A 126,982-nucleotide genomic window follows, 5' to 3' on the forward strand; every position below is an offset into this window, starting at 1 on the left:
AACATACCTATCTTGGATATCTGTGTCAGCCCCTCTATGCAACAGAGTGAAGGCCACAAGCCAAGTGGGTTTGTCCATTATATTAGAATGCTCCACCAATAAGGTGCTCAGGCAAGCAAGTAAGATTTTTTTGGTTATTTACCCCTGTAACAGCTTTCCCTGTCTAGAGGTTTCATTCTGCAATGTTTGCAAAAGCTCACCATCTTTTAAGTAAACTTCAGTAACTGAGGTAGTCATCCTCCTTTATATAATTATACAAACATTAGCCCCATGCCAGTTTGGGGTTGTTTCGGAGGCAAGGCAAAGACATGTCTCTCCCCACAACTCAACTTCTCAACTAGCTCTCCACCAATGACTAAATAATCCCTCACTAACTAGGGAAAGGGCACATCTATTTTCCTACTACTACTACTAATGGTGCAGCAGGGAAATGACTAGCAAGCCAGAGGTTGCCTTTCAAATCCCCGCTGATATGCTTCCCAGACTACGGGAAACACCTATATTGGGCAGCAGTAATATAGGAAGATGCTGAAAGGCATCATCTCATACTGCACGGGAGGAGGCAATGGTAAACCTCTCCTGTACTCTCCTGTACCAGGGTTCTGTGGTCACCAGGAGTCAACACTGACAAGATGGCATACTTTACCTTTACTGTGGAAATCGTGGTGAGCATGACTTGAATCTCTAGGCAGACCAAACAAGCAAACCTAATAAGAGGCACTTAATTCCACTGTGGCCTACTGCCCATAGTTTTGATCTGACTAGCCTGCTGGAAAATGTGAATCTCTTCCTTTAACCAGTTAATAAAGCAGAACAATGCCATGTCTTTTTGGATCACTTTCACATTTAGTATTTTCTTCACCGATTCCAAGAACAGGCCTTGCTGTCTCAAAAAGGGTATCTTGAACAATGGCTTCTCATCAAAAAATCATACAAAATTATCGAGTTCCAGCACCATTTCCATCCCCCCTTCCCCCGAATAGCAAACTATAGACTGAGAAAACAGGTAGCAAGAAATACGTCGTTTGGCTTGTGAAGCCAACTGGACAGGGCTGCACAACATTGGCCCTCCTGCAGATGCTGGACTATAACTCCCATCATCCCTGACTATTGGTCACTGCGGTTGGAATTGATGGGAATTGTAGTAGTGCATCCTGCAGTAGGAGACTGCCCCCAAGCATTGTGCCTATCTGACTTTAGCCCCACAACTTATATGAGGTGTTTTCAGTGAGATCCACTGTGCCAGATGCGCACAAGTCAGAAAGGAAAAAATCTTAATATAACTAGAAGCAGTATAAAGAACATGGGAAGAAATGAGAGGAACTACAGTGGAAAGGAGAACAAGTTTGTGGAGAAGGCTCACTTGAGAAGGACCCTTCTGCTACTGTTCTAATGGCAAAGAAGAGAACCAAGTGGGAAGGGATCCTCCACTTTCCCAGCCTTGGGATGTATGCAGACAGCACTGGTCAAGGGGAGGGGCTGGAGTGCCATCTCTGTCGAAGCACTGGAAGACTCCAGTGCTCTTGTCTGGATATGTGCAGTCACATATATGCACTTCACAGAAACCACAGCCAAGAGTTCCAGGGTGTTTCGTCATTCTTTACTACCACTAATTAGATGATGTGTGTTTTCCAGGGAATTCTCTACGTTACGCTCCTCTGCATTCTAGAGCAGCAATGCTGCTTGTTACCAAAAGGCTCTCATTACTAAAGTCCTTTTGCCTCTCAGTTCACTTCAGCCTCCTAAAGCATGCAAATAAAACTGAAATGGAACCGAGTCAAAGGATTTTTTTAAAAATAGGCTGCAAGGTAAATCGATTATATAAACCAGGGTTTCTTAACCTTGGGCTTCCAGATGTTGTTGGACTACAACTCCCAGAATCCCTAGTCACAAATGCCATGTCTGGGGATTCTGGGAGTTGTAGTCCAACAACAACTGGGGGCCCAAGGTTAAGAATCCCTGATATAAACAAATCACTCAAGTGGCTCCACCCCCTCTCTACACATGGCATCAGGCATTACATCTGTTTATTTTTTACAAGACCCACCAACAAAGAGACAAACAGATACATTTGTCTTGCTAACAATTTTCATTTGTTCCCCTCTCAATTTGAGTGAGCTAATGTTAAAAAGGGTACTTAAACATACTTATTACTGTGCTGGCAACAGAAGACAAGAAAAATTAGGAGGACCATGAAAAGATTGTTTTTAATTCCATGAAAATATTCTCAAGAGAACCACTATTTTTAACAAAGCATTTAAACATTTAAAAATCAACACGTGCACAAAAGATTAAAAATTACTGGAAAGTTGTAAGACTCAGACAAATTCATCATGTTCAAAATTTCAGAATAATGAGATTAGCTAGCTGTGCAAGTACAAAGATTTTTTTCCCTCCCCTTATGTTTAATAACCCTCATAAGGTTGCATTATATACCACAGAAAAAGATTATTCTCCTGAGGAATCAAATCCTGGTCCTAGAAAAACAGTAGCATGAAACAACTGTTAGTCCTTTAAGAAGAAGTCTTACAAGAAGCAGCCCAAGAGGTTGTTAGGCAAAATCCACAGGGCTATTGGCCAAATACCAAAAGGAATGTGGAGAACATTTTCTCATTCTATTTATCTTCAAAATAAAAGAGCCACTAGACTGTATTAAAAAAACCAAAAACAAAACCTATACCATGTAGTTTTGTCAGTTCTGCGTAAGGTCACATTATATAAATAACCCTGTTTACGATATCCAAAAATCTAGTCTTTAGTGTTTAACTGCCCCCAATGTAAATACACTATGTCATCTGTGTAATAGTGGCACACTTAATAATAAAAGGAAGAAAACTTCCACACAATAATCACACAGATTTAGTTTTACTAATAACACTGAAGAAGTCCTAAAGGAATCCAGCACTGCTGTGTCCAAATATTGCTTCAACCCCACCCCCCACCCCAAATAGAAAAGCAAAATGTTTGTACTCTTACCTCAAACAGTAAAAAGCTGGTTTTATGATGCTTTAACTGGTTTCTCCCTCCCTCCTACTTCCCACATTCTAAGATTACCCTATTCAGCTAGATGTAAGATTATTTCATTAACAGAATTCACAAATGGCAGACAAAACAACATGAGCAATATGGGGTGCTGCAGACAACTATATTTACATGTGTAAACATTTCCAAATCTCAAATGTTTACAAGTAAAAGTGCACATAGATCATTACAAAGTTATCACTCCAATTTTCAACTGGTCCTTACAATGAAGCATCACTTCGAAACAGACGAGCACTTCAGTTAATAAGAAACTGGAGTCTTCCCCTTCCCCAACCCCAAAAATAAGAGAGACAATCAAGGAGAGAGGGAAAAAAGGCTCCATAAAAATCCTATTAAAAACATTCCCTCGATGAAAAATAAAACCCATAACATGTATTTTGTTGACAATGCATAATGTTGACAATGCACCATGTTCTGGCAGAGCTGGAGAACCCCTCTGCCATGGCTACCTCAGCAGCTGCAGTACTGTAGAAAGAGTCAGGAGGGTCAGGCAGAACTGAGACCCAAAGCCCTTTGTGGGCTACTGAAGTGGTCGTGTTGGCAATCAACCGATTTAGGCACTCGAGAGCGTTTAAGGCAGCATCTGAATGGCAAGCACTGGACTTCTGAAAAACAGTCGTTTGTCTTGCTGTGGATAATCTGTGCTGTTATCCTAGGTTTTCAGTGCTCATGAGGAGTTATTGAGGTGCTGAAGCCGGGCTCAGTTGCCTAGCACTGAGATGTGTTTCTTTTCCCAAATCAAAATGAATGTTAAGTTCTCTTCAGTTATAATGCCAAAGAACTGGAATGCAAGGATGATCATGATGGAGGGGGAAAAAAAGTTATAGCAGCATAAAAGGGTACTAACTGGAATAAAAACTTTAGTGCTGGAGATAAACATAAAGTGGTTTTTTGCTACAAATGCAGAAAAGAGGAGGAAGAGCTATGGAAATACAGAACATTAGGCAGGCAGGCCTGACACATACCTAGACATGCAGGAGAAGGTTAGGGCGAGCATGGAGGTGGCACAGGCAGAGACTGGTCAATGACATGGCTTTGACTCAAGGCCAGTTAAAAATGGGCATGAAAATGAGGCACCTGAAACAGCCAATGCACAATGCAACTGGTGAACAGCAAATGGGATTGTTCAGAACGGAGGACCACAAAAAGGATGCATTTGCAGATTGGATGCTTTGATTCTGCTGGAATGGAGCTGGAGTTTGCCACAGAAATTTTGAATGTATGTAGAAATGCGAACATTGTTAGTGAGAAACGTATGCCTGCATGCCTTCATGCAACTGGCTTTCCCCATGTCCTGCTGGGCCTAATACCCTCCCCCCAAAAGCAGCTGCATGTAACCTCCTTCAACATCTCGCCCATTTTCTCTGAAACCCGCTTCAGGAACCTGCAGTCCAAGAGGAAAAAAGAGAAGAAGAGAATTACCAGAGGCCTTTGCAAAGCGAGAAGTGTGCTCACTTAAAGAAAAATTATGCATCTGAAAAGGTTAGAGGATAATCCTCTCCAATGCATACATGTTGGCACAGAGCTTTTTCAAGTTCTTTGTATTGTACTTCCTAGAAAGCAGTTCATCCAGGAGCAAACTAGTGCAACTTAGCTTCCACTCCTCCCTCCCCCTTAAGCAAAAACCTACAGATTCTAGAAAAGGTAACAGCATTTAGACAAGCTGAGTTATATAACACATCAGACTAATACCCTGATCCATGGGGGCTTCAATGTACAGATAAAGATTTTTGCAACAGTTTGCCTATTCATTTTAACAAAGGGAACGACTCTGTATGCACACAAATCTGCTTCCTATATCAGAAATGAATGGGGTGGTCCATAGATATAGGAGTGTATGCAAACATTTTTTTAAACTAAGGGTGTAACATTAGCTCCACTTCAGAAAGAGACATCTTCCAAAATCAATTTTTCATGAGCATTTGTGGAAGGTGGACTCATCAGTTAAGTTTTAACAACAAAACAACCTTGACAAAACTTCCAAGTAGAAAACAACACAGGAGCCTGGTTCAGATGTTATAGGAAACCATGGTTTACTGTGACAGGAACACTTCATGGTGAGTCTCAGGCTCACGAGCTCTATCCTCCTCCTTTATGCATGAGGGAAAGAAGATTAAAGTTTCTATTTGCAATTTACCAGTTTCCTGTTGCCTCAAAATATGGAGAAATGGTTTGTACAAACCACAGTTCCTTGTATTCTGATGCAGCCGAAAATTGTGGTTTGTTACAAACCACAAATGGAAAATTTCAAACTTTCTTCCTTTGGACACAAAGGATAAGGGGAGAGGGAGCATGTGAGTTCAAGGCTTACCATAGCATATTTTCATCACAACAAACTGTGGTGTGCTAGAAGATTTGAAGCAGGCCAGAAACATACAAGGTCTCCAAGAAGCAGAAAGAAAGCAGAAGCAGTGAATCACCAGGCTGAATCCCCTTACAACCTGCTGTGTGCTTTCCTGAACACTTTCTACATTTCTTATTTTTTGTGAAGAGGAAAATGCAGACCTGATTCCCAAAATAAAAGACACACACAAAATATTTACAGAACAAGGCTATTTGCAAACATTGGTTGAAATCTTCCAAGGCTCTTTACGTGCAGGCAATTGCTTGCTCTCTTCCAGCAGAAAAATCTTTTTTGAATTGCAGCTTGGTTGTGCTAGACTGCAAGTTGCTTAACACACACACACACACACACACACACACACACACACACACACACACACGATAGCAAAACAAGGTGTAGGAGGGCGAGATAGAGGCTTCCATTCAGAAAACAAAGGAAAAAGCAGATGTGCTTTCCCACTTCTCTGTAACAGGCTCATTTTCAGTTCATTTCAGTTGCTAGTTGGAATAGATTTCTGGTTTGGGGGAGATGAAACAATACACTCTAAAAAACAATCAGCTGATCCTCTTAAAATATCTTCAAGCAAATAGAAACCTTACAAAAATTGAAAAATTAAGTAAACAAATAAAATAGGATGACCTGACCATTGATTGCAAGGGAATGCTTAAAGGCCCTCAAGCAGATTAAGGCAGAAAAATCAGACAGACATGGCACTGGCCAAAGCTAGCGAATAAACCAATTGAAACAAGGATGTTTTTCCAGATTTCGTAATGATGTCTCAACTTGAGCTCACATGGTGAACAATAAAATTAATAAGGATTCATTAAACACTCTAGCACTTTCCATCCAACTGTGCGCTTCAATATTCATTAAGCAAAGTTCACTGATACGTTGATGGACTGGAGGTTAGATATAGGTTACTGCACCTTTACTGTTTTTCTCTAGAGTCACATCTATGTAGGAAGTTGGCACATATCCTTCTTCTCCATTCTGCCTCCGAGCTCTTGTCCATCCATCCCCTTTATCTTCCTCTATAACGTACAGAACCTCCCCTTCTTTCATTGCCAGGGTACCTTCATTGTGACCTAGGAAAAATTAGGGACACAAAACATATTTTTGCAGCTCTGACAGGATTTAAATAAAATAATAAATTGAAGACAAGCTCTCTCTCTCTCAGCACATTTTCCATTCACAGGAGGAAACATCAAATCTGTGTGGTGAAACATATGTTCCCAACGTAAGCCAGAGAAGAAATCTGGTCCCTTGTTGTAAAGCTGAATGCGTGCCAATGGCTGTTTTTCTAATCTAACATATTTGTTTTGTTACAACGCAGAAGTATTATGCTGCCATTAAACAAAAATGATTTATGGCATGATTTCCCAGAACTTAAACCAGCTGCTAGAATAGTTTATCTGCAGGCAATTATTTGTAGGTAAGGAAAAGAAGTTGTCAGAGATACAGAGCAGCATCCGGATGAAGTCAGTGAAGGCTAAGACCCACTGAAATTAATGGGACCAGTCAGCAAGCACTAACTTTTCTTAAGGGCTCACAAAGCACATAGCATTCCACAGGTGTTTTGCGCACCGTGGGTGCTGCTGTGTCTTCCAAATGTGCACTGTGTAACCGTGCACTTGTGCAAATGCTAAGATCATGTGAGGGAGCCGCATGATCATATGGCCACTGGAAATAATGGCTGCGTGGCCACACAACTCTCGCACGCAATTTCAGTGTTTGCGCTGCCTACAGAAGACTGTTCATCAGTAGGTGAGCCACTGATTTCAATGGTGCTTAGACTTGATTAACTGGTCTGGATGCTGCCCACAGAGATCGGCTTAAAAAACAACAACCCAACTGTAAATTACACTCACCATCAAATGGATAGATAGCTTTGCAATGTCCTATAGCTGGCAGGGGATCATCATCTTCAAATTCGTCGTCAAATTCATGATGGCCATGCTGCTGTGGCGGGCTTCGGACTTCTTGGTTGGCATCATCTGTGTAGCTCCCCTCAGGGCTGCGAAGCAAAAGTTAAGACATGGGACAGTTGTACTGCTTAAAGCATGGATTTCTCAAGGATTTGTTTTTAAACCCTCAAACACTTGCAGACATCATTTCAGATCATATTTCTTTCCGAAGCTAACCTGACAAAATATATAAAGTTTAATTCTGTAACTGATGAATACAGCCATAGAAGAAACCCTTATACAGGCACAAGATAGACAGGCTTGTCCCTGGAGGCAGGAAGAATGGTCCTAGCCATCTGGCTAGCACATCAGAAGATGACCAGAGCCTTAAGCTGCTCTTTCACATGACTGGAACAGGACTGTGCTGTCATCGTCTCCTCCACTGCCCTGTACACGATACCTATGAGTGGCATAGAGTGGAAAAAAAGATGGCATGAATGCCACTTAAAATTCTTTAAGTGAGAAGAATCATAGTCCCCAAAGACTGTCTAGACAAAAGGGACGTTATCTATTTATCATATTTTTATACCGTAGCCTGATAGGTACATCTATAGGCAGTGTTCAAGGCTATTTCCAACTGTTACCTATATAAAGTACAGATCGCATGTGTGGGTTTTTTTAATTTTCAGTACAACACTCTAAAAGAAGCATTTGATCCCTGGGTCTTTGGCTGGACTCACACAAGTTCCTGCCCTGCCCCATCTCTATCAACCACAATCTAATGGTGAAGGATCAGTATCTCTGTTCATCCTACCTCTCCCCACCTCAAAGGAATGGGGTGAGATCTTGTTCTCTCTGGTTAGAACAAGATCTCACCCCATTCCTTTGAGGTGCGGGCTGCTGAGACTAGGGATGTAGACTACAGAGGTGGTGGATAGAGCCTTTGCACCACATTTGGTTCTTGGACAGTAGTCACCACTGGTTAGGTAACTAACATTTCTTCATCCTCAGAATGCCTCTAAGCATTAAGAAAATGTACTTTTGTTTATCAAGATACGTGATAAGGAAAGCCGTATAAATGTAACCTCAAACAGTTTACATTATACATAAAACGAATCAACAGAAAAATGCAATGCTATAATTAAAACCATGCCCACCTAAAATATAGCGCTCCTAATACAGGGGGCTATCAAAAATGCTTTTTCTGAAAGGAAAAACAGTATTTACAAGTCTTCTAGACATTTAATGGGCACTCCCTTTTTTCCTTGAGCACAAAATTCCCACAAAAACGGGGGCCATAACAGAGAAGGTCCTCTGCTAGCTTTTGGAAGATATTTCTGTGGGGCGGAGGGATTTGGTGCAAAAGGCCTCCCTCCCTCCAAGTCTTAATGTGGGTGAGCACTCTTGCCCATCTGCAATACCACATGCTGCTTTTAGCTCGAGCAGCCTAAGATACTGTATCTACCATGTAATGAAAATACTTCAACTACAGTTGCCAGAACATTGTGATGTAGACATAAAGCTATGGGACTCAAATGAAACAGGGTTCCTAGAGGTTGCGGTGGGCAGGGAAGACAAACTTTGTAAACTTTGTGTGCACTCAATTCCAGATAGACCCAGAGGCAGCTGGGTTTAGAAACCCACAAACACACACAGCAAAAGTTTGAAATAGTGACCTCTCTCTTCCTTGGGTTACAAGATGGTTGATGTCGCTGCTGTGTCTTCGGTCTCCTCTTGCTGCTACTTTACCTTCAACTTCAGAGAGCCAGGCCTGGAGAGAGGGGGGCGGCAGGAGGGGGGACGGAGAGAAGAGATCACCCAACACCAATGATCACCACACATATTCAGTCCAAACTAAATACTGAATTTCCATGTCACTACGCAGCCACAGTAATTCTTAGCTACTAAACCCCCAATATGTTCAAAATAAAAGAAATATACATCTGAACTGTTCTTGAAACTGAGTTCTCTTCTAAATTATTGTTGCTAGCTTCACATTCACTGCAAGTCCCATGTGCCACGGCTTCAAATTCCTTTAACCTACCTAACTGTTCTGGAAGTCCCTCCATTTGAAGCGATTCCTATAAGCGCACAATTTTCTCAAATCTAGTCATACTACCATAGCTAATGGAGAAAACTGAATCCACCAACACATTTTCTAGCAAACAGTCACTTCACTCTCTGCTCTGCAGAGAACAGCCAAACATGCCCTATTTCAATGAAGAATCTTGTAGGCAAAGCTGTCCATGAGATTTCCATGGACGACTCCTCTCTCAAACCAGATTCAATCATTAGACCTAGCTGACTGAAACATGGAGGTAGTTGCAACAAAGCTTTCCCCATATCCATACGAATACCCCTTTGGGGTTCAGGATGCTCTCTGGTCTAGGGATTGCTGAAACCTTGAACTAGCCCTCTTTTGGAACACCACCCAGGGAAATGGGTTAATAAATGTTAACCTCATTCTTGTGAATTTCCATCCGGAGACGGTCCATGTTGTTCATTGTTTCAGCCAGTTTTGGCTGAAGGCTGCTTGGATCACCCATTTGTGGATTTTTCTCATACACATCTTTCATTTTGATGAGTGCATCTCTATAGGAGAAATACATACAGAATTATTACAAACAAGAATTAGAAAATAATTGCTGCAAGGAAAAGGAAAAGCAATGAACCTCAGCCTCCTGTCTTGTACTGTTCTGGGAGGAAACTGTGTTGCACAAACACAGGAGATAACTAAAAAGAGGCACACATTTTTAGGAGACAGATGAAAGCACACATTTAAGACAAACTAGCTTTTGATGCAGAGGTTTCTTAAATAAGGGATGCTCAGAAAGAGACAGAAAAGAGGTTAAGGACAAGCGGCAAATACAACAAAAAATTACTTTTGATCTGTCTCTTTTTGTAGTTCTCTGTTGAGTTCATCAATCCGCTGCTGCAACTTCTTCCGCCTTTGTTCTGGGGGCAGATGGCTGAAATCTTCTTGTGCAGGACCCTGAAACAAAATGAAATGCCACCCTTATACATTAGGAAATGCAGCTCTCCCTTACTTAGTTGCACTGGCAGCTCACACATAACCAACAGCCATTGTTCAGTGAGTGAAGAAGCAGAATGGAACTTTTGCATAACAGTGCTGCAAATCATGGCTCCAAAAAAGGCACATCTCAGACTGAATGTGTGGCCTAACACTAGTTATTCAATCTTTGCTCAAGTTGAGGGTTTTACTAGGTTACAGTTAATACGCAGTTTCGTGTATTACATGATCTTGAAGGACAGCAATTTGCTTAGGAGAAAATTAGATTTGGAAGAAAACAAATTATATATCGGAGATCTAGAATAAACACAATATGGCATTATTCAGCAGTATAATATAGTTCAGCAAACAAAACTACAAGCCATTTAAAAAGAAACCCTAAAATGAAAGGATAGTTGGCTTACTTGCTTGAAAAGCCTCGAGACATTATGGTGGACAACCAGTTTAATATGAACTAAGCACATGATCTAGTTATGGAATAAGCAGATATAAGTTTAGTGTGAGTTCTAGAAGAGTAGCCATGCTTGCCTGCTACAGCAAACAAAGCTTCTTCTGATACTGTAGGCTCTTGTCCACAAAGGTTTATGCCACAACAAATACATTCGTCTTTAAAGGTGCCACAAGATTCTATCATTTTGGGCTTCTTTGACAGACACATGGTATGAACACTGTAAGATTTAACAGCGCATGATTTTAATTGCTGTAAGGCATCAAGTCGGTACAGTGATAAGTTCCATTTATCCTAGCGTGGTTACGACAACTTACCAAGCATGCATACGAGTTGTTCAGAAGAGGTGATCAAGGTTGGAATGCACAACGAGAATGCAAAGCAGCCATTCGGAAACGGTGACCACCAAAGGGTCACAACAGAATGCAGTGGGCTACTCTGCTTGCATCAGAAAGTGCTCAGAACAAGGCAGCACAAGGGGTGCTTTTGCATTCCACAATGGAGGGGGAAAGAGGAGTGCAATTTCTAGAGGAAGGTAGGACAGTCCCAAAGACAGGCAGAATTGCACTGGCAAATTCCAATAAGAAACTCTGAAACCAAGGGAAAAGTTGAAGGTTTTGAAGAGAAGATACACAAGGCTGAAAACAGTCCACAATATATTAAATGTTGCCATAATATTCTTATTATGGTACTGGCAACGGGGGGTGGGGATTAATAGGCTTCAGTTAGAGAACAGGAAGTTTAAGCAAGATCTGATTAAAAAGATCCTAATGCATCTCTGACTCGTCCAATGAGTGCAGGGATTCTTGTCTTAAGACAAGATATTTGACTAAATGGTCGAGGGGTAACCTTCAAATTCTAACAATTCTGCAAGTTCTTTGGGGAAGAAATCATTCCTGGATGTGTCTTGGGTTCCCTAAACCTTTGGGTGCAGCATGCATCCAAAAGGCATTAGACTGGCCCACGACATAATGCTGACTCCCTGCAGGGAGCAAGTTGGAAAGTAGCCTGAGAAATGTTTGCTCTCTTCTCCCAGCCCCTCCCTGGAGCAAGATACTTCTTCCCTTTAATTGTGGTTCAGTCACACATCAACACCAACATTAAAGGTTCAGAAACCTTTTACCTAGACTTTGAACCACCAGCTTAAATGTGTTTTGGATCTTGCAGTATTTATTTGAATCAATTTCTTCCCCACCTCTCCAAAAATGAGGAAGCTTACAAGAACACCACAATACACACAACTAGAACAGCACTAGCACAAGCAGGCTTATACAGGAGCTGATTATCTTTTCTCAAGCCATATATGGCCTTATAGGTTTAAGACCAGCACCTTCAACTGTGCTTGGAAAAAGTGAAGTTGTTTTAACACTAGTGAGGTTCAACTCATATAACCTATACTAGTCAACAGCCTAACTGCTACATTTTGAACCATTTAAACTATCAAAAATAAAATTTAGGGGCACATGCACAACAATCATCAAGCCTGGATGTTACTAGGGCATATATAACCATGACCAGGCTGCCTCTGTCCAGAAATGGTCATAGTTGGTGCACAGCATAAGTGCTTCAGCCATCCATGCAAGGTAGGCCTCTAAAGCACGGGGCAGATCAAAGAGCCCTGGTCCTTAAAGGCCAAAGCAGTCCCATCCTGAAGAGGTTGTATCCCACCTACCAACAGAAGCTCCACCCCAGCTAGATTAAACAGCAGTTAGTATCTTTGCTGACAAACTATTCAGCCGTGAATGAGGAGGAGGGCAATTTGCTCCAGAGAAGGGCTATGAAGATTAAGCAGGCATTCCAAAGGTTAGCTCCTGATAAGCTAGCTGCACACAGTGGGAGCCAACATTATGTCTGCACCAGGCCATTAGTTCATTTAATAAATTCACATTTTGTGAAATTGTGGTTTACCTAATTCTCTCATTTGTCAATGAAATTAAATGGGCAGACCTGGTGAGAAACAATAATGACCATAAAGCACTTTACAAAATAGAAGCAGAAGCACACGTTACAATTCCGTTTACTTCCCCCTTGCATATAACTCGCATCTCCTTAACAAGCCTCCAGAGACCCACTTATTAGGGCAACAGCCCGTGCTCAGCATGAGAACCCTCCCCGCACCCTTCAATTCTTGAACATGAGAGGAGCTGTGGAGGTGGTGGAGTATTCGTCCAGAGACAGGAAATTTACACCACTCACCAGAATCTCTTTGTTTCTTCCAACTGGAAGGCTAAACAGGTACGGCTAAATTAAACCAAAATAGGTTACATAATTTCTTCTTTAAAGTTAGGATGTAGTACATGGCGTTATTTAAAATTTACACCGTCTGTGGTTCAAGAAGATCCCTTTGTCTTAAGGGATGACAGGCAATGTATCTGGTCGAAGTCTTTAGTATGTGCATGCAGAACATTCTGTCAAAGAAAGAGCTATAAGACTATCCCAAAATGTTTTGAAAGTCATCCAAGTAGGATCTATATGCTACCCTCAAGATAATTCATTCTGGCATGTTGTCACAGGACACACCAAAAGAACCATGAAGTATGCATGAAGCCAATGGGTCAGGAGTCACCAGTTCTTGTGTGAGTTGCTTCGATACCATGTAAAAACGATGGTGCATACTCATGGGAAATGGGACTATCCAAATTCTTTTGGCTTACCCGCACTGAACTGGCCAGAGACCAATGTACTTGGACTAATCATGTATGTCTGAAGGATAAATGTTTAGATACTACAATTTACTTTACCTATGCAAACACATCCTAATATTGCTTTCAATGAAGTCAATACAAGCAGCTTCTATTACATTCAACACTGGTTGGTTGTGGACCATAATTAGCAAGTTCTGAGCAATAAACAAGCTGTTACAAAGACTAACATATCCACCTACTTGAGCACATGTGATTAACAATTTAATAAGTTAACTAAAGCACCAACCAATAATTACAAGCAAAAAACAGGATTTTAGAAGGCTGTGTGTGTTTAAGGTTTGCCATCTGCTTAGAGAAGCTGCTTCAAAGGACTGTAAAACAATAAAGCCTATTAAGTTAATCTTTTTCCAAATCTCAAGCTCATTTCCTTTTCACATCAGCAATGATGCGGTAAGTACTCCTTAAAAATATAGATTGTTCAGTGTGTTGAACTAGGAGGTTCCTATATAAATAATGCTTTTTAAGTGAAAAACTATGCAGTTTTCTTGTATATTGATTAAAACTGCTGAGGCATAAGAGATACAGTTTCTGTCATCCAAGAAATAACAGAAAGAACTGCTAAAAAGAAAGAACTGCTTTCTCATACTTTATTCAATACTTACTCTTAAATGCAATTCTTTATCTAGTCTAAAGGTACAAGGAAGTATACTTCAAATCCACACCTATTTTTCTTTATCCTCAGTCACCTCAAGCAACTGTAAAGGTAAAGTGTGTTGTCGAGTCAGTGTCGACTCCTGGCGACCACAGAGCCCTGTGGTTTTTCTTTGGTAGAATACAGGAGGGGTTTACCATGGCCATCTCCCGCGCTGTATGAGATGATGCCTTTCAGCATCTTCCTATATTGCTGCTGCCTGATATGGGTATTTCCCATAGTCTGAGAAACATACCTGTGGGGATTCGAACCGGCAACCTCTGGCTTACTAGTCAAGTCATTTCCTACTGCGCCATTAGATGGTGCAGCTAATTGTAGAAACATTACTAACTGACAGACTAAAATGTGGCTGAAAGCTACATAGCATTATGATGGCTGGATGATACCCATTTTTAGAGAAACCAAGAAAGCCTTAATACATCGTGACACTTGTCAATATTTCACTTTAATTACCACATGTTGAGGTCAGATCACCTTGATTCTGTTTTCCATCTGTTTAAAACATGTTTTAAGATCAAATCCTATTTATTGTAACCAGCAAGTGATGTAAACAGAAAAGTGACTCAGATTTTACTAACAGACTGGAAGTTTGAAACTACCTTTTTGACCAAGCTTCAAACACAGAATATTCATTTGTTATGACTATTCCATATAATCAACCTACCTTGCTTGTAGGAGAGAACATTAAGAAAAATCCTTCCCAATCCAGCACTTTGCCATATTTTTTTTCTAATCAGATGTTAATAAAAGTTGTGATGTGATATTCTAAACCAGCAAGCCTTTTATTACTAGTATCAAAGACTATAGACATCTTTTCTAAAGTACAAGTTTCTAGATGCTAAGATAGTTCTCACTTGCCCATCCTTCAATAGCTGAGACAGTTCTAGGAGTGCACAGAAGAAATGCCTCTATGGAGCTGGCTCGTGCACTATGTGTATAAACTGGAGCTCAAATATAACTCTGGATCGGAGGGTCTTGTCCTTCTGTCTTTCATTGTATAGGGTCAGCATAGGAAAACATCTCCATCTATAGGTTGAGCTACTTTATCAACGAGAGATCTCCATTAAGTACTGTGTGCCAAATCAGAAGTTTCTTTTGTTCACACCAAGCACAAATGATAATGAGACAGACTGACAAAGTGACCGGAAACATATTTTAACAATTGACTCAATGCAACTATGTGATGGATACGACTTCAATAAAATACAGCAGATCAGCACACAGGCCTTACCGTCTTCCCCGACCACTGACCAGTTCAGTTGAAAACAGAAAGAAACAGGAAATTATTTGCATGCTACCAACCATTACTTAGGAAGATTTTTAAATATAAATATATCTACTCTTTTTACAGGCTAATCCTATGCATGTTTACTTGAAAATAAGTCCCACTGAGTTCAGTGGGGCTTACTCCTAAGTAAGTGTACATAGTACTACAACCTTAATACTTTATAAGGTTCTGAACACTTTAACTATCAGCTAAAATACTGCAGAATGCACAGCTTTGGCATGTACTGATTCAGATAAAGGGGAACTGGTTCAAGCCAAAGGACAGAGGCCTGCAAAATGCAAAGTTTAATCTTGCTATTTAAAGGTATAAAAGCTTAAATACACTTATTTCTACATAGAAAACAAAGCGCACAGGAACACTACACAAAGCAGCAGGATTTGATGATGGCAATGGTCTGGTCTACTACAAACAGTCTCTAAGCAAGCTCTCATTTACCTAAGCCCAGAAAGCAAAATGGGAAAACTTGCACAAAACCCAGACAGGGCTGGCTCCAGGGGTTGGCCAGGGCAGACATCGGTCATGGCTATCAAACAGCCCAAATGGAGGGTGCTGAGAGAAGGCAGCAGGGGTAGGAGGCGTCCATGCTACCACTGCCCTTTCTTCCCTCTCACTGGTCAATGCACTACCTTCCAGGGACCCAGAGGTGGGTCCAGCAGGAAGTTACAGGGGGTGCCACAGGGACAATAATTTCATTTAAAAGATTTTTCATATATAAAAGTATATGAATATTTTTTTCATAAAAAGAATGTGGGGGGGGGAAGGAGGATCTTATTTATTTTGAAACAGAAAAAGTGTAAAAGAATAATCACAATGATTTTAAATTCAAATCCCTCTTGTGCTTGATAAACAACCCTTTATAGCAGGCCTGATCAACTTAGGCCCCCCCAGCTGTTTTTGGGACTACAGCTGCCATAATCTATAGCTACAGTGGCCAATAGCCAGGGATTATGGGAATTGTAGGCCAACATCTGCAGGAGGGCCAAAGTTGAGCAGGCCTGCTTTATAGTGTCCAAAGCACTTCATATACAATATTTTAGTAATCCATACAACAAATCTGTATGGTAGGTCAGAATTAAAATCCCCATAGCAGGACTGAAATTGAGAGAGAGCAGTTACCTAAGGTCTCCCAGTGAGCACATGGCAAATGCAATATCCGATTTAGAGCTAACACTCTTAACCACAATTTATGTTTGGAGAGGTTTCCTCCTCTCCACTGAGAGAGAACAAAGACAAACAAGCCACTGAGGCTAGATAAGCTACTGTGGGATCATCTCTACCAAGAACAGGACATGATCACACATTCACACGACTTTATGCAACACAGTACCTCATCCTCATCACTTTATGGGGTTCACCTCAGGACATGAAGATGGTCACGAGCTTAGGTGGCTTTTAAACAGCGATAAGATAAATTCATGGAGAGTATCAGGCCTATCAATGGCTATTAGCCATGATGACTAAATGGAACAGAGGCAAGCATTAAGGGACAGCAGTTATCTTTGTGCCCTGCTACAGGTTTCCCAGAAGCATTTCACTAGCCAGGTTTACACAGCAAAAAGGGGGTGGGGGGATGGTTCCCACACCAAAAAGGACCCACAGTCTAAAATCAGAGTCAAGGCAGCCACCAGCAATAGCTGTGGGAGGGATGCTATACTGGGATGAAAAGGGACAGTTCTAGTTTTTTTGTTTTTTGGGTTTTTTTTAAGAACAGTTTTTGCTCTGCTAAGAACTACTCTGCCTACTTTCCTTTTACCATAATCTTAATTGATAATTACCATCCTCACAAGTTAGCCCACTTCAGCCTTAAACGTTCACATATCTGCCATCTTGAATTGGGGTGGACGACATCACAAACGATGCTGTTGAACTGTCCCTATGTGTCACTCACTACAGCTATTCGAAATCTGTTCAAATTGGTTAGACTGTCCACAAATCAGCCCACTTGTGCCTCAAAGGTTCACGTGTCCGCCATCTTGAATCGTGGTGGATGACATCATTACAAACTATGCTGTTGAAGTGTCCCTACAGCTGTACCCAATTTGGGTTCATACAGTCCAGGCACTGCAAAGTTGAAAGGGTGTGTGTGTATAAACACACACACACACACTCACTATGCCAGGTGATCTCATAAGCTTAAGCAAGAATCTACAACAGACTAGGGGGAAAGGCTTTTTTTTAGTGAGGAAAGGTCAGCGATTCTAATCCAATGAGTTAAGACTAGTGAAACCTCCCCCGCTGCAACACATTGTTCCAAACACAGAGTAAGAAAATGTGAAAAGGAAAAGGAAAGATTGTGCTGTCGAGTCAGTGTCGACTCCTGGCGACCACAGAGCCATGTGGTTTTCTTGGAATGGTTTACCATTGCCTTTCTCCAGCACAGTATGAGATGATGCCTTTGTCACTGAAGTGAGCATCCGCCTCCAACACCGTCCTATATCGCTGCTGTCCGATATAGGTGACTACAAATATATATTTACTAGGCACAGTCTGGGAAGCACACCAGCGAGGATTCAAACCAGCAGCCTCTTACTCCCTTGGCAAGCTGCTTCCCCGCTGTGCCACCGCAGCTGATGAGAAGCGGGATCTAAAATTCAGTTTTCCTAGTCCTGGAGAATTTCTGGAAATATTGAGGAATTCTGTTTTGTACTTTCTTCACTGCTTCTTGTATTTTACACACACACACACACACACACACACACACACACACACACACACCCAACACTAGGCTGATGAACCAATACAAAATCTTTAGAACTGGGATTCTAGAACACAAAAGAACATTTGCAAGAAGTTACTCTCTATCCTAACACTAATCCCTGAAAGTATGTCCGTATCAAAATTGGTTTGCCATGTGGCCATGGATTCAGGAGGGTTTGTGGATCACTACATGAGCACACAAGGCTTTTAGCAGCAGGTTGTTGTGTGGTATAGGGGACTGGTAGCAGAGCTCCAAATTGTCACCAGCTGAATTTACATTTCCACAGCTTGTGCTGGATTCCACAGAATGTGTTCAGACATTTTGCCCAGCAGTAAGCTCTTCTGTGGGATAGAGTCCTGGAGAAGCACAAGCCTTTGCCTGATTTCTATAGCCTTCCTTAACATCAAAAAGCGGGTAGAAAGATGCTGGAAATCATGCACACATCTATATGGACACACAACCCACTTGGACGCCATTCACATAGTAAGCTCATGTATGACTTTCTAAGCTTCACCCACACCCAGGAACTTGCCACCAGGATCAATATTTGAACCAGCCCTCAGAGTATTTTTGTCTCACTGTCATATGAAACAATCATTAAAAACTCCTTAAAAGTAAATGTTTGGACTTTTTTAAAAAAAAAAGTAGTAAGCATGCAACAAAAATATCTGTTCATCTGTCTGGCTTGCTATGTTATGCTGCCATTTGAGTTCTGCCAAATCATATCAGCTAGATTTTTTCCCTTTGCTCCTTTCCATTAATTAAAAACAAAACAAAAACAGAACAGGCAGCTATATTTATTATCGCTACATATATTTCTCCTGGGTGTGCCAGGGAAAATGCATCCAGGCAGCCCAGCTGATTGGCTGAGCTGCGGAGGCGCCTGATTGGCTGGCACACCCAGAAGGAGGAGAATTGGCCGGCTCCGAGCCAGGGCCGCTGGCGGGCCCGGCTTGGCGACAAGTGGTGGCTGTGGGCCCGGCCTGGCCGCAGTGAAGCGATGGCGGGCCCAGCCAAGGCAGTGAGGCAGCCGGCCGGCCAGCCCTGATACCGGGGCAGAAGGTGGGGGTGGGGGGAGAGGTGGCTGGCCTGCGGCCGGCCACAAGGACTGGCAAGCAGTGGCAGCGGGCACAGCAGGCCACGGAGGCAGCACTTGGTGTGGCGGGCCCGCCAGCGGGACAGGCCACTGAGGCGGCTCTTGGCCAGGCGGCGCTGGGACCAGCCGCCGAGGCCAGGAGGAGCCCATGGGAGACTGGGGTGGGAGGGAACCGGGTGGCAGGGCTTTCCTGTTTGCCAGATGGGAGGAGGAGCGGCGGCAGCCCAGTAAGTAGAACTTTTAAAAATGCAGGGGGAGTGGGGCAGGGGGGAGGGCGAGGGAGTGGGGCGGGGGGGAGGGCAAGAGGGAGTGGGGCGGGGGGAGGGCAAGAGGGAGTGGGGCAGGGGGAGGGCAAGGGGCAGGGGGGAGGGAGGGCAAGAGGGAGTGGGGCAGGGGGAGGTCAAGGGGCAGGGGGAAGGGGGAGGGCAAGAGGAAGTGGGGCAGGGGGCAGGGGGAGGGCAAGAGGGAGTGGGGCAGGGGGAGGGGGAGGGCAAGAGGGAGTGGGGCAGGGGGAAGGGGAGGGCAAGAGGGAGTGGGGCAGGGGAGAGGAGCAGGGAGGGCATGAGAGACTGGGGCAGAAGGGTGAGAGGGAGGGGAGGGTGAGAGAGGGCAAGAGAGAGTGGGGCAGGAGGGAGGGCAAGAGAGGCAAGAGTGTGGGGCAGAAGGGAGCGAGGGAGAGTGGGGCAGGAGGGAGAAGGGAACAGCCAGCCTCAAAGAGCACACAGATGCTCTGTGCAGGTTGGCTAGTTACATATGGATGGGTGATGTCAAAGTCAATTTAAATGCTATTAATACTAGAAAGTTCCGGGTTCTGATTATTTGCCCCAGGGAAAACGATACAGGAATGTTAATAGTACATTAAAAAGGTGAAAGAGCTGAAATATTGTACATACAGGAGAACTTCGTTATTTGCGATTACATGTATCCATGAGGTGTCTCATTGACACCCTTTTTAAGTATACATGGATACGAAGGGGTTAAACCCCATGTATCCGCAGTTCCTAGAGGATTGGAAATGACCGGGGAGGTCACTTCCCGCCACCATTTTGTTTCACAGAGCCCAGGAGGAGGCAGAAGGATTCATTTTGTGGCTCAATTTTTTTTAAATGGACTTTCCCCTGCGATATTTCATGGTTTTGGGGGGGCGGGGTGGCATTCTGCTCTTTGGATGGCATTCCTGGGCACACTGGGAGTGAGTTTCACTAGACACATACCACAATGAGTTTCGTGTCATTTGGAGGCTGTTTTGCCACTTAAAAAAAATTTTTCCCCTCCACCCTAGAACCTACCCCCCCTTTCCCCACAGCTCTAATGCCTCATTACTGGCGGCAGTAGGCAAGGAACCCCCATAAGTAACAAGGTTCTCCTGTATATGGTGTGATCCAAACCAAAGGGGGGTGAGCTCCAATAGGCAAGGCTCACCTCTTTTCTTCCACAGCAAGGATTCCATGTTGTACCCACCGAGCATTCCCCAGGTCACAGAAGTGGAGGTCTGGCATACATGGCGCTCCATGTGTGCCAAAGAGCCATCAGATCCGGGCAACAGTCTACTGATCCATGGTCTATTTATTTATTTTATCATACTTATATACAGAGGCGTAACTATAGGGGGGGCAGGGGGGGCATGTGCCCCGGGCGCCATCTTTTCTGGTCACGTGGGGGGTGCCGCCATGACCAAATTTTTTAAAAAAAATTTTTGTTAATACAAATGTTTCCTGCTCAGTGCAGCAGCGCTGCAGCAGTCAAGGGAGTGCATCGGTGCCCCCTTCCCCACGAGCGGTCCCTTCCGCGCCGCCTGCGCCCCCCCCCCATTGCTTTGCTGGCACCTGGCGGCCAGTCAGTGGCCTGGCTTGGCGGCAGCGGCGGGCGCTTGTGAGGAAAAACCTAAGTATAATGTAGTATGTTGGGGGGGCAGTGGGGCGCGGTGGGGGGGCGCCATTTCAGTGCTTGCCCCGGGCGCCGTTTTCCCTAGTTACGCCTCTGCTTATATACCACCTGATGTTTATATACGTGTGTGTGTGTGAGAGAGAGAGAGAGAGAGAGAGAGAGAGACTCTTTTTCAAATGTGAACACAATCCAAGTTATAACAATTAAAACACTTTCACAGAATTTTAAAATCAGTTTTCATTAAAAGCCTGAAAAAATGAGTTTTTAAAAGGGTCTTTTAAAAAGCAATCAGATGGAGAAGCTCTTATTTTGACAGTGAGTGCATTCCAAAGCCTTGGGGCAGCCACAGAGAAGTTGCCACAAGACGAGCAGGCAGCAACCATAACCGGACCTCCCCAGATGATCTTAATAGTACCTTAATGATACAGGTAATCGTATATTTTGACCAGCACTAATAGTATGTTGGTATGTAAATGCTACTGAGCACATTTGAGAGGTACGTATCAAACTATAGAACTGGAAATTTGGCATGACAGTGACTAAAATAGTAATTGTCTCCTGTATGACTGGCTTTTCATTAGCATTCGCCAAAATCCCGAACAGTAGATTCTGTGAAAGGAAATATTGAGAGACTTTGCCAATAATGCCCATGTGCCACACAGATGCCTCTCGGGACGGAAATTGCTTTTAAAAATAAATAAAAGCAGGGCTGCTTCTTTCAGGGGTTACAAGATGACAGAATAATGTTGCAGCAGGAGAACTCTGAAAACAATGTCATAAAATCCATGGATCCTATGTCTCCACAGTGATAAAATACATCTCATTTCAATCTCATTTCTACTTTTTTATAGCTATGCTAAGAAAACTTGCTTCTAACAAGGAAGTATTGACTAAATTCTCCACAACATAATCAGCAAAACCAATATTTTGGAGAAAGGAGAAACAAGTGTGACTTGTATATTTGCAGTCAGCCCCCAACCATCATGCAAGAACTAATTAGTGCACTAACGGTAACAAAGAACTGCCGATTACTAAGCAAGAGAAGAGGCTCCTCTCAAAGTCCTGGACATTCATTAGCCCAGGGCCAGGTACATCTCTGTGGCTATGGATTTGTCATGGGAGCACAGCATTTAATGTTAATGCAGAATCCGGTAATTTACAGTCCTCACAAATGTGAAGGAAATGTTAGAAACACCTTCATTACCCTCAGCTTCCTCCATTTCTTCCTTAACAAAAATAAGTGCTCTCAGCAAAGCTATCTTTTCCTTTACCACAAAAACCAAGTTATTTGAAAACCTGAACCATGCAAGCAGAATGAGGTATGCAAATTTAAGTAAATAAAGTCAATGAGATTTAATCCCAGGAAGCCTAATGCTGCAGGTAAATATCTTTTGGAAACCAGAACAAGAGTTATGGCTAGGGGCCTGGCAAGGTTGGAGTGGGGCCTAACCCCAAGATAGAAAAATTAAAGGAAATGTAAAGCAAAGAGAAATCTAATGCAATCTGCAACAATGAGAAACTTTCTAATCATTAACTGGTATTGCTGATATCTTTGGACTCTGATCACTTTTCTTTTGATCAACAAAGCCCAGTAATGGCTGGTATATAGCATTAGACTGCACTCAGTTTTGTGCCGTGTGTGCGCGCATATGAACGTGCACAAATTTATTCAAACCCCTGATTTATCAGCAAATCAGCACTTTAATCTCACAAATATGAAAAAATGTATTTCACAGACCTAAGGGGGTAATGCTAGCTCATTTACTACAGACTTAATGAATGTTGCTAGGCAATCACTCAATCCCTAGAACAAATTCCATTTGCAGAATATGCCAATATAAATTAGTAAGCACACTTTCCTGATATATCTAAGAAAGTGGCATTTAGTAGTAATCTATTATTGATGAAATGCAGCTTAGCATCAAAACTCCAGGAAACAAAAATAAATTAACCATTATAGTCAAAGTACATTAAAACAAAATAATGTGTCAGATATCTGTAAATACTGCATACTGAATCAGTTAGCTAGAGAGACAAGCAAGGTTGGGGTTTTTTCCTGTTTCCAAGAAATTTTCTTTTTAATATAGGTCACTGCAATCTTTAATCTGCAAGACTCACAGAACCTGGCTCAAACAAGTCAAATTAATAATCTGGGCCTGAAAAACACACTCCATTCAAAATACAAGCTTTCTGAGAATGGGGCAGTTGTGGTGCATATATATAATCTGTTAGCAGGAAGAGAGTTGAACCTGAAGAGCCACCAGAGGGCAGTTATGAGGAGGTCAACACACTGAAAAGAAAATAACCCTATGGTTTTGGCTTGTGCCTGAACTCTACTTCACACCATACAAAAAGTAACAAATACTAGTTTCAGAAAGAGACAAGCATTTCATACATATGAATGTCAGAGCAAATGTCTCTTTCACTGGGTACATGCATTGGGAAGTCCAGAGCGAAACATTTGATTCACACATTAAAAGAGTCAATGCAGTGGAGTGGTTAGGAGTTTTGGATTTAAGACTAGGATGACCTGGATTCAAATTTCTGCTCAGCCTCAAAGCTTACGGGGTAAATCACTGGGCCAGACACTATCTTTTAAACCTAGCCTATGCCATGGGGGAAGGGGACAGACCTACCAACCACATATGCCACCCTGAGCTTCCTGAAGGGTGGGATTAAAGTGTAAGCAAACAAAATGCTGCCTTTCCCACAACACTTTAATATTCATACCAGGAAAATGTGTAGGTGTTTTTAAAGAATCAGCAAAACAAGGTACTTATCAATCTGTTCTTTCCAGTAACATTCCCTCCCCTCTATATTTCCCCTTGCACAAAATGAAGCATACCCATGGCTGTGAATCAGAAAGTTATGAAAACATGCACCCAGCACCTTCTTCCCTCTTTATAGCTCTGTCTTTGCAGAGCCAGCTATTCTGAATGGTAAGCACACCTGTTAAGCTGAAGGCAACTATGACACAGCAGACAACTAAGCACACTGGCCTCTGATCAGATCCCTGACAGCAGAGAGCCGTATAATGAGGGTGGAGAGGATTTTAAAAGCCACGCCACAAGCACACTGTTCATAGCGCTATCATGCACCTCCAACCCATTATAAAACTTACCCCTCTTTTGAGACTTCTGAAAGAAGGAATTCTGGGCTTCCCTGTTTTTATTTCACTCATGCAATAATGCACTTGTTCAATGCAGAATATGGGATACTGGGAACCATTAGAAGTACTGGAGGTGTATAAACTAGTAGGGGTAAGGGGTGGGGACTGTGGCTAATACAGAAATAAAGAAAGGAACAGATAAGGCAAACATTCAAAATGATCTGAACATTCTGTCTTTACCTTTCAACACAGAAACAGATCATAACACATCATATATTTCACCATCATAATGACTTCAGAACACAGATTAGTAAGAATTTAAGAAAGAGAAGGAGAATCTTTGTTACAGTGTTACATTGTTTGAAAGTCTGTGGACTTTATTCTAAACACCAACCTTCCTTCTGGCGATATACCTAAAATACTTGGCTGAACTATGACAGGCACAGAAAGGAATATAACAAACTTTTGTATTTTACATATCTGCAATCTACAAAATTGTTTCCAAAACAAAAAAACACACCACCCCCAAAATGAAATTTATACTGTCTGCTTTAATGTTAGAGATCCGTCTATTCTCAGAAATCATGTTCATGTTATTTAATTCAGTACTTTATAATATTGTGTTAGTTCAATTTCTGCTTGTATTTTATATGAAAAACCATAGTGCTACTTTCTTTCAGCTTGCCGAAGAACTGAAAAAATGACATTCATAAAGTCATCAGAAAAATACCATGGAGCTGGAGAAGGAAGATTACTTTGTTCCACTATCTAACCCATTAAGGTGTTCTGCACAAATGTAAACACATATTCTATTGAACAATACATGTCTTAAAAAGAAAAATATTACTTGTGTGCTTTGCTAGGCTGTAAAATAAAAACTTTTGAAAAGGAAAGATAAACCTAGCTTTCACATCACTATTATTTCAAATGTCCAAAGAAATTTAACATTTGCTTCCCTTTAAGCCTCCAGCTCTCTTTGTAATCTTCAGATCGATAACCTACAGAAAACGTTTCAGGCAACATTTGCAGTTTCCAAAGTTATACATTACAGACCGGGAGCTGCACGAATGCAAACCAAACTCCACCCACACACAGAAGGCCTGAATGAGCCACAGCCACGACAATGTGATGAATCCGTAATATTGAAAGAGTACCATCAACAACCCTCCAATGCTACATTAATTTGACCTCCTTCCAATGCCAGCACCAGGAGCCAAAGCCCCAGCAAATTACGCACACCTGGGTATCAGGATACTGCATGGCCCAACAGAGGCTGCAACTGGTCAGAGCAATTGCAGCATTTCTCAGTCAGGCCTGTACTTGGATATAGGAGGAACATATTCCCATAGACTCAACACTGCTGGCCAGTTATTGCTGGGATTATGTCAACAAGCTGCAGCAGCCTTGGAAGCTGTGTGGTATTTTGGCTTCCAGTTATGCTTGGTGTTTTCGGCTAGGCTACCATTTGTCGATGAGTAGGGGTCATGGCAGCACAGTGGCACTATAGATTGTACCCAAAATCTCCTTCCAAATGGACAGTTTGTCAAGTGCAACTCATGTATAAGTGAGCCCTTTAGAAACTGTATAACAGCGTTTGGCTCTCCAGATGCTGCTGAATGACAACGCCCATCATCCCCAGATGTAATCAATTGTGGCTGGGGCTGATGGGAGTTGTAGTTCAGGAACATCTGGAGAGCTGCATGTTGCCTGCCCCTGCTGTATAGGATCCAAACAACATTGATATGCCTCATTGAAAGGACCACATCAGATCCTTTAAAAATTACTAATCTCGAGTGTGTTTTCATGTGAAAAAAATGTGTGTGTTTTACCTTTGGTTTCTTTCCAAAAAGCCACAGTTTGCCCTTAGCCTTGCCCACAGTGGTTTTTGCATCAATTTTCATCCCTTCTTGCTTTGGTGTACTGATTGTTCCATCAGAAACAGTCCTGTAAATATGCTGACTGTAATCTTCAAACGGAAAGTCCCCAGGAGGTTCAAAACCAGACTTGAAGGAGTCTATTACTGTTTGAGAGTCCTTGATGGGAGAGACAGAAGATTTATAAAATGATTACACATAAAGCTAATGGTTTCATTGAAGCGATATTTAACATTACCGCAAATGTAACTTGAATGGCTTAAGAAAAACCTCCAGAAATTACTGTTCCTCCAGGTAGAATTAACTTTGTTGACAGAAACATTTTTCAGGGCATTTTGTTTTTTATGACCATTTAGACTGGTTTTAGACATGATAATGTTGCAGAAACTGCAAGTGCCCTGAGCTTCCTGCTCCTCCACATCCAGACAGTTTTGCACATGCCCCAGGCACTGGAAATGCACAAATTCTATTTCTGAGAAAATGGTCAGCAAGCATTAGGCAACTGCACTTTCTGTTCCTTCCACAATAAAAACACCTTAAGGTAGCCCTAGTTTATGTAGAAGCTGAAGCAAAAGGAATCAGAGATTTTAAGGTGTCCAAGCCTAGCTGATAGCTTAACAGTCCCATGGCCTCTGTTTCTATTCAACTCAAGCCTACCCTACTGAAAAGAAACCCTGGTAGATCAGCACTCAACACAGATATGTAAGGATATGCAAATTCAAAATCTACTTTATATGGCAGGAGGCTATCATATTGTAAACATATATGTTGTGGTGCTCATACTGTAACCAACCCTATATACACCACGGAAAAAAGACAAACACCACAAAAATGACAGTATTGGAAGAAATAGAGTGGTTGAGAACTATTAAGAAATTTAAGGTAGCCCCAAGGGACAACACAAAATCCTGAAGAAAGTTTGACTGATGTTTAAGAACAAAGGCTGAGATTCTGACTAACAAAGTGTGTGCAGTTCAAGCAGCTCTGGGGATGTAGTGAGAGCCCCTGTGCTGCCCCCATGGTGTTCTGAATCCCAATCGCAACTGCAAAAGAGAGCAAATATCTCCTTCATGCTCTGGAAGCACTCTACAGCTGCAGAAACACAACCCTGTCTTAAGGGACAAGCTTCCTCTATTATAAGCACAAGGAAGTGATTGTGTCAACCATGTCAAGTTGTGGAATATCCTTAGGAAAATGGGCGTCCCAGAACACCTCATTGTTCTCATGAGAAATCTATACACAGGACAGGAAGCCACAGTCCAGACAGAACATTTAGAGCCGACCTGGTTTGTATTACGGAGACCTGGTTGGGGGAGGCCAGTGGCCCGGTTTGGTTCCAGCTTCTCCCTCTAGGATACTCTGTTGAGGAGCGGGTGAGGGACTGTGGGCGGGGAGGTGGAGTGGCTGTGGTCTATAAGAACAACATATCCCTTACCAGGATCCCTGTTGAGGTGCTGAACCATATCAAATGTGTGTACCTAAGTTTGGGGACAAGGGATAGATTGGGACTTCTTTTGGTGTACCGATAGCCCTGCTGCTCAACAGAGTACCTAACTGAGCTGACAGACTTGGTCTCAGGCTTGGTGTTTGAGTCCCCAGGCTGGGGGACTTCAATGTAAAGCACATAGTAGAACAGGCCCTCCTGGGAGAGAACCAGCATGGCTTCTGCAAAGGTAAATCTTGCCTCACAAATGTTTTGGAGTTCTTTGAGAGTGTCAACAAGTGTGCAGATCAAGGTGATCCAGTTGACATAGTATACCTGGACTTCCAAAAAATTTTCAACAAAGTCCCTCATCAAAGACTCCTGAGGAAACTTAGCAGCCATGGGATAAGGGGACAAGTACCTGTGTGGATTACTAACTGGTTGAAAAACAGGAAACAGAGGGTAGGTATAAATGGAGAGTTTTCACAATGGAGGGAAGTAAGAAGTGGGGTCCCCCAGGGATCTGTACTGGAACAGTGCTTTTTAATTTATTCATAAATGATCTAGAAGTAGGGGTAAGCAGCGAGGTGGCCAAATTTGCAGATGATACCAAACTCATCTGAAAACCCAGAACAAATTGTGAGGAGCTCCAAAAGGATGTCTCCAAACTGGGTGAATGGGAGACAAAGTGGCAAATGTGGTTCAATGCTGGCAAGTGTAAAGTGAAGCACATTGGGACAAAGAACCCCAATGCCAAGTATACGCTGATGGGATCTGAGCTGTCAGTGAATGACCAGGAGAGGGATCTTGGGGTCGTGGTGGACAGTTCACTGAAAGTGTCAACTCAATGTGCAGCAGCTGTGAAAAAGGCCAGTTCCATGCTAGGGATCATTAGGAAGGGGATTGCAAATAAAACTGCTAATATTATAATGCCCTTATACAAAACTACAGTGCATCCACACCTTGAATACTGTGTCCAATTCTGGTCACCACATCTAAAAAAGGACATTGTAGAACTGGAAAAGGTGTAGAAGAGGGCAACCAAGATGATCAGGGGCTTAGAACACCTTTCTTATGAGGCAAGGCTACAACACATGGGGCTACTTAGTTTAGAAAAAAGACGACTGCGGGGAGACATGATCGAGGTCTATAAAATCATGCATGGTGTGGAGAAAGTGGATAGAGAGAAATTCTTCGCCCTCTCCCATAACACTAGAACCAGGGGACATCCCATGAAATTGATTGCCAGGAAATCTAGGACCAACAAATGGAAGTACTTTTTCACACAACACATAATCAACTTGTGGAATTCTCTGCCACAAGATGTGGTGACAGCCAACAACCTGGATGGCTTTAAGAGGGGTTTGGATAACTTCATGGAGGAGAGGTCTATCATTGGCTACTAGTTGGAGGGCTATAGGCCACCTCCAGCCTCAAATGCAGGATGCCTCTGAATACCAGTTGCAGGGGAGTAACAGCAGGAAAGAGGACATGCCCTCAACTCCTGATTGTGGCTTCCAGCAGCATCTGGTGGGCCACTGTGTGAAACAGGATGTTGGACTAGATGGGCCTTGGGCCTGATCCAGGAGGGCTGTTCTTATGTTCTTAATGTATATTTCGGAACCAATTTGTCCGGGGCGGCTCAGGAGTTCATAGCGGCCATGACAACTATGGGCCTATCCCAAGTGGTCTTGAGACCAACGCACATTGCTTGTCACATGCTTGATTTGGTCTTTCACTCTGGTCAGGGTGGTGTTCCGTGGGTGGGGACTCCTGAGATTTCCGTCATGGACGGACCACCGTCTGGTTAAAGTTGGACTCACAATCATTTCCCACCTTCGCAGGGCTTAAAGGCCTATTAGGATGGTCCGCCCGAGGAAGTTATTGGATCCAGTAGGATTCCAAGAAGCTTTGGTGGGATTTAGCATTGGCTGTCTTGGCGATCCTGTTGATGCTCTGGTGGAGAACTGAAACAGCAAATTCACCAGGGCAGTAGACATGATTGCTCCTAATTGTCCTCTCTGACCCTCTGCAAAATTGGCCCCTTGGTATACAGAAGAACTATGGGGACTGAAGTGGCAAGGTAGATGACTGGAGCACAAGTGGAGAAAGATTCAACTTGAATCTGAGAGATTGCAACATAGACTACATTTGAAGATCTATGCTCAGGCAATACATGTGGCAAAGAAGAGATTCTTTTCTGCAAGTTCACGTCTGGCGGAGTTGTCCAGGGTTGTGAGAGGCCTAGTACATGCCCCTCCTCCTTTGAATCAGAATCTGGAACCATCAATTACCAGCTGTGATGTGTTTAATGAATTCTTTGTGGGGGAAATCTCTCGTATTCAGGCAGACTTAGACTCAGTCTCGACAATTACTTCAGTGTCTGATGTGGAGGTGTCCAGCGACTCCTTTTGTGTGGTTAGGTTGGATCAGTTCCAGTTCGTGATTCCTGAGGATGTGGACAAGCTGCTTGGAGCGGTGCGGCCTACCACCTGTTTTCTTGACCCTTGCCCACATGGCTTATACTATTTAGCAGGGGGATTGCTGTAGGAGGCCTGGCAGAGATAATAAATGCTTCTCTGAGGGAGAGAAGGATGCCTCCTTGACTTAAGCAGGAAATTATTAGACCATTTCTGAAGAAGCCTGCCTTGGATCCCTCAGAGTTGACTAATTACAGGTCTGTCTCCAAACTTCCGTGGCTGGGCAAGGTAACGGAGAGGGTCGTGGCTTCCCAGCTCCAGACAGTCTTGGAGGAAATTGATTAAGAGCCAGCATGGTGTAGTGGTTAGAGTGCTGGACTAGGACCGGGGAGACCCGAGTTCAAATCCCCATTCAGTCATGAGACTTGCTGGGTGACTCTGGGCCAGTCACTTCTCTCTCAGCCTAACCTACTTCACAGGGTTGTTGTGAGGAGAAACCTAAGTATGTAGTACACCGCTTTAAGCTCCTTGGAGGAAGAGCGGGATAGAAAATGTAAAATAAAATAATAATTATTATTATCTAGAACCATTTCGGACTAGCCTTTGGGCGGGCTAGAGGGTGGAGACTGCCTTGGTCGGCCTGATGGATGATCTCCAATTGGAAATTGACAGAGGAAGTGTGACACTTTTGGTCCTTTTGGACCTCTCGGCGGCTTTCAATACTATCGACCACAGAATCCTTCTGGAGCGTCTGAGGGGGTTGTGAGTGGGAGGCACTGCTTTGCAGTGGTTCTGCTCCTACATCTCGGGCAGGTTCCACATGGTGTCCCTTGGAGATTGCTATTCTTCAAAATCTGAACTTTTGTACAGTGTCCCTCAGGGATCCGTATTGTCTCCAATGTTGTTTAACATCTACACGAAACCGCTGGGAGAGATAATCAGGAGATTTGGTGCAGGGTATTATCAGTATGCTGATGATGCCCAAATATATTTCTCCATGTCAACCTCATTGAGAGAAGGCATAACCTCCCTAAATGCCTGCCTGGAGGCAGCAGATAAACCGCTGGGAGAGATAATCAGGAGATTTGGTGCAGGTTATTATCAGTATGCTGATGACGCCCAAATATATTTCTCCATGTCAGCCTCATTGAGAGAAGGCATAACCTCCCTAAATGCCTGTCTGGAGGCGGTGATAACAAGCTGAGACTGAATCCAGATAAGACGGAGATACTTATTGTGTGGGGTCGAAACTCAGGAGAGGAGTTTGATCTGCCTGTTCTGGATGGGGTCACACTTCCCCAGAAGGAACAGCTATGCAGCCTGGGGGTGCTTCTGGATCTGAGCTTCTCCCTGGTGTCCCAGGTTGAGGCGGTAGCCAGAGGTGCCTTCTATCAGCTTTGGCTGATACGCCAGCTATGCCCGTTTCTTGAGATAAACAACCTCAGAACAGTGGTACATGTGCTGGTAACCTCCAGACTGGAATACTGTAATACGCTCTATGTGGGGCTACCTTTGTATGTAGCCCGGAAACTACAGCTGGTTCAGAATGCAGCAGCCAGGTTGGTCTCCAGGTCATCTCGGAGAAACCATATTACTCCTGTATTGAAAGAGCTACACTGGCTGCTGATAAGTTTCTGGGCAAAATACAAGGTGCTGGTTATAACCTATAAAGCCCTAAAGGGCTTGGGCCCTGTATATTTAAGAGAATGTATTCTTCATCGTGAACCCCACTGTCTATTGAGATTATCAGGAGAGGTCCATCTCCAGTTGCCACCAGCTTGTCTGGTGGCTACTCGGAGACGGACCTTCTCAGTTGCTTTGGAACATGCTCCCTGCTGAAATAAGAGCCTCCCCATCTCTGACAATTTTTAAAAAAACTTTAAGGACACATCTGTTCACTCAGGCTTTTAATTAAATACCGTTTCAATAGTTTTAATATTGTTTTAAGGTTTTAAATTATAGTAACGTTTTAACTTTTTGTCATCATTTATTTTAACCAATGTTTGAATTTCTCTGTTGTCATTTATCTGTTTTAATTAATGTTTTAACTTTTCTGTTTTTTGTTGTAAACCGCCCAGAGATTTAAGTTTTGGGTGGTATAAAAATATGTTAAACAAACAAGCAAACAAACATGGTGAAACAGACTGGTTCCAGATCAGCAAAGGAGTAAGACAAGGCTGTATACTTTCTCCTTCTTTATTCAACTTATATGCTGTACATATACTGAGAGAAGCTGGATTGGAAGAAGATGAGCATGGTTTTAAAGTTGGAGAAAGAAACATCAATAACCTGCACTACACTGATGACACCACTCTTATAGCTGAGAATGCAGATGATCTGCAAGCTCTAGTAATGAAAGTCAAGGAACACAGTGAAAAAAAGGTGACTATGGCTAAATGTAAAGAAGACTAAACTAATGACAATGGGCACAGCAACCAGTCTCAGAACTGACAATGAAGAAACTGAAGTGGTGGATAGCTTCTGCCTTTTACGATTGACCATTAACAGTAAAGGATCCAGCAGTCAAGAAATACGCCACAGACTAGCACTTGGTAGGGTTGCAATGAAGGCCTTGGAAAGGATATTTAGATGTCGTAACATGTCTATACCTACAAAGGTTAGAATCATTCCGACAATGGTTTTCCCCGTGATAACTCTATGGATGCAAAAGCGGGACTTTGAAGTAGTAAGATAGAAAAAGCATTGATGCTTTTGAACTTTGGTGCTGGAGAAGACTTTTGAGGATACCATGGACAGCCAGGAAAACAAACAAATGGATCATGGAACAAATCAATCCAGGATTTTCACTCGAGACACAAATGAGCAGGCTCAAACTATCATACTTTGGACACATTATGCAGAAACCCAGCTTCCTTGAGAAGTCCATAATGCTGGGAAAAGTTGAAGGAAAGAGAAGTAGAGGGCGACCAGCAGCAAGGTGGATGGATTTGATTACGACAGCAATGAATGCACTGCTGAGAGACCTTAAAGGCCAAGTTGAAGACGGATCATCCTAGAGAGAATCTAGTGATTCTGGGAAATAGCCTGACATGCTTAGAAAATAAAGACTCTTTCCACAATAAACTGCATCAGGTCTGCACAACTTATGACCCACCATGCTCACTGAAGCCCACTAGTCTGGTAGGGCACTCCAGAATCGATCTGATACTTTGGTGCCTGGCTAGAACTCACAAAATGTGTATAATATGTGGCTGATGGGTAGGTCATAAATTGAGCAGGCTCAAACACCATAATTCTGAAACTGCTTATGTTAGGATGTGATCCTGATCAAAATGGGTGTCATCCAAAACTTTGGCACAGTGGTGCACTGGGGACGAAAGCAATTTTCGCTCAGAGAGTTGCTCAGGGAACCTTTCCATTTGCACATGGACCTCTTGCATGAGAGCTAGCCTCCTTCTGTGAGCAGAAGGTATTTTTGTCAGCAGTGCAACACAGCACCAAAGTGTAAAATGCCACCCACTCAGTTGAATGCAAGCAAAATTATTTCAAAGCAATGTGTTTAGCACTGAGGTGTCAATCACAGAAAATGGACTTACCCTGCGTTCATCCACGGATTTTGCAGCAGCAATCATTCCTTCTAAACACTTTGAGACAATAGGAATAACTTTGCGCTCAGAATCTGCAAACCCCTTATAACATTCACTGAGTTTGATAGTTCTCCGTTCATCCATTTCTTGAAGATGCTATAAGAATAAGGAAGAGAACCTGAGCATCCTTAGGAGGATAGTACGTAGATACTTTCTATATATACTGAGCAACTTTTCCTTCAAATTTTATTGAAAGCATGACTGATGATGTTTCTTCATCTTGTAGCATATTATGAAAGGTGGGGGGTGAGGAATGCAACAGGTAGGACTAATAAATACATTAACTTACTTTACCTACCTTAGCGGGATTTATGCCTCCTACTGAGGGACTCGCTTGGTGAGCTCACTCCCACAGTAAAGCCCCTAAACAAGAAGCCCTATTAGGTTGGACTTGTTTAGCGAAGCTGAGACAGATTTTGCACAGATCAACCTGATTGCACAATAGACACTTGGAATGTCCATCTGATATAGGAATTTTAGAGCAGCAGTCCACACAGGACTTGAAAATAACCTTCAAGGCTACAGCCAGAAGGCACCCTCAGCCAGAAGGGCTGGGCGGGGGTGGGGGTGGAGAATAAAAATGCAAATCCAAAGACAGAAGAACAACTTGTCAACAATTAATAGAAAGTGTGATTGTGTGGGGTGGCGGTGGTGGTGGATAGGATAATGATTTCAGAGTTATATTGATTAGGCAAGGTCGACACCGGTCAACCACTTAATCAACCAAAAATCAATCAGTCAAAGCCGAGAGGAATTTCTGAAGACCTTACTCTTGCTGCAGTTGAAAGACTGAGGTAAGGAGGTACCCTATCCACTGGGAAATCATTTCCTGCTCTTTTTTCCTTATTTAGTAAAGCTCTGGAACCTTCTGTTCCATGACTCTGCGCAGGCACATACCCAAGTGTGATGCACAGAGACCAAGAAGATTTAGTCCTACCTCATACCAACCTTGTATAAGAACAATTCAAACTAAATTAACACAGATGTTAACACACCTGAGCAGGCCAAGGATGCTCCTTCTCCCACCCCTCACTTCTACCCCACTTGGGTATTACATGTTGCCAACCTAAGCTGAAATGAACCAAGACATGCCACTCACACACTGAGAATCTGGTTTTAATCAGGGTCCTAAAGTGAGTTTAATAGCAAAAAACTAAAATGGTTCATTTTCTTATACCTTTTACTTAAAAAATTGGAGGGGGGAAATTGCTTATAAATGTTTAATATCACTGTAAATACCTTTCACCAATAGTAAGCTCATTTTTTACATCAGTATGGAAAGCAAAGGCTAACAGATGATGCTCCTAAACTGTCCTAAGATGAATACATTTTTAAAGAAAAGATTTATGTTTCTGAAGTGTCAAATCTAATAAACTATATGCTATAAAATCTGTTGAGGATATATATATTTTAAAAATCCTTGTAAATGTTAGAAAACTGTACAAGAAAGTTTAGTCTCTGGCTCTGACATCTTATTTTTTCCAGCATTGGAATATCCTGGTTTATTAAGTCAGCCAGGCCAGAGCTGGTCAAGGAGATAATATAATGATAATGGTGAAACCCTTCCGAAAAAAATCAACACTTGACCCAGCCAATCTTTATTACACAATATGGGTAGAAAAGAATCACTTCTTTGATGCACCTATTGCCAGAGCATCGGTCTTTAAATGTGCTCTATGCCATAATCTGTTGGATTCAAGTGTTTCCTTGCCGCTTCAGCTCCCGTAGGTCTTCCATATACCAAGGGGCCAATTTCAAAGCAGGTTGGAGAGGATGCATAGGAGCAATCGTGTCTACTGCCCTGGTGAGTTGGCTATTCCAATTCTCCACCAGGGCATCAACAGGATCACCAGCAGAGCCAGCACTAAATCCTTCCAGGACTTCTTGGAATCTTACTGGATCCAATAACCTTTTCAGGCGTACCATTCTGATAGGCCCCTTAGAATGGGATTGTGAGTCCAACCTTAACCAGATGGTGGTCCATCCATGACAATGGGAAAATCACAGGATTTCCCACCCATGACACACTACCCTGATCAGAGTAAAATACCAGATCGAGCATGTGACCTGCAAGGTGTGTCTGTCCCGAATAGTTGTCATGGCCGCTATGAACTCCTGAGCCATCTCGGACAAATTGGTCCTGAACTGAACATTGAAGTCCCCCACCACCTCACGTCTGGAAGATTCCAACGCCAAACCCACAACCAAGTCCATAAGTTCAGTTAGGGACTCTATTGGGCAGCAGGGTGGTCGGTACACCAACAGAAGTTTCAGTCTATCCCTGGTCCACAAACACACTATCCCTGGTCCACAAACAAGTACACACACACGATATGGTCAGATACTTTGACAGGGATCCTATTAAGGGAGATCTTATTCTTATTAGACCACCACCACTCCATATCCCCACCAATGTCTCCTCACCTGCTCCTCTACAGTGTACAGAGAAGCTGGGACAAGACTGGGACACCAACCTTCCCCAGCCAAGTCTCTGTGATACACACCAGGTCAGATTAGATTGGCCCCTTCATCCATAATCAAATCATGGATGATTTCTGGTTTGTTCTGGACCAACGTGACGTTACAAATAAGCAAGGCGAAGCTCTGTTGGTAGTTGGCAGTGCTTCCCAATGTCAAAGAGCTGGCAGGTCAGCCAGAAGGAGAAATAGCTATTCAATTTTTGATTTCCCTTTCCCTGTCACGGCCTGCTGACCTGCCAATATTACTTCTTCTATTCCCCACCACCACTGGAATAGCCACCCCACAGTCAATGGACACACACCCTGTCTTCCCATTCCCAGACAAACCCAAACAAATTATAAACTAACTTAACCCAAGACTTAGCAACAAAAGCTATCTAGACAGCAGTTTCCGCTCCTACAATAGCCATAAAGGAATATACTCTGCCCCAGCCTTCAGTCCTACACCAAAGGTCCCAAACCTTTGGTAGCCACCTGCAGGCTGGCCGCACCACTGGTGCTGCCCTCTTCCTTATAAGCTCCCAAAACCCCAGAATCTCTCCTCTCATGAAAGACTCTGAGGCAGGGCTGGTGTAATTAGTGCCCATCAGTGGGGGTTGTGTCCCCACAGGGATGAACACAAAAGACATCAGTTGCAATCAAGGACTGACTGATAAAAAGAGATGAGCAGTCTGATCTATCTAAGCAGTAGTGGAAGCAATCCAGAGCATAATTACATATGCTTAAATTCCACCGAGATCAACAGGATTTAAGAAAAAGGTAAACATTCACCATAGCCATCACCAATTAACACCACAACTTGTATCCCACACAATGCTGAGCAAACAAAATGACTTCTGTAGTACAGCACAGCACCATAAAATGTATGGCTGGGAAGAGGCCACCTCAGGTCCCCCGCTCCATGTGCTCCACACTGCAACACTGCCTCTACTACCGCATCTTTCCCGCATGACATATAAATTGGCTTAATACGAGATTGCTCGTGAAAGCTCACAAATGTGGAACACATGATATCTGTGGGCCTCCTATATGATCCAATTGTCACTGGAAAACCAAAAAGACATAACTGAGCTGGGCACAAGCCTGAGCTTCCATGTCTCACAGATTACAAACATGGCTTAGGCACACTTAACTTGAAGAATGTATCCTCGATCCAGTTAACAAGATAAATCCATTACACCCAGCGGACGTGCTTTGTGAAGGTTGGGGGCAGGTGAAGGCATTTTTCTCAAGTGAAGCGAAAGCACCCCACTTTCTGGTTTAAAAATTTAGGAGACACATAAAAGCCATCTCCTTGCTCTCAAATGAACACAATCTATTTTATTTGGGTGGGAGATATACACTACCTTATAAATCTGAGGAATGACAATGTAGAAATGCTTGTGCTGTTCACCATTGAAATTTTGCAGTTGTGCAGCATACTCGTTTTTGTTTTCATCAGCCATATGTGTACGCAGGTTCAACTGCTGCTTTGCCTAGTAAGAGAGAGACAGATTAACAGCGATGGCTTTCTTTATATATTGTTTAAATGAAATAATAAAAAATAATTATAAATCATTTATTTATTGTTTAAATAAAATCTTACTTAACCACATGCTTAGCATACATGGAATATAAACACTTTTCATTAGCATTTGTGAGGTTTTAATTTCTTTTAATGATCTTTTCATTAGCATTTGCAGTTTCATAGGACTTATTTCTGTTTAGAAACATGCATAAATGTTCCTAACATCTGTAAAAATGTTTGCACTAGGCTTTTACTAGGCAATCCATTTGTTCTAAACAAACATACAAATGTAACAGATGTGTATGCATACCTCTCCGGACCACTCTCAAAGAACACATTTATTAGGAAAAGACCAAAACGAAGAAATTGCTATGTAAACATCGAGATTAAAAGCAGACAGACCAAAATCAGAAGCCTGGTTCAAACATGTGCAACCATGGTTTAATCATGTTCAGAAGCTTTGTGCTTCTGTGGAGGGGGGGACGTGTTAATCTACACTGAACAAACTGGGATTTGCCATAGTTTTTTCTAAATCAGGTCTAAAAACGTCCTGCTCTCGGGCACGGACAGGAGGGTCCGAGAGTCCAAGCATCATGAATGTTGTGCAGAACTATGGTTAACCCATAATTCTGCATACAGTCAGCCAGGCCATACTGTCTTATTACGCGAGCAATGCATCCATACAGCTGTTGTACAACTCCTTTCATTTGCATAGGTGCTTATAATGCTGTACAGAAACACTACTGAAATTAATAGATACGGCATACACTTCCCTCTAAAAGAGCACATCATACACATATAAAATATTGCTTTTTTCACTGTTCCAGGCACTAAAGTTTTCCAACAATTTCCCTTTGACTATTAGCAACCATGATAACACCATTCAGAAAACAGTAAGTTAAAGTTCAGTCAATACACTGGATTCCGTGCCTCCTTAATATGTTCGGTTTTTGGAAAATAGCCTTATTCCACAATGATGGTACTCAAATACAGCTATAGGAATGAAACAAAAATACTGTTAACTTCTAGTAATCGCATCTTACTTTCTCAACATCTGCTTTAGTGGCACTGGTATCATTGTCCAGCCTCTCAAAGCACAGCTGTGCCTTTTCTGCTTCTCTGCATTCTCTCTCAAATTTCTTCTTGCTCTATAATGTAAAAGCACCACATTATATTCACAAATCAATGCACGACACTATTCACTTTTTAGACACACAATTCTGATCTGAAGTGTTTCATGTTTCTCAAGGTGCCTGATTAGTTAAATCCCTTTAAGAACTTGGAAGGGCTTACACGTGCCATGTGTGTCTGTCATCTGCCCCAACTTGTGACAGCAGCCCTGCCCCCATCGTAGCTGCAAGCTACTTCTGAAGCTTCCCTGAAATTAAAAAGCAGCAAGTCTGACAATACAGGTGAGAAAGAAAAAACCCACAGACTGCTGTTGTACAACCACGTTGTACATGGGGCAGGAGATGGAGGAGGCTTGGTGAATGCTCGACTGAATGAACGTGTTAACAGCCAGGAGACAAATTCATACAATGATGAAGCATTCCCTGGAGGAAAGGCAGCTCAGAGACAACTAGGTTAACCTACAATTCTTTTCTTTTCTTTGACAACAATTGCCCTACAAATCATTTTATCGTAAGGTTAACAGGAAAGAAAAAATCTCACATTATCCATCTGCTTCCAGCACATGTCAAGATATTGCTGAGCTTTTCGACCCTCTTGAAGGTGCTGGAAAGTAATAAACAAGAAATTTTACAAAACAATCAGTAAAAGTTAATTTTGAGGTGGTATTCAGCCTTTTAATATCTGTATAAACTCTCAGTATAGTCTTCCCAAAATTGCAGTACTTATCAGAATGAATTATTCAAATAAATGGCAGAAAAATAATGCCGAACAAAAAGTATAGATCACGACTAACAGGGACATACAACTTTTAATATAATCTTACTGACATATAGTCACAGATTATTCCAAAGAGTTGGTGTGTGCTACATTTCCCACAATTCTCCAGTCTATAAAAACACAGTGGAAGGAATTGCAATCTGTAGTGCACAGAGGGTGCCAACCACCCCCATGGGTTAGCAACCCATGGGGTACAGGTTTCTGTTGTTTCTGAAGTGTTCTGAGTGTAGATTCTTTGGTAGCAAATGAGAGTGGATTCATGGTTTGTCACTGAAAATGTCATATGCTACCAGAGAATCTACACTCAGAACACCTCAGAAACAACAGAACCAGTACCCCATGGGTTAGCAACCCATGGGGGTGGTTGGCACCCTCTGTGCACTACACCACCACTCGCTCTGGGCCACCCCAGCACCCCCCAAGTGCAGTTATGGGGCTGCTGACACCTCCATGCTTTTTTATGGAGAAAAACCTTAAAGACGCGTAAACTTCAAAAATCACTTAAAAATCAGCCCTTTGCCCAATTCCTTTCAAATAATTCTGATAGCATCCTTGCCCCCCTTGGGAACTACAACCCACCACACTCTGCTCTAGGTCACCCCTTTCCTCCCGACGTGAAGCTATACATTTGCTGCAATCCTCATTATTCCCTATGAGGAATTCAAAAATACTTTAAAAACTCACCAGTAATCGGAGGAGTGTCCAATTGCCTTTGGGGATTTGTGGGTGGTAGGCACCCCTGGGTGCCTACCACCCACCCCACTTTTGAACCCCAAAGTGCTCCACAATAGGGGATAATGGGCTGGTTTGGGTCCCATTATACCCTATGAGAAAAATTAAAAATATTTCAAATATTTATAAAAACATCATAAGAGTGTTCGATTGCTTCGGGGTTTGGATGGTTGTTGGCACCCATTGGTGCTCCACAATAGGGAATAATGGGTTGGTTCGAGTCCCATTATACCCTATGAGAAAAAAATAAAAAAATTCAAAAATTCATAAAATATCGTACGAGTATCCGATTGTTTTGGGGGTTTGATGGTAGGTACCCATGAGTGCCAGCTACCACCCCAACCACTTTTGGAGGTTCAAACTGGTTCAAAATGAACCACCCCCAGTTTGGTTAGAATTCGAACCTGCAGCTTGAACCTGATGACTGGTTCAGTTTGAATTCAAACCGGTTTGAATTCAAGCCGGTTTGCACATCCCTACTAAATGAAAGACACACATTCGATAGTGGCAATTCTCTTATATTTAGCAGGGGGAGAGCAGATGTATGTGCGTTCCATGAGTACTCATGTTCTTCCCTCTTTCTGGCATGCCAAGGCATCTTTCCCTGGGGGGTGGGGGGCAGTTCCACAAACCACCTCTTTACATGTGCTACAAAAACTACCTTAGAGTAATATTTTAGTGTGTGCAGTCACAAGGCACATGCTTATCATGTGTGCTCAGGCCAGTCGGACAAATAGCATCTGAACCAGACCAGTGCCTTCATGATTTCATCATAATTTAGCATGTCTAAAGGCAACTAAAAGGCACTAGGAACTATACAACATTTAAATCCACATTGCTCATAGTTTTGCTAATGAGCCCTGCTCAAAAGCTTATAAGCTATACAGCTGTTAAAACAAAACAAAACCCTGCTATATAAATAAGTCTACGCCATGGCCATTTGTCAAGCGACAGAGTTTTCCTAAATGTGTGCCTTTGACACTATATTTTTCATTCCTAATGAATGAATTAGGCAAATAGAGAACAATTTATTATGGGGCGGCTAACAAATAAAGTGTATTTTTTATTATTATTATTATTAGTAGTAGTAGTAGCAGTAGTAGTAGTAGTATTCAGTATTTAGTATTAGATATACCATTCCCTTTGGAAGAAAACTCAAGTATTTATGGGAAGAGAGGGAAAAGAAGGAGCGCCGTGTGAGTTTAAATTTGCATGGCAGCTCCTCCATCTCCTGCCTTCCCACAGGTCACAATGTGAGTATCCCCCAGGCCCCAGATGATGCAGGAGCCTCTGGGACATTCCCATTTGCAGATGAGAGATGCCCAGTGGCAAAGGCAACAGCAGCATGAATCTCTCCGCTGAGTTGTGATATCACTGCCATCACAAAGCGGCCTGATCAAGGTACAGGGTTTCAGCCTGTTCTAGATGGAGGCTGCACTCCCTCTGAAAGAGCAGGTTCTCAGCTTGGGGATTCTCCTGGATATGGTGCTGCTCCTAGAAAATCAGGTGGTGGCAGTGACCAGGAGTGCCTTTGCTCAGCTTCAGCTGGTGCGCCAGCTGCGACCCTTCCTCAAGAAGGCTGACCTGGGCTGCCACCCATGCCTTTGGCACACTGCATTTGGATTACTGCATTGGGCTCTACATGGGGCTGTCCTTGAGAAGTATTTGCAAACTACAGATGGTGCAAAATGCAGCTGCCAGATTGATTCCTTGGACTGCATACAGTGCACATATTACTGCTGCCTAACTGGGATCCTTCCTTCCCGCAAGTGCCAACGTTTACCACCTGCAGGCAATGACTGATCACATCAGCCCTACCCAGGGTCCTTTGTGAGAGGAAAGACTCTGGAGGCTATTTAAGGGAAGGGCTGCAGCAGGCGGTGCAGCCGGCGACGCAGCCAGCTGCCAAATAGGGCTGGCCTTTGGTGTAGGACTGAGGGTTGGGCTACACTATTCAGTTTGGCTGTTTAAGGAGTTGCAGCAGTAAGTGTGCCAGCTTTCTCACTGAGATTGCATAATGTGTTTGCATAATTTGCATAATGTGTTTGGGTCTGCCTGGAGATGGGGAGACAGGGGGCGCCTTCATTGAATGTGAGGCAGCTATTCCTGTGGTGGAGGGGAATAGAAGAAGTAACGTTAACAGGTCAGCAGGCTGTTCCAGGGGAAGGGTAGTCAAAAATTTAATAGCTGTCTCCCCTTCCAGCTGTCCTGCCAGTTCTTTGACCTCGGGGAGCATTGCCAACAACCTGCGTAGCCTTACCTTGATCCTCTGCAATGCCAGGTCGGTCCAAAATAAGCCAGAGCTCATCCGAGATTTGATTATGGATGAAGGGGCCGACCTGGTATGTATTACTGAGACTTGGCTGGGGGAAGCTAGTGGCCCAGTTTGGTCCCAGCTTCTCCCTCCAGGATATTCTGTAGAGGAGCAGGTGAGGGGACGTGAGCGGGGAGGTGGAATGGCTGTGGTCTATAAGGATGACATCTCCCTTACCAGGGTGCCTGTTCAGGTATCGGACCATAGCAATAGCAATAGCACTTACATTTATATACCGCTCTATAGCTGGAAGCTCTCTAAGCGGTTTACAATGATTTAGCATATTGCCCCCCAACATTCTGGGTACTCATTTTACCGACCTCGGAAGGATGGAAGGCTGAGTCAACCTTGAGCCCTTGGTCAGGATCGAACTTGCAACCTTCTGGTTACAGGGCGGCAGTTTTACCACTGCGCCACCAGGGGCTCTGAATGTGTGTACTTAAGTTTGGGAACCAGGGATAGATTGGGACTTCTGTGGTGTACCGATCGCCCCGCTGCCCAACTGAGTCCTTACTGAGCTCACAGACTTGGTGGCGGGACTTGCATTGGAGTCTCAAAGACCTTTGGTGCTGGGGGACTTCAATGTTTGTTTGGGGACCAATTTGTCTGGGGCAGCTCAGGAGTTCATAGTGGCCATGACAACTATGGGCCTATCCCAAGTGGTCTCTGGACCAACACACAGTGAAAGTCACACGCTTGATTTGGTCTTTACTCTGATCAGGGTAGTGTTCCGTGGTGGGGACTCCTGTGATTTCCCCATTGTCATGGATGGACCATCATCTGGTTAAGGTTGAGATTACAACCACTTCCCACCTCCGCAGGGGTGAGGGGCCTATTAGAATGGTCTGCCCGAAGAAGTTATTGGATCCAGTAGGATTCCAAGAAGCCTTGGAAGGATTTAATGTTGGTTTTGCCGGTGATCCTGTTGATGCCCTGGTTGAGAATTGGAACTTGCTCACCAGAGCAGTAGACACGATTGCTCCTAAGTGTCCCCTCTGACCCGCTTCAAAATTGCCCCTTGGTATACGGAAGAGTTAGAGGGACTGAAGCAGCAAGGTAGATGACTGGAGCGCAAGTGGAGAAAGACTCGACTCGAATCTGACAGATTTACAACATAGAGCACATTTAAAGATCTATGCTCAGGCAACACGTGCAGCAAAGAAGTGGTTCTTTTCTGCCCGTATTGCTTCTGCGAGTTCACTTCCGGCGGAATTGTGCAGCGTTGTGAGGGGCTAGTATCTGCCCCCCCCACCCTTGAACCAGAATTTGGAAGCATCAGTCACCCGCTGTGAAGTGTTTAATGAATTTTTCGCAGACAAAATCTCTTGGATTTGGGCCGACCTAGACGGAGACTCCGCCATTAATCTGATGTCTGAACTGGAGGTGTCCAACAACTCCTCTTATGTGATTTGACTGGACCAATTTCAGTTTGTGACTCCTGAGGATGTGGACAAGCTGCTTGGATTGGTGAGGCCTACCACTCCAAGAGTCCAAGGAGTCCAAGAGGCCTACCACTCCAAGGGTCAAGAGAACACTCTTGACCCTTGTCCAACATGGCTTGTTCTATCTAGCAAGGAGGCTGTTGTAGGCGGCCTGGTAGAAATCATAAATGCTTCTCTGAGGGAGGGCAGGATGCCTCCTTGTCTTAAGGAGGCAATTATTAGACCTTTTCCAAAGAAGCCTGCATTAGATCCCTCAGAGTTGAGCAATTATAGGGCTGTCTCCAACTTCCCGTGGCTGGGCAAAGTAATTGAAAGGGTGGTGGCCTCTCAGCTCCAGACGGTCTTGGAGGAAACTGATTATCTAGACCCATTTCAAACTGGCTTTCGGGCGGGCTATGGGGTGGAGACTGCCTTAGTCGGCCTGATAGATGATCTCCAATTGGGAATTGACAGAGGAAGTGTGACTCTGTTGGTCCTTTTGGACCTCTAGGCAGCTTTCAATACTATTGACCACAGTATCCTTCTGGAACGTCTGAGGCGGTTGGGGGCGAGAGGCACTGTTTTACAGGGTTTCGCTCCTACGTCTCAGACAGGTTCCAGATGGTGTTGATTGGAGATTGTTGCTCTTCGAAATCAGAGCTTAAGTATGGTATTCCTCAAGGCTCCATACTCTCTCCAATGCTTTCCCAGCGGTTTCTACATGAAACCGCTGGGAGAGATCATCAGGGGATTTGGAGCTGGGTGTTACCAGTATGCTGATGACACCCAGATCTACTTCTCCATGTCAACTTCTTCAGGAGATGGCATATCCTCCCTAAATGCTTGCCTGGAAGCAGTAATGGGCTGGATGAGGGAGAATAAACTGAAGCTGAATCTAGATAAGACGGAGGTACTTATTGTGTGGGTTCAGAACTCCAGAGACGATTTCAATCTACCTGTTCTGGATGGGGTCATGCTTTCCCAAAGGGAACAGGTTCTCAATCTGGGAGTACTCCTGGATCAACACCTCTCCTTGGTTCCTCAGGCTGAGGCGGTGGCCAGGGGTGCTTTCTATCAGCTTCGGTTGATATGCCAGCTGCGCCCGTTTCTTAAGATCAATGACCTCAAAACAGTAGTACATTTGTTGGTAACCTCCAGACTTTACCTCTGCAATGCGCTCTATATGGGGCTGTCTTTGTACATAGTCCGGAAACTTCAATTTGTTCAGAATGCAGCAGCCAGGTTGGTCTCTGGGTCATCTTGGAGAGACCACATTACTCCTTTGCTGATGGAGTTACACTGGCTGCCGATAGGTTTCCAGGCAAAATACAAAGTGCTAATTATAACTTATAAAGCCCTAAACAACTTAGGTTCTGGGTATTTAAGAGAGCGTCTTCTTCGCTACAAACCCCGCCGCCCATTGAGGTCATCTGAGGAGGTCCGTCTCCAGTTACCGCCAACTCGTTTGGTGGTCACACAGAGACGGGCCTTCTCGGTTGCTGCCCCGAGATTGTGGAATGCACTCCCTGCTGAGTTACGATCCTCCCGATCTCTGGCAATTTTTTAAAAAACATTTGAAAACCAATTTTTTTTACCCAAGCTTTCTCAGGTTTAAAAAAAAAAGTGTTTGTTTAATTTTATGGTTTTTAAATTATTGTATTGTTTAAACTTTTATATGTGTTTTAATTGTTGTTAGCCACCCAGAGACGTTAGTTTGGGCGGGGTATAAACTTGATACATAAATAAATAAACAAATAATGAATGAATGAATGAATGAATGAATGAATGAATATTACACTGATCTTGAAGGCACTACACTGGCTGCCAATTTGTTTCCAGGTACAATTCAAGGTACTAGTTGTTACCTATATGGCTGTGCCATTAGGTGGCTTCCTAGGAAAAACAGCAATATAAAAATATAAATAATGAATGGATGGATGGGCATGGATCTGTGGTCCACCAGTGATGCTGGCCCTGTACACAGAACTATGCAACTTGAAATCTGTACACTATTATAACCATAGACGTTTTCCAACTGAAAAGACCTCTCTCTAAATTTTCAGTCATTGTAACATTAATGAATTATATAATTACATACATTCTATTGGCATATACCACTCAGTAATAGACTGGCTGAAAAAGAACAAGTTCTTTACCATTTTTCTTTCTGTTTTGAGATCGTGGGAATATCTCATCAGTTCTCCATATACCCTATGTCCCATTTCTTCTGCTACTACTTCTCGCTGTCCTGCGTAGTCATTTAACTCATTAAGGATATTATAAAAGGCTATACATGAGGTAAACCTGACAAGACAGAGTAAATAAAAAAATATACTGCTTTAAAAACAAAACAAAACAAGCAAGGCACAGTTTTTGTTCCATAAAAGGAATATAATTTTTTTCACCATCTAGTAAGCATTGACCTTAAGCAAATGAACTTCAGAGAAAGATGCACAGTGGAGATCCCCAAAATACACATTTCTTCACGCATAATTTTTATGGAAACAGAATTTAAGAGGTGGAAAAGAATAAAGAAATACTACCTGGAAGGCCCTGCAGTATAGTCCTAAGATGCGAAATGGAAGGACTGAGCTTAAGAATGGATTTAAATTCCTAGGCTTAGGAAGCTGAACTTGTTGCAGAGATGATTTGCTTGATCTTGAGGTTGGAACATGCCAATCATACCACTCATATGCATCCCGATGAATGATCTACTGAACAAGTTTGCTACCAGCTCTGGAGTCAGCTGCCTGTTTGCCTGCTCAGCTCTTGGGATGGAGGGAAAGGTGCCACACTATTGCTGGCACTAAAGGGGGGGGGATTGGGGGGAGAAGGGGGGAAATAAGGGGAGAATATATGTATGGAAGGGGAGAAAGAAACAAATACATCACTGTATTAAAAAAAAAAGATTAGAACTCTTCCATAAACCTTTGGAATGTTTTCCATCTCTTTAAAATTGCCAGATCTTGTCCAAGATCTGGAACTCCTGTGGGGGGGGGGTGTTGGGGGTTGGAAGAAGTTAAAGTGAAATGGAAGAGCTCACAATTACCTTCCATTAGAAATGGGTTTAGTTTATAAATTGAAATCCAGTAAATAGTGGGCTAGATAAATCATCTACATCCTTTGTTAACCCTATAATTGTTATTTTCCTTTACTGATTGATGGGTTTCCTTTTGGGGAGAAAAACTTTACTGTACTTTTAAAACCAGATGTGAACCACCTCTGTCCAGGACATGGCGGGGGCGGGGGGAGATACTCCTTAAGCCATCTCCACAGTATGAACATAATAGTTTATCATAAGGTAGCAGCCAAGCAGTCCAAGCCAGTGAACTGAGACAGTGTGGGATGGGGGCAGCCTTTGCTAATTAAATGAAGAGCAGGGCAGACAGAAAGTTATTCCACACCAAGTTCACTTAAGTACCACAAGGTCACTAGAAGAGAAGGCGACACACAACTCTTATCCACCTTGTAGCAAAAGTGTTAACACACAGTAGATTTGGGGCCAAAGGAAATCAACAGTGTCAGCAGTATACAAATCAAACTTAACAGCAGCAATAAAATCATAACAATACTACTAAGGCCGTGTGAAGTGTTTTGAACACCTATAATACATGTATTATACTGTTGCATAACTTACAAAACAACCCGGCAAATAAGGATTCTTAACCCTATATTGCAGCTGAGACTGAGAGGGAGTGGCTTGCCTAAGGCATCTAGTGGGTTTATGGCAGAGATGAGATGCAGACCAGGGGACTTCCCAATTTGTAGCTCAGTCTCAACGTTGGTAATATGCAACATTAGTTCTCAATATTATTGCAGCTTGTTAAATTAAATACTGACCTAGCTGACAAAAATGGTGGATTAGGAAGAAAACTTGTGTGTGTGGACAGTACCACCTTCAGACCGCAAGAGAGGCTTGTGAGGTTAAAACGTTCCTCCATACATAAAAATCCCTCTACATAAAAGACTAGATATCAGGCGGCAATGGTTCTAACCTAGCCTTCTCCCTGACATGTCAGCTTTCTTTGCAGAAAGTATTGTTTTATATATGGAGGAGAATTTGAACATCTCATTGCCTACCTACAGTAAGTGTAGAACCTAGAAAACAAGTTTTATCTCCTCATCTGAAATTTGTGGCAAATATGCATGAGAGTTCATTGCAAAATCCAAATTAAGTGGACGTAATGTTACAGAATCTCAGAAAAGTTTGTAGATAGATAGATAGATAGATAGATAGATAGATAGATAGATAGATAGAAAGAAAACTGAAATTATTCAAACGTCCTTTGAAAAGCAGTATAGGAAATTGTATTATACTTTCTGTTTCCATAGAAACGTAGAATCTCAATTTTTGTTTGGTTAACTTAAAGCTCCAGCTCTAAGACATCAACTTGCATGTAAATCCTTCAAGTCAATGAAGGATTGACTCACAGAGGAAAGCTGGTCTTGTGGTAGCAAGGCATGACTTGTCCCCTTAGCTAAGCAGGGTCTGCCCTGGTTGCATATGGGAGACTACATGTGTGAGCACTGTAAGATATTCCCTTAGGGGATGGAGCTGTTCTGGGAAGAGCAGAAGGGTCCAAGTCCCCCCCCCCCGCCCCGGCTTCTCCAAGATAGGGCTTAGAGATTCGTGCCTGCAACCTTGGAGAAACCGCTGCCAGTCTGTGTAGACAATACTGAGCTAGATGGACCTATGGTGTTACGCAGTATATGGCAGCTTCCTATGTTCCTAATGAGGCAGACATACACATAGGCCTGTATTTAGGATTACTGGGCAACATCTATACTAAGTTAATATAAGTACAGTAAGTCCCAGTGATATTAATGGGACTTAAGTTAGTCATGATGGACATGTCTCATTGATTTCAATCAGGGTGGATTTGATTTAAATCAAACTGATTTAAATCACGATTTAAATCACTATTTAAATCACTAGCAGGGTGGATAAAAATAAAAAAAATCTGATTTAAATCAAAAAAATCGGATTTTTTTTATTTAAATCGGATTTTTTTGATTTTTATCCACCCTGCTAGTGATTTAAATCGTGATTTAAATCATTATTTAAATCAGTTTGATTTAAATCAAATCCACCCTGATTTCAATAATGCTTAGTTATGACTCACAAGTCTGGATGGGACAAGTCCAGTGTCTCTTTCAAAGCACTGATATATTAAACAGAATAGGCTCAATTTGTCTGGCATTTTTAAAAAAAGTTAAACACTCATTTTACCTGGGCTCTTCATCTTTGGATGAACGTTTAGGGCAGTACTTCTTCACCAGATTTCTGATAAGGAAATAAAATATATATCTGCTATAAAAGCACATTCCAAATTATTCAAAATATTTATCGAAGGATGAAAACTGGACTGACCATAGTAGCCTTGGCCCTGTAGAATAAGTAGTCAGCATATATAACCTTTGTGCTGTGGATTTCCATACCTTAATCATTATTCACATGAGGAATTTGTGAGGATTTCATTTCTATATGTCAGTGCCTGTCACAACACATCTAGTTCATCATAATATGATAATGTTGATTTTCTTAACAAATTTTAACAAGAACAAATACACTCAGAAGTACATATCAAGTCATGTCACTTACGACTCTGAAGTACTCCTCAGTTCATTCTTCTCAGATGCCAAAAAAACCCTGTATACGCTTAGTTTCAATTTTACATTTTACATTACTCACTTTTCAAGTTTAACACAAGCTCCCAATTTGACAACTTGCCATATAGAAAATGAAGCAATCTAGTGTTTTCTGCATACTAGATTAGCTAACCAATGCCCTTGATATTAATAAATGATGCCCAAATCCTCATATTTTCAAACACAGAACACAGGAGGAGTAAACTGAACTCATTTATTTATGGTCAATGATCAAATAAACACTACCGCAAAGAGGAATACAGTATAATACAATAACATAAGTAAAAATTTAAAAACCAGTTTGCAGACACCTTATTTTACATGCCGCCGAACAAAAATAAGCAATCCTATGAGTAACTTCTTCATGCCTATCTCCTAAAAAATAAACAATAAAATGTTCCTCAGACCAATCCAAATGTTTCTTTTGATAGGGGGTGATCTGAATGGAATGGGCAATATCATAGAAAGGGCAGTTAAACAAAGTATGTGTTAATGTTTCCACCTCAGCAGCTCCACATGGGCACAAACGTTCCTCCAAGGGGATCCCTTGAAAACGGACCTCCAACAAAGTTGAAGGGAGGACATTAAAACAGGCCTGAGAGAAGACCCTTCTCAGCCTGGGTGTAGGCAAATGTGTAAGGTACACAGTTGGCCTCAGGTAGTTTGAAAAGCTGAGATACCATGTTTCCCCGAAAATAAGACAGTGTCTTATATTAATTTTGGGACCAAAAAATGCACTAGGGCTTATTTTCGGGTAGGCCTTATTTTTATTGAAGTTCAAAAAAGTAAAGTACGTTTATTCCTGTTCAACAATTATACGGTACAAACTACTGGTACATTAACGCCTGTTCAACAATCAAATCAACATGTACGGTATTCATGTTCTACAAACTACAACGCCTCCCTGCCGCCCCTTTCCTTGTTGGGCTGCAAAAGTCTTTAAGAAGCCTTTTACGCGCACTCGCACAAAAGGCTTCTTAAAGACTTTTGCAGCCCGGCAGGGAAAGGGGCGGCAGGGAGGTGTCCTGCCACCCATTTCTAAAGAGCAAGAGGAGCAGGCTTGAAGGGGGCAGAAGGGGGCTTGAAGGGGGCGGCAGGGAGGTATCCTGCCGCCCGAATGTTAACCACGGAGGAGTCATTCGAATATTGAAGCGGGCGGTAAGGAGGTATCCTGCCGCCGGATTTCTACACTAAATACGGAACCAAAGGTGGAAAGCAGCGGGAGGGGTAAGTAAAGCCCCACTGCCCTTAATGGAACCCCCCACCCCAGTGCTGGACCGCAGCTCCATGGTTCCGTGCACACCCCTAAAAAACGGTGGATTAGCAGTAGGTCTTATTTTGGGGGGAGGGCTTAGCGGTACAGCGGTAATTACTGCTAGGTCTTACTTTCGGGGTAGGTCTTACTTTCGAGGAAACATGGTAATTATATCTGGAAGCAATCAGGCTAAGGTCACTCTGCTTTTCTATGTCTCTTAGCCTCTGTGTAATGATTTATTTATTTTTTTGCCTTATCATAATTTAACATCGCATATATTGCTCCGAAAGGCCACAATTACCCAGGATGTCATGTATATTCCTCCTCCAAGTGGAACAGAATTCATCCACCAAAGTTAGTGAGCTTAACCCTTGGGGGCAGCTAGTGAGTTTAAGCCAATATAAGACCGCTTGCAGCCGGGCCTGAGCAGTTAATCTAATAACGCCTGCTTCCAAACGCAAAGCTGTGTTCGGGATGCAGCTGGGGAGTTGGAAGACGTCCCGTAAGAACTTTGATTGAACAACTTCAAAAGATTGTAAATTCCCAGCTAAAAGAATCTGGGCACCATATAGCATCTGAGCTCGAGGTTTTGCCTGATATACCTTTAGCGCTGCCGGGAAGTTCTGAGCACCTTTAGAGTAAAAAAAAATTCTTTATAGCTGCAATGGATCTTTGAGCATTTGCAGTCACAAACTCACAATGTCGTCTCCAGGAATTCCTCGAATGGAATATGAGGCCCAGATACTTATATGTTTTGACTTGTTGAAGGCTCCTACCATTGATCGACCATTTATAAGATCTCCTACGCTTACTGAAAACCATTATTTTTGTTTTTTGGGTATTGATGGACAGCGCCTCCTCTTCACACAACTTCACAAGGGCTCTCAAAGCGTGTCTCATTCCTACCATCGTGATAGATACAATCGCCGCATCATCAGCATATAATAAAATAGAAATGGCTCTCCCGGCTATTCTTGGTTGAGGAGGAGGAGTAAAGATTTGTTCCAGTGTTGAGAAACTGGGAACAAAGCCAACCTATTGTATTCACCACTTGCTCCTCATGATAACAATGGCTAAAACAAACACAGAGGCCTCCCAAAAATATTTTTCCTACAGACACGTTGACAGATTACTTTGCAATTATTAATTACAACAACCTCTTTAGCTGTCTGTTTCCAAAGTGCTAAAAAGATACCTTGTTTCCGTCACACAGCACAGGCTGTTCTCCAGATGATGCTTCAGAGCAGCAGAAATGGAATAACTGGTTTAATGCTTCATCAAGAGTTCAGCAGGAATTCCAAGGATTCCAGCGGCCTCAAGTTACTTCACTGACCACAAATATTCTCACAAGGGAATAATGTATATATTTCATCTTCTTCAGCAGGAAATCCATTTTGTTTTCCCAAGTGATAAATTAAGGAAGTGGAACTAAATGTCTGTACAATCTCCCCACCCCGGGTAGTTGGTCCCACTACCAGATTCATTTTACTGTTTTAAAGACAAACTCTCTTACTATGCTCCTTGGGTATTATAAAAGTTATACTGTGTTTATATATTTCAGTTTAACACCACACATTCACACTTGATCTACACGAAAAGAAAGCTATGAAATGGTGCAGCAAAGAAATAAGAGGTTTGAACAATAGTGAGGATAGCAATGAGCTTCCTCACAACAGGCAAAGAATTTGATTTTGGCCCTGGACTTTTGTGGTCCACAACACACTCACTTGGTCACTGACTCTTTACTAGAATGTAAGTGGATCACAATATCATATCCATTTTGGAAGAAGGCCTAATTTAAACAGATAACATATGTTTAGCACAATACAGTGTGTTACCATGAGAAAAAGTTGATGAGTATTAAATTTATTATATTGGAGATCCGGGTTCTCAATTCATGTCTTCAAGAAATATATATAAATACCATCTGGATTTTTGGTACTTTAAATGTAAGATAACTTTATTTAGATCATACTAAAATAAAAACCAGGTTGCTTATCTGAAACAGGTGATCTTTAGGAGATCCAAGATCATTCACAACATGGGTAATGTGCCTGAGCAGTAGCCCTGTGGAAGGCTTTCATAGCTGCTCTAGGTGCTCTGATACTCTGCCCTTCATGCACAAAGCATGCTCAGTATCTTGGGCAGCAGAGCAGCACCTGTAACTCAGCTTCTGGTTGACCTTGAGAAATCTGTTCTTGTTTGGAAACATTGAAGGTAAGCAACTAGGCATAACATCCAAGCAGTGGAAAGGCTGGGCGGGTGTTGTGAATGATCCTGGATCACCTAAAGATCACCTCTTTAAGGTAAGCAACCTGTTTATCTTTATGGTGATCCGGGATCATTCCCAACAATGACTGAGCTCACCAAGAGGTGGCAGGGTGCGAGGATGTTATCAAAGAACTCTCTTTAAAACTGCCCATCCGAAATTAGCCTCAGCTGCTGTTTGGATATCAATGGCATAGTGCTTTATGAATGGTAGGTTAGAAGACCATGGTGGTGTTTTACAGATGTCCATAATGCTAATTCCAGACATATGTGCTGCAGACGTAACCACAGCTCTGGTGGAATGAGCTTTAATAGTTGGAGGAAGTTTTACTCCTTGAAATTTGTAACACAGGAAAATGAGCTCTATAAGCTAATGAGAAAATATTTGTCTGGAAATAGTGTTGCCCTTATTGTGACCCCTGAAGGTGACCAATAGCCTCCTTGTCTTCCGAAAGCCTTTGGTTCTATCCATATAGAAAAGAACAGCTCTATGGACATCCATAGAATCGAGAGATCATTCCTGAGCGGAGGTAGGATTCAAGTAAAATGCAGGGAGAATGATATCCTGGTTCATATGGAAGTCAAACTATTTTAGGTGTAAAAGAGTGGTCAGTCCCCATTACTATTTTATCAGGAAAGAATTTGGGCGGGGGGGGGTCTAACCTTAATGCAGTCGATTCACTGACCTTCCTTGCAGATGTTCTAGCTACCAAAAAGGCCATAACTTTAGGGTTAACAATTTCAGCAGGGCAGAGTTTGAATGGTGCCTCTGTCAAAGAAGAAAGTACTAAAGAAAGTCTCTGTGATTCTATTGACATTCTCGTTGGGGGAAACAAGTTGTTAATGCCTCTTAGGAACCTCTTGGAATCAGGGTGAAAGAAGAGTGTGTTAGCGTCCCACTCAGGGTTAGTAGCTGAAAGGGCCACCATGTGAACTTTGATATAAAAGTTAGAAAGTACCAGCTGTTTCAGGGAAGTAAGATAAAGCAAGGCTTTTCTTAAGGAGGCCCCAAAAGGGTCAAAGTTTGTGTTTTTTGCATACCAAGCGAATCTTTTCCATTGCAAGAGTAATTGCACCTAGTGGATGCTTTTCTGTCATTTAGTAAAATGTTGTCTAGTAATCCAAGAAAACCTTGAATGGGAGGTTTTCTATTTTTTTCCTTTCCTATCCAATTTAAGATTTGTAGATCATAGCCAAGCATGGCATTGAAGATATACGGCTACTGCTAGTGAACGTGATTCTGTTTCAGTCAGATGTTTTGCTGTGCTCAGATGTTAGTAGCTTATGTCTGCTGACTTGGAGAGTATGTCTTTAAAGCTTAGATTTCAGAGTTTCAGGAGCATCCTTGAGGTCTTGAGGCAAGATACCAAATAGAACATAAAGTCTAGTTTTCTTCCTTTTCTACTGGAGCAGGACGTCTTCTACCAGATTTGCTAGTTGAGGCACAGTCTATGACAAGTTAGTTTGGAGGAGCATGCTTGAAGGGAAAAAGGACAGTCTCCCTCTTGCACCCTATAAAAATTCTCAAGACGCTGAATAGGATGAGGGTGTGTCCCAAGAGGATTTGGAGGAAATTGGCAAGAAAGGTCTTTGACTTCTGGGGCTGGAGATTTTAGACTTTGACTTCTAGAGCTGGAGATTTTAATTCCAAGCCCAAGACTTTTGCCATTTTGGCTACTTGAAGACAGTATGATTTTGTTTCCTCTGTTGTGGGATTAGAAGGCTGGTTTTGGATATTTTCACCTGGCAAAGGCAAAACTTGAGGTGTAATCATCATCTGATTTATCCTTTTCAGGTATTGCGGGTTGATTCTAACCCCTTAAAGGAGGAAGGAGCTGGATATCTGGAGACTTTGGGTGAATTTGAGAATCCCGTATTGGTCCTTGTTCTAAAGGGGACTGAGGAATAGGAGGTGGGTTTGAGGGATTTTTAAAAGTAGCAAGTTCCTTCTCAGGAGGCCTGCCACTGTGGAGCAGAATTAGCTTTGAGTTTTCTCTGCTTCCACAGTCTGAATTAGTCCTAGTCATATGGTAATGATGGAGATGACATGAGATAAGGATCTCTAAATTTCCCAAACCTGAGAATATAATCCGGATCTAGGGCTCTAGAGGAGCTCCAATAGTCCCTTACATTTCCTATAGGAGGAATAGCCAGGCATAGAATAGTGATATCTCTCTTTCCAAGTAGGTATATGTAGGAAGGAGAGGAGGCTGGTTGTACTCTAGGAGGTGATACTGATGGAATTTTTGGAGTCAGTACTAACCAGTACCCAGGTCCTCATCAGCATCCAAACCATGTAGGGGAAAACCTTAGACGGTGGAGCGACGGTGTGTTATTCATAGAACTCAGAATTGATTCTATATCTTGTAGCAGGGGAAGATCTTTGGACATCCAAGGTATAGAGAGAAAACTGATGTAAAGACAAGGTGTGAAGGTAGCACTCTTTGCTGCTGTGGTATGTGAGACAAGCCGAGGAGAGGACGATTGAAGCTGTATCATGGAGGTGTTGACAATGTTGGGTATCATCAGCAATGTTGAAGGTTGGGCAACAGGAGAGTGAGTTGTCCTCAGTACTAGTGTCGATATTGATATTGGCTTAGGTGTTGGTGTCAAAGTTGGCTTAAGCATTGGTATTGGCATCGACACTGGCTTCAAGGTCGGTATTGATGCTGGGGGTGAGATTGGGGCTGATGTGATGTCCAAAACCTGATTCAAAAGGTGACTCTGGGAAAGGTGGCAGCATTAGAGGAAGCTCACTGAACCACAGAAGGAGAAGGGGTTTGATCCTCAATCTCCAAAGAACCTTCTATGGATAAAGTGTCTGATGTTGGAGGTTGAATTGGGTTCGTGGAGAGAGGAGTTCAATGTTTGTCCCAAGCAGCTGTCAACAACAGACAGTAGGCTGATGCAGATGTCAAATGATTTGAGGTCTCCGCTGGGGTAGTCAACTTCAGGATCGATGTCGAGGAGGAGTTCTTATATTTAGAGACTGAGAACGATGAGGAGTCTTCCTCATAATGTTTCCACTTCTTATGGTGTTTGTGATGTCCTTCCTTAAAGACATCATGGGGCTTCTTTAAAACCTCCTTAGAGTGCACTGAGTCGACATGCTGGGTATGGGAGGCTCTCTTGGATAAACGTCTTCGAGTGTCAATTGTTAGGCGAGATCGAAGCCATGGATGTCAAGGGCAACGGGGAACACAGCATCTGTGTCAGTGGGTGTAATGCTTTTTCATATAAAGCAGCCCTAAGATGCAACTCTCTACTTTTTCTGGTCTTCTTAGAAAAAGAGGGCCGCAGATCTTACTTGTTCGGACAATTTGATCTTCTTCCAAACAAAGCAAAAACTGGTTGTGCTTGTCTGAAGACAGAAGAGTCCTCCCACAAGAAGAACACTTTTTAAAGGTTTTACGAGCATTCATGAGTCCAAAACGATAAGAAATAGTCGAGAGCAGTCCGAGTCCAAGCCTTAATATCCAAACCAATTTATTTGAATACTCACAGGAACATAGGTGAAAACGAGGCACACACTGTGGTGGTCCAAAAAGGAAATTAGCTATAGGCGCCCAAGATACCTAGCTCACTTTCTGCATGAAGGGTGGAGCTTCAAAGCACCCAGAGGAGCTATGAAATGCTTCCACAGGGCTACAATGCAGGCACATTACCCATGTTGGGAATGATCCCGGATCACCATAAAGATTAAGAGGTATCTATCACATAACAAAGAGTGAGATATTTTGCTTTGTATTTTCCTTCAAGGAGCATATCCAAGTTTTTCATGTGAGGAATTCAGTCCCATATGGCAAGTACAAGAAATTGCACTGCTGAAGAGCATGCATGGACTAGGTGGTCTGCTCATAAGGCCTTTTTCAACCTCACAGTTCTAAAGATCACAAACTAATTATAGTAAGGCATATGCATGACATATTGTTTCTATGGCAATATGGATCAATGAAACACAGTCATATAAAAAGTATAGCTAACCAAGCAAGAGCTTTTTCAGTGGACTGGAAATAAGCAAATCACAAGTCTTGAGCATAAAAACCAAACACACACAATTTATATGAGAATTGGCTCTAACATTTTGCAAATTCCATCCTCAGAGAAACAGCTCCAACATCACTTTCCCAGGGATTTTTATTCTGACATAATAGCTTCATTTGCCCAGATGCTCCTCTCCCCTGCCTAGAACGAGTACAGCCAGTTAGAAACACAGGCAGGCACCTCATTGATCCACCTTCTTTCTCTCCAATGTGGAAGCATTCTTTCAAAAGCACACTCCTGTATACTACTAAAGAATGTCTTCAAAGAGGGAAGTCTATCAATGGCAACTAATCTGAGGACTATAGGCCACCTCCAATCTCAGAGGCAAGATGCCTCTAAATACCAGCTGTAGGGGAGCAACAGCAGGAGAGGGCATACCCTCACCTCCTCCCTGTGCCCTTCTCAGAGGCATCTGGTGGGCCACTGAGTGAAACAGGATGCTGGACTAGATAGGCCTTGGGCCTGACCCAGCAGGTCTGTTCTTATGTTTTTAATACTGAATATAAGAAGAAAGCAGGGACTCCAGAATATGTTGCACTAGAAAAAAATGGATATGCATTTGGACATGCATTTGGATATGCATCGGGAAGGAAAGGGAAGCACTAAACTGGAACTCTGCTGTACTTGGTAAATAGCAGACTTGTACTACAATAGCAGCAATATACTGCAATAATGAAAAACATGCCTTAGAAAAATAGGCCCATTTGAATGTTCAACAAGACACTACACACACTTTCTATGATTTTGCTTGTTTGAAAAAAGACAGAACAAACAAAACAGACCATCTTCTGCACAAGCTAAGAAACCATCTACTGACTTGGAGCATGTAAAATAAATAGGGTCAAGATAACCTAACACACTTCTATTTAAGTCAGATACGTAAAGAAAGGTCTACAAAATGGTGCCTCATGGGGTGAAAACCAGTATACTCTTTATTCTGGTGTCCCAATATCCCAAAGATTTGAGTCACTACTGAACGCAACTTAGAATTCTTCATTAAACAGTGATTTGAGTGGCCTAATGGTGCAGCAGGGAAGTAACCTGCCTAGAGAGCAGGAGGATGTTGGTTCGAATCCCCGCTGGTGTGTTTCCCAGAACAAGGGAAACTCCTATATCGGGCAGCAGCAACATAGGAAGGTGCTGAAAGGCATCATCACATACTGCGCAGGAGATGGCAATGGTAAACCCCTTCTGTATTCTACCAAGAAAACCACATGGCTCTGTGGTCACCAGGAGTCAACACCGACTCAACGGCACAACTTTTCCTTTCCTTATTTATTTATTTGATCTCTATGCCAACCTTCCAAAATGGCTCAGGGCAGTTTCCTGAAGGCCAATAAAGAATTCAGATTATGGATTTCTGCAGGGAGTGCATTCTACAGCCCAGGAGCAGCTACAGAGAAGGCCCGCCTCTGAATCGCCACCAGATGCATCGGTGGTAGCTGGAGACGTACCTCCTCAGATGACCTTAATGTGCGGAGAGGATCATGCAGAAGAAGGCGCTCTCTAAGGTAACCTGGACCTAAGCCGTTCAGGGCTTTAAAAGTAATAACCAGCACTTTGCATTTTGCCCAGAAACATATCGGCAGCCAGTGCAACTGTTTCAAAATAGGCATGATATGGTCTCTCCAGGTTGCTCCAGAGACCGGATCTCCCACCCACAGAACACCCCCCTGATCTGAACAAAAGACCAAATTGAGTGTGTGGCCAGCAACATGAGTTGGTTCAGAAACTAATTGGGATAGACCCATAGTTGTTATGGCCACTATGAACACCTGAGCCACACCAGAGAAGCCAGCCGCAAAGTGGGTACTGAAGTCCCCCATCACCAAAAGCCTGGGAGACTCCAACACCAACTCCGTCAGCTCAGTTAGGGAGTCATTTAGATCTGTTTTTATATTTTAGCATAATATTTTAATTGTGCAATTTTTATAGCCCTGTTTTAATTTTTTCTATGTGAGCTGCCTTGTGGTTGTTTTTAATGAAAGGTGGTATATAAATTTAACAATCAATCAATCAATCAGTAGTCCCCAGCCTCAGAAATACACACTCAATATAAGTCAACTGTCCCACAGGGGCCCTGGTAAGGGAGAAGGTATTCTTATGGACCACAACCACTCCACACACACCCCACACACTTCCCCTAGCTTGTTTCACAACAGAGTAACCCGATGGGAGAAACTGAGCCCACGCTGGACCACTCGCCTCCCCCAACCAGGTCTCAGTTATACATGCCAGGTCAGCTCCCTCATCCATGGTCAAATCATGGACAATTTCGGTCTTATTCTAAACTGACGTGGCATTGCAGAGGAGCAAGGCCAGGCTCTGTGGGTAGTTGGAGCTGCTCCCCAAGGCCTGAGAGTTGACACAGCAGTTGGAAGTGGAAACAGTTACTAAATTACTAGTTTCCCTTCCCCTGTAACAGCCAGCTGCTCTGCCAGAGCCAATTCTTCTATTCCCCACCACTACAGCAACAGTAAGGACACATTTGTTTATTTCCGAGGACATTTTGGTTCTGATGTGTTAATAAGAACCCTGCACCATTTGGCAGCTATGAGGGGAAAATGTATTGGTCTTTCCTAACTATTCTTGTTCATTATTGTAAGTTCGCTTCTACTTCCTTCAATATCTCAAAAGCTATCAAATAACATTTTTTTTAACTTATTGACAGTCTGAGTTTCAACCTATATGTTATTTTGATTGATCAGCTAGTAACTGATAACATATCTAGCACTTGCTGCTTCTACAAAACACCTTTCAACCTACTTTGTCAACCTACCCCACATCTGGATTGTGCCCAAAAGCAAGGCTTTGTAACACTCCAGATGTACCAAAAAATCTTAAGATACCGGACTACATTGCTTACTTTGGGCAATATTACAAGCAAATAAGAATCAGTAAAAGGTAAAGTGTGCCGTCAAGTCGATTTCGACTCCTGGCGCCCATAAAGCCCTGTGGTTTTCTTTGATAGAACACAGGAGGGGTTTACCATGGCCTCCTCCCGCGTAGTTCTGGGTAAATGTGCTTTGTTCATCTAAAAAAGGCAAAGAAGTCTCTCTGGCAGTCTAATATCACATCTTTCCAAATTACATTATCTGTCTTTAGTCTATACATCTGCTCACACTCTCAAACAAAAAAACCCGGGAATGCTTAAAATCTAACTCATTATTATTCAGGAGGTGAAAACACAATGTTGTAACCAAGCAACAGTGCAAGAGCCTTTTGAAGAGATTTTCTGGTGTGTTAGAGATAAGATGGGAAACCACTTACCAGGAAAGCACCTGCATACACACACATTCTGTTCATTTCAATTGGCATTGGTGGGAGGATCATAACTGCAATGACTAATTAATATGCTGGTAGATAAGCAAGCTTCTCTAATCTTTACTATTACCTTAAAATTACTACTACTACTACCTTAAACACAAGCCTCGATAATATGCAAAAACAATAATATTCTAGAAGCAGCACAAAACAGACAGGTAAGATCTACAGCTGATTCCATCTGTATTTGAGTATATCTGGATTTATTGATATGATATGGCATTTGTGGTCATTTAAAATTTAAACTATTCCACAAGCTTTGAAAGGAAGAATGACTAGGAACAACCAACATAAGGCAGTTGCAACAATGTGGGAAGGTGGAATCTATCATGTCCCAACACACAAGGTGGCCCTCGGGAATGTGTTTCTATTCTCAAACAGCAGTTCTGGAGAAAGGGGAGGACAACAGAAGCATAGGGAGCTTGCCGGAGGCCATAGGACAAGCTCAACCTGCGGCCCCCTTCCCCTGTGGTTGTGTGTGCACGCTAGTGCGCAAAACCCACCCACCCTGCGTATGACACCATACGTGGGGGTAGCATGGTCACCAGCAGCAAGACAGGTGAGCTGCCTGTCTGCTGTACTGGGTGCTTTGTTGCACACCGCTGAGGTCTTTCTCTGCCCAATCAAATTCAATAGTGCATGAATGAAGCGCCCAGCGTAGCATGGCCAACAAGGGACTCTGGTGGCCCCCCAAAGGGAAAGCAAGAGTGAGCTTCTGCTGGCTCCCGGAAGTGCTTGGGGTCGTGGCGACTAGGGGAGGCTTGTTCTCCTGTGCTCAAATGGTGGCCACACACCTGGAGAGCTGTTAAAATTGCTGCAGCACTCTTGTGCAAGAGTGGCCTTGCTTAAGAAATGGGGAAGCTAGAACTGCATACATGCTTTTATCAGAAGCACGCATGCACCATTAGTGAGGATGTTGGCCAATATGTTCACAAACGAAGATCATGTGGTAGGCTGTCATCAGTAGCACCTATATTTTGGAACTAGTTCCAGCTACAAAACAGCAGAGGATGACATTTAAGCATCCCCTTTTTAAAGAACTTTAAACGACATATAATGATGGACACTTCATATTTCTATTTTCCTACAAAATCAAAAGCTAGGAAATTGAAAATTAAAGTCTTTTTTTTTTTTTAACCAAAGGAAGCAAACTCCAAAGTAACCAAAGAGAGAAAATATGACAAACACACACCTCTCTCTCATGTGCTGCTTTTTGGCAAGTCAGCACCAATCCCTGAGCCTTGGTTTAGAGATTTGAACTGTGGCTAAAATAAGCAATTACAAGTTGCTTTCAACCCAACAAATACATCTCCTTCCAGGAAATGAGAAGTCATCCCACATGATTCTGGGACACCATCTAATTTCCTGATGCAACACACCCCTGCAAGATAAAAAGTAGTGCATTATTCTCCTGGCAGTCATTCTCAGCGTGCAGATGCCTCGGGTTCTTGAGGGTAGGAAAGGTGGTGGTGCTCCTCTTGCTGGCTAAACAAGTAATGACATGTCCAAGGGGGATCTAGTCCCCAAGCACCTTAACAAGAGAGAATGCGCCATCTCTCACCTCTCTAAAGTTAAATTGAAATTTCTGAAGATGGCAGAGAAAAAGAACTCCTCTCCTGGAACACAGAAAGAAATCAATACCAGGTCTTCAAACCTATACATTTCCCTCCTAGAATTTAAAGAGCCAAAGTTTGTCTAGAACATTTCTGCAGCACTAAGGAATAACTATTACTATAGACCTGATCCTTCTTGGACATCAAATTCAAAGTCTTCTTTGCTTTCAGAAGCAACAAAGAAAAATCTGTTTGCACTCCCTTCATCTGTATAAAAGAGTCACAATGACCAGAATACACACAGGTTCAAACTGTCTATGTACTTCCTGTGTTAGAATAGACCATTTAAGGTTAAGAGACACCCTTACCATCACTTGTAAAGGTAAAGTGTGCCGTTCAGTCAGTGTCAACTCCTGGCAACCACAGAGCCCTGTGGTTGTCTTTGGTAGAATACAGGAGGGATTTACCATTGCCATCTCCCACACAGTACAACAACATTAATATAAAATTAAGCAAACACTAACATTTAGACCTAGTTCTTGCAACAGGCTCTACAGCCTAGTTCAGATGCAATGGGAAAACATTCTTTCCTGCTACATAAAAAAGTCCGGGAGGGTCATGGGCTCACATGCTCCCCACTCCTCTCTCACATAAGTGCAGCCTTGCTGGATCAGGCCCAAGTTATCTAGTCCAGCATCCTGTTTCTCACAGCAGCTCACCAAATCTCTCTGGGAAGCCATACGGCCAGGAGATGAAGGCATGCTCCTCTCCTGCTGTAGCTTGCCTGCAACTGGTATTCAAAGGCACCCTGCCTTTGAACTTGGAAGTAGCCTATAGCCTTCAAGACCAATAGGTATTGACAGACCTGTCCTCCATTAATTTGTCTGGGCCCTTTGGAAAACCATCCAAGCTGGTGGCCATCGCCACATCACATGACAGAGAATTCCACAGATTAATTATGAATTGTGTGAAAAATGACTTCCTTTTCTTAGTCTAAATTTCCTGGCAATCAGATTCATGGGATGACCTCTGGTTCTAGTGTTGTGAGAGAGGGAAAAGAACTTCTCTCTACACACCATGCATAGTTTTATAAACCTCTGTCATGTCATTCCTTAGTCACCCTTTTTTCTAAGTTAAAAAGCCCCAAATGTTGTAGGCTTTACCTTGTAAGGATCTCTAATCTAGATCCCTGATCATCTTGGTTGCCCTCTTCTGCACCTTTTCCAGTTCTATAATATCCTTTTTGAGATATGGTGCAGGGCCATAGCTTTGTATAAAGGCATTATAATATTAGCAGTTTTATTTTCAACCCCCTTCCTAGTTATCCCTAGCATGAAATTTGCCTTTTTCACAGCAGCTGTGCACGCATTTTCAATGAGCTGTCCGCCAAACCTCCAAAATCCCTCTCCTGGTCAGTCACTGACAGCTCAGACCCCATCAGTGTACATATGAAGCTGGGTTTCTTTGGCCCAATGTGCATTACTTTAACTTACTTCATCCATATGAGAAGAAGAAATAAACTTGTTACTTTGTGTTGATATTAACCACAATTCTGCATTATCTCTGAACCTGGGAACTAGTTTACTTCAAGCCACAGTCATGGAAGAAACCAGGATCTGAAAATCAAGTTTGATCCTGGTTTGTTTTTCTTCAGCCATCTCAGCTAGTTTTCTGGTACTAAGTAAAAGCTCTTCTATTCCAACAAGCCTTTTCCTGAAGGATTCTGATCTTTTTTTCATATTGCTGCTAGTGGTTTCCTGATTGTTTTAATTATGTTGAGTTTTGTTACTAGATTCGTTTTAATTTGTTGCAGTGAAATATATTATTTTTATGTAAGCCACCTTCAGCACTTAGGTGAAAGGTGGGGTAGAAATGTTTAAACAAAAACAAATCTTAAGCGATGTAAGCACTTGCTTAACTCTTCCACTGAAACCAATGGTACTTCAAAGTGCTTACTTTTGGTAGCATTGTGCCATATTTTAGTATAAAACAAAAACATATTTTTTTTAAAAAAGGGTTTGTGGAAAATAATGAATTTTGCAGAATGGAATCTAATAGCAAGAATTCGGCACGGTTGCTGCCACTAGAGATGTGCCCAAACCACTTAGGGTGCCATGTGTGTGCTGACGCTGCATGCAGGCTGCTGGGAGCAGCGCTGCAGCCACGCACAGCCTTTTGAAGAGCGAGTGCCATGCCTGGAAAAGCAGTGGGGTGGTGGAGGACTAGGTAAGGTCCTGCTTACCTGCTTTTTAAAAGAACTGCCCCTAGCTGCATGAGCCACATGCACATCCCTAGCTGCCACATCTACATTTGGATAATAATCAACATCCTACGTTTTCAATTTCAATTAAAGGAAAACAGACTTTAAAACAAGAGCTCACATGGTGACCATTTGTTTCCAATTTAGAATTCAAACTAGTAAGGTATCCTGTTATTCTGCCAAGTTTCTAAATAAAGTAATTTAGGTAACTACATCTTCATTTTGCTGTGCACAAACGAAAATTATATAGTACTCAACTGAAGAAGATAATCAAACAATTTAAATAAACTTTCTTGGGTTTCCAAATCAACGAACTCACTCCAGAAATTCTGATGTATTGTGTTTCAAGAGAATGGTTCAGAACTGGAAATACGCAGTATGGAAGCTCCACTTCTTGCTTCCTCTGCAAGAAGTTAAACTAGTTCAGAAGTATTGCATTAAATTGGTCTAGAAGTATACCACACAGTTTCATATAAAGTTGCACCTAGAATACGAGTGTATTTGGGTGGAAGGAAATGCTCTCCTATAATGAGAACAAAGGGAATTAATCTTTAGACAGTTAACTGTAAATGGAGAGGAAGTAAACAAGAACAAACTGCTTCCTCTTTTGCATCAACATTGGCAGATTTAAACAGAACCTTTAGTTTTTGGTGCAGCTATCCACATTAATCCTGTATATTAATGGGATGCATCACATTATCAGCTGTTTACCAGGATTATATATAGGCTTAATGTGGATAGTTGCACCAAAAACTAAAGGTTCTGTTTAGAATGGAATGCACACAGATGTGGCAGCTATCCAGCATAAGAGCAACTGTCTCATCCAAAAAATGTTGAGAATCAGAACTGCATTAAGATTATTTAAATATCAGTAGTACGTACTTTTTCCTCCCTCCTCTAGCACCTTCTGATTAGGAGATCATTCTGATTAGGCCTCCGGGGTACCAGAAGTAGGAATCTCCTCGCCCACCTGCTATGGATTCCTCCTTCTGGAGCAGCAACAGCAAACAGCACCAACGTTTTGATATAGGGAGATACTCCTATGTGGCACCTCAGTGCTTTGGAAGGGCTCTCTAAGAGTGAGGTTGCTCCTGGCCTTTGCAACCACCCAACACCTGCAGCCTTGCACTAGCTAGAAAAGTGCACTAGCAACAGGACTCCTCTTGCATTTCAACTGTGGTCAGATGAGCAGTGGTCACCACTGGGGTACTTGCAGGTGCCCCCCACCAACCACTATGGAAACAGCAGAGGCAAATGCAGAAGAGCTGGAGTCTTCCTTGACATTTCCACCACAGGTTGAAGAGGCACAAAAACAGTTTGTATCTTCAGCAGTACACGAAGCTGCAATAGAAGATTCCAAGACACAGAGTGGCACGCACAGTTCTCCCCTATGTGTGCACATTTTTGCAGCCACAGAGAGAAGATGTAGCAGAAGAGTTTTAATTAAGAAGCTTTTCAAGCATCCTTCCAAACAGCAGCCACACAGTAAGAAAATGTGGTAGTCCACAAAAAGACAAGGAAAGCAAGTAATAGTCCTCAACACAACACTATTTAAGAGCAACCATTTAAAGAGACATATGGGTTGAGGTTGTCCAGCTCTGCCTTATTTGCTTTGCATCGTGTGTGTCACAGAGCCTGTTGTGTCGCAAGCCTCTGTTTACATGTTCCAAACCAAGAACATGCCTCTGCTTGTGCCCCAACAGCAAGTGTAGGGGAATAAAGTTCAGGCTGACAGGAAGTCTACAGTAAAACATAACAACTTACCCAGTTCGGACAGGAAAGAAAAACTGGTTATAGCCAAATGGATCAAATGTATTTGTTCTTCCAAGACTGAAATCCTATTCATGCTTTCTTTGAAGCAAAGTCCACTGAGATATATGAGAATTACATCTAACTAGAATGGACTGGGATTCGGCTGCAAGAACGTATCTTTAAGAGTAAACAGAATTTTAAAAATAACTTACCTCAGTTGCTTTGCATAATTCTGTTCAATCTCTATCCTCTCTTTAACAAATTTTGCATATTTTTCCAGGAAGTCAATACCCCATTGTGTGTGCTTGTCTAAATTGTCAAATTGATCCTTTAAAAACAAAAAGGAAAAAACTGTGTTATAATGGCGGGGGGTGGCTGTCCAAATTCAATAACACCCACATGCACAATATCTCTGAAACAGTTCGTGTTCTTGTCTTAAATAGATTTGGTTGGCTGAAAATACAGGCATAAATCACCATTTTCTGCAAACACAGCTGAATCAAAGAATTCAGTAATACAGTAGATACCTATTGGAACAGCCTTGCTGAATCAAACCAAGGGCCCATTTAATACAACTTCCTGTTGCCAGTAGTGCCTGGACAGATGCCTTCAGGAAGTCTACCAGCAGAGCATGAAAGCAACAGGCCTTCCCTGTCACTCCTCCTGCCCGCTGCCGTGTCCCGCAGTTGCTATCCAAAGGTAGATTCTGGTATAATGGGAAAACATGGTTTCCCTCCATGTGGATTCTGAATGAGCCTGGCAGAGCTGCACGCTTCCCCCAGCTCAATCTTCCTCTTTTGCATGCCAAAGGAGAAGAGTGAAAGCTTTTGGTGTTCTTTAATTCAAATCAGTTAGGTAAAGCAACAAGATCAAATTGTGGTTTCAGGTCCTGGTTAGAAACCTAAATGTGATCAGAACTAAACCAAAGTTCTGCAGGCTCACGCTACCAACAAATGCAGAGGACTGTGGCTTGGTTCAAATTGATCCTTTAAAAGCAAAGCACACAATTCCTGGTGACCCTACCCTGAGGCTGATCAGGAAAGCTGAAGGGCTTTCTGAGCTCAGGCAAAGCCCCAACCAGAATCCCTCCTTAGTGCTGGGCGCTTGCTAGACTAGCTGCTCAAATGCCTCCGTTCAGGCAAGTCACATTCGAAACGTAAACAGCAGGGGGAGCGGTCTCAAAAACCCAAACAATCCAAAAAACCAGCAACCTTTTTACGCCAGATATACAACATCCTAGCTCTATGTCGCAGCAATTAAATTTGAAACAAGGCATTGGAAATGTGAATGGCACCCTGCTGTCCATGTAGGGACTGTGGTGTCACAACGCAGGAAGTGTGGAAGCACACTTCTGAGATACGGCGTGACCCCATTGCAGGGTCTAATCTGAAAGCACCCAGGTGGAGGAGTTTCCTCAGGCTGCGAGGGAGTTAATCGGCTTTGTGACATTCTACATCTCCTCCCTCTTGGCTACCTCCCCTTTCATTAGCAAGTCCTCACAGTTGTGGCAGGCAGTTTCAGCCATCTCCTCCACCACCAATCCATGCTCCATGCCCCCTTTCCCTGCTCATGCTCCTCTCCTGCCCTATGTGAGTCCTAATATTTTTGAGTACCCTATGCTGCAGTGGAGTTCAATGGGCTCATCAGTGAGTAGCAGTTCAGTGCACAGACTCAAAGAGAAGGGAAAGACAAGACAAACAGAAATCTCTACATGAAAGACTACATGAAATCTGCTCATGAGCAGCAAGTGGCTCTCCAACCAGAACTTTTAACACTTATTTAGTACAAACAGTTCTGAGTTCACCCATAATTGAAAATCACACTTCAGACTGATTTTGGAGTTGGTCATATTTAAAAAGATTGCCTCATTGTGGATTCAGCTAAAACACTCAAATAACCTAGTCATTAACTACTTATTTTAAACATTCACTCATCTAATTTTAAATTACTTCTCATATCTAAATACAGTTCAAGGTTATGACATAAGAAACATTAAAAAATACTAAAGGGAGAGGGTGAAGAGATGCAAAACTGCAAAGGCAAGCCTAATTTTAGCTTTGCAAACAACCAAGGCTATCAGGTTTATGTTATTCTCTCCATCATATCCAACATGCATGGCAATACTGACCAAGCATTACACCTTAATTAGTCTCAGCTATATGATTATAAATTGCCCAACATCTTCATTTCAACACATATATTCAATGCACCACCAAGAAGGAATGTGAAAGTATGCCACTGACACACTTCAGTACTGAATCCTTAAAAACCAGCTTCGACATAATAGGGTTCTACACTGCAAGAAAGTTGACCATCTCCAACTCAGGAAAACTCTTTGCAAGTGGAGGAGTAGATCTGGGGCTTGTTTGGGGTATAAGGAGGCATCTCCATATGTCTATAGCCTTGACCACACTGGGGCACACACGGTACAGCTACGTTTTACACACTGTACGTGAAAATATAGCTCTGAAATGTGGCAAGTTTTTTGTTTTGCTAAAGCCCCATCCAGTCTTGAACCATAGCCCTGCCCATGCTTTGCAATACAGTTCTAGCGCTTCTATCCATGCATTTTAAAATCAACAGCCTGACTCTTGGCTAGGCATTAGGAAAGAAAGATGCAGGGGTGGTGGTGGTGGTGGTTTGAGAGAGAAAAAGAGAGAAGAGAGCTGAGACTGGTATCACATACTTATACTGATCATATATTTTTCTTAATAAATGTCAGAATATTAAAAGTGTCCTCAGAAACCTTGCCATACTCTTTTTGTTCTGCTTTTCAAAAACAGCTTTGACAATATAACCCTTGCATCCAATTAAATTCCAAAAAAGGTGCTCTGGAATTCAACCAAGGATCAGAGACATTAGAAAAGACAGAAGAACAATGCCTTTGCTGTCCTAGTTTGAACGTTTTAGTCCACTGACCAGATTTGCTGCGAAGATTGTCCTAGCATTCTGGACCACCAAGCAGCAGGGTTTTTTTTTTAATATATAGCTACAGATGATATTTCCCCTCAAATATCACTAAACAGAAAAACAAAATGATTAATTATCTATCACTGGATCATACACAGGCAAAGCTGAATTGTATCACACACACTCGGTCATTCTCACCATCAGAAAAATCCTCAGTGCTGACTTCAGGAAATTATTTGCTAAAAGTTGCTCACTAAGGATTCATTCAGTCACCAGATTCTCTCAGTGGGGAAGCTGAGGCAGACAGTAATTATCACTTGATTAAATGAAAACAGTGGCTTGCCAATGGTCAAAGATTAATTTTTTACTCTCCGAATTATTACTACATTTTACTCCTAAATGTACACATTCCCCTGCAAATCACAAAGATTAGTCTGAAAAGGGGTTTCTGTGGCGGCGGCGGGGCGGGGCGGGGCGGGGGCGGGGGGGAGAGTGCCTGTCTTGGGAGTGGGACCTTGTAAGCATAATATGTTTCACAGTTTCTGCAGGCAAACGTGCTACAAATGATTACTATGAAGCACAAGAAGAAGAAAATATGGTAAGAAATCACAACCATTTCCCACTGACTGTAGCAAAATGGAAGTAAAATGGTACTGTCACTAATCTCATTGCTATCAGCACCACAAAGCAAAATGCCTTGTATCAGCAGCACCCAGAAGGAGGCTCCATCAACTGCGTTTTCATATAGTGTGGCTCACTCTGATAGTTTGAGAACTTCTGATCAAATCTTTGCCTGAGCCCCAGTGGAAGCCCCTCCACGCACAAATTCACTATTCCCGATTTTCAAAAGCAAAACCTGCCAATTCTAGCTGCCTTTGTTTTTATATGCTAAAAAAAACCCACATATGTAACACCATCACTATTGTCCTTTAGGCAGCAGGTAAACACCTCTCAAGCTTTAACACCTCTCAAGCTTTTTCTTAATGGTTGGTGTCTTATTTCCTGCTGATCTGTGTGCACATGTAATTTTTTTTTTTAATGCTGTTTGCACTTATATTTATATAGGGGGAGTTGTATTAAGGGTGTTTGATCGTTTTATATAAGCCATCTTGGAGACAGAAAGGCAGTGTAGAAAAGTCTGAAATAAAATTGAACACAATAAGTGAAAATAACGTTTTAGTTGTGCAGCAAAAACTTGCTAAACTCACTGGAACTTATGTCCATGTACCAAATTGCTGTCTTATTTTATTACTGAATTAGTAAAAAGAGTGGGTTGTTTAAGAGTATGCAGTGATTGGCTCCTTTACACTACTTCCCTTTCTTGCTTGATTCTGTCTTGTTGTGCTAGCTTATTTTTGTTTCTTTACTTTTTTCCTAATTTATATTTATTTTGTTTCTCTTTTCTCAAACATTTCCCCTTTTACTCACTCCAACATCTCTTTGGTTTAGCTTCTTTTTCTTCTGTTAACCCCACTCACTACCTTTTTTAGTTTTCTTTGCTTTGCTTTTCTTCCCGACTTGTAGATGCTACCTTTTATTTGCTCTTTCCTTTTCTTCCCCTGCCCCCACTTTTGTTTACTTTCCCATTTTAATATGATCTCAAGATAAATATGTGAAGCTGCCTTTTACTGTGTTACGCTATTAGTCATCTAGCCCAGTAGTGTCAGGCAGCAATTCTCCAAGGCCTCAGGCGGAAGTTTCCCAGATCTGCTACCTGAAATTCTTCAGCTAGAGATGCCATTTGGGACTTTCTGCATGCAAAGCATGTAACATCACTGACTTATGGCCTCTTCGTTACTCATGTCAAGCCTAGGCAAGGGGGTTTCCACTGAAGGCAAGAAACGCAAGAACCCAGGATACTTCTTTTGCAGGATAATTTTATGTTGGGTTTATCTAAATCCCATCACTGCCAGGTCTGAGTCTTTTATTCTTTTCCTTTATGAATCTGAGATGTCATGGGTACAGAAAGGGCTGCTAGGTTTTTTCAAGAAAGGAAGGGCTGATAGAAGAATATCAGGGTACAGAGGTGCACTTCGGTAATTTTGGAGCCTGGACCTAAAGGCCTTTGGAGCCCCCCGCCCACTGCAAATTAATCGTCATGCCCCTATACACACACCCCGTGACAAACACAATATTTTTAACACATGAGGTACATTTATGCAAATATACAGTAGCAGAAACATTTCAACATGCAATTTAACATATTCCCATAAAACATGTTTTCTTTCTCCACTTTCCCCTCTGTCTCTAAAGCACCGGGGACAGGTCATAAACTCGGCTGCCCGGTGCAGTGCAGGCCAGCAGTGACCACACCACCCAGGGCAATCTAAAGAGCATTTGGGGGGCCCCAGGGCATGTGGAGGCCCTGGACTTCAGCCTCAAAGGCCAGGGGAAAGAACGCCACTGTCAGGGTATCACCTGCAGACAGGGTGGATACGATTTAAATCACTAGTAGGGTGGATAAAAATAAAAAAAATCCAATTTAAATCAAAAAAATCCGATTTAAATAAAAAAAATCCAATTTTTTTATTTAAATCGGATTTTTTTTATTTTTATCCACCCTGCTAGTGATTTAAATTGTGATTTAAATCAGTTTGATTTAAATCAAATCCACCCTGCCTGCAGAAAAGGGAGAGGGTCTCGACACTTTTGGTTGGTTGGTGGCCTCCGCAGATAAACCCAGGCTGTGGCTTTGCTGCACTTCTTCAGTGTCCCAGATATTTTTCCTCAAAAAAATTAAGGCTAGCTTCTTGTGATCAGAAATTGACCATACAGAGCTGTAGACTAAGCTAAATAAGTGTAAAAGCAGTAATTTGCAATGTATTCAGAATGCTGAATTTTCACACACAAACTATCATAAATATGACAATGGAGCAAAAATATCTGCTCTCCAGTTTAACAAATTAGCAAAAGGTCAAAAGTATTTTTGTTGAAATTGATTAAATTTTTGCTATAATTAATTGTACGTATCTACTCTTACTCAAGTTACAAAATAGCACCTCCCTGGCTCATAAGCCATAAGTAAAAATGTTGCAGGAATTTTAATTAATACTTTATTTATTATCCAATCACTTGGCCTAGTTGATGAAAAGTCTTAGCAGATGACTTTAGTAAACTGCCATTTTCCAAGTAGAATGATGTCTAAAGCCCTGTATGCTATAAAGGTCTGTAATGGATCATGGAGGAGTGTTCAAATGGGAGTACCTTACTTCTGTATTTACATTTCTGCAGTAAATTAGTGGCTATTGGGAATAAGTGACTTCTGGATTCTTCATTTCAACGTTCCAACTATTAAACACATGCAGCTCTGCAAAGGTTCAACACAGTGCCACATGAATGACATAGAAGCAAGATTCCAACCCTGACAATTCACTAGGCAGCCTGTTCTCTTTTTGCACACCAGTTAATTGCTCAGAACATCCAGAAGTCACTAGTGTAAACACCAGTATTCCACAGTTATCTCAAAGTTCAAATGGTTATATAAGAACATCTGCTCAAGCCAACTCCCTCCAGGTCTGCCTGCTTAAACTTGCACACCATAAGCATCCAAATGTATGCCATTTCAAGCACTCAAAGTAAAACCTTTTATTATGGAAAGCCAGCTGAATTCACATTTGGTTTTCTTCAAAAAATCTGTAGACAGATCTCATAACACTGCTGCTGTTTAAGGAAGATCTGAACCACAGCCAGGGTGGATTTGATTTAAATCAAACTGATTTAAATCACGATTTAAATCACGATTTAAATCACTAGCAGGGTGGATAAAAATCAAAAAAATCCGATTTAAATCAAAAAAATCCTATATTAAATCAAATCAGTTTGATTTAAATCAAATCCACCCCGACCACAGCCTTGTCAACGTTTGCCACTGTTGCTAGGCAGGGGCATAGCAAGGTTGGAGGGGGCCCAGAGACAAGATTTTAAAATGGGCCCCTTGCTGATATACACACACAAACACACTTCACAATATATCGTGAACTCACACTCACATCCCCATTATGAATACGGTTAATATCAAGTTCACATTGAATCTAGTTTTTTTACTCTCTGCTCCTGCCAATCTCCAAGAGACTCAACATAATTCATAGGGAGTGCAACATGGCAGGTGGGGAGTCATGTGATGTGCCTCTGGGGGGCCCCTTGAGGCAGTGGGGCCCCAAGACGACTGCCTCCCCATGCCTAATGGTAGTTATGCCCCTGTTACTAGGAAACACAACTATGCCACCAGAAACCAGGTCAGCTATGTTGAAGACCAATTCTAAAGTCATTTGATAGAAACAGTATCCCCCTTCCCCCAAAAAAATCACCCCCAGAGGCTTCTGAATGGGAAGAGGATATAAATGACATAGGATGAGCTGAACGGCTTCTGAATTTGACATACTGTCATGTACAGGTGAGTTTTACAAAATCTACACAAACTTCTCAAAATGTGATTTTTGAGCTATAAATGGTGGTTTGGGTTTACTGAAAACTATTTATTTGGGGGGCTTGTTCAGAGTAGGTGCTAACCTGGGTGGTGATGAACCACTGGCTCATGTACTCCCGCCCCTTGTCCTCCACTGTGAGGAAATGGTAACATGCTCAAACACAGGATGCTGGGATCCAGGCAGACACACAGTCTCCTGCAAGTTACTTTGCATGGTGAATGAGGGAAGAAGTCTGCAAGCATGAGATCTGCGCCCAATCTCACCTCAGGTAGAATCATAGCAGCCAAATTCTAAACAAGCCTTTAACCTCAAAACATCAATGTGGAAGTCATCATTATCTTTAATGTGCATTAAGGAAAAAATTATATCCTATTCATGCAGACTAATCATCTTTTTACCAGCAGTGTCAAGAATGAAAAGAAAACACCCTCTGAATCACCTGTGGGAGTGACAGAGAATACAAGCAGGTTTTAGACCCTGTTATGTCAGTTCCAAAATTATTCTAAGCTAAGAGGTACAGAAACGGAAATAGCCAGATTATAAGGGAGTAAGTGCTATCTAGGAATGTGCATGAATCACGATTCAGACAGTGATTCATAGCACAGCCCGGGCACCTTTAAAAGGGAGACGAGCAGGTCCATTCCTGGTCCTCCGCCACTCTTTGTGGCTTCCTGTTTGGGCAGTGTACCCCCCAGCTGCCATTGTGCAGCACTCCCCCCAGCTGCCCTCATGTGACGGAGGCACGCACATGCCCTCCACACATGCACGCATGGTGGCCATTTGTGTGGTCAGCAACCATGGTGACAATGCAAATGGTCACCGCGCATGCACAGAGGCCATGTGAGTGCTGCAATCACACAAAGGCAGCTGGCAGGAGTGCTGCTGGTACATGATGGCAGCTGGGAGGGGGTGCACCGCCCAAACAGGAACCCACAGAGAGCAGCAGAGGACCAGGTATGGACCTGATCTCCTCCCTTTTAAAAGTGCCCGGGCTGTGCTGCAAATCACAATTCGTGCATGTCCCAAGTGCTATCTGAAGAGTTACAAATATACAAAGTAGTAACAAAGTTAAGTCTTTACAACAGTAATGCAATTTTTTTTCCAAAATCGACCCTGAAAAGTTGGATATGTTTAAAATATCACATCTCACTACCAATGTACTAATGCAGGGGTGGGGAACCTTGGCCCTCCTGCAGATGTTGGCCTACTATCCCGATAATCCCTAGCTACTGGACTCTTTGGCTGGGGATTATGGGAGTTGTAGTCCAAAAACAGCTCGAGGGCCAAGGTTCCCCACCCCTGTACTAATGCAAGATTCTGAAAGAAATATATTCCCAATAATCTTTCCTAAATCCTTTTGCACTGCAGGTAGGGAAACTTGCCAAGCAAAAACCTGTTCCTACTTCAAAGCTTGAAAAATTCCGGGCACCAAGGAGCCATGGCAGCTAGAAATTTAGCTGTAGCACCTAAACTAGGATATTCAGAGGAAGAATTGTTTAATAAAATCTTTGTCCCAGACAGTCCTATTTCTGTTCAAAATACATTACATATAAAATGGATACAGAGAAATCAATTTATCCTCCCCCTCCACAACGTCTGTTACTAATTCCAGTAATTTTGTCAAGAGTCCATTGTCTGGCTCCTAAATTTTGGTGCTAGCTGCTAGAGCTGGTCTTGTCTCTCTAACAGTTAACAATCTCACACTTACACCTGCTAGGGATGTGCTCGGAATTGCAGCAGGGCGGTTCGAAGGCGGCAGGGGTCTCCCTTTATGAGCAGGAGGAGGGTGCATTTACCCTTCCGACCGCTTTTCCCCACCGGTGTCAGGTTTTTTTAAAAAAGCCCATCGGGGTGGCAGCGCACCTCCCTGCCACCCCGTTGCCATCTTCCAGATATGTCCAGAAGTCGCTAACACACCTGTGCGTGCCAGCATGGGCACGTGTGATGTGTGCATGCCCATGCCAGCATGAGCAGGTGTGTCAGCAACTTCCGGACATATCCAGAAGACGGGGGCAATAGGGCAGCAGGGAGGTACGCTGCCTCCCCGATGGGCTTTTTAAAAACTGACGCCGGTGGGTGGAAAGCGGCGGGAGAGGTAAGTGCACCCTCCTCCCGCTCTTAAAGGGAGACCCCTGCAGCCTTCAAACCGGCAGAACCATAGGGCCTCCAAACCATTTCCATGCACATCCCTAAAACCTTTCACATTCAGTCAAAGGAAACACATTCAAAATTTTACCCCCCACACTCCCTATCCAAGGAGGTGCAAAAAAAGGAAGAATCGATAAACTGCATTGCTTCCTCCCCCTACCTCAAATCTTTCATTGGGGATGGAGGTAAAAAAAGATTTTAATTTGCATTCCCCAGGTCACTGATTCTGCTTTGGAGGGAGGGCAGGACAACAACAGGTCTGCCAAAGAAGGCCTAGCAACACCAACCACTCTATTCACATAAATTGCCCTAATTATCCCACATCCCAACATTCTCCAAACATGGCCCTATTATGCAGGGCATAATAATATATGCGCTGCAAGATGGAGAAACTATGGATGTGAACCACAAGGATATCTGCAGCCTCCCCAAAGACCACCACTCCATTTCACTTGCAAAATTTCACAGCCTTTAACTAGGATGCCTATAACTAGCAGTCTTCTTTCTATCAGTTGAGGTCAACAGCAGACCCCTCCACTTTTGCGTATAAAACTATTAAGGGTATTTCTAGCATTTCTGCTTTTTTGATTACGTTTCCAAAATATCTTGCAGACTTCCTTGTTACAAAACCCCCCAATCTGCACTCTTATTCCCAAAATAGCTGACAGCAGCATTTCCTAATTAGAACATGACTACAAGCTCCACTCATGCTTAGCAAGATGCAAAGTTTCCACAGATCTTCCATTTGTACCGATCTAGCAAACAGATTTTTGCTATGGTCACGTTGAATGCCAGTGATATATATACTTTTGTTTATTTGTTTTTTGTTTGGTAACACAGCACATTCTTCTTGCTCACTGCTTGGTGTTTTGCCATCAGAGATAAGCCAAGCAATCGCCTAGAATTTGTACTAACAGGTATATTTAATCCTGTCTATGGGCAGGATCACACATAGCAGCAAGGAAATATGGGAGAGCAGCCGGTTCCCAACCTCAGCCCAACATTGTCAAGCCAACTTCAAATGTTGGTTAAAAATGTCAAGCGAATGATAGTTACCAACATTCTCCATCCAACATTTCCAGGTTCACAAGACCTGGAAACTGAGACAGGAGCAGAAGCATGTGCCCGATAGGACTGGAGACTATTCTGTGCTTACATGTGAACCCACCCTACATGTCTCACAAGAAGGCCCAGTGTAACCGTTGTGTCACTCACAAAAAGCCCAGGTGGGCAAAGCCACTACTTTAGTAGCTAACTGAAAGAAAAATAAATTGCACCTTGCGCAGCAAAATGATTCATATTAGTAACACAGAGGCGTACAGTCTGATAGGTAAGGGGAGACAAATGTCTCTATTTTATTTATTTATCTATCTATCTATCTATCAAACAAATTTTTATACCACCCAAAACTTATGCCTCTGGGCGGTTTACAAGAAGATAAAAACATTTTAAAATTAGTTTTTTAAAAATGTAATTTAAAACAACAATTTAAAATTTTCAAAACAATATTCTAAAACAACATTAAAAACAATCAAAACAGTATCAGTTAAAAGCCTAGGTGAACAGATGCGTCTTTAAAGACTTTTTAAAAATTGTCAGAGATGGGGAGGCTCTTATTTCACTAGGGAGCGCATTCCAAAGTCTCAGGGCAGTAGCGGAGAAGGCCTGTCCCTGAGTAGCCACCAGACGAGGTAGTGGCAAATGCAGATGGACCTCTCCTGATGATCTCAATGGGCGGTGAGGTTCATAATGAAGAGGACGTTCTCTTAAATACCCAAGGCCCAAGCTGTTTACGGCTTTATAGGTTATAACTAACACCTTGTATTTTGCCGGGAAACACATCAGCAGCCAGTGTAACTCCTTCAATACAGGAGTAATATGGTCTCTCTTAGATGACCCAGAAACCAGCCTGGCTGCCGCATTCTGAACCAACTGCAAGTTTCTGGACTATGTACAAGGGCAGCCCCACATAGAGCACATTACAGTAATCCAGTCTTGAGGTTACCAGCACATGTACCACTGTTTTGAGGTCATTTATCTCAAGAAACGGGCATAGCTGGCGTATCAGCCGAAGCTGATAGAAGGCACCTCTGGCCACTGCCTCAACCTGGGACACCAGGGAGAGACTTGGATCCAGAAGCACCCCCAGACTGCATACCTGTTCCTTCTGGGGAAGTGTGACCCCATCCAGAACAGGCAGATCAAAATCGTCTCCAGAGTTCCGACCCCGCACAATAAGTACCTCCGTCTTATCTGGATTCAGTCTCAGTTTGTTATCTCTCATCCAGCCCATTACCGACTCCAGGCAGGCATTTAGGGAGGTTATGCCCTCTCCTGATGATGCTGACATGGAGAAATAGATTTGGGTGTCATCAGCATACTGATAACACCCTGCACCAAATCTCCTGATTATCTCTCCCAGTGGTTTCATGTAGAAGCTAAACAACATTGGAGACAATACGGAGCCCTTAGGGATATCAAACAACAAAAGTTCCGATTTTGAAGAACAGCAGTCTCCAAGGGACACCATCTGGAATCTGCCCGAGAGGTAGGAGCAGAACCACTGCAGAGCAATGCCTCTCACTCCCAACTCCCTCAGACGCTCCAGAAGGATACTATGGTCGATAGTACTGAAAGCCGCCAAGAGGTCCAAAAGGACCAACAGAGTCACATCTCCTCTGTCAATTGCCAGTTTGAGATCATCCATCAGGCCAACAAAGTCAGTCTCCATCCCATAGCCAGCCCGGAAACCAGTTTGAAATGGATCTAGATAATCAGTTTCCTCCAAGACTGTCTGGAGCTGGGAGGCCACCACCCTCTCAATTACCTTGCCCAACCATGGAAGGTTGGAGACAGGCCTGTAGTTACTTAGCTCTGAGGGATCCAGGGTAGGCTTCTTCAGAAGCAGTCTAATAACTGCCTCCTTAAGACTAGGAGGCATCCTACCTTCCCTCAAAGATACATTTATAATCTCTACCAGGCCTTCTACAACAAGCGACCTGCTAGATAGTATAAGCCATGTTGGGCAAGGGTCAAGAGAACAGGTGGTAGGCTGCACCGTTCCAGTCAGCTTGTCCACATCCTCAGGAGTCACAAACTGGAACTGATCCAAACTAGCCACACAAGAGGAGATGCTGGACACCTCCACATCAGACACTGAAATAATTGTGGAGACGGAGTCTAAGTCGGCCCGAATATGAGATATTTTTTTACACAAAGAATTCATTCAACACATCACAGCGGGTAATCGATGGTTCCAGATTCTGATTCAAGGGAGGAGGGGCACATACTAGCCTTCTCACAACCTTGGACAACTCCGCCGGACGTGAACTTGCGGATGCAATACGGACAGGAAAAAATCGCTTCTTTGCCACACGTATCACCTGAGCATAGGTCTTCAAATGAGCTCTATGTTGCAATCTGTTGGATTCAAGTGGAGTCTTTCTCCACTTGTGCTCCAGTCGTCTACCTTGCCACTTAGATAGATAAAGTTTATTGCGGTCATAGACCAGTTAATCTTTACATTTTACAAAATATTCGATTAAGTAATGCAGGCTTTACGAAGCTTACATACAGTAAAACAAAATTTGGCCACATTAACAGTCATCCCAGGTTTAAAATTGGACAGCAGATACTCCAAGTAAAAAAGATCAGTGTGGCCCAGACAATTCTTTAGCAAAAGCAAAATAAACTTAGAACGACTATCTCTATAAAAATCACAATAAAGAATTACATGAGCAGTGGTCTCTATTTCACCTGCACCACAGAGACAAAGGCACGCCACATAAGGTACCCGCTTGTATTTTCCCTCCAAGACCACGGTAGGAAGTACATTGAGGTGGGCCAGGGTCAATGCTCTCCTAAATTTAGATACTAGAATGTTATCTAAATAATCGGCGGGTTTAAGATTAAAACCTTGAGGGCCTATATATAGCCCTCGTCACACGTGCAGCTTCCTCTTGCAGCTCTATATCTAGAGCTCGTTGTTGGATAAATTGAATAGCCTGATCGAATCCCCGCCCTATAAGTTCTTCCTGGGATGTACCAAGATGATGCAATTTTGTTTTTAATGCTGTTTTCCATTTGGATGTACCTTGCCGCTTCAGCCCCCATAGTTCTTCTGTATACCAAGGGGCCAGTTTTGAAGCAGGTCAGAGAGGACGCTTAGGAGCAATCATGTCTACTGCCCCAGTTAGTCTGCTGTTCCAATTCTCCACCAGGGCATCAACAGGATCACCAGAAGAGCCAACACTAAATCCCTCCAAGGCTTCTTGAAATCTTATTGGATCCAAATAACCTTTTCGGGCAGACCATCCTAATAGGTCCCTCACCCCTGCGAAGATGGGAAGTGATTTTGAGTCCGACCTTAACCAGATGGTAGTCCGTTCATGACAATAGGGAAATCATTAGATTCCCTACCCACGGATCACCACCCAGATCAGAGTGAAAGACCAAATCAAGTGTGTGACCAGCTATGTGTGTCGGCCCCGAGACCACTTAGGATAGGCCCATAGTCATGATGGCCGCTATGTACTCCTGAGCCGCCCTGGACAAATCGGTCCCAAAGTGAACATTCAAGTCCCTCAGCACCACAAGCCTGGGGGACTCCAACACCAAGTCCGAGACCAAGTCCGTCAGCTCAGTTAGGGACTCTGTTGAGCAGCAGGGCGATTGGTACACCAAGAGAAGTCCCAGTCTATCCCTGGTCCTCAGATTTAAGTACACACATTCGATATGGTCCGGCACTCTAACAGGGATCCTGGTAAGGGAAAGGTTATTCTTATAGACCACAGCCACTCCACCTCCCCGCCCACGGTCCCTCACCCGCTCCTCAACAGAGTACCCTGGAGGGAGAAGCTGGGACCACACTGGGCCCCCAGCCAGGTCTTTGTAATACATACCAGGTCAGCATGTGCCCAACCTGGTACCCCACAGGGCCTGGAGGGCCCCCCAAGGCCCCTTAGCCAGTCCCCCTTGCCTTGCCTGCTGGCCCACTCTCCTGCTAGTCCTCTTGCTCTGGCCAGGGGAGTGAAGCAGCCTGCAAGCTGCTGCAGCCCCTTCAGTCTCCACCTCTCAGTTGTTTGGCAGGTGGGCGGGGCTTCCAGAGAGGCCTCTGTGCAGGCCTCCCTGAAACCTGAACTCAAGTGCCAGCAGGCAGGCAGGCAGGCAGGCAGGCGCTGGCTGCCTTTGCCCACCAGAGCTCTGCCCAGCTTTTGACTCCGCAGGCTTAGTAATGGAGGTAGGACGTGATTTCCTTTTTATGGTTATTCCTGCACCTTGGATATTTAGGGATCGCTTGCCATAAAACTTTAATATAAGGTGGGGGGGCATGTAGGGCAGATTGAAATGACTGAATATTTAATTCAGAGATTGAGGAATTTGCTGGTTTAAAATATTTTTTTTAATTTTAAAAAACTATTTTTTAAAAAGTAGTCCCACCCTGATATGTAAGAATTTGCCCTTTGCCTTCATAAAAAAACAACCCAGTTTCAGCCCCAGCCTTTAGATCACCTGGAATGACTGAGCATAGGGCTTTGGTTTTGAGCAGAGAGATGTGGGAGGAATATGTATATTTAAATTCAAGTGGATTGGACAAATTGTTGGTTTTTAATATTTTTAAAGTTAAAAACCATCAAAAAAGTCCTATAAGTGGCTTGTTTTGTGACACACAAAAATAAATACAAAGTCCTTTAAAATGTGGTTAGATTTCCTGCCTAAGGCTGCAATTCTCTACACACTTACCTAGAAGCAAACTGTACTGAATTTGTTAGGATTTATGAGAAAACATACATAGGATTGCATTGCATGGTTGAAAGTCTCCTTTGTTAATCAGCAGTGAGGGGCGCATTTTGAAATCTCTTCTCCAGGCCCACTCCAACCTTGCTACGCTCCTGAACACCACACAAGTCAACAGCATATTTTGTTATTAATAAAGTCCTGTATGAACTATGCTGAATTATAAACTAACTGATAAAGGACTTGCCACATTTTTTAGCTTCTGAAGAAATTCTCGTATCTCTCATGGGAGGTGATATGGAAGAGGGCAGTCAAGCAAAGACATTTAATTACCAATTTCTTCACAGCAAGAACAGCTTACTGTACAAACTAGAGCTGTATAGTAAGTAGCTACCTCTCTCAGGTTTAGCATCCATTGAAAAGAGTAAGACACTTTAGAAGCTATCAAATTAGGAATTGTTTTTTAGTCAAGACTTTCCTGGACTTACAGTAGAGGCTGTGACAACCAGTTAGTGAAGCTACCCATCTATCTATCTTCTATTTAGCATTGGCCCCTATAACATTATTATTGTTGTTGATTATTACTACTACATTTTTATCTTGTCTTTCTTCCAAGGAGCTCAAGGCAGTGTACATGTTTCTCCCGCCTACACATTTTATCCTCATTCCAACCCTCTGAGGTAGGTTAGGCTGAGACACAATGACTGGCCCAAAGTTACCCACTGAAAACTGCATGAGGATTTGAATTTGGGTCGCCCCAGTCCTAGTCTAACCACTACATACTTACAACTATTTTATTAAATTTTCAAGAACTACAAAATATACGAATCAGCCCGACAGATACGTAGGAAAATGTTATCAGCCTACTGTCTATATTTGTTTATAACGGGATGTGACTGAGTAGTGGATCTTAACAAGCTGCTCACTTGAAGGAACTGGAGTTTTCCCTGCACAAAAGTCAATCTAAAAGGCTTGGGATACTTATAGGACCAACTTTCACTAAGAGATTATGCAAATGAGATACATTTGAACAAGAATACTTATCACCCAATTAAAGGATGGCTCAGCATCCACACTGGCTCCTGTTGTTATCCGGGAGTCCATTAGCTGCTTACTATCTACAAGACTCTCATCAGTCTTGGACAAACCCAAGAGACTTGCTTCACTGCTATATTCCACGACATTCTCAGAAGTCGACCAGGGGAGTTTATAGTCTATTTGCTACCTGAGCTGCAAGAGCTTACGGAGAAGTTCTGGAGAAGTTCTACCAAATTATCCTGGAATAACCTTCCTTCTGCCAGAGGTTATCCAAAGCCCTAATCCAAAAATAATCCAGAAATGATACAAGACGTTTTTGTTTTTATAGCTTTCGGTAGCTGCGGATCAAGTAAAATGAAAATCATTTTCATAACCGCAATGGATTTGGCCATTTCACAATGTTCCTGCCTTGGGCCACAATTGTAAATAAATACCTTGTATTTTCTCTCTGAGACAAAAAACAAAAACTGCCTGTACAGCAATTATGAACAAGCTCAAGGTTAATAATAACAATACGTGTTTCTGAACTCATCAATGCTACAAGTCACTAATTTTACAGCATTGCAAAAGTCAGCCTGTGCATGTACACATACACGCACACACACATAAATATATGCATGTGTAAATATATAGTATATTTACACATACTATAAGATTCTTACACAGACTGATTTAATCAGCTTAGCCCAATGTTCATTTTATGTGAATAGGCTATTGCTGTCTGAGAGAGTTGAGAATATGGAAATGTGCAGAATACACATGGGGTTCAACACTTATTTAAGCTGGATTTCCTAGTCTTTGTCAATTAGAATGAACTGCGAGATGAAAAATCACTACTGTGAAAGACTCTTTCTGATGGCCTGATAAAGAAATCCTATCTGCAAGATGCAATTGTTATCTGAAACATGGAATCACACAAGAACCAATCCACAGGGAAAAACAATTTACGTTTTTTGCAAGTGGCTGTGGTAATTATAACAATGCCTCACAAAGCCTACCAGAAGAAAAGGAGACTATCATACTGCAGATGTAGGGTAGCAGTCCCAACATATTCTGACCCAGGCTTCTGACAAAATATGTGCTCAGGACAGAGTGTACTACTGTGCTAGAATATCAGTAGCCACATTGTTACTGTGGCATGGCTAACAGACAGTGGTGCACCTAGGTAGTTTCAGTGCCCAGACTGCCCCAGCTGCAAGCCCCCCCCAAGAGCCCCACCTGCATTCTGGGGGGCCTCCTGCCACCACCCTACCACCCCATGCCCACTGGAGTGCCTTGCAGTTTGCAAGGTTCATTGGGCCAGACGGGCAGGCCCAGTGGCCGCTCCGCCCACCACGGGTCATGGGGAGGCCTGCTCCACATTGGCGGCTAAAATTAAGGTAAATTTTGGCAGTTTGGTGAGACGGGCGTGGTGGCCTGAGCCCCCCCCCCCGGCCCCCCTGAACCCCTGGAGACCCCAAGGTCCAGGAGTAAGAACACCTCTGCTAACAGACAAGCCAATCCAAATGACTAGCAGTGCACGGTGCTGGTGGACTGGGATTGAAATGACATTCTCACCAATATGCACATGTGCACACACGCACACACAGCAAGATGCTCCAGTGACTATTAATTCCAATTCCAGTGCAGAAATGCATATGTGCTGATGAAGCTAACTTAATTAATGCACACAAAAATCACCATGCTCCTCGGCTGAATTCTCACAAAGCCAGCTATTAACAGAAATTTGAACTGAGACAGCTTTTCTCTACAGTTCTTCATCTCTTCATTTTAAAACATTTGGTAAAAATTCAAAAGTCAATAAGGAAGCCCTGCCATTTCTATCTGAATACAGTGTCTAACAAAAAAATGTTGTAAAACAATGAGTTGGATTAGAGGTATCCTAATTTTCACACATAAAGCCACAAAAGCAGCTCAGGAGAACAGTGTGCTAACTGAGCAGAGGCATCTTTTAAAAGTGGAGATTCTCTTTATTTAGCAGGAGGAGAGCAACTGGCCCTATCCAACCCCAGCACTGCATCGCTCCAGTAGCTGTTGATGTCAACCAATATTTCTTTTTAGATTGTGAGCCCTTTGGGAACAGGGGACCATCTTATTTATGTATTTTTCTATGTAAACCATTTTCAGAACTTTGGTTGAAGAGTAGTATATAAATATTCATAGTAGTAGTGGTACGTTGGGAAGCAGGTTTTGTTACAAGAGAGTTAGTTTTGAATCCCCTAAATCCCAAATTTCACAGGGTAGCTTTGGCATCCCATTCTATCCAGACAGATAAGACTGGGATGCCAGTCACGCTGCCAGTCTGTGAAAACAATACTGAGCTAGATAGACCAATGGTCTGACTCAGTATATGGCAGTTTCCTATGTTCCTATGATATTACAAGATTAAAATAACAACTGTACATACACTGCAGTGTACCCTAAGTCTTTGGTATAGGACAGGACAGGACTTTAAAACTGTATCTGTTTCAAGCTGCAAAATAACTAATTAAGCCTAATTTCTGTCACACACCTTTACAGCTTGGTTCCCCTATGTGACAGCTTTCTTGGTTCACATTTTGGCCCTAATTTCTACCACCACCACCCACCAAAAAATGCACCATCTAAAGCACCTGATGGGCCACAATGTATTACTGGTAGGCTGCCAGTCTTGGTGGGTCATAAATTATGCAAGCACACTTTAGATGTTTTTCCAGCCATGGACATCAGAATTTGTGCCACTTTTACTAGTTTTAAGCAAAAATTATGTATTGGAAGCAGTCCCAAGATTTCTTGCAAGCAAGCTATTAAAAAGAGAAAGGGCGGAAATGCTGCTGCAGACATTAATCTCCACTGCAGAGACTAAATTCTTTAAAAGGTCTGTTAAGATTATACTTTGGACTAGAAACAACAACATGAGGAGAGAACAATGTTGTTCTATCTTGGAGGAGAGTTGTCCCTCATCTTAATGTAGTCCTTACATCCATCATCTCCAAATGAACTACTAAATATGCAAGAATTCACTCGTGTCCAGGAGAAAAAAATGCTACCGTAGCACTCACATATAGGTTGTTATACACTGACATTTCTTGCTTTATGCCAATATCTTTAAAAGTTCAAAACTCCTTCCAAGTCCACAGTGGGAGTTCTCAAGTGCTTCTTCTTGGCAACCAACCTTAACATTGTTTTGGGCAGCAATTACGAACTTAAGGGGGACTAGCTCAAGAAATTGGTAGTTTAAAACATGTCACACAAATCTGTATTGATTGTGTATTTTGAACAGTAGATCTGTTTCTTACTATGAAGCTAAGTCAGCAAAAATAATGCTAGAACCAGAAGTTGTATTTAATATTTAATGAACTGCCATGATACTAGCTATGCTAATACTAATTATGTTCAGCTACCACTATAACCTGAATTGCTTATATTTAACATATCTGTACAATTGATTAAAATAAACTCAGCTTGTCAGACAAGAATAGAGTGTTCTAGCCAAGAATTTAACAACCAGCATGATATAAAGTGCTGTACAGGTTCAGAAACACAATGCAACATACACATTCACGTGCACACGTACATGGGTTTTTCCTGTTGTCAGCTATCTACATGCAGTAGGAGAGAGGGCATGCCCTCAGCTCTTGCCTGTGGGCTTCCCAGAGGCATCTGGTGGACCTCTGTATGAAGCAGGATGCTGGACTAGATAGGTCTTGGGCCTGATCCAGCAGGGTTTTTCTTATGTAGGAAGTGTTTTGTACAGGGATTCCCCCACTGAATGCACAAGGCATTTTTCTAGCACATAAAATAATCTGGGGAAGTCACAGAACAGAAGTCCTTTGTGTGCTCATTGAAGTGTGCTCAACTTGTCCCAACTTGGAATCACTAAACTAGAATTTGAAAGAACATACCAACCACAACCACCACCCACCACCAACCACAAAACCAGTGGAGCGGGAGAGCTTTTTTCTCCCTCTCTCATCACACTAGAACCAGGGGTCATCCCATGAAACTGATTGCCAGGAAATTTAGGACTGATGGGAGCTCTCTCTCTGCTGCCGATCCTGAAGGCGACAGGAAAAGGAACTGGAGATTAGCGATCGGTCTAGCCTCCAGGAAAACTCTGCTGTGATAACTTCCTGTCGATTCTGATAGCATGAAGGAAATACCCTAACTAAAGGATGGGCTCCAATTACAGTGGAAAAATTCAGTGTTGGGGAAAGCTGAACCTCTTGCATCACTGTCACGCAGCTGTACAGGAGCCCTATACAAACACAGAATAACTGGCAACCCTATTTGTTTGTGATCATTAAGTATTTCAGCTGTAGCTCTGTTTTTAATATAGGGCACAAATGGGGCGGGAATGGGCTCGACCTCAATACTACACTGGGGCTGAGATTCTGCATCTTGTCAACCATCTTGCCAATTGAGTGCTAACAACCTTGAGCAGTGTGGTCTCAACAGCTCAAGGTCCTTCTCAAGCTGGCTACTGCTGGATGATGTAAACCCTATGAGGGAAGGGAGAAATTACTAATAATGTATCTTGGGACAATAGCTAGCAGAAGCTGGAAATCATCCTAATGAATAAGGGGGAACATGGCTGGATAGAATGAAGGGTCAGGGTGAAATAAAAGGCTTCTTGAGGCACAAAGAGATAGGACTGTTACGTGAATGAGGATACTGGTCCATGTATCAGTTATTTCAGAGCCAGGGATCCAACTCTGGACATCTCATGTGCTAAGCACATATTTTTGCACTGCGCTACAGCTCTCCATGGGACCCCTTTGGTATTGCTCTAAGTAGCTGTGAGCCCTCCAATGCATGGGAGGGAGCGAAGGATGGGGGCACACTGTGGGCTTAGCAACTAGGTAACTATAAGTGGCCCATCATGGGTATCCTTTCAGCCTGCTCTGGTGGCTGCATGATTAGAATGCTGGTTCTGTAGCCTGGGAGGCCTGGATTCTGGTTCCACTGCTTCTTCCTATGGTTGTTGTACCTGGAAGGAATATGTGCACTAGATATAGCTATAAGTCATCCAAATATTACCATACATTGATCAGTGTCCTATGCACATGGTAGTTCGGAGGCATCAATGTCCATCATGGTCAGTGGGTGGTGGCAGAGTTTTCAGGCACTCTGTGGTAGTATCTGTTGATGCTATATTTTGCATATACATACATTTTGTATGTAGCATATGTTGCTACATACATTTTGCTTCTACTGCAATTATTATGCTGTTGACTCTGCTGATGTTTTGAGCACAGGAGTAGTCAGCCAGTACAACAGGACCATTAGACTGGCCTGTAAACTTCTTTTTTTTTTTTAATGTATACATATTTTATAGACTGCTTTATGTTCTTTAATTTCATTTTCAAGGGTCCCTACAAGGAGCAAGTGGCAGTTTGCCATTCAGTACTCAAAACATGCTGATCCATTTGTTGGAATAGAACAGCCATTAGCCATATTTACTGGATACTAGACCATGCTATGTGGATTTAAATAGTCCCTCCCACTTCAGCAAATATTTGATCAGCAAATGTGTTTAAAAGAGCAAATGCTATGTACCAAAAGGTAACCCAGCTTATTGAAATGAATATTTTTTCCCAAGTACTAATGTTTGCTTTGTATTGCAAAGGGATGTCTAAGAGTAGCCTAGAAAATAATTATTTAATTAGAACTATAATGCACAGCTTGATATCTTTGTACACACACAAAAGGCATCCATGTAAGAAAAGCTTGTTCTAGAGCAATGAAACATTGTGTATTTGAAATATTAGTAAAGATCTTTAGTTTACTAGTCTCATAAAAAACAAAATGCAAGCACCATTTTGGTGACTAGAAATGAGAAAAGCCATCCACCAGATGCTGCTATGGTATATCCTTCATACCATGGAGGATCATGAAGAAATTGACAGGGGAGATGCTGACTTGAATCACACTAATTCTGGACCAAATTACAACTATGAAGATTAAGCAAGAATTTCTATTTTGGAGAATCAATTATACGATATAATTCTTTATTTCTTTATTTGGTTACTGACCAGAAAAAAGGAAAAGAAAGTGGGGAGGGGGGAAATGCATCAAAACATGAGAACACAACAATATCCAACAGCTATAATATAGAGAGGTTAAAGGGTTGCAGAAGATGTCATAACTTGTCTAGTCCTGTTAGAAATCAGAAAAGATTTGGCCACATTATATGTAACCTTAGCATCTCAATCCGAAAGTAAACAGCTAATACAAGATTGATCTAAAAGGCCATAACAATTTCTTAGATATGGATCAATAAGATCAACCCAAAAGTCATTATAAGATTTACAATATAATAAAATATGAGTAATTGACTCAACCATACCACCTTAAGTGGTGCAGTGGGGAAATGCTTGACTAACAAGCAGAAGGTTGCTGGTTCAAATCCCCACTGGTACTATATTGGGCTGCAGCGATATAGGAAGATGCTGAAAGGCATCATCTCATACTGCATGAGAGGAGGCAATGGTAAACCCCTCCTGTATTCTACCAGAGAAAACCACAGGTCTCTGTGGGCACCAGGAGCCAAAACTGACTCGATGACACACTTTACCTTTAATTGACTTGACCACTTTATCACCACACAAACAAAGACACACTGAATAAGGGACTTTTTTGCACCTGCCCTCTAATATCACAGATGGTAATGCATTGAAGCGAGCTAAAAAGAATATTCTCCTATATTTGGGAACCATAAATGAGTTTAAATATCTGCAGGTGAAACCTCAAATAAGGACCAACCGTAAACAGACAGTCTATCAGACAAATGTGCCTAGTGCACAGTTTCTCAACCACCGGTCCACAGAGGGCTGAGTGCTGGTCTGTGACCAGGAGTCAACCCCCCCCCGCCCCAACAACTGCGATCAACTGCATCGTTATAAATAAGCTTTCACCTGCTGCTAATTCCCTTCTTGGTTCTCAAGGCCATAATTTATCTGAAGAAGCTCCTGGAGGCAGACGGCAGCAGTGCTGCTTCCGTGCCGGTGCATTGCAGGGCAGTGTCTCTCCAGCGCCCGCCCAAAGAGAGAGGCTGGCAAGGACGACACCCATCCTGGGCCAGTGTGCACAGCCCAGAAGAGCACCCCCTGCAGGGGCAAGGGGCAGGAGCAGCAGCAGCACCACCACCACCACCACCACCTCAGCCGCAGGAGGAGAGGCGGCTGCTGCTGCTTGGAGAGGCACGGCCGCCCAGCTCCTCTTCTTCTGCTGCCACCACCCACCAGCCTGTGTGCCAGAGGCAAAGGGGTATCCGTCCTTCCCCACCAAACTGAGCTTCCCAGTCAAGTGCATCCCCCACCCCGCCCTCTCCCTCGTCGTCCTGCAGTGGTGGTGGAAGAGGAGGGCTGGAGCAGACGGTGTGCTGCCCTCCGGGGCCAGCCCTGCCTGCGTGTTGCATGCGGGCTGCTGCTCATCTGGGGGGGGACTCCTCCCCCCTCCTCCTCCTCCCTTGACATGCAGTGCTTGTGGCATGCCCCCCGTCCTCCTCCACACACCCTCCTATAGCTGAGGAGCAGCAGGAGAAAAGCCCCAAGCGGTTGGCTGCCACCACTGACACCAACAACCACTCTCTGTTGCACAAAGAAGCTCCTCTGAGGAGACACAGCTTGGGCTACATGAATTGGCAATGACAGACCGTGTGACTGAAGCACTCGCAATTTGTTTGGAGGGCCAGGAGGAGGATGAAGCTGCCGCCTGTTCCCTCCCAACTTCACACACCCCTAGCACCCCTGATGCCAAAACAAAAGACAATCATCACCATCTTTGTGAAAGAATGTACAGCCTTTTCCAAATCTCCAAGGTTAGGCTAGGAAGGAAAGAGCAAGTATTTCCACCCTGTCACTTTCCAGCCTAACTTTATCCCTTCTTCCCAAATCCAAACACCCCATCCTTATGACCTGTGACTCGACTAGAGTTGCCTGCCTACCCTTGCAGGATGAGTCTCTCAAAATATGCTCATATTCCTTGAGCATTTCAGGGAGCCCAAAACAACCCCCAGCTAATTAATCTTTGGCAAAAGTAGTCTATCATCAAAGATGTTCATTTGAACATTTAAGCACATGGGGGAGGGGGGGAAGCAAGCAAAACCGCCTTTCTTGGAGCTGTAAGATGGGATGTCTCTCTCCTAGCATGCTAAAATTCAGGCGTCACACTGCTGCATGCACTTGGCATAGTTACTGGATTAGCAGTCGGGTGCTTTTCAAAGAAATGGGCTCTGACATAAGTAACTTAATAGCTCCACTGGGGTGGGAAACTCGAGTGGGGAGGGGAAGCCTATGCAGTGAGGGCTGAAACAAAAGACATATGAAGACATACTGAAGACATATTTGTTCACCCAGACTTTTAGATTAATGCCATTGTGGCTGGGGGTTATGGGAGTTGAAGTCCACCAACATCTGGGGACCCAAGGGTGAGAACTTCTGTAGTCTTAATATTCCATGTTTGCTTTTAAATAATTCTAATTCTAATGATTTTAATGCTTATATTATTTTAATTGTAAACTACCCAGAGATGCAAGTTTTGGGTGGTACAGAAGTCTGTTAAATAAATAGATAAACTTGAACTTGAAACCCCTTTACCAGCTGCTGGTCCGGGAAACTGCACACGAAGAATGTAGTGGTCCGGGAAACTCTGCACAAAGAATTTAGCAGTCCTTGACTCCAAAAAGGTTGAGAAACGCTGGTCTAGTGTTCTTGATGAGCCATATCCAGTATCCTCTGCTTGAGAACAAGCTTAGCTCGCTCGTAGCCCAAAAACAGTAATAGGGCAGGAGAAAAGCCAAAACGATGTAATTTGGCCTCAACAGAGGATCTGGAATAAAAACTATCTGATAATGACAGGGGGATTAGACCTTTAGAGAAGAGAAAAAGTTTTAACCAAAAATTACAGATTAGCATCCAAGCTCTAACATCCACCCTGTGCATACCCAACTCCAAATGCATAACAGCATTAGATACACAATGAGGGACCTGGAACAAACTCCTCAGAAATTTGGATTGAATAACTTCAAGAGATGCCAGGTCCCGATGGGGGAAAATCTGAATTCCAAAGAGCAGCTGAGCAAGAGCCTTAGCTTCATATTGTCTAAATGCCAAAATGACTGAGGAAGAACCAATTATATTTTGCAACAAAATTCAGCATTGAGGATTAGCAATCAAACCTTTCTATCCACCTAATGGCACAGCGGGGAAATGACTTGACTACCAAGACACAGGTTGCTGGTTTGAATCCGCACTGGTATGTTTCCTATATCGGGCAGCAGCAATAAAGGAAGATGCTGAAAAGGCATCATCTCATACTGCAAGGGATATGGCAATGGTAAACCCCTCTTATATTCTACCAAAGACACCCACAGGGCTCTGTGGTTGTCAGGAGTCGACATCAACAGCACATTTTACCTTTATTTCTACTATTACAAAATACAATTTGCTCCTCTTTTTCAATTTTTGTACAGCTGGAATAACTGATAAGTTACCCAATAGGATGAGAACATAAACCTTCTGCAAAGACATCACTGAGTTGGGACATGCACAATCTTGTTGAAGAATAACAGAACTCACAGAAAATAGGCCCATGCTTTAACTCTTTGTTTATTAACAGCATTTCATTCTAAAAACTGAATATGTTATTGGATGGGGTGAGGTGTGGGTGTGTGTGGTAGGGGGGATCTTTAAAAAGTGTCCCAGTTCACAAAGTCCCCTCAACATAAGCTTACCTCAGTATTCTACTAAGGTTTCACTGAACATATTTTGCAGATCAACTCAGATTGGACCAAAAGCATGCAATGGGAATATATAATGTTTTCATTATACTAACATAGTATTAGGGACAATTGACAGTACTGTGATTTCCTCTGAATATAAGGTGCAATACTTAAAAATGTATATCAAGAAACAGCTGCAACAAGATTTAACAACTTCAACATCACTTATTGTTCAAATGAAGATTAAAGACTTTATTAAATTTGGCGTTAATAGCAATTGCTTAGTATTCGCGCTCTGATGCATCAATAAATGCAGATCATGGTCCCATCTGAAAGAACCAGTACATGTGCCTAAGGTGCTTCTGCACACACATGGAGGGCTTGCCATTTTCCCTTACTGGCTGCAGTATTTCACAATGCAATGTGTGCCATTCAGTGGGCCTTCTTCCCAATTTCAAGAGCCACTTTTCAGAGTGTGCAAGGGACTGCACTGGTATTGGGGGACCTGAAAGGCTTCTGCATACATGCACAATACTGCATGTGATCCTTCGGATCCCAGCCAACACAAACCCAGATGTCAAAATGTATTCTTAGCATTCCCATTGTCTTTAGGTTAAATTTGCTTTATCCTCCATTAGACCTCAGCTCTAATGGAGGTCTAATCATAAAAATGATAAGGTCTAATCATGACACGAGTATGCAGTTAAGTTTGCCCACTTCACACATCTGAAATTTTGCCACCAACCAGTTAGTCTTCAAAATGCCTCAAGACCTTAGTTTTCAAGTATCTTTCCTTTTAGCTTTCAAAGAGTAGAAATGGAACTGCTGCTTGAAGGGCTACTCATAATTCAAAGTTGCAAAATCCTGGTAATAGCACACTTCTACTCCTTAGTTTTATGCTTCTCACCCCGTCACACCCCAGCTGCGATGAAGGAACTGCACTTTAAATCTCTTATGAGATATCATTCTGACAGGTATGTTCTTTGAAGAAATCATCTCTGATTTTTGAAACAGAGATAGGCAATCTGGAAGTAGAAAACCTCTCTCTCAAAACAAAAAAAGTCAAGATAGAATGCAGAGTCAAGTGATTGTATTAAGTAAAAACAAGGACAGATATCATTATTTTGATAAATAATGAGCCTCTTCTCACGATCAGGCTGCGTGGTTATACTTACCTTCCCCACAGACAATCCATGTTGCATTGCTGGATGCGCTCCCCACGTGCCCAGGCAGCAGGGAGGGTCAGGGGCCAGGATGTGTCATTCTGGCTCCGGAACTACCAAGACGTACTACACAAGTGCACGGTGCATCATGGGAATCCCCCCTCCCCAGGCTCCCCACAGTGTGGCAGCTGCCACACGATCCAAAAAAATGAGGTTAAGGGAGAGCTCACTCCCTTAACCTCATTTTAAAGGGTGGATGTGATTCACACGCGTGTGCAAAACTGGGTCGGGCTCCCTTAGCCCAGTTTTGCATGTGCATGTGAATAGCCTCATTAACTGCCAACTGCATTATTGTAACGGATCTTATGCCCCGTGGGATGCTTTGGCTATTGTCAGATTTTCTGAGAACAATCTGTGTGCTTAGTGAGGTGGTAGTGAGTTTACCTCACAGGATTTTAACATTGTTTTTTGTTCACATTTTTAAAAGAACCTTCCCATTATTCTCCCCTGCCCCAATACTATATTTCAGGGACTGTTTAACCGTTCCTTCGTTATATGGAAGCAAGTCTCGCCGAGTTTAATGGTGTTTACTTCCTTCTAGGTGTGCACGCAGAATTGCAGCTTTAGTTATCAAAATGCTGGTGGAAAATAGGGTTGCCATATTCTGGCTGTCCAAATCTGGGAGCCTAATTTGCATATCATGTAAATTGACTTGAAAGTCCAGAGGCTGAGCAGAATAGTGACTGCACATTTTGATCCATAACTCCGCTTCTACAAGGGCTAGAGCTTAGTGTTAAAAGAAAAATAAATGCTGAAATCTAGGCAAATCTAGGTGAGATACTTAAAATCCAGGTGAAAGCCGGAATTCCGGAGGGCTTGGCAACTCTAGTGGAAAAGCCGTACCATGTGTACTCCATGTCCATCATCCTCTTTCTTTCACAGTGCTCAGCTACATGCTTCCAAGAAGCTCCTTAGAAGTACAGCGAGGAAATCCCAGAAACCATTCCCAACTAGTGCCAACAAACTATTATTGTGCTATAGACTGCCCTTGAACATGGAGGTTCTACATGAGAACCAAACTTTTCTTAAGTATGGCCAAGTTAAGCTTCCATATTCACTGGCAGTTTGGTTCTGATGTAGAACCTCCTTGTTCAAGAGCAGTGTACACTAGAATGATGGATTCTTGTTGCTCCTGCTAACTGAGCAAAGAGACACCTTTTAAAGTGGCAATTATCTTATATTTAGCAGGGGGAGAGCAGCTGGTCCTATCCAATCCTAGCACAACATCCCTCCAGTGACTGTTGCTGGTATCTGCCTTATGGTTCTTTTTAGATTGTGAGCTCTTTGGGGACAAAGGATTATTTATGCATTATTTATTTTTTCTACATAAACTGCTTTGTGAACTTCTGTTGAAGAGTGGTATATACATATTTGTAGTATGTCGTAGTGGGTGGGAATGGTGTTTAGGATTTCCTTGAGATTACTCCTTTGGAACCTCCTAGCATGGGGTTCTTGGGTCCTAATACTATACATTTTTACTCAGAAGTAAACCCCAGAGAAGTAAATGGGGTTCCCCCCTGAGAAGGGTTCCCTCTTTCTGTGCTCTGCTGAGGGGCTAGGAAGAAGAGCGGGGGGCGGGGAGAGACCCTACATTCTTGCCGAGGATCTCAGCTGTTCCTGATTCCTACGTGTGTTTATGCAGAAGCAATCTCCAGTGGAATCAATGGACTTATTCCAAGCTTTGCTGAGGGGCTTTGTTTGTTTGGAGAATAACAGGGCAGAGGGAGAAAAAAGCCCATGAAAGGAAAGGGAGGGGAGGGGAAGAAATTGTTTAATTATAGAAGTGCCAGAATGTTCATAGACTGTCCTTATCAGGCACCTATGTTCAGAATCAGGAATTCACTTGCTAGAAGATGCCAGGACTTGCCCCTTCCAACTCTGGCTTCAGAATTCTCAGTGGGCAGCCTCACTATGCTCTTAGCTAACTTTCCCTTAGTTATTTTCCCTGTGATTTCGAACAGTAATTAATCAAAAGTTACTAGAGTTATGTTTTTCAAACCAGCAAAAGTCACCAGTCTAATATGGACTGAATTTGGGGGGAATGCTAAAAAAAAAAATACAAAAATTAAAAATATACATTATCTGTAGTGAAAAAATGCCATCAACATTTCAAACCCTCTTTTTAGAAGTTAAATGTAAACTGTTTTATCTCAGCCATTTTGTAATGGATGTGCACCATATTTGGAGGAGTGGTGTCTCTTGTCACCTAGTTGATTTATGCACACTTTCATAGGGATTGAAAAGATACTTTTTTATTTTATAAGCAATAGAATATTCAGGGCTTATAATGGCAGAATGTTGAAAACACTCCTCATCTTATTTATACTAGCATGACTGTGCCAGTATAATTCTGTAACAGTAATTGAACAATAATTCTGCAACAGTAATTGAACAATAATTCTGCAACAGTAATTGAACAATAATTCTGCAACAGTAATTGAAATTGAGGGGAAAACTTTCTGTAAATGCAGCAAAAATGACCTCTGCTTTTAGATGGTGGTATATTTGAAGTATGTACTAAATGAAACTTTTATGAAGAAAAATATTGAATCCTCATGTTGAGTTTAAGATCTATAATGCCCCCCATTGTGTGCAGATGCCTTCTTGTCACTGCTTCTGTGGGGTGTCCTGAACAAGAGGTACCCACCTTGGTCACTGACTGTGCTCTCTGTTGGGTGCTCTAGCAACCAGTGACCACTACAAGAAGCTTCTGTTTTGGACTAGTGGTGAAAGCACTGGGAATAGGCTTGCATGAAGTTTCAGCAAAGCATTTCATCTATGTTATCCACTGGAGCCCAGAGTATTGGCAAAAAATTGGAGTTTTTCGTCTGGAAGTGTAATTTAGGCTTCACCCCTAAAGCCTACATGTGCAGATGTCTCACTGATTTCATATGGGCTTAAGCAACTGCATGTAGTGCAGCACTATAGTTTTAATGTTTCTCTGTAAAAATAAAGAAGGGAAGTTGTATGGAAAAGTGATGGTAGTTTTACTTCAGGTTTTACTATCAAAGCAGTAAAAATGATCTATAATGGCAATATTTTAATGAATAAATTAGAGTATTTGTTCTGTATCTCAGTTTTAAGATTAATTTCAATTTGCATAAATAATAATGAATTAAACATTTTAAAAGTAGTATTTGAAGAGCTGCAGACTGAGACACATTGATGCCAAAGGAAGACATGCTGCTAAATAATAGTGATTGCCAAGATTTTACCCTGGGTCATCTTTAAATAACTATCTAACATTTGAAATCAATTGAATTGATAAACCTCGGTTTGTATCCATATTGCCATATGCAAGACCTCAGATATATCAAGTAGATTAGTATTAGTTGCTAAAATCCAGACTAACCTTCTGTGGATATGCCAGGTTTTTCCATTGTGGGCAGGGAAATTTTAGGCAATCTCCCTCTCCCTCTGCATTTACGTGTGCCATATGAAACCATGTGTATCTGAGGGTCCTCCAGTTCTCAGCGACATAGTTCTGAAAGGCATAGGCAATTGTAGAGGAAAGGGAAGATTGCTGAAAAATCACTCCTGCTAGGATGGAAAAAAACTTGTATGTCTACACCAAGTTAGTCTGGATGTCAGTCCATATTTTCCCCGTGTCGGAGCTCATCAGATAGGATTGTGTACTGAGCATGCTCAAGACAGAACTGGATCACGTAACATAATTTCCTGCTGTAAACCGCCTCCCAAATCCAGCTCCAGTTTTGTCTTGCTCGAGCTGGCACGTCCTTGAGAGAGCTCTTCTCTGGATAGCGTTTTTTGCCTATCTTTTGCTGCTTCTTCCTCCAATTTGGCGCTGTCTCCTCCTCTCACTATCTAGATTGTGCGAGTGTGGGAGGAGAGCTAGTCTCATGATTGGCTTTTCAAATTTTTCAATGTTTTTTATTTATAATTTGGTTAATTGGACCCTAATAGACCTATTTTTCTTTGACTGATTAGCGGCGAATTCCGATGGAGCCGGCTCACACCAAAGAGCTCCTGCAGGGCTCTCTTTCAGAGGGTTCCCAACTGCCCCAGGACCTGGGCAGCTCGGCACTAATGGCCATAGCTCCCCTCCAACAGCCGGACTCGGCTTTCCCCACACCTACCGCGCCCACCATTTTACTACAGGAGGCACAAACTTCGGAGCTGATTTTTGCCAAAGCTCTGACGACGACTAAAAACTGTGGGGATCACTCCCCCACACACAAGAAAAAGCGCCATAAGTTGCCTGCCTCCAAATTGGAAAGCTCTGTTCATCTCAGTGAGTGGCTATTGATCAAAGCGGTGTGCAAAAAGTCGAAACCACACCCTCACAAACCAATGCCTCCAGAGGTGAATGACCAGTGCCCTTCAGGCAATCCCCTGGCATCCTTGGCCTCGCCCAGGATGGGCCAGTGGCTGAGGGGGAACCGGCTAGCCCACACATTCCCTCCGCACCGCCGACACAGACTCCGCCGGCCGCTGTTCCTTCGGACGCATCATTGGCTGCACCACCGATCCCTCCAGTGCCTGTAAGTACCTCCACCCCTCCCTTCGCACTGAGGCTTATGCATTGGCTGAGGGGATTCTTTAGGAGCGAGTATTTGTCTGGCAATCTGCTTATCGAGCCTCCTGTGGCTCCGATTAATATACCTCCAGCCCCTTGATTATGAACAGCCACCGTGAACCATCTGAAAAGACCCTGTGGAGACTCAGCAACCCGTCCTTGACTGGTATCTTTGAGAGTTCAGTTAAAATCTTCTTGCTTAATTTATGCTGCTTAGTTTTTCCTGACTGTATTTGATACAGAAAAATACAGAAATGGTAGCCTTTTCTATTCGTTTCTCTAGGAATGCTTTCTAGTAGAATCAAGAGCCATAATGGACTATCTCAGCCAAGTATTATTTAATGCAGATTTTCTGAATGTTCTTTAGTTACAGCTTTACATTTTTTTAAAAGTGGAGTATCTCATCTATATGCTTAATGGAGATTGTTGCAGACTTTAATCAGTTCTCAGATAAAAAACATGCTCTATGGATTCTATAATAGTACTGCTACCTTCCTTCAGTGTTGCAGATAGGTATGAAAAGCTCACAAAAATGTTATCAGTCTTCTTGCCCAAATGAGTTGTAGGACAGCTTGAGCGACGGGTTTGGCAAGTTACTTGCTTGGAAGGAATTGTTGTTCTCTCCAGATGGGTTGGCAAATGACTAGCTGTAAGGCTGCCTTACTCTAGGATTTTAATGTTTGTCCAGGCATGAAAATATGATAGGAAAAAAGTTAAGATCTTACTAGGCAATTACTGTTCTAACTGAACTTTATTATAGCAGTATTAGTCTATTTTTCTAGCAGTTGTCTGATTTCATGGACATCTGTTTCCAGGGAAAGTGAATCACTGATCTAGAGACACCTTCCCCCCCCCCCCGCCCCGCCACCCCGCTTAGTTAAATCTCCCACCCCAGTAGGGATATTCCAGTACAGCAAGAAAAAGCTAGTGACATAATGAGGAATATTGCTCAAAGTAATCCTACTGAAATTAAAACAAATCAAGAAATACCTAATTTCCTTTTAATTTCAATGAGACTAATTTGAGTAAGCCATTCTCTCAGCAGCCATTAACCATTAAGTGGGGGCCTGAGGCTTAAAGGGGGGAAACCATCTATACCAATGGCTTAGCATTTCTGAGCTATGGTTAAAAATTCATTTTTAGATTTCCGGCCTGGCACATTTGGATAAATTTTCATCTTGTTGAATACATACTCTGGAGAGGAAATTATGTTGTTATGGGTTGTCTCCTGATTTTATTGCTTCATTGGGATAAGTAAAAGCCAGATTAGTGATTGGACAATGAATTCACGATATGGAACGGCAAACAGATTTAAGACATGTACCAAGAACTGTTATCCTAGGAAATTAAACTACAAATATCAAACCTGCTAGGTATCTCAGTATAATAACTGTGCCAAAATATAGTAGAGCGTTATCACTAGCTTGTCTTGATGCACTACATATGGAAGTGCTCGAGGGGAAATATAAGTGCTCTATACTGAGCGTCTTTAACTGTGTACCACAGAAAGCACTGAGACAACTGCTCATGTATTGCTCTATTGTAACCATTATAGACATATTCACAATTATTTTCTCCTCCTTTTTTTTGAAAGATTACTCAGGACAGTTGGACAGGTTTGATGTGAAATGTCTTAACAGATGAAAATGATTTAAAGAGCCCCTGGTGGCGCAGTGGTAAAACTGCCGCCCTGTAACCAGAAGGTTACAAGTTCAATCCTGACCAGGGGCTCAAGGTTGACTCAGCCTTCCATCCTTCCGAGGTTGGTAAAATGAGTACCCAGAATGTTGGGGGGCAATATGCCAAATCATTGTAAACCGCTTAGAGAGCTTCCAGCTATAGAGCGGTATATAAATATAAGTGCTATTGCTATTGCTATTAATATCTTTCAATGCTGCTAAGTTTTGTACAATGGCAAGCAAAGTCCTTCACAAGGTGATCACTTCACTTGATTAGCATGCATCATGTGTGATAGTTTTATGTAGGCATAGGTGGTTGTTTTGTTTTTACCTTGGGTAATTTCTCTTGTGTTTAGATTCAATTTTCTGAGGGGTTAATTAATTAATTGGTGGTAATTTGTAATTGTTGTTCTGGTCGTTGATCGAAATAAAGACTCATTCATTCACTCATACTCCATCTATGCCAGGGCTGCTCAACTTTGGCCCTCTTGCAGATGTTGGCCTACAACTCCCATAATCCCTGGCTAGTGGCCACTGTGGCTGGCGATTATGGGAATTGTAGTCCAAAAACAGTTGGGGGGCCAAAGTTGAGCAGGCCTGATCTATGCTCAGAGCCTACGTCACCTGTGTATAACTTTTAAATATACTACTTTCTAGACAGGAGGAAAAGAAACAGACATTAATAAGTATCATTAAAACATGACACAACTGTATTTAAAAAGGGAAAGAAGAGCAGCCAAGGCCAGGAGAGCTCGTATCAGCAATTCAGGGTTCAACTATAGCCAGAAAACAGGCCCTGAGAAGGTGAGTGCTGCTGCTCCAGCCCTGTGTGTCCGGAGTGAGGGACGGAGAAAGAAGATATAAGGGCTCCTATAGGTTTCCATCCCTTAAAAGAGTTGGGGTTTCAAGAATTGGGGGCCTTTGTTGTCTAGGGAGCTCATAAAGTATGAGTCACTATAGATGGCTAAAAGGCACAATTCAGAGGGTTAAGGCCTACTATTTCAGTCAGGTTGGCTTAAGGCCTACCACTGTTTTGCTGATAACACCATCCTGAAGGAAATTAAACCAAGCAGGAGAACTGTGAGTTTCATGGGAAATTTCTGAGAAGAGAATATGTAGTTTTGGACATGGCTGTTAAAGCATTTGTTATTTTTAATGATCAGTGGGTGGGTGTGGGTGTGTGTGAGAGAGGAAAAAAAATGAAGTACAGATTTAAAGTGAACACAAATTACCTGTTTATTGTTGTGTCCTTATGCACTGCTGAATAATCATGGAGGTGGGATCACACTGCCACTATTACTGAACCCACACATTTCATTTGTGTTTTTTCAGGGGTGGGGAGTGTGGTTTTATCTTATTTGAAGGTGTTTCAAAGTTTTTGGTGTTCAACATCAAGAAGTTATTTGTGGTTTCCATACTCACACTAACTGGCGGGAATAGAACCCTGCGAACGAGGACCACTTGTATTATTTGGTAGGTAGTTTATAGAACTTCAGTCAAAACGGAACATTGAAAACTTTACAATTTGGATCCTGATCACTCTGTTGCATTCAGTGGAGTGTTGCCAAGTGTGCAGAATTAAAATATTCCTTAATAATTATGTGTTGTCAAAAAAAGGAAAAAGATCTGTGCGACTAAAGTGGGGGTGGTATTCTGAGATCTTGAAGTTCATTTATATCACAGTCCTGCTAATATAATTAAGATGGGAGAGTTGTTTCAGCATTTTAACATTATAAGCCCTGGATATTCTCTTGGTCATAACATCTAAATTGTCTGCCCTATCTGCCTGAAGGTTTGTAGGCATCAACTACGGAACACCGCCCTTGTCCAGAAAGTGGCTAAAATGAAGAGCAGTTTAAAGAAATGATTCTTAAGTTATAGAAAACAAGTGTTGGCTACTAGGGCTGTTCATAGGGTGCTGCAATCCCAATGAATCTGGAGCACCCCCTCGTGCTGCTTCCACTGTGGCCATTTCTGGGACAGTTCATTACATTCCCAGCACCGAGAGGGTCTCTTCTGCAGGAAGCAGAGCCCGTGGGGCTGAGAATGCTTGCTGCCATACGTGTCTTCAAGGGACACTGGTAAAGCACATGGGGATATCTGGGAACTGTACTTCCTCCCAGTGATGTTTCCATGGCTGCCGCGGAGTGGTGTATGAACTTATGAGGGAATGCAAAGAGGTGGCAATGGGTTATGGAAGATAATTCAAACAAGAGTGAATGGTTATGAGGAAGCACAAGCTGGTGGCAAAGTAACAGGGGTCCTTACAAGCTATATGAGAAAGTAGTGGCAGGGAGGGACCTGTGAAGGCACATATGACAGCAATGAGGTAGCAACTGTACTTACCAGAGAATGCAAGGCGAAGGCAAGATTACCAGGGCCGTGCAGTAGTATATAAGGTGGTGGCAGACCACCTTTGAACATGGAGGTTTTGCATCAGAGGTATACTGCCTAATAATAGGAAGACTCCACCTAATCAGCATGGGTAAGCTCTTTCCTATAGTATCTAATCAGATTTCCCTTTTTGAAATGCCTGGAAGTTTAGTACTCCAAAAGCCTTTGGTTTAAGATGAGAGAAGATGCTTTACATTTTCACGCAAAGTGTGGGTGCATGGAGCCTCATTTCTGAAGCCATCATCATAACTTTACTAGTTACACTACCCAATACTAATTTAACAGTAATATGCTATGTAAAGTACATGGTGTAGGAGTGACATGCTCTCTGCTCAGCTATAATGGACTAAGACACAATGAGAGGACAAAGCTTCATACAGGAATCTCCCACATATCAGCTACACCAGTCAAGCGAGCGTGACAGTCTGAGATAGATAGTGCCAAGTCAGCAGGAAGGATATTTTTGCTGTCATCTTTGAAAAGATAAAACACCAAATCCACTAGAGAGGCTTCATTCAATGCAATGTACATCAGGAGTGAACTTTAATATTGTGCATTAAATCAGAAAAGCAAGAGAGGTAAATTTATTAATGTAGTTTTCTTGTGATAGAAAGGTTTGGTAAATTACATATTTATTTTATTTATTCATCATATTTTTATGCCGCCTGATACGTAAATCTCTAGGCAGTGTACAGATGCCAACATTAAAATCACTGGTTAAAATACATAACACACAATAAAGACAATATAAAACATATTATTAAAATTCTAATTAAAAGCAGAGAGAACAGGAAAGTATTGAGGGTCTTCCAGAAAACAAACAGAGAAGGAAATGCTCTTATTTCAGCAGGGAGCATATTCCAAAGCCCTGAGGCAGCAACAGAGAAAGCCCGATAGGGATATGTACGGAACTGCGACCGGGTGGTCCAGAAGTGGCGGGCTTGGCATTTTAAGGGCGGGGGAGGGTGCACTTACCCTTCCTGACGCATTTCCCCCACCAGCATCGTTTATTTCCAAAAACCTTTGGGGCGGCAGCATACCTCCCTGCCGCCCCTTTGCCCTCATCGGCCAGAAGTGGCTGGAAGTACCGGGCATGCATGCACATGCAACAGGCGCATGCGCCCCTGTACTTCCAGCCACTTCTGGCCGATGATGGCAAAGGGGCGGCAGGGAGGTATGCTGCCGCCCCGAAGGTTTTTGGAAATAAACGACGCCGGTGGGGGAAAAGCGTCAGGAAGGGTAAGTGAACCCTCCCCCCACCCTTAAAATGCCAAGACCGGGGCCTTCGAACTGGTTCGGAAGCCCTACAATGGCCTCTGAACCGGTTTGTGCAAATCGCTAAAGCCCGGTCCTGGGTCGCCACCAAACAAGCTGGTGGCAACCATAACCGGAACTCTCCAGAAGATCATAAAAGACGGAAGGGTTCATGACAAAGGAGGCGCTCTCTTAAGTAACCTGGTCCCAAGCCGTTAAGGGCTTTATAGGTAATAACCTGCACTTTGTATTTCACCTGGAAACATAGCAGCAGCCAGGGCAGTTCTTTCAAAACCAGTGTTATATGGTCCCTTCGTGTTGTCCCAGAGACCAATCTGGCTGCCGCATTCTGTACCAATTGTAGTTTCCGGACTACGTACAAAGGCAGCCACCCCTGCTAACTTGGCAAAGAAGCACCTTTTTAATGTGGTGATTCTCTTTATTTAGCAGGGGGAGAGTAACTGGCCCTCTCCACCTGCAGCACAGTACTTCCAGTGACTGTTGCTGGTGTCTATCCTATGTTTCTTTTTAGATTGTGAGCCCTTTGGGGACAGGGATCCATCTTATTTATTTATTATTTCTCTGTGTAAACTGCCCTGAGCCACTTTTTGGTAGGGCGGTATAGAAATCGAACAAACAAACAAAACAAACACATTGAGCGTATTATAGTAGTCAAGTCTGGAGGTTACCAGCATATGTACCACTGTTTTAAGGTCATTCACCTGCAGAAATGGACGTAGCTGACGTATCAGCTGAAGCTGATAAAAAGCGCTGCTGGCCACCACCTCAGCCTGAGAACCTAGGGAGAGCTTTGGGTCCAGGACCACTCCCAAGCTATGTACCTGATCTTTCAGGGGGAGTGTAACCCCATCTAGAACAGACAGATCAAAACCATATCTTGGGTCCCAACCCCCTCCCCTAGTCAGTACTTCCGTCTTATTTGGTTTCAACTTCAGTTTGTTATCCCTCATCCAGCCACTATCACCTCCAAGCAGGCATTTAGGGAAGATATGCCATTTCCTGATGAGGTTGACATGGAGAAGTAAATCTGGGTGTCATCAGCATATTGATAACACCCAGTACCAAACCTCCTGATGATCTCTCCCTGTGGTTTCATGTAGATGTTAAAGAGCACTGGAGATAGTATGGAGCCTTGTGGAACTCTATACTTCAGTTCTTGTTTTGCAGAGGAATAGTCTCCAAAAGACACCATCTGGAATCTACCAAAGAGGGAGGAGTGGAACCACTGTAAAACAGTGCCATCCAATCCAACCCTCCTCAGGTGGTCCAGAAAGATACCATAGTCGATGGTATTGAAAACCGCAGAGAGATCCAAGAGGATCAGCCGAGTCACATTGCCTCTGTCGATAGCCAATTAGAGATCATCCATCATGCTGACCAAGGCAGTCTCGACCCCAGTTTGAAATGGGTCTAGATAATCTGTATCATCCAGATCTGCCTGAAGCTGAGAAGCCACCACCCACTCAATCACCTTGCCCAATCATGTAAGTTTAGAAACAGGTCTGTAATTAGCTAACTCAAAGGGATCCAGAGCAGGTTTCTTCAAAAGTGGTCAGATAATAGCCTCCTTAAGAGAAGGAGGTATCCTGCCCTCCCTAAGAGAAGCATTTATAATATTTACCAGACCCTCTCTAATAATATAATTATCAGATGAGATAAGCCAAGCTGGGCAAGGGTCAAGAGAATAGGTTGTAGGGCACACAATCTGAAGCAGTTTGTCGATTTCCTCAGGCGTCTCAAACTGAAAATGATCCAATCTAATCCCATAACAGGAGTTGCTGGATACCTCCACAAGAGACCCTGCAATAACCGTGGAATCCAGGTCAGCCTGAATATGAGAAATTTTATCCACAGAAAGACATTAAAAATGTCACAGCGAGTAACTGGTGGTTCCAAGTTTAAATTCAAGGGGGAGGAGGTACATACTAGCCCCCTCACAACCCTAGACAACTCAGCTGAACGTGAGTTTGTGGAAGCAATGCAAACAGAAAAGCACTGCTTCTTTGCCACCCGCACTGTCAGAGCATAGATCTTCAAATGTGCTCTGAGTTGTGCCTGATCAGACTCGTGCCAATTCTTCCTCCACTTGCGTTCTAGTCGTCTACCCTGCCACCCACATCAGTTCCCGTAGTTCATCCAAATACCACGGGGCTGTCTTTAAAGCAAGTTGGAGAGAACACTTAGGAGCTATTGTGTCTACTGCTCTAGTGCAGTGTTTCTCAACCACCGGTCCCTGGACCGCTGCCGGTCCCCGAAGGGTTGAGTGCCGGTCCCTGACTGGGAGTCAAACCCCCCCCCAACTGAAATCAAGGCACTCACTTACTCAATTTTGCACATGGCACGGAAGAGGAAGAGTATCACGGAGGCATGGGACCCTTCTTGTGCCTTGCCTCCACGTGCTGCTGAGATCTTCCTACAGCTATCTTATTCCCTATCTTTACAGCTTCAAACTGTATGCGATGCGGGGGCATGGAGGAAAAAGTATGGCAGTGGGCGCCACTTGAAGGGCTGCTGGTTCTTGCATGCTCATTGTTTGCAGCCAAAGGTTGGTTGATTGAAACCCAGCTGCCTGTTGTGATCGAGGCGCCTTGAGAGGGAACGCTGTTTCCCTCTTGCATCAGTGGGGCTTGCTTGTATGTTGTTTTCATTGGCCCCATGTAGCTTTTGAATTTTTCTAATGGCCCAACATCCCCTCTCCACTGAGTAATCACAAGCACCTCCACTCCAGACATACTAGAGACAAATTTGTTCACCCAGGCTTTTAGATTCAGGGGTTCTCAACCTTGGGTACCCAGACGTTGGTGGACTTCTACTCCCATAATCCCCAGCCATAATGGCCAAATGCCATTGTTGCTGGGGGTTATGGGAGTTTAACTGAGGGACCCAAGGTTAAGAACCCCTAATATTCCATGTTTGCAAAAGATTCCAAATTTAATTATTTTAATGCTTATATTATTTTCATTCTAAACTGCCCAGAGATGCAATAGACAGACTTGAAACCCCTTTACTAACTGCTGGTCCGGGAAACTGCACATGAAGAATGTAGCGGTCCTTGAAACTCTGCACGAAGAATTTAGCGGTCCTTGACTCCAAAAAGTTTGAGAAACACTGCTCTAGTGAGTTCATTATTCCATGTTTGCACCAGAGCATCAACAGAATCACTCTACCCCCTACCAAGGCTTCTTGGAATCCTACTGGATCCAATAACCTCCTCGGGTGGACCAACCTAATAGGTCCTTCACCCCGATAGAGGTGGGCCGAGGCTGTAACTTCTACTAGGGATGTGCACGATAGGGGTGTGCACCGGACCGCGGACCTGCGGCTCGGCACTGGGGTGGGGGGGTCCATTAAGGGCGGGGGGGCTTTACTCACCCCTCCCGCGCTTTGCTGCTTCGGCGCCATAATTAGTTTAAAAAATGCGCCGCAGAATCCCTCGCCGCTCCGGGGCTCCTTGACTTCAAAATCGGGCGGCAGGATACTTCCCTGCCGCCCCCAAAGCCCCCTCAAGCCATTTGAGCTCTTTAAATCTCGCCCCGGACCGAGTGCTAAAGTGCTTGGGCGGGCGGCGGGGAGATGTCCTTCTGCCCGCCCGCCCCCTTCCCTGCCTTCTGCGAAGTGCAGGGAGCCTTCTGCGCGCGCGCGCGCAGAAGGCAGGGAAGGGGGCGGGCGGGCGGACATCTCCCCGCCGCCCGCCCGAGCGCTTTAGCACTCGGTCCGGGGCGAGATTTAAAGAGCTCAAATGGCTTGAGGGGGCTTTGGGGGCGGCAAGGAAGTATCCTGCCGCCCGATTTTGAAGTCAAGGAGCCCCGGAGCGGCGAGGGATTCTGCGGCGCATTTTTTAAACTAATTATGGCGCCGAAGCAGCAAAGCGCGGGAGGGGTGAGTAAAGCCCCCCCCGCCCTTAATGGACCCCCCCACCCTAACCCTCCCGAACTAAAACCACCCCTTGTCCGGACCGGTTCGGGGGCCAGTAGAATGGCCTCCGAACCGATCCGTGCACACTACTAGTGCACGAACCGGTTCGCAGGTCATGTTGGAGGCCTGTGAACCGGTTCGCTTGTCTGGCGGTCCGACGAACCGTCGGTGGCGGGGGGGTTGCTTTAAGAGCAGGGAGGTTGTACTTAGCCCTCCCACAGCTTTTCCCCCTCTGGCGCTCCAGTTTTTGCCACAATCTTTGGGGCGGCAGATTTCCTCCCTGCTGCCCCTGCCCCCCTGTTGTTCCCCAAACTTGGGAGTAACACGGGCATATGTGCCTGCCGCCACTGCGCACCGCGCAGATCACAGTGACGTGCATGACGCATGCAGAGGTGGGCACATGCGCCCATGTTACTTCCAGGTTTGGGGAACAACAAGGGGGCAGGGGCGGCAGGGAGGAACGCTGCCACCCCGAAGATTTTGGCAAAAACTGGAGCGCCGGAGGAGGTAAAGCGGTGGGAGGAGTAAGTAAAAAAAACCCCGCCCTTATAGCAAATACCCCCCCCCCCGGTGTCGGACTGCACCATCGCAGTCTGTGCACATCACTAACTTCTACCTTAACCAGATGGTGATCCGTTCATGACAATGGGGAGATGATGACACGAGTCTCCACCCACGGAACACCACCCTGATCAGAGTAAAAGACTAAATCAAGTGTGTGACCAGCATCATGTGTCGGTCCAGAGACCAAAGTGGGATAGTCCACAGTCATCATGGCCACTATGAACTCTTGAGCCACTCCCCAGTCCCAAAGTGAACACTGAAGACCCCCACCACCAAACTGGGCCACTCCAATGCCAACTCAGCAATCAGGTCCATCAGCTCAATTAGGGACTCCACTGGGCAGCGGGGTGATCAGTACACCAGCAGAAGTCCCAATTTATCCTTGGTCCCTAGACTTACACGCTCGACATAGGCCAAATCTTTGACAGGAATCCTGGTAAGGGAGATGGAATTCTTATAGACTACAGCTACCCCACCTCCCCGCCCACATCCTCTCACCTAATTAAACGAAAAACAAAAGTTTACAGTGTTTCTGCTTAATACTGCCTCTACGAAGCATTCATTGCATGCAGATACACACAGATCAAAAGCTAACTTTCACCTTAGACTACTTTAGAAGTATGTTGGTTTGTTATATCTGCATCAATAGCATGATTTCCTCATCCTATATCTGATTTACTGAATGAACATAAAAACACCAAAAACTTTACAAAGCTAGTATGTATACATGTAAAACACAGAATTTATTCTGAAATCAATAGAATACAATATGATAATCTTACAAGACACCAGAGAAGAAGAAAATCTTGTCAAGATCTCACAATCTTGTAAGATGCCTGCTCTTCAAAAACTGTTTTGGCAAATTTAATTCTCTAAAGCAATTAGCCTGCTTTGGCTAATGTAAAGTTGTGAACAGATGCATGCAGTATTTTGTTCCATTTTCACACACATTTCACATACACAGCACATTAAAATATAGTCTGTTGAAAGCCAACATCCAAACTTCAGTTAAGCTAGTAATATACATAAGCAGAGGAACTAAGCCTGACAGGCTTGCTGATTGGTCGTATATATATTCAAAGTATGATCTTATTTTATAATAATTATCCATCATCTTTGTTCAAGAAAGTCTATGGCATATCAACTACCATAGCATACAATCAAGCATCAAGAGTATATTTTCCTCCAGAATCTCCTGTTACTGTAGACATTCCATCCATTTATCGAACCAACAGAGGGAGTGCTCATCTGTAGAACACACCAGTGGCAGCTGGTGCCTTAGGCACCATGTCATGTTGTTGTTGGCTCCTTGGAGCTCTGTTTACATTGGCTTTCCCACCAATGTCACCATCAGCAAGCTCTAGTAATTAGATTTTTTTAAAAGAAAGAAACAGTGTACACAAACAGCAGAATGAACTACTTGCCTGCTTCTCAGCGATCCAGACATAAATTTGATAAAAAAGCACTGTAATACTGAACACAAACATTTCTGTGCCACTTTAGAATGCTAATATAAGGCTATAATTGACTCAATTAGACTCGTCTGTCTAATCTGCAGTAATAGTGAGGGTGCAATTAACCATTCCTCTAACTTTAGCCCTTGAGTTCAATCAAACAGAAATGAAGGGTTGATTGCAGGTTAGCGCGTCGTCTTTACCACGTATTTGCAGGATTGTAGCCTGCTAGCCTCCTAAACAAATACGTCACCAACCTCTTTGCTTAACACACCTCCTTTTCTACGCTACTGCTAGCCCTTCCCAGTAGCAAAGCATTGTCTCAAGCTCCTAAAGGAAAATCGAAGGCGCAGCTGACTCACGCCAAAGGCAACCCAGCAAACCTGAAAGACCTTTTCACCTTTCTTTTCTTCCTGGCAGGGGGGGTGGGAGGCATACGTGTGCATAGTCACTGACTGATCCCGCCAGATGTGCACTAAAAGATCACCACTGCACCGTGTCCAGGCACCTTTTCTTTGTTTAAGAAAGAAAGGAAAACCCTCTGACAAGGCAAACCAGTTTAAAACCCCAATCGGGGAAGGAAGGGAATCGATGCTGTGGGTCTCGCCTGTGCTCTCTTTTGCCAAGAAGCCGACGGGTCCTGAGATAAGGAGCAGCCTTAACGCACCATAGGCGGCTGCGATGCTGTGGGAAGTGGGAATGAGGGGCAGCCCTCTCGAAGAAAGAGCTTCTAGCTCACAACCCCACCGGGGGCAGCCCTAGCAAAGCACGACCGCAGCAGAATAGGTCCCTCCTGGAAGCCCCGCCCCCTCCTTGCCCATCCACAAGAGATGCCCCCCCCACACCGACTAGTCTCGTCTCACCCCACCCCACCCAGCGGGGCCAACTCAGGCCCCCTCTCCGCCCCCCGCCAGGCACTTCCACCGCTGCCCTCCACAAAGCCGTCCAAATGCCCCCCACCCCACTCCTGCTGCCGCGGCATACTCAGAGGAGCACTGGGGGAAGGCGACGTCTGCCAGGAGCGCCAAAAAGGAGCCCAGCCTGCCTGCCTCCCTCCCCGGCTCCGCCGACGCGGGAGGCGACTCCCAGACACAATGAGGAGCGGCCGGGCGACGGACTCACCCACAGCTCCGTGCCCCAGCTCATGGCGACTCCGCTGGCAGCGCAAGCTCCGCCGCCGGCGCTCCTTTGTGGCTCTTCTTGTCACTTCTCCTCCCGCTGCTGCTGCTGCTGCTCCTACCGCCAGGGGGGACGACCACACTGCCTCCACCCCTCTCGGACGAAGAAGAAGCAGAGCCGGGGCGCTGGGGGAGGATGGCCCTCCTTGGAGCCAGGGAGGCGGCGGCGGCAGTGGAGGCGGCAGCGACCGACCGACACTTCAGCTCCGCCTTGAGGATGGGAATTGGGAAAGGAAGAGGAGGAGGAGGACGACGACGAGGGACCGCGGTGGAGGCTGGGAGAGGGCGGGCTCGGCCGATCAGGCAGCTGCTCCTTAGGGAGGCCTCGGGACGAGACGCGAACAACCCAGCTAAGCCGCGTTTCCTGTTCGCGCTAGAGAGGTTCGCCGTGGCCACCCGCTGGACAGAGCGCGGCAGTCTGTGTGGAAGGCGGCGACTGAGTGGAGGAGATGCTCACTTCAGGCTGCCGCCGCGGCGGAAAGCCAGGTCTGAAGGCTCCCGTCGTGGGTGCAAGCCCAGCAAACTCGCCTGTTGGAGACAAGAGTGCTTGCTTCCAGCTGCAGGGTTCTTGTTGGGTTTTAAAGGCAGAGGAGCCCCCGGAACTGTGGCTCGGATCTGCAGCCTCCAGTGGGGTCGTTCCCGACTACCCCCCTCGGAACTCGGCCGCCTCATTCATTCTGCGCCTGTAAAAGCCGCCTTGCTGCGGGAGTGTATTCAAGGAGGGCTGCTGGATCTTTTGAATGAGGAGAATGGGTAGGCTAGGCCAGTGGGTCTGGCAAGGATCTCTGCGACTTTTGCAAGCAAGAGGAGCGGAGTTAAGAGAGCGAGGCGGAGGTGACAGAGGCGCCTTCTCGTGTGTGTGAGAGGCTTCATTCTTTTTCTTTTTGAGCGGACTATGGACAGTGGGTGGGGGAGAATAACTCAGGGGTTTCCAGACCTCCTCCAGCCAGCATTTGCTCCTCCTGACCTGATTTCCAAACAGACGGTACAGATTCTTGGCATGTGCGGAAGCACTGTCGACATGTATTTTAAAGCTGGTTCTCTTTCACAAGCAAAGCACTCCGCACATGCCGAAAGGCACCCAGTCCAAATTGCAAGAAGCCTCCCGCGACTGCCTAGTTTACCTAGTAGACAGGCCGACCCTGGGCTCAAACCTCTCCTAGAGTAGTACCCAATCTCCAGTAACCTCCTGTTTGCCTAAAAGTGTTCAACGTTCTTTACAAAAGATAAAGAGAGGTCCTTGCCCAAAGTAGTTTATAATCCAATAAACTTATTATCGGGGATGAAGTTTCATTTTACCATATACTTTACCACCATGCAGCAAATCACAATTACTTGGGTTTGTATTGGTGCAGTGTGCTTATATTAAATATTCCAGTAAGAATTATGCAGGACAAAGTGGACTGTCACTTCCTATACTATTCACAGTTCACTTGTGAATTATTGAAGTGGGTGCATATTACCAGCTGGGTAGAGAGGCACCCTTTAAAGGGGTGACTCCCATATTTAATAGGGGGAGAGCAATTGTCGCTATTCAGTCCAGCATGGCATCCCTCCCAGTGGCTGTTATTGGTATCTCCCTTGTGTTTCTTTTTAGATTGTGAGCCCCTTTAGGACAGGGAACCATATTATTTATTCATTCATTCATTCATTCATTCATTCATTCAATTTCTGTACACCATTCCTATATATACCATACAGTCATATGCCATTCTTTTGCTATGTAAACTACTTTGAGAACTTTTTAATTAAGGTTTCTAAAAGACCTCTTTAGTGCGTAAAAACATAAAAGAGATGCCCAGAGTTAGCAAACATTTTGATGTAACACATCAGCTTCAGTGCTATACACTAGTGGTTGAAGCATGCTCTTAAATACAATAGCTAGGTATCAAGACTCTGCAAACTGGCAGCAAATAGCCAATCCTGCTACAGTACAAATAATCCTGTTACAGTACAAATAAAAACCGATCCTGCTACAAATCTCATAATAAGTAGGGGTGAAAGCGAAAATACACACCCTTGCCCAATAGCCAATGACTTTCATCACTTCTCTCTTTCACATATATTTATTCTATGCCACCCTATAAAAAAAATCCCTGGGCTTTTTAACATTAAACATTGACACAATTTTAAAAAATTTAAAAAATACAAATAAAAACGCTAAAACCCAAAGCTTTAAAACTATAAACTAAAAGCCTGGCTAAAAAGGTATATTTTCAGGTCCTTCTTAAAACATTCAGAGAAGGGGACACTAATTTCATTAGGAAGCGCATTCCAGTGTCCTGGGGCAACTCTAGAAAAGGCCCAGTTTTGAGTCGCCACCAACCAATAGGGATGTGCATGAACCGGTCTAGAGGCCATTCTAAAGGCCTCAGGACCGGTCCAGACATGGGGCCGGTTCGGTAGTTCGGCGCCGGGGGGGGGGTTGACCTTTAAGGGCGAGGGAGGATGTATTTACCCCTCCCGCTGCTTCCCCCCCGCCGGTGTGCCTGTTTTTTAAAGCATTCCCCCATTCTTCAGCAAAAGGCTTCATAAAGCCTGACTGTCACGTCTGTGTGTTGTGCGTGCACACGTCTCACGCGACATGCACAGACATGTTTCTCTTTGATATGTACTACCCACAGTTTTGTCCAATCTTTATGCTGTATGTCTGCCAAATGCTCCTTGTATCTTTTTATCAAGAGTCTTCCTGTCTCCCAATATAAAACATGCATTCCATGCAACCATTTTATATACCACCCCTTTTATTTGACACCACCCTTCATTGTGTAGTGTATAGCACTGAAGCTGATGTGTTACACTGAAACATTTGCTGATTCTGGACATCTGTTTTTATGCATTAAAGGGGTCTCTTAGAAACTGTGGATTTTGGAATATGCATATTTCATCACTATTATACTGTCTTATCCAACTTGTTTTTAATTGAAAAGTGGAATATAAATAGATAATAAAAATACTTGTTCAATACTACTGTTTATATTTTATTATACTTCCACTTGAAATCAGTTCTTACATACAATAAACTTAAGCATGGAATTGGTTGAAATGAAACTCCACATGGTAAACTGTTTGAGCTGCTCCATGCACAATTGTGGATTATTGTAACCGGGTCAAAGGCAGCACTTCTCCCACCCCCACCCCCCATTAAATCACACACAGAGCCACTCTTACAGAGTCTACTTGTGTGAAGGTTTTTTTATGTGGTTGTATTTCAAGCAGTCATCAAGACAGCAGCTTGAACACATGGAACTAGATCTATCTTGGTCATGTGAATAGACCAAGAAAATAGAAATAGTGAATTAAATACTTTTTTGTGTTAAGCTTTCACACACCAAAAAAATTCAATTCCATATCAGCCTAATCCTCTGGGCTTCGGGATGTATTTGATATCATGATGTGTCAACCTATAAAGCCCTAAACAGCTTGGGCCCTGGGTATTTAAGAGAATGCCTTCTTCGCTATGAACCACACCGCCTGCTGAGATCATCTGGAGACGTTCGTCTGCAGTTGCCACCAGCTCATCTGGTGGCTACTCAGGGACGGGCCTTTTCAGTTGCTGCCCCGAGGCTTTGGAACACGCTTCCTGCTGAAATAAGAGCCATCCCATCTCTTACAACTTTTTAAAAGGCAGTCAAGACGCATTTGTTCACCCAGGCTTTTTAAAGTATAAAAACTTGATATTGTACTAGCAAAAGGCGCAATTAGCATCTCTAGAATTTGTTTTAACAACAACCTCAGCACAAGGAAAAAGAATTATAAGTTGGGAATTCTTCATTTTGCTCTTCAGGCAATATCAATGTAATATACAAAGCAAGATGGAATGTCTCATACAGGTGGTTCAAAAATGTTTTTCCACATTTCTGAATCAAGAATAAACTGGGTTGCAGTAAAACTTTAATGAGATATTTAGAAAATGCAGTAATTATGAACCATGTATACAAGCTATGCCTATTAAGTAGCCTTGACTTACTACAGCTAGTAATAAGCCTCCAGCATTGACTGAAAATGTAGAAGACAGACATGGATAAAGAAATGTTCCCTTGGGTTCTTCTTATCCCGTGAACACTTTTTCTAGAGAGAAGTGGGATGCTTCCTATCTCCAGGAATTAGAGATACTAGAGGAAAAGATCAGCATTTGGCAGGACAGATAGCCTAGAAAACTAAATTCAGAAGGCAACTCTTGAGAGCAACACCAACTCTAAAGTGCTGAAAAATAACAAAAGGTGAATCTCTCTAAAATGAAAGTGACAGCTTGAAGAAGAAAAAATAACTTCAGTTTTATCAGTCACATTATTTCTGGTTAAATATAAAAAATGAAAGCATCATTCTTGGAAAAGTCTCGTCTTCCAGGTTTTGTTAGTCAAATAAAAGATGCCACCTCTTTTACCATGCTTACTTGCCGTGCCCATTTAAATGAGGGGTAGGCCACAAAACAGGCAAATAAAGGACAGGTAGGTGGAGTCTTAACAGAAACTTATGAAGTATTCAAGTGTGACTGGATAATGAATGAGGTAATTGTGAGTCAATCGTAAAAATAACCAGCACAAGCTCTCTGTATTACTTGCTGCAGAATAAACCAAGAGGCATATCAAGTTCATGTCGTATTACTGATACTGGCAAAATACTTCTGTCACTTGCCACCCTTTTGTCTCACTAGGGGTAATTAGTGGTGTAATTGCAAATTCAGGTGCTGTCCATGAGAGGCCCCCATAGCCACACCCACCCCAACAGCCATGCCTATCCCCATAGCGACACACCCCACTTAGACTGATGCAATTATTGCGGGGGGTGGGGTTCTGTTACAAGAAATCAAGGATAGCTTCCTAATCCTACAATGTTTGACTCTTATGTGGTTATTCAGCCAATAGAGCAGTCTGGATTGTCAACTGCAAAGGGGGGGTCATAATCCTTGTAACAGAAGACAGGGAGAATGATAAAATCAATTCTAGTCTGATACTGAATTAAGTAAAAAGAACTGCTGGAATAGCAAGAGCGGCATATTATTTCCACTTAGAAAGCAAAGGGCTTTGCATCATTGCTGAGACCTTGGAAGAAAAAAAACAGGACTTCATCCCTGCAGCACTAAAGGTAAAGTGTGCTGTTGAGTCGGTGTTGGCTCCTGGTGACCACAGAGCCCTGTGTTCGTCTTTGGTAGAATACAGGAGGGGTTTACCATTGCTATCTCCCACCCAATATGAAATGCTTCCTATAGCACTGCTGCCTGATAAGTGTTTGCCATAGTCTGGGAAACATACCAGCGGGAATTCGAACCAGCAACCTCTGGCTTGTTAGTCAAGTCATTTCGCTGTTGTGCCATTAGGTGGCTTTCCTGTAGCACTGGACTACTGGTAATCCAACCATTCGGTTCCCAAAGGGGGCTGGTGATTCATGCCAGAACCACTCTGCCTCCTATTCAGATAAATATTACTCCAAAACAGAATTGGACAGATTATTAGTCAGCCAGCTACAGTTGTGGCTTATTGAGCTCAGGAATTATCCTCAGAAGTCCAAGGTTGCAGTACACAAAACATAACTCAGAGTAATCATGCTGAAGTCTATAAAAGCGATTCCAGATACGTGTGTGTGTGTGTGTGTGTGTGTTTTGCAGAAAGTTGCTTGTGAATTCCAGTCTCTGGTTTTTTTCAGTCTTAAAGGTGGTTTTCTCAGGCAGGAGAAAATGCTAGGGCTGCTGAGCTGATGAAACAGCAATTTGTATAGAATATAATTTGATATATATACCTCTCCCCATATGCTGCAATTATTATTGGAGGCCCTGCTTCTGTTGTCCAGTCTGTCGGAGGTTCAGCAGCCATCCGGTAGAAGTGAGTCATGCTCTACGGAGGCACCAATTATTTGGAACACTTTACCTGCGGAAACCAGACATGCACCCACACTGTTTGCACCATAGTGTGAAGACATGGCTCTTCAGAAGGGCATTTGATGTTGCTTGATCTCTTCTTGCTGCTATTCTTGAACTATAGATTGTAGATGGAGTGCTATTTACTGCTGGATTTGTATTATTTATTATTTTGTTGCTGTATTTTTTGCTCTCATGTTTTATTCATGTAATTTTATTGTGAGCCACTTTGATCTTGTAAGAGAGAAAAGTGGGATAGAAGCTTTTTAGCATAAAATAAAACACAACAAATTTAGAAGCAAAAAAGAAATACCTCTTTCCCCAGTGATCGTGGGCCATCCGGCAGAAATGGGTTGTGCTTCAGGCATGCTTGAGGCAGACAGGAAGTAGATAGTTTTTTTAATGCTTGTTTCCGGCCCAGTTCTTTTCCTGTCTTGCTTGTCGCAGCTAGGGTCGCCATGTCCCCCAGAATGTAGGGTAGCCCCCTGATTTTGGCTCCTCTAACCAGCTGCTAAATTCCACCCAGATTTACACGGATTTCAAATGCAATCACATGGGAGGGTAGAGAAGAAGGGGAAAGGATACAAATCTGTCAAATAAATAAATAAAATGCAAATCAGTGGCCACATAATTTGCATAATATGCAAATTAGGCCACCTTTCTTCCTTTGCTAAAACCAACAACTCTTTTTTATTTCTACCCATTTTTGGCTAATTGGCATTTTAACCTTTAGTTTCATTTTTTCCTTTGTTGCTGCTTCGACCAGCTGGTCCTTATGGAGCCTTCTCACGTGGGGGATATGCTTCAAGGATCCCTCTCTGAGAGACCCATTTCTGAGGGCAGGAGTCTTTGTATGCCCATAGCCCCATTCGGCTCTGCTAAACGGCCACACTCAGCTACTCCCTCGCGGTGGCCCCCTGCCCCTTCCCCATCTACCTTGCAAAGAGTGGCAGATTCAGAGCCTCCACCAAAAAAGAAAGCACTGAAGAAGAAAAAGCATAATGGGCATTCAAAATCTAAGAAAAAGCCTGCATCTCCGTCCTCTTTGAGGCTTAGCGCATGGCTTCTAGTGCAGGTGGTGTGCACCCAAAGACCTTCGCGCCACCTACCTCCTACTCTGGAGGGAACATGGGAGGAACAGTGCAAGGGAAACAATGCTGGGGGGGGCGCCTCGCCAGTCCAGGGAGGCCAGGGAGACCTACCAGCGATCCCCCTGGTAGTGCTGGCCACCCCACCACCTCAAAAGCCAGCGCTACCTTCGGAGCGGCTGGAGGAGCTTTCCCTGCAGCTGGACACGCCGGCAGAGACTCCCACCAAGCCACCACCACCACAGCTGAGCTCCCCAACATGGCCTCCTCTGGAGCTCGAACCCACACTTCCTCCTACTAAGACTGGAGATCTGGCACCAGAAGCTCCAGGCCCAAGCAACCTGCCACCTCTCCAGCCGGCCATCCCCTCCAACCCCAAAACACCTATGGGCGGAGATGGAACAAATCCAGGACTGGTAAGTCATCCCCTGGCCAAGCCCAAAGTGCCTAGGCCCCAAGTTCCCACAGACATAACTGACTGGTTGAGGGAATTTATTGCCAAGGAGTGCAGAGCCCTTGTCCTTCCCACACATCTGCCTGCCCCTCAGCCTGCTCCGACCCAGCCTATCCCTCAGCCTGTGACACCTACCCACCCCAAGTTCTCCACCTCGTCCCAGGAACTCCAGGCCTCTTAGACAGTTTTCTTCATCATCACTCAACTCCAGCCCTCGGAGGGATGCCACTCCTCAGTAGAGCAGAGCTGTTCTCGGCCTTCTGTTGTGAGCACTGAGTTCAAAACCAGCTGAGCCAGTGGGGTATCAGATGATGGGAAGGCAATGAGGTCCTGTACCTCCTGTGGAAGAGTGTACATTCTCCTGGGGACTGAACCTACTGAACAGGAAGAAACAGGAGCTTTCAGTTTGGCCATCATCACCACTTTGAACATACCGTGTTTCCCTGAAAATAAGACAGTGTCTTATATTAATTTTAGCCCCCCAAAATGCACTAGGGCAATTAGCGGTACATCAGAAATTACTGCTAGGTCTTACTTTCGGGGTAGGTCTTACTTTCAGGGAAACAGGTAGGTGGAAAGGGGAGACCCACTTTGGATGCAGAGGTAGTGGGAAAGACCTCTTGATCCAGAGTGGACTGGTCATGCGGGGTGGTCCAGGATGGCCACATCTTTAATCATTCTCTTCGCCTTTGCGCGGAGGACCTTGAAATCTGCCTGCAAAAAAAGGCAAGGAAATATGAGGGCCAGTTGTTGGGCCTCTTCCTCAGATAACTCTCCTTCCTCTTTGCATGGGTTCTCTTGATTGGAGCTATGCTCAGAAGAGGAAGATGTGGGCAGCTGCCTATAGGGGCAGGCTGAGTAGAAGCTTAGAGGCTGCCATGACCAGAGGGGCCAGGTTGGGGGGACCTGGAGTGTTCAGGAGGAGGAGGCTGCTGTGAGGGTCTCTTAGGTGGAGGCCCCTGATCATCTGGGGACAGCAACAGAGAGGCCTGTCTTTTGTGTCTCAGAGCAGAAGGCCTAGGGATAAATCTACTACTACGAATATTTTATATACCACTCTTCAACCAATGTTCACAAAGCGGTTTACAAAGAAAAATTAATAATACATAAATAAAATGGTCCCCTGTCCCCAAAGGGCTCACAATCTAAAAGAAACATCATTTATTTATTTATTTATTCATTTATTCATTCATTCATTCATTCATTCAATTTGTATACCGCCCTTCCAAAAATGGCTCAGGGCGGTTATGACATAAGACAGATACCAGCAACAGCCACTGGAGGGATACTGTGCTCGGGCTGGATAGGGCCAGTTGCTCTCCCCCTGCAATATATAAAAGAATCACCACTTTAAAAGGTGTCTCTTTGCTCAGTTAGCAAAGGAAACAATGACTTGGCCCCGGTTGAGGGGAGGCTCCTTCTGTTCACCCTGGATTGGGAGCAAACCACTCAGGACAAATGGGTGCTTTGCACAGTGTCACAGGGGTATGCCATTGACTTCACCTTCCCCCCCCTCCCCGCCACACCAGCCACTACATCATCATTCCCAGGTCCAGGAACCCTCAGAAACACACCAGGATGACTCAGGCGGTCCTTCATCTGGCTCAGATCCAGGCAATAGAAACTGTGCTGCTGAAAAAACATGTTCAGGCGCCTACTCTATTCTTTTTGGTGCCCAAGAACGACAAAACATGGAGGGCAGTACTAGACCTTAACCGCCTGAACAGATTCAACAAGAAGAGGAAATTCCAGAAAGAATCTCTTTGGACCATCAAAGCGGCACTCAGGCATGGCAACCACCTGGCATCAAAGCCTACCTCCACATACCCATCCACCCTGACCACAGGAAATATCTCCGGTTCTGTTAAAACAGCCACCATTATCAATATTGGGACCACCCATTTGGTCTGTCCTTAGCCCCCAAGGTGTTTACCAAGATACTGGTGGCCCTGGTAGCACACCTACGCCTGTCAGGAATTCACCGCCACCCTTCCTTAGAAGATATTCTCATTCGCTCACATTCATTGGACGGATCCCAACTAGACATTCAGTGGACTATCCAGTGTTTCACCAGTCATGGCTTCATCATCAACCTATTTGCATCACCAGCCAATCATCGGCTGCCACGGTTCTTCTCACGGTTCAAGACAAGGGGACCTGAGGTGACGGACGCCCTCATGGCCCCCTGGCCAAGTGGCCTACTCTACACTTTTCCACCCACAGCAATTATACACAAAGTAATCCAGAAGCTCCTCTCCAAATGGGTCGAACTGATTCTGGTTGCACCTCACTGGCCAAGGCAGCCATGGTTCTTAGACCTTATGACACTAGTCCCCCACTCCCCCTTCCAATCAGATGAGACATCCTGTCCCAGGGACCTGTCCTGCATCCTGATCCCAAGTGGCTCAGACTCTGCAGATGGAGGTTGAGCGCAACAATCTAGCTAACAAAGGATGCTCACCTGAAGTACAAACTACCATCATAGCCTCCGCCATCCATCCACCCACAGAATGTACCAGACAACATGGGCTGCCTTCTCCCACTGGGCCCACAGGAAGTGTCTGAACCCTGTCATGTCCAGCGTCCCCGAAGTCCTCGCGTCTCTTCAGATGGACCTAGATATGAAATTAAGACCTAACACACTGAAACGCCGGACATCGGCCCTAGCCTCGGTACTCAATCTGTCGTACCCAGGTTCCATGATGCTCCACCCACACATATCCAGGTTCCTCATGGGTGCCAGTAATTTGGCTCCTCCTCCTATATACCGCCTCCCACCATGGAGCCTCAATAAGGTCCTCAACACTCTCACTAGAGCACCCCTCAAACCACTATCCGCTATGCCTGTTAAGCTCCTGTCCTATAAGGTCCTATTCTTTGTCACCATTACTTCCACCCGTAGGATCTCCGAATCCACTGCCCTGTCGGTCAGGAGGGAACTCTGTACCTTTATGTCTGATTCCATCAGCCTTAGGGTGGACCCAACATTCCTCCAAAAGGTCAACGCCACCTTCCACAGGTCCCAAGAAGCCATTCTTCCCTTTCTGCTCATCTCCTATCCACCTCAAGGAAAAATTGTGGCATACTTTGGATGTGCGCAGAGCACTGCATATTTACATTCAACTCACCAAGGACATTCGACACTCAGACTCCCTTTTTGAGTCATTTCAGACATCATCCTTGGGCTCCAGGGTGTCCAAATCCACTCTGGCCTACTGGCTCTGCAGCTGCATTGCCATTGCATACGAATCTTCCAACCTTCTGATTCCATGAAACATTATGGCTCTGCCTCTACATCTGCAGCATTTGTGGCCAGAACACCCCTGGGCAAAATTTGTAGGGCAGCTACCCGGTCGTCTACCACTCCCTTTATTAAAGTAAAGTGTGCCGTCAATTTTAGCTCCTGGCAACCACAGAGCCCTGTGGTTGTCTTTGGTAGAATACAGGAGGGGTTTACCATTGCCTCCTCCCACGTAGTATGAGATGATGCCTTTCAGCATCTTCCTATATTGCTGCTGCCCAGTATAGGTGTTTCCCATAGTCTGGGAAACATACCAGCAGGGATTCAAACTGGCACCCTCTGGCTTGCTAGTCAAGTCATTTCCCCTCTGCGCCACTTAAGGTGGCACTCTCTTTATTAAGCACAATAAAATCTCCTCCTTCCAGGCCTCACAGGTGGCCTTTGGCCATATGGTCTTTCAACAAGCACGTTCCCAACATAATCTCATCCCCCACTGCCACCACCAATAGTCTCAGCTTGGGCATGTCCCATTTCTGCAGGATGGCCTACAAGTACTGGGGGAAAGGAACATTGGTTCTCACCGTGAAGTGTTCTTTTTCCCTGTAGTCATAGGCCATTGGACCCTCCCTCAGATGTAAATAGTTTGTTGGGATTTTTTCCTTGCCTCCATATACAAGGCATGGGGTTCTCGTGTTTTGGGTGGCTATGGCTCTCACGGCATTCAGCTGTTAGGGACCTCTCCTGCCTCCGAGTTCACCTGGTAACGGTTTACTGTTCCTCATGTTTGCCTTTACTGTTTCTCCAAATGTGTTAGTTGTTTATGCCTTTTGGCCTCTCTGCTTCTCTCTCTCTGGCTGATATTGCTGCTCTCTCCCAATCCTCTCACAGAACTGGGACTGGCACAGGGGCGTAGCAAGGTTGGAGTGGGCCCAGAGACGAGATTTTAAAATGCCCCCCCTCAAAGTCCAGGGCCTCCGCACACCCCAGGCCCCCAAGGATTTAAGTCTGATATTCCAAAATAAGTATGCTGCCTGGAAATACATTTCACTGAATACACACACGCACACGTCACAATATATAGTGATATACATTGAGTACTATACATTTGTTTTACTTTTAATGCCTAGAACACACTAGAAAGATGAATGATTAAAATGGGCCCCTCGCTGCAGATTAGCAAAGGAGACTTTCAACCATGCAGGGTGAGCCTATGTTTGTTTTCTCAGAATTCTGAACAAATTCAGTCAAGTTCGATTCCAGGAGGTTTTTCACAGGAGGCTTTTAAAGCCCTTTAACACACATCTCCTCTGGAATAGAGGTGCTGCATTCACATGTTGGCCAGATTGACCCTGAAGTCCCTGCAAGTTATTGGGGAGCAGTTCACACACAAGAAAAATAAAATAAAATAAAAGCACAAGACATGCTTCACAGTTCTCACTCAGACCTTCTGGGTTGCAAAACAACTTGAACATAAGTGCATTTATGAATGAATGAATAAAATAAATATAATACTGTTTCTTCCAGAAGTTTTTGTAATTTTCTGCCATGAAACAAGCCACTTATAGGACTTTTTAGATAGTTTTTTTAAAGCCAGCAAATTTTCCAAGCTGTTTAAAAATAAATATTCAGAGACTTCTCAGTCCCTCCCCCCCCATATCAAAGCCCTATGGCAAGCAGATGCCTATATATGGGGGGGGGGGAGGTAACCACAAAAAGGAGTTCACACTCTACCTGACAAATGCTGGGCTGAGCAGGGCAGCAAGGGGTCTTCTGCTGTGGAGAACAGTGGTGGCCACTCTGGCTGCCTCCTCCTTCCTGGCTGGCTTGGGCCCTACTGGAGTTCAGGCTTCACAGAGGCCTACACGAGGCCTCCGTGGAAGCCCCGCCCACCCGCCGATCAGCTGAGAGGCGGGAGAAAAGGAGCTCTTTGCAGCTTGTCTGCTGCCTGGATTGCCCGCCAGGAGAACAAGCAGGAGAGACGGCGAACAGGGCAGGTGGCTGAGGGGCCTTGGGGCTGGGCAGGGGGCAATGGGGAGTCACATGAGGTGCCTCTGGGGGGCTCCTCCAGGCAGTGGGGCCCCCAGACAACTGTCTCCCCTTGCCCAATCGTTGTTACGCGCCTGGACTGGGACCTCCTGGTGCCAGAAACAAGCATCAGAAACCAAACTAACTACTTCCTGTCTGCCTCGAGCATGCCAGAAGCACAACCCATTCCTGCAGGATAGCCTATGACCACAGGGGGAAAGAACCCTTCACGGTAAGAACCAATGTTCCTTTCCACTCAAGGTAAATACAGAACTAGCTTGAATTTTTCTGATGGATTTTGCAGCTGTGATTGGTAAATATAAGTGAATATATCAGGGCCTGATACATCTAGCAAGGAGAACTACAGAACATTAATCTGTAGATTATTTACTTCCATTCTCCAGTAATATGGTCTTCATTTGCTGTCTTCTCTTTTACTTAATTCAACATATGGAATCATCCAAAGAAATATGTAAATATTTCATTAGCAAAGTTTGCTGCAACCAAGCTGTAAGTATGTGTAACTGTATTTAACTGCTTTCATTTCTCCCTCCAGTCGTCTCTTTCTTCCCTCTCCTGTTTTTCTCCATTGTCTGTTTTAGATTGTTAGCTCCTTGTGGGCAAGGACCTATTTTTGCTTATGCAGCTATGCAGGGTGCTATGTACCCTGCTGATGGTGAATATGTAAATAAATGGGTTATATCCTAACAACCATGTGTGAAGAACTTCTATTGACATGCAGTTATTAGGATACAACACAATAATAAATAAAGGAAGGCAAATGATGTTTTTAAAGGGGATATGTCCAGATTCAGGAGGAAAGGACAAACTGTGATGGTGAAAAATCAAGCGTCCATTGTGGGATTTATTTCAGTACAGCTGCTGCTTGGAGGGCTGGATCAAATCTCATAAACTAAGGAATGTGAAGCAAGGACATTTCTAAATTAGAGTTCTAAGAAAAACAACACAATGTTAAATCAGAGAAATATGTACGGAGGAAGCTAATTCTCTAGAAGTCCATAATGGAGGTATACACTGCGCCTCACTGGCTCAAGTACATTGGAAGAAGAAAGGGTTCTTTAGAAATGAATAAACAGGGAATCCGTACCAAAATGATATGTCAGCAGAACTGTGCCCCAGTATGACATAATTGAGATGCATTTTAAAAAAATATCTGTCGATTCTAGGAATATGCTGCCTCTTTGCTGTTCAAAGCATTCTTAAACAAGCGGCCGGGGGCGGTGGGGAGGGGGGTGGCTTTGCTCAGCCTTTCTCTTGCTACCAGGCAAGAGAGAGCACTATTGTCATGTGGCATGGTGGAGGTGGTGGTGGTTGTGTTCAGTCTACTGAGTTTGCTTCCTTCTCCATCTCTTCTCTTGTCTTTCTGCTTGACCACTTTTCTTCTGGGACTGAACAAATTGGCTGTTCTAACCTCTCACAAAGTAAAGTTGGAAAGTCCTGGCACATTTGATGTTGGCAGCTTTTCAGGGGCTAGTTATCACCAGGATACACACAGATTATTCCTTTTGTACAACTGACCGTCTTTGGCAACTTTGTGTTTACAATGGAACATTGCTCACGTTTCATGTGATGTTGATGGCTCCTGTTGTTTGCTGCACAGGCAAGAAAAGGAAATGAGATGAGAACACCAGTAACCTTTCTCCACGCTAGAAGGAAAACTGGGGGAAATACACTAATTTCCTTTCCTCCTTTACAAGTCACTTCACAACATTATAATGGACAGTCAACACGGCACACAGCAGCAAGATTTCCTTTTACCTGGGGTTGGGGCTGAAAAGGCACCTCCTTTTCCCACAGAAATCTGCTGGTGTCTCATAACAATAGAATTCTGAATTCTGGATTAGAATATATGTGGATGCTTCCTGCTGACAAGAAGATACAATTCTCGGAGATTAAAGAAACTGGAATGATGGTGTTTTCGAACTTTATTATACATTACTTAATTAGAAGGCTGCATGTTCAAGATGTTAGCAACCTGCTAGAGTAGGTCTTTCTGGCTGAGGATAGTCAAAATCTTTACTTTGGCTAATTCAAATCATCTTTGCATCTTACAGCTACAACATGTACTGAAGGTATAATAATAAATGGCATTTCCCTTTTCTTAAATCTCAGTTTTATCCCAAGATTTTAAAGCTGCAGAAGGTAGACACAGATACACATTCCCTTTGAAGTGCTTGATCCTTCCTTAAGCTGTTATTTTATGATAGTTTCACTACAGAATTGGGCATCAGCAGTCATGTTTATTAATGGCTACACTTGATGTAGGAGTAAGGGTGAGGCGTTCAAAGGCCATGATGTAAGTTTCAACATTGGATTAGAATCATCAGTGATCTTTTTGAAATGATTTGCTTCTATTTTGTGGCAGAAAGCAGATATTTGCATAAGGTACAGATATAAGAAAATTTCCCACTGTGATGAGGAAAAACCCAGCTGCTGAGCAAAGTTCAGGAAAGTGGATTAATAAACAGCATGCAATTACAGATCAGTAAGGGTCAAATTACATCTTATGTCAAGCACAGAACTGACCATGGTATGCCTGGTTGTTGATGTTTCCTCCCGTAAAGAACAGCCTGGGGGTGGAAGTGATCCAGGTTGGGATCACAATGGGAGTGTGTGTGAAATCCATGGTTACTCTTAAGGTCGTGGGGGTTAAGGTGTAAACCTGGTTTGTTCATGGCAATATTACCCAAGAAAGAGAATAAGCTGCAGTAGCTGAGTCTGCATGAATAGAAAAATACTGTATTGTTCGATCAAGAAAACGTATATGAAATATATAGGCCAGGGTCCAAAGAGGTCTTGGCACACATGCAGAGCTCTTCTGCATGTAGACAGGGAGTTAATTAACGTTACCTTCTAGCTGCAGCCCCGACAGGACCCAGCTAGACTTGGGACCCTGACAAGTCCTTCTCGGCAGAGGAGAAAGAGCAAATCCCAGCTGGGCTGCTCAGCATGGATGGGTGGCCCACAGGAACCATAGCCCCTGAACTGCTGGAGCTCAGCCCTTTCGACAGGACCCCAGTTCAAGGAACTCAGATACAAAGGGGAGCCAGTGCCCCTGCTTGTTCTACCCTCAGGACCCCTCCATGCCCCCCGCACCCCAGAATCTAGAAGCCGAGACAAGCCAGGACTGAACTCCAACATGCCTGCCATAGTGCCAATGGGCTGCCCAGTACCTCCCTTCCAATGGGCTCCTTGGGAGAAGGACAAGGCCAGTTCAGATGTTTGTAACAGATCAGGACCTGTCTGAGCTCCAGGAAGAGGAAGGACCCCTCTTGGCTTCATTAATTAAGCCCTGTATTTAATGTCAGACGTTTTTTGTTGTTGCTGTAACAACTTGTCTTTGGAAGCTCCTCCTAGTCAGCTTCCATGACCTTGCTCCAACCTGACCACCATACCAGGCACTGCACTGGCCACTGACCTGAACTTCTCGCCTCACTCTCTGCTCCTGGCTTGCCTATTTCTCCTGCTTTGTGATCGAGCTTCAGCTCTGAACTTGGTTGCTAGCCCAGCTTTGCTGCCTAGCAAGAGCCTATTTGTTCTGCTACGGCTAGGTACTGTCTACACTGAGTGCCACCCTGGAGGGACTCCCAACTTTAGAAAGCACTCCTTGTGGTGGTGGAAAGGGGTTTATGGGCTACAGTAGGTTGGGGTCCGAAAAGCCCTGCATTACCTTTTGGATCTCAGACATAATGTTCTATGCATACTAAATATATAGGTCAAAATACACCATCTTGGTTAGCTGTAAGGCATCTAGTAGTGCAAAACCAATGCTCTTTCTGATAAAACCTAATTATTGGAGTCTAATGGATAGCTTAAGGCTACCTAATGGCACAGCAGGGAAATGCTTGACTAACAAGTAGAAGGTTACCGGTTCGAATCCCCGCTGGTACTATATCAGGCAGCAGCGATATAGGAAGATGCTGAAAGGCATCATCTTATACTGTGCAGGCAGAGACAATAATAAACTCCTCCTGTATTCTACCAAAAGAAAACCACAGGGCTCTGTAGGCGCCAGGAGTCGAAATCGACTTGACGGCACACTTTACCTTTAACGAACAGCTTAAGTTAATGCTATTTTGAAACCCAAACATGTCTTAAGAGATTCCTCCTTTGCTTATA

At 43.5% G+C, this 126,982-nt stretch overlaps 1 protein-coding gene and 2 long non-coding RNA genes across 7 annotated transcripts; 1 reads left to right on the forward strand and 2 right to left on the reverse strand.

The window, feature by feature from the left end:
* Window positions 1-2,188: 2,188 nt before the first annotated feature.
* On the reverse strand, window positions 2,189-110,712 carry FNBP1L (formin binding protein 1 like). 3 transcript variants are annotated; one of them, XM_053244766.1, is made up of 17 exons: window positions 110,122-110,707; window positions 66,209-66,324; window positions 49,122-49,175; window positions 46,048-46,195; window positions 39,188-39,250; window positions 38,560-38,664; window positions 37,356-37,484; window positions 33,479-33,625; window positions 26,034-26,237; window positions 24,217-24,375; window positions 15,358-15,372; window positions 10,173-10,282; window positions 9,750-9,882; window positions 8,967-9,061; window positions 7,255-7,400; window positions 6,313-6,471; window positions 2,189-4,426 (listed from the first exon to the last, which is right to left on the reverse strand). In XM_053244766.1, the coding sequence occupies exons 1-17, from the start codon at window positions 110,143-110,145 to the stop codon at window positions 4,419-4,421; spliced, it is 1,815 nt and encodes a 604-aa protein (XP_053100741.1). In that variant the 5' UTR covers window positions 110,146-110,707; the 3' UTR covers window positions 2,189-4,418. The 3 variants fall into 3 exon arrangements, with proteins under 3 accessions (XP_053100741.1, XP_053100740.1, XP_053100742.1); XM_053244765.1 differs by having other exon boundaries at window positions 2,189-6,471; window positions 110,122-110,712; XM_053244767.1 differs by lacking the exons at window positions 15,358-15,372; window positions 24,217-24,375 and having other exon boundaries at window positions 2,189-6,471; window positions 110,122-110,705.
* LOC128322793 (uncharacterized) lies at window positions 19,028-25,091 on the forward strand. 3 transcript variants are annotated; one of them, XR_008305999.1, is made up of 4 exons: window positions 19,028-19,435; window positions 20,647-22,183; window positions 23,936-24,034; window positions 24,885-25,091. It is a non-coding gene; the product is annotated as an uncharacterized LOC128322793 (long non-coding RNA). The 3 variants fall into 3 exon arrangements; XR_008305998.1 differs by having other exon boundaries at window positions 20,647-20,768; window positions 21,947-24,034; XR_008305997.1 differs by having other exon boundaries at window positions 20,647-24,034.
* A 5,290-nt stretch (window positions 110,713-116,002) lies between the features above and the next one.
* On the reverse strand, window positions 116,003-122,753 carry LOC128322794 (uncharacterized). Its single transcript, XR_008306000.1, has 3 exons — window positions 122,549-122,753; window positions 117,712-117,953; window positions 116,003-116,623 (listed from the first exon to the last, which is right to left on the reverse strand). It is a non-coding gene; the product is annotated as an uncharacterized LOC128322794 (long non-coding RNA).
* Between the last annotated feature and the right edge of the window lie 4,229 nt (window positions 122,754-126,982).

The sequence above is a fragment of the Hemicordylus capensis genome, chromosome 4 (genome assembly GCF_027244095.1).
Source record: "Hemicordylus capensis ecotype Gifberg chromosome 4, rHemCap1.1.pri, whole genome shotgun sequence".
Taxonomy (NCBI): domain Eukaryota; kingdom Metazoa; phylum Chordata; class Lepidosauria; order Squamata; family Cordylidae; genus Hemicordylus; species Hemicordylus capensis.

What these genes read in the sequence shown, in the direction of transcription:
- FNBP1L (XM_053244765.1), bottom strand. Translation starts at nt 110,145, where the DNA reads ATGAGCTGGGGCACGGAGCTGTGG. An exon ending in GTAACCCAAGGAAGAGAGAG is followed by an intron (nt 7,401 to 8,966) that starts GTCACTATTTCA and finishes TTTGCTTCGCAG; the next exon opens with CCCTGAGGGGAGCTACACAG. An exon ending in AGCTATCTATCCATTTGATG is followed by an intron (nt 6,472 to 7,254) that starts GTGAGTGTAATT and finishes AATTTTTCCTAG; the next exon opens with GTCACAATGAAGGTACCCTG.